This window comes from Rhopalosiphum maidis, chromosome 4 (assembly GCF_003676215.2).
Source record: "Rhopalosiphum maidis isolate BTI-1 chromosome 4, ASM367621v3, whole genome shotgun sequence".
Taxonomy (NCBI): domain Eukaryota; kingdom Metazoa; phylum Arthropoda; class Insecta; order Hemiptera; family Aphididae; genus Rhopalosiphum; species Rhopalosiphum maidis.
The window spans coordinates 16288403-16432581 of record NC_040880.1 but is presented as its reverse complement, the minus strand read 5'-3'; the positions used below and the strand labels follow the sequence as shown (position 1 = coordinate 16432581).

Sequence of the window (144179 nt, the reverse complement as noted above, 5' to 3'; positions counted from 1 at the left end):
AAAGACGATATTACACTATACGTAATATTATCACCAAGAATTGAGTTTTGTAAATTTCTTCACCAATTTTTAAAAGCTGCGAATCTACGGTTCAAGTGTTTTTCAGTTTCGGCTTTTATTATTGCAGTTATTTTGGTTAACCTTAGCAGTTCATGTTCTGTATTGGTAGATTGAACAGCGATTTTTTAATAAAATTGTTACGATTTCTTCGCGGTAGTTCACATTAATATGCATATACTATGAAACAATATAAGAATATTTTACTATTTATAGTATATTTGTTTGAATTTAAAGGTACAATTGAGTTCAAAAAAATTTTCAGTAGTTTTCAAAATAACTAGGAAAAATATTTAAAAAAATTCCACGGAAAACGAGTATTTTACGAAATCGATTTTTTTTTTGTGTGTAATTTAAAAACAATAGATAATTATAGATACTTACTTACAATTTTTTATATTAAAGCACTTCTTACATAATATTGTACAGTTTTCTAGATATATTCACTATTTAAAACATACAAGTTTAAAAATATTAGCAGTGAACACGGGCTTTGCGACTGCAAGTGCACTTTGCTATACTACATGGACGGTCTGCAGACCGCGGATCATCGTCGTCGACGAGAGTCCGTCCTGGGCCACACGTACCTATATATTATACGGATATATACACGTATCTCGTATAAGGTTGGTGGTAAATAGATTTATCGCTTTCAACGGGTGCCGGCCATAAATCGGGGAAACATCGCCCGCCGGCACCAGCAGCGTACACGGGACGACGAGGCGTTGAACTCTGCAGGGAAAGTCTCCCGACGCGTATAAATAACGGTGCCGGTACGGGTTGATGCCGTTCATTAATTTAAGGCCTATGGATATGGCGGCAGCAGTAGCAGCAGCGGCGCACTATATAGTTGAAGACCGCAGAATCTCTCATCCGCCATCACCGGCGGTGCCCCATATATCCAATCTGGTTCCCAGGACACCACTTTGTAATGCCACCCGGCCGTCGTCGTACAGTCGTCGGGTGGCTATCTTGTCAGCTACCCTCTACTTAGTCAGCCATCCCTTCACCAGCCACCTCTGAGCCGCGCTCGACCAATTATTATAACGGCGATTCACGTGGTTCATTACGCGTTCTCGACTCGCACCACCACACACTGCATCTCTATGACCGGACGCGTAGGTATACATAACAATAATATATTACGTATATAGTGTCGTGCAGGAAAATTTCTCCGTTCTTAGCTGCTCTTCCGACGTCCCTCGAAGTCGTCAACTACGCGCCTATTATGCCCTATTCGCATTTGTCGACTTGTCGATATATGACAACAAATAATGAATGAAACATACAAGTGTGTGAAATACGTGAGTATCTAACTTAGAAATTTTACGACATATCATTATCATGTCGTACTATTTTTCAAAGGCCTTGAAACAATCTCGTAAAATATGGTATCGTTTGACAACACAGTGAAAATTGTAGGAGGTGTACGAAGTTCCATACGAATTTCAGAAATGAAATTGCGATAAGTAATATACCTACAAATAAGTTGTGATCTGGTTTTTTCCATATAACTATACTAATTTAATTCCGATTATCAGCAGTTTAGATAATAAGAGTATTGTGATTATCATCTATGGGACAGTACTTATAAAATAACGCTTTGTAAATTGTAAGACATGTTATAGTTAGTAATAGTTATATTAAGTGTATTATATCGTTTTCGACTGTGCTATGTTAACTACGCCTGCTGCTCTCTTATTATAATTCTTTAAGTATGAGTTTAATAAATTATATAACTGACATTACGAGTAGTGATAAAATAAAACATAAATTTGTATAGGTAAATTATTATGAATTTCGTTTTTAAAAATTCTTAAAAACGATATACAGCGTTGTATAATAGGATAGTATATGACGTGTTGACTTTTTAAGTCTTATTGTTTAATTACTAAACAGACAAAAGATGAAACAATGAAAATCAATATTTTCAATCGACTTTTAGCGATGTATAATATTCAATATTTCTATTGAAAGTCCTAAGTTAATATGACAAAAATTGATCTGGGAAACAATTTGTTTGCTGTGGTACCTGATATTATTGTACTATGTGTAATCAATATTGGATATAAATATTTTCTGCCGCTAGGTGGCGCGTATTTTAAACCTAATCTATTTTTGAAAATAATTGTAATATCACAATATTTACAATAGCAAAATTTTTAACACTGGAGTGCACCTATACATTTTTCACCCTTTATGCAACCGCCTAATAATATGTTTCCTCATAAATCCACCCCTGCCTGTAGCCCGAAACCTTTGTTGTAATTTGTTATTTCTATCACTCTGTCTGTTTGTTTGGCGTTTACTTAAAAAGTACGTAATCAACGTGTCAATATCGCGTGAAATATTGCTATATATTGTGTCATAATGCTCCACGATTGTTTTCGATTCTCAATCTTTAATTAAATTGTTCGCAACAAAGTTGAAAACCGCAACTTCTCGCGAACGGTATATTGTCAGATTTCTTACCACACAATATTATACCTATACGCACATTAATCTACAGGTTATAATAGCGACCCTAACTGCTGAAAAAAATAAACGTATACTTATATTTATATATAAGTTATATAGTAACGAAAATTCGTTATGCCGCTTTCGGGTTTACCGATATTCTGCACACAACACACATCGCCGGTTTAGCCGGTATAATATTATGGCCGTCGTAGGACGCTATATACACCACCCGCCCTTTGGCTACGGAATGTCTTCGGGGGTGTTTAATAACCGATGTACACCGCCCGTTAACGTGCATTGCAAACGCAGTTTCAGCGCCGTACACTCCCCGCGCACGGATCCCGTCTAGTTTTATAGCTCACAAAAGTTTATTGGAGCTTAGCGTTTGCTATATATACAAAGCGCACCGCCGTATCGCTATTTACACGTCTGTTTGTCTTCATTAACGAGTCTTAAGTTTGCCTCGGCTCGGCGGCACCGTTGATCAGAGAACAGGCCCTTTGCAGCATTTTAAACTGATTTTTCCCTTTTCTGGACTTCTCGTACTCCGTAGTCCCGTCGTCTCCGTGTGCAGCCTTCAAAAGCAACGTGTTACGACTTTACGTCGTACACGTCACATAAATACGCGTGTAAGCCGTACGGTTTTCAATTTGATTAAAATATGTAGTTTGATCGGCTATAATGTAATATCGTTATACTTAAAATTATTCGGTTCGCTGTACCACCGAGTCTTTGGATTGTAAATATGCAATATTCTACAGGTTAAACGACGTTCTTTTGAAGTATATTATGTACGTTTTGATTTTGTTTTAGATTTTCCCTGCAAGACTTTGTTTATTATTGCATTTCAGTTACATAATATTATAGTTAATTCCCGTTTCGAGTTTAATCATATATTTTTGTCTTGTGACTTGTTATGTAAGATTTTTCAGTTATCGTCGCCAATACATTTATGAAAAAGACAAGTAATGAATTCTTATAATATCTCTAAAGCAGACACTAAAGAATATTGTACAATATACCTAAACTACAATTATACTTTAAGTCAAGCGTTTAGAATTGCACGTGTATGTCGAATATTCTATTTTTTTGTAAAAAAATTTTACAAATTAAATACATACCTAAGTACCTGTTTTAGACGTGGTTTATGTATTAAACATAGATAACTATAAAATAAAGTCGGTACAAAAGATTCAATTTTATTTTCGTGTCTTGAATGAATTTTATTAATCATTAATATTTCTGTTATTTTACTATAATATTAATAATACAATAATAATTTTAACTAAGCAGTTTGTAGAAAATAAATAATTTAGATATATAAAGATAAAATATATAAATAATATTTAGAAAAATACAGTATCCAAGCGATGATTATAATTTTTAGAGTTATATAGAAGTGGCTCATATTTATTATTAAATATCATATCATATAAATCTCTAATTAGTATCATAGTTATAGTAGTTACAGTAATGATAAAAAGATCTTTCGACTAACTGTATCCTAGTATTTAGCAATGACATTAACTAAAATTAAGTTAATTCTGTTTTTAACGTGATTTAATAAGGTGTATTATATATTTATAAAGTTTATAACACTCAACTTTTGATAAAATGAAGAAGACAAGCTGTGGAAACTTTGATAAAAATACTTTAGAAGTGTGGATAGTTAGGGCAGTACTTGGGGATTTAAAAGTTTTCAAAATTATTTAAGATGTTTAACCCTTTCTTGTAGTTACTTGTAATTTGAAATTAGTTAAAGAAATATGCGTAAATGAAGAGTTTGGCTTCATAAAAATTAAATTTTTGTTTTTATACGAATTTATAATTTATGATTTATAATAAATTTGAATGATTCATTTTAACTTATAAATTCTAATGTATATTATATAATATTAAACATGAATTATTATTAGAAATTTGATTTTAAATAATATAAATAAAAACACGGGTACAGAAAGAAATGAGACAAGAATTTAAAATTGAATGTACCCTAACCTAACCCAAGTCTAAATAGTATATGATTGAATTTATTAAATAAAAATTACAAATGTTTAATAATTATTATACAATATCATGTAATTGTTAATTTCAATGTTACATCGATCTCGAAGCCATACACCATAAACTGAATAATATATTATTATTATTTTAAATGGTATTATTTTTTTGATTATTTGAATTTCAAGCAATAATCATACTTATAAGTATACTCTGTAAATTAAACTATGTTCTTCGCGTTTTGCACTCTGCAGTGTTATAAAAAAACGCAATTAACAAGGAACTTTGCATTACATTTTAAAGTCTTAGATGCTTTCAACTAAAAATTGGAAGTTTTTTTAAATAACAAATTTTTGCAATTATTTTAGCTATTTATTTTATTTTATCAATATCATTTTATTACATTATTGTTATCATAATGAAATATTCGTAATAACACATAATGAACAACGACAATACAGTTTATTGCCTTTGTGCATGAAACAAAATAACAATAATAATATAGTTAATAACTTATTACCAATAAATAATAACAATGAAATTTTAATTATTATTAATATTAATATTTAATGTATGAAAACAATAGTTATTTCAGAACAGTAATAATTAAAATTATGTTTATATAATTTTGATTACTTTTCAATATTGTTCAATCGACGTAAATTTATTATTTTCGCTCTGTTTTTGACGTCCATTTTCCAAAATTTAGTTCGTCATTGGTCTACTAGACTATACTAAAATAAAAATGTCGTAATTATTTGGTCAGTGCACGTAATGCAATTAACTTTAAGCTTGCATAATGATATTTTTCCGCACAATGAAAAATCAATTAATTCCATATTAATATATTATATACCTACGTAATGAAAAGTGATAACTACATTCTACATTAATTTCGATTACATGATGTATTGAGGATATCAGCACACTATTTGTTTACTTTCTCTGTTCTATACTTAAAACTCATTCACGCAAAATCATTTTTTCGTTTGTATGATTTTTAAGTAAAAAACTTGAAAAAAAATAACTTTTCACAGACATTATAGAAAATAATATTTGTATAGATTCGCCAAATCGTTTTCATTTTCATGTATTATTTGACTTATGAATTATTAAAATATTTTTTATGACTTAGATAGATACATAACTCTTTAAGACAAAACGATATTTTGAACCTCGAAAATAGTATATTTTAACTTTTTCTCGGTTGGTGTTAGCTTTAAGCTTACTTGTAAAACAGTTTTGCATTGATAACGTTAGTTTAATGTGTTATTTGTGAGTTAAGAAAATATAAAACAAACAGTGCGCTGACATCGACTTAAAAATAAAAAATATAATATTATTGCTTACATAAACATAGAATATTATTTCGGCATTTATTATACCTAATTCTGGGCCGTAGATAATTCATTTTAAAAAGCATCAATAATAACAATATTATATTTATAAGTTTCATCGGACGTTTTTTACACTGAAAACCATCAAAATACCTATGTTGTTTTTTCTTTTACCATGGTGGATTTTACTGACTCTCGCTTGCTGCTTACAAAATAATATTTTTAACGAACGGGGTTTGCAAGCTGTTACGCGTTGAAAGTTTGCGGGACCCGAAGTCTGCGATTGGGACGCGAATTTAAACGGCTGCAGAGGTTGAATAATGTTATTTTTCGTCTTCCCGCCTCCGTTCGCTTCGACTTAAGCGGAATACAACACTATTATATATATATATATGTATATATATAATATAATATTGTTGTCGCGTGAACGCTTTACGTAATAGTTCGAGGGTCGCGCGTGAAAAAAAACGTCATTTGTTTTTTCACCGTTTACGTTATAAATTATATTACGTTTAACCACGCGTATACCGACAACCGGGCTCAGTATAATAATATTTAAAAATATATACATCTACAGGAAGAAAACCATTTAGAAGAAACACTACGCATCTTTAACACGGAAGGCTGCAGGGTATTTTTATGGCAGCAGTTCGCTCGCAAAGTAATCGCTTGTATACCTACAGCCGTATTATGTTCACGGGACAGTTCGCCACGTAAAAGCACGTGAAATTTATTTCAGTTTTTATTCGATTGTAGTACAGGTACGCGAAATAAGCATCATTTCAAAAAATTACGTATTCGGGGAATTCATGTTGAGTGATGAAGCGGGGATGGGAAGTATATATTTTTTGCGATCGTATGCGTTTTTATAGGTTCTTCACTTTAAAATTACCTAATAATAATAATACAAAAAGATACGAAAGGACACATCTGGAAAACGTACAAGCACACAGATAAGATTTATTGTCGCGATTAACTAATATTTAAACGTACGTGAGAAAGAAACCAACTTCCAAGCGAATATTAAATTGAAATTGTCATTCCATAAAGGCGTGGTTTCGTGAATGAATTGTCTCATAAGACAAATTAAATATAATATTTCTGCCTTACCATTACATTTACCTACATTGTGGTAATTTATAATTATTTTTGTGAAACAATAAATTATGACAAGCGTTTATAATGAAACAATATTTTTTGAAGTATATATAAGTGTCAAGTATTAAAAGTATTTAAAGTATTTAGGAACGACTATAATATTACTGATATTAATAATGGATGCTCACTCATATATTATGTTACGCATAGGCATAGTTAAGAAAATATACTTCACATTAGATAAATATTTAAATTTTTAATCAAAATTGTTTTTTATAGAAGAAGTAACCAGGACCAGGTTATATGTGTACGGTATACATGATATCCATAATATGACCTAAGGCAGCCTAAATGGACGTGAAGTAAAGCCCGTCACTGTAAGAGTAGAAAAAAATTTAAAAATTCCAAAATAATGCATCAAATAAGATAATAAGTGGCCCAGTGATTGCGATAGCGGATCAAATGACAGACTGCAGTGGATTGGTCACTGTGAAAAATTGAAATCGCGAACGTAGTGCAAGAACAAAAATCGAACTAAAATTTATAGATAAAATACGTTACATAGCCTATAGGGGAAGACCAAAAATGGGATGACGGAAAGATGATAAAATAAGAAATCAGAAACTCCGCGAAAGTGACAAATTAAGAGGACATAGAATCCTAGGACCGTGATGATGATTGAAGAACGGCGACGGCGATGGTTTAAATTCGTAAAAATATAATTATTATACAGCCGAATAATTATATTAACAAGAAGCGTAATAATCATATTACATACTTATCATTGTATCATATATTCCGATGTTCACCATGCTTGCCTATATGATTCTTTGAAATCCGGCAACCAGCCGCAGTTAATAATATTAATTCCGTTTTTATACGGCGAAGACGATATTTCACCGCAGCGGTGGCGTGCAATACGCGCCGGAGACTATTTCGGGGCCGCGATTTAGGAATGCGCGCGTACCGCATTTGTCAAACGCCGCGCTCGTACGTGTGCATAATACGCTCTCAACCCTCTGTCCGGAATTCCGGTCTACAGTCGTATTACACACGCGGTGTGTACGTATATTGTATTGTTATGTGTACACGCACACTCGCACAGGTCATTTGTTTTGGAAAACCGTTTTCGTACCACTCCGAAGACGATAATACACGCTGCGACGACGCAATATTTTCCGACAAGTCGGGGGCGGTTTACACGTGTTTGTCGATCTTTTTCCATAAATCATCTGAATTTCGTACTTTCCTGATTTCTTTGAAATAATGTATGAACCAGCAAGGAAATCGGCAATGGTATTTTTAAACATAACACAACGCGAGAGTATCGCTGACAGGCAGTAGGTTGTCTATAAGTGTTTGCAGTTGGACATGAGTATAATATTCGAATCATAAATAACAGACATCCACATATCCTGAGACGTGGTCTCATAAAATTCGTTTCATCCACCAAATCATTTTTTATTAAATTTTAATATTTTGAGTAAATTTTTTGTATATTTTATAATAATGGATAACAATTGATAAACATTTACCATAAACTATCACTGAAAGTAAAACATTAAAAAATAATTTTTTTTCACTTGTAATATTATTCGATATAATACAATATTATAAATTATAATATATAGGTAGATTTTTTTTATTTATGACTTAAACCATTTACGGTAACGCTACAACGCGTAGGTAAATTTAAATAATACGATGATTTTTGTTTAATCATTTTTATATAACATATTATGGTAAGAACAATCTTTAAGAGATTTTTTTTAAACTTTGTAATATTTTTAGTGCATTAATCTGTATTCTTTAAAAGCATTTATTTATTTATTCTGTTTTTAGAATATCGATTTCTATAACCATAAATCATAATAATGAATCAAATATTATACCTAGGTACATCATATTTGATAAAATTATACATTTTTTGTAAAATAATGCACCTTCATTGTATTGTAGTGTAAAATAGTTTTAAATTAAGTATAATATGTGTCACACCATTATTTTAATAAAAAATATATATTTTTTGTCTGATAAAATATAATATAATATAATTTTCGTCTGCATCGATATATTTCGATATAACATCATTTACTACAAAAGGAACACTCAATGCATCACTAAACCTGTTCTGATTCTAAAAGTAGCATATGTCTTAACTTAATATAACTCTTCTCGTAAAATAACTTTTTTTACAAGTCACCGACTTATTGTGTCAATTCTATATGCCGATTTTGAACGATTCATACGAATTTATCCATAAGCAGATGACTCTCAAAGGGTTATTTTTTGTATTTATAATATATAAAATTAAATTATTTAAAAATAGTAGCGTGATGTGTGTGGATGAGTTTTTGTTTCAAAATTTTGTCTATTAAAGTTTGTGAGAATTTGCATATTTGTATTTTCAAGTGCAAATTATGGCATATTTCGAAGATTTTACTCCACCCTTAATGTGTTATTAGTCTAGAAAGTTCAAATCAGTATCAAAATATTATAAGAATTCGTTTGTCAGTTTCTCGGATAGGATGAGCCTCGGACTTTCAACATTGTGATTTCTGGGTATGAGCACGTTTGATTACCGCAGAGAATATTTAGAGATCGGTTTGGTCTTTCCAAATAACCGTTTAATTTACAAATTTTAAAAATGGACACAAAAGTTTCAACAAACTATTGGCTAACTTTGAGCATAATTCACCAAATCTTTGGACAAAGTCGATGGGGTTTTAACTTTTGGTCAGGATCGTGGTTGCATCAATAATAATAATAACTATTATTATTAATAGGACCGAAAATACTACATACAACTATTATAATATATTATTATAGTATACGAACATACACTGATGTATGTCTATGTATATCGTGTATGTCGTAGACTATTTGAAATATTATACATATAGACGCGTATATAAAACGTGCCCATATATTATATCACCATATGATACACGGTGGCATCGAAAATTATTATTATTTTAAGGACCAATTGCGTGTAGAGGTGCAGTACAAAGATAATAATATGAGCGCTTCTCGTCCGTGTATATATATATATATGACATACATTTATTATATTATAGATATAAATTACTATATTTCACATACATAGACGCGTGTAAAACGTACCTATACCGTATTATATAGGTAATTTACGGTGCCATCGAGAATTATTATAATATTATTATATAGGTACATATAATATAATATAATACAAAATGTACGTACGTTCCCCGATAGCCGACACTCGCACCCCTTAATTCGTACAAATGACGCAGGCCGCGGGACCCAGAGATGGCAAATTAGATTCCTCGTGTATATGCCTATATATATACGTATTCATATGCTCGTGAGTCGTGAATTGTACGTTCCGAGCCGGTCTATTTACGGTGCGTCACCACCGTCTAATTCAATAACATAATAATAACATTATTATTGCTATTATTTGCACTTCCTGTCCCACACAAACGCGGGGTCTTCGCGCCGTCAGAGTTCCGGCTTACCGCGGTAAAACGACTGCGAAATAATATGATTCCGCAACGGATCGCGTCTTCTCGCTGCAGCAGCTAAACATCCTAATAATATTATCACAATAGATTATACGTTTTATACTCAGTGTTCTAAGTGGGATGCGGGGGGTTGATTCATATTTTTCTAATTTTTATTTTCAACCCTATCCCACTTATTTATATATGTATAAAAAATACAAACTTTTAAAAAGTTATACTTAAAAGTACTTGCATATTTTAGTGATTCTTGTTAAAATAGTCTTATAATTTTTGTCTTGAATTTTGGTAAATAATACATTTCATATTTTTTTTTAAGGTATGATATTACAATAAAATATAAGTTTGAATATTTATTTGTATTATTTTAATGGATATAGATATATCTATAAAGATAGATAATACAAATAATAATATAAACTACTTCTAAACATTATTTTAAATTGATTAAATCAGTTTTATTTGTTTCTGTTCATAAGAACATTTCTTTTTTTGATACATTTTAAGGATTGTTTTAACAACAGATATTATCGTTTCTATTTAAGAATTAATAATTACACGGGTTTATTTTTAAGGTAAATACATATTGTATACGCAATTCAAACATTTTAAAAAGTCTTTTTCATTCATGCGTGTACGTTGCTAAAACCTGCAGTAGCTCATTTAACTACATATTCAATAATTTGATTTTTAAACGACGACGTACAATAAGTATTAGTATAAATGCATAATATATATTTTTTTAATTTTAAATTTAGAAGTATCGCATATTAGATACACGGATAATATTTTTATTCATTTATTAATGTATATTTTAATTTTATATGAGAAGAGTGGAGTGGCAAAGGGCGTACTCCGCAGACGTTACGGTATATTATTTCTTTCACTCCAAACTTTTAAATGCTTAATAAAAAATATTCTGCTTTCGTTCACGAAATGAAAATAAAAAAAGGTGCCAATCAAAAGTTGATAATGGTTTTACTAACAGTCAACAGACATACGGTTTGAAAAAAATAAGGGCAATTATACTACATCTTAAATCGCAAAAAACTTTTTATACTTTTCGAATAAGTATTATCTACTATAAAATGACCAGTATTATTCACATAAAAGTATTCAAATATATAGTTACTACAATAATATTATTACGTACATTTATTAGGTCACGTGTAACGAATTTATATACATTTTTTATTCATATTATTTACTTTTGATCGCTTTTATTCCCATAACTTTTCCCAATCTGCAGAACGACGCTCGACAATGCAATCAAAATCCATTCAAAAAAGGGTTGTTGATGACGAATGTATGAACCAAGATTCCGACATTTGTATGACCCCTTCTCTTTACCACCGATCAACTTATCATTTCTGCGTGTACAAACTTTTTTCTATAACCATCGGTGTCAGTATCGCACGCTTAGAATTTAGTTTTAACATGTTTTTCCTTCAAACCAATAATATTTCAACAGTGTTTATAAAATATGTGAAATTTCCTAAATAACATTATTAATTATTGTATAAAGCAAAAATAATTATATTATATAAATTGTAATATAGTAAATATTTTCGATACTTATATCAATACTATAAGTATTTTATCATTAAATGTTAATACAAATATGTCATAATATATATATTACCTACAGATTAATATTATTCTGTTAAAAATATTTGTAAGTAATACAATTGTATCAGTTATAATTGAATTTAATTTGGGTACCTATCAATATAAGAATATTATTTTATTTAACTGTTATATAAAGATGTCAATGTTAAAATGTTTTTTTTTTTTAATAATCCTTAATATTATTATAATATTATGTAGATATATTGAATAAAGTAATAATACAATTTTGTTACAAATCTAACGTAACTATAGTAGAAAAATCCAATAAATGCAAAAACGGTTAATATTTATTTTTATAGACATTCTACGATGCCTATTGGTTTCAGTTTAATACAATTTTTATAAAGAAATATATACATGTATACAAAGTGTTTAAACACTAACAAAGTATAATAAAAAATTTACAATATTAATATTGAACATTTTTAGAAAAAAATTTGTTTAAAGAATTTTTATTTACTGACATTTTCTTTTACAAAATGTTTTATTAAAAATAATTATATATAAATAATTCCTTCACAAATTTTAACAAATAAAATATTAAGAGTTGTTTGACAGTACTAGATATAAAATATATACTATATTATATAACGTACATGTATAATAAGAGTCATAAAATTATACTTTAAATTTTTGAATGACAACGTCATAAATAGCACATTAAATATATGAAAAAGATTTCTTGTCTTGAATATTATTTAAAATTAAAATAATCTAAATGCATAAACTACAGTTTATATTATATTGAATTTATTAAGGCCAGACGTGTATAATATGCTGAAATAATATTATTAAAACGTAAGATTGTGTTATTTCGGAGTTTTCGGATAGAGATGTATAACAATTGTGATTTTGACAATTTTTCACTTGTGTAGTTGCATAAATACGATTTGGAATCGAATGGATTACATTAAAAATATAACATAGCACTGCAAGAATTAAACATAATATTATTTATCAACAATGAAATGCTCGCGTATTGTGAACGCGTTAGGTATTATGTATAATAGACACACTATTATATTATATACACAGGTAATATGATGCGTGATTTCGGGGTCGATAAAAGCGTGTGATGAAAACATTACGCCATGTGGTATGTTACCATAATGTTTGGTTTATATTATACATTTTTTTACGTACGTTTCGAAAACGAAGCCCTTTATAAAGACAGGTCACGTTCGAAATTTTCCATTGAAACGGTGATGATTGTAAACGAGAGAATTACCTAAGAAGTTCGGTAGATATATACTATACCTATATATAAGTACACACTCGTATACGTACATTTTGTAATAACCGCTGTGTACATAATAAAAATAATAATAATAATGTGATAGCCGGTAGTCGTATTATAATATCATAATACAGTGAATGCGGGAGCAGTCCGAACGGAGTAGAATGCGACGAATAAGTTATGATGGTGGTCGCGAGTAGAAAATCGTATGTATACTATATATTATACGATACAATGAAGGGATTAAATTGTATAACCCACGCGAGACGTGACCACTTTTTTTTCGTTTTAATTATTCGTGAATACGATTATCACGTTATGTACTTGACGTTCGCGTCTCTCCCAGATAATGTTTAATACAACCAAATCCGAACGAACGGTTCGAATGTGACGGGATAAAAAAAAATTTTAGGTAAATATAATATGAATATGAAAACGCGCGGAGAGCCGGTGCGAATATAATACGACACGAACATGCGAGACGAGAGTTTAAATACCTCGTCATTAATTTATTAAAGTACCTACATAAAAACGATACGTCGTGTCGGGTTTTAATTTCTTCGAGTTTGACTATGTCTGACTTTACATTTGACTTCTCCGTGGCTTTTGCATCTATGCGTTCGTATATAAATATATTATATAATTTATAGTTATACCTATACGTATATAATACATACATAATATAGTTATAGGTGTTCGGACGACGGCGCACGTAGAGCACGCAGAGCATAAATATTACGAAACGGAATGCTCGTTGGCCTTTGCGCCGAGACCTATATATGACGTATGTCGTATATATATAGTATGATATAGAATTTATAGTGGTACGTTTTGTCAACCTTTCGTTGTTTTTGTCCTACCTCGTTTTAACGCACCCGGAAGCGTTTTAACGGCAAGTGGCTGGCGCGGCGAGCTAAAGGATTCCGCGACTTCGAGTTTGCCAGCCGAAATTAGGGCTTCCGCGGATTAATGCGCGCCGGGTATATATTATATACGTCGCAGCAGCGGGGACACAAAAGTACGCGCTAAGTACACGACGACGAAATGTTTAAAGACACTCTTAAGCCCGACGAATGGCGTATAAATATTCATACATATACATATATATATACATACATACCTATGTATACACAGTGTGAGAGTGAGACGCGGTGAAGAAAGCCTGGTAGAAGGATTAGAACCCATCAGCATTTTCACTCTCTCTCGCTCTCACGCGCCCGCACACACACACACACACACACACACACACACACACACACACACACTTATATACGCATAGCTGTACTATACTCTCCTCCATTTACGTATATACAGTATACACATAATATGTGTATATATATGCGCAATACTTCGTTGCTATATCGTTCGTTCCTTTTCTCTGTCGTCGTCGTCGTCGCCGTCCCTCCGCATCTGTTGTCGTAGCCGGCTTGTGTTTTAATCGCTCAAAACCCTGCAATGGCTGATAAATTGCGTGCCACCTAAACCCTTTCTTCCCCCTACTCACCCCCTTACCAATCATTCCACTAACCCATTGCCACGCACCACCCCGTTCGGGTTTTCCTCGGAAATATCACCTATATACGTATATACATGTATATAAGTTAGGACCAAATAATAATTATCGTCTGGTTCGACCGTGACAAAAGGGTTTCGTTAAAGAAACAACGGGAAAGATTGTTAATACTTTTTACGCTCCCTCACGAATGCAAATCTAAAAAACGAAATAAAATTTAAAAAAAAAAAAGCTACACCGATAATTTATACAGGACTTTCGCACTTGGTTTAAAAAAAAAAAATAAATAAAGAACAAATCCGAACATTAATCAAGACGGTTGAGTTAGCAAACGAATAAAATACACGTTTTTGACATAAGCCGCCGGTGTACGAATGTTTAATGTAATTTACTCATTTAAGTTTATTATATTAAACCGATAAAATAGTTACGCGCAGATCGATATTTAAATGACCATTGTTATATTATTACGGTATATGGATACACATCTATATGATATTACATATTTACATATTTACATATTATTATTTTAATAATTTATTTTAGTCAAGGTAATATCATAAAAGTATTGACTTATTTTATATAATAGAAAAATATTGAGAGTTTGTGATAAAAAACTAATCAGAATTCAAATTTTTTTTTAAACTAATAATGTATATAAAATATAAAATGCAAAAAAATATTCATTAATTTTGTATAAATTTGAGGTTTATAGTAAATACTATAAATACTTTATTTTTCATAGACATTTACATATGTTTACACAAACACAATTTTATACTTAAAAAGTATCTAACATAAAACCTAAATCACTTATAATATTATTTAATTTATTGAACTTGTTAAAGTAACGCAAATAAACAGTTTTTTTTAATAACTTTTTAATAAATTTGTTGATTAATTGATTTTCTGTATTTATATTTGCTTTAAAATAGCAAGCACCAGATAAGTTTTAACTTTGTTTAATAAACAATGGAATTTTAAGTCATCGACTAGTTTTTCAATGTTTTAATGAGAATTATTATTGTCTTATTAAACCGAGTTTGTTAATTATTTTAAAAACTTTTAGTGTAAAAATATTTTGTATTCCATTTTAAATATTAAAAACTTATTTTCACGAATATTCAGCTATGCTGTGATGTACCAAGAAATTATGAGTAAAGTTAACTTAATAACTTGCATTTCATTTTTGTTTAAGTTATTTTTTTTAATCGTATATATAATATATACAGCTTTAACAGTAAAATAAAAGGCAACTATAAATTAGTTAAAGAATGTATTAGTCCACTTGTAAAAATAATTATTTATATAATCGTAATTAAAAAAAGCTACATTTATCTTTCAGTTAATTAAACAAAAATGCTGTGGTTTTTGACCCTTTAATATCTAAAGTGATGTCGGTTTCTTTAATAAATACGCATTTAATTTTCAAACAAATAGTGGTCCATTTTATTACTTATACATTGCACAAATTGATTCTATTAATATAAAAAACAAAATAATCGGTATATATACATTTAAGTTTTACTCAGTTGTATTTAAAACAATTACTAAATTATATTTATGAGTTTATTGATATAATATTGTTATTCTCCAATCAAGTATTTATAATATTATAATATATCATATTATATGTACTTATATTTCATTCGATTATTTTAAATATTATAACTGTAAAATATAAAATGTTAATTTATGTAAAAAAAAAAAATAATATTTACAAATAATATCTGTATAACTGACATTCAACAGGTGTCTTAGGGAGCATATTTTTTTTTTTGTATATTATACAACTTTTGTTTATTTTAATGCTTTATTTTAAACTGTATTAAAGACACTTCTTTAAAACGATGCACTTCTTTGCGTCACTACGCAATAAAGCTGATAATATTTATATTTATAAGTTATTACCTATAGGTATATGTCATTTTTAATCATAATATCCAATATTGTATTCAAGTATATAACAATGAATAAATATACTTTTACATCACGATTATTACGTTATTTAGCCATAAATAATAATTATTATAATCTAATGAAGTGGTTCCAACCTTTTTAGTTATGCGGACCATCAAGTTTGTAAAAAACTCTTTGAGGTCCACCAATGACTAATATAGAATACCTATATACGTGGCCCATGTGTTGGAAACTATTGATCTAAAAATCGATTAGAACTACAGTCATTTAACTATTGGTTCTGATACGATACAGCATACAGAATACAGATTATATAGTAGTGTCTAATTCATAATACATATTATTGTACATTTTATCTTGTAATTATATTTGAAATCTTACGAATCTTTACAGTTATTGCCCATTGAGTAAACCCACCGATAAATATCGGTCCACCTTCAGTATCGCGGCTGTGAACGGTTTAAGTTATTTCAATATGTTCTATTGAATTCGGCATTACAGTATTTCTCTATTATATATATATATATATAATATTATGTATAATAATTTATGATACTGAACTCGTTTAGTATAATCGAACAGGATGTCTGTTACACGACGCGGTAAAATATACATGTCAGTCGATAATATACATTTGACCCATCTACGTTTTCGGTAGTAGGTGTCCTATAGCAGTAGGTATTGTGTGTCGTGCAAAGTACAATAATTCAATTTCGTTGAATGACGCGCGGGAGTGGAAAAAAACCATTAAATCTTAGTTTGTCAGCAGTAGCGCGTTATAATAATAATATAATATATACATACAATAAAGAGCATCGTTTCACGACGAATACGACTTGGACATGCTCGCAAAAATATAGTGTACAAATAAAAAAATCGTGTTTTTGATTAATATTATTATTATTATTATTATAAATTTATAATGCACCCCAGTACGGTTATTTTCGGTCAGCGTCTGTTCGGACCTCAGAGGGGGGCCACAGTCGCTAGATCCAACTCTACACACTGTATATATATTATTAAATTGACGGTGGCTGCGATATTTGCGCGGGCGTATTGTCGGCAGACAATGTGCAGTAGGCGTATTCTTTGGAATCCGCGTGAAAGCCACGATAATATCAACAATAATAATATTGATTCGATAGAAAAATACACGCGTATGATATAAATACAAATAATTCCTATAGAAATTATATTATTGTCTCGCGCATAATTCAGCGGCGCATTGAAAACCAACAACAATCGTTGTCGACGACCGCTAAAAATGTAAACGTTTATATTACTGTTAGTGCGAAATACGCGCACTCGTAATCACACAGAAGCACTCACACAATGACATATACTATCATGTGTGTATAATATATAATAACATAACAACAACGCGTATAATGCATACCTACGAGTGCAGCCGTATCGTCAAGGGTTCGTGCGGTATGCGCGTGTGGACGCGGTGCGCAGGGGATGACAATTTCGAGGGTTTGCGGACAAAGAAACGCAATTTGTCAGCTACGCAGGTCCACCTGGAAAACTGACCGGACACGTTCGACAGAGGGACATTTCACCGCCGTCTCCGTCATTATATATTATATTATATTATATTTCTAGCGTATAAAATATTTTCTTCAACCCATAATAATACACCATCACTCGCCGTCGTTTTTGTCCGTCACACTGCACTCGGGTTTCTCGCCCCCAAGCACACACACATATTCGCACCCGTATCTATTATATGTATATAGGAGAGAGAGAGCGAATTCCTGTCGGGAAATCAATTTATACTCTTTCACCTGTCGGCAGGTATTTTCAGACCGACGTCAAAAGCCCTGGCGAGCTTGTATCCAAGGAGACAAGTCTGGCAAGGATACCTCGTCGTGCGTTTACGGCGAATTAGCCACAGACGCCGATTCACGGTTCGCCGATTGCGCCCGCTAGTCCACCCGCCGCACTCAGCCACTATACGTACAGTGTACACCCGCTAGCCTTCATTATATACACTATACACGCCACCGCCGCCGCCGACGAATACGAGACGGTGGCGAAGGCGTCACGTGGAAACGTAATAATATTTTACCCTTATAAGACCGACCCCCGCGACACCGTTTTCAAATAAATCGAAAACAATACGAGCTGCCAAAGCTCTATCCTTATTTCGGCGAGATTTTTTACCTCTACTTCCATTATTATTTTACGATTTTTTCATAAAATATTCATATTTATATTTACCCGTAATTTATTATTAGCAGATGTTTGATGAATTAAATAAATTATATTAATATAAAAAGAGTTAACTTGAACATTTAATTTCGTGAGTATGGTATGATTATTAATATAATATCAGGTTAAAGATTTCCGTTTTACAAAACATTAAATATTTTATATATAATGTATAGATGTCAGTACAAAACTTATTTTTGAATAGTAAAAATTTAATATTGTGCTAGATTGTAAACTAGTTATGATTGTAATAAAAATTATAGAAACATTTCACCAGATTTCGATATTCTGATACTTTTTTTTATTATTATTTGAAGAAATTCAAATGAACACTTTAACACATAATTAATTAATATGTATCAATCGTCTTTCATTCGCGCATAAAATACAAACAAGAAATATAATTAGTCCAAAACAAATTATTTCAAATCTGGATACTATTTATTTTTCTATCGAAATTACATTACACCCCGGTTAGCATTAATTCAGTTATAGGTGTATACTATGTTTAAATGTGTTCTGAAAAACTATGGCATAATAATTTGATAAATTTACATTTCTGTTTTAGTTCAGATTATTATACTTGGAACATGCATTATATTATATTTAGATGACATATATTTAAATATATTTGAAATTCAATTATGAGTCGCTATATAATAGTAAAATATAAAATTGAACACGTTAAAGCAATTTCTCAGTTTAAAAGCCACATTTATGATTAAAGCGGTGAGCTGATTTCTGTATAATATTGTTTATATCATAGTAGTAACACTACTTGGTTTTTATGTTTGTCAAGGTTATGATCAATAATTTTTCATTTAATATTCTTAGATTTGTTATGCTAATTTACGTTAAGCTAAAAAACAAAAACAAGTTTACTCCATAAAATACTGATTGAAATAATTGCTGAACATAGATATTCTGGGTTGATGACCCGACAATAAAAAAAAAGTTATAAGATCTTGCTCTATGTCATCGGTTTTAAGCTTAATATTTTATAATTATAAATACCAATATGAAATGCTATACAATAACATATATCCATAAACTGTATATGTATTGGTACCTATGTATGGAATTTGGTAAATTTCATAAATATATATAAGTCTTGTACCCATAATAATTTGTTTACGGAAAAAATAATTAAAATATAAACTATAATGAATTCTGTTTTTATTGTAATAAATTGTATGTACATAGTTATAAAAATAATACAATTATTCGATCGGGAATTATTTTTGAGTGTTTTTTTTTTTCGAGAAGAATTTTATATTTTAAACCATATTTCAATTTATTTTTATCGATTCTTATAAATCGTGAAATCGAATTTTCTTCATTTGTATCCAGTTTTACCAGTGAGCAAATGGTATATTATATAAAGTGTAGTATATATTATTATGTATTTATGTATAACAAACTACGTGTTCTGGTGTTCTATTAAAATGTCAAAATATTGCAGTGATAATATTATAATGCTATAAAATTAATTGATACGAAACATTAAGCAAATTGAAATAAATTCAAAATTCGAAGGGTAATAGACGCTGGGCTCGTTACATGACGACGGAATCGTTGTATAAGTACATTATTCTAAACGGCTATTGGAAAAAATCACCGTGAAAGGTTACTAATTATTACTATGGGTTTGTGTTCTGGACATTTCCTAGAACGCATAATATCGATCTGAATACAATGTATAAGTACTAGTTTTGTCGCGTCAAAGAGGTGGATGGCGCGGGTTAGATATATTTTATTAATATACTGGAAAATGAATCTATCGAAAGTTTTAGGAGAATAAAAAACATTTTACATTATTCTAATAAAATATAACGTGAGACGATGCCTACCTACGTCTCACAAAAAAAAAAAAAAAAAGTCGTATTTGTTTTGTGGCCGCCGAATAACAACAATAATAAAAATCGAAAAAAATAGCCGTGTCGCGCGGCAGAGAGAGCGCCGCCGCCGCTATATGCATATAAATATATATTATAACATTACCGGCCATGTCCTACAATCCACTGCATCATATTATTATATACATGTATGGATTGATGCTGGTACGTGTTGTAATAGACGTGGTGGTTATCGGCTGGCTATTACGTATATGGTAATGAGATTAGACGATTTACGTTATTCACAGAACGTGCGTCTCGTTTATTTGACCATCGAGGCCGTTATCACCCCGTCGTGAACGGATTTCCACGGTATAGGTACCTACGCCGCCGCCGCGAGAGAGGATAGTGAACGACACGTACCTATAATATTATGCCGTTTAAGCGCCTCCGCGGATCGTCGTCGTTGTCGACCGAGGACCACCCGCTTGCGCGAAAAAGCGGATAAATACAAATAAATGTACACACACACACACACACACACTGCAAGAGCTCGCCGACGATACGATAAGATATTAATATTATTATCCGCTGTGCGGTGTGCGAGAATAACGAAAAACCCAATTACGTATAATATTATTATTATTATTATTATTATTATTGTTGTTGTTGTTGTCGGTGTGCCGACGCGTATAATATTTTTCGATATGTTATGTGACACAAACTCGTACGATTATTATTATGGTACCTGTTGTACCGACGTCGGCGTGTATATATCTATAATATATGTTATAGGTAAATGTTTTAAAAAGTATATTTATTCGACGTGTGTGATGCGTGTGCGTGCGAACGGCGGCGTGCCGGCGCCGTCGGCATTATACCAAGACTCTATAACTGGTAAGCGTGATGGGGTGGGGGGGGGGTGGGGAGAAACGAAAATTAATGAAAAAAACCGCCTTTTAATTAAACGCGTTTTATTTTATTATCATCTTTATTATTATTATTATTATTATTATTATTGTCATTATCATCATTATTGTATAGTACGTCGTACCTGTTACCTGCGCTGCCGCAGCAGTGCGTTGTACGCGACAAACGCCGCCATACGATAACATTCGTCCTGGGAGAGGTGCGGAGAGGAGGACATTTATCCGCCCAGGGACGACTTCGGAGTTGCACGGGGTTGACATGTTTATTCGGCCATCAAGCAGCAGTTTTGTCGGTCTCTCGACGACGCGTACATATATATATATATATATATATATATAATAATGTGTGTAGTCGGGTCGGACTGATAATATGTGCGCGCCGCAGTCTCACGCTGAGCGTAATCCGACGCGTTATAATGTTATTACCTATTACCGGGGTTCTGGTACGCATACACGATATAATGTATTATGTATATATTATACGGAGTGTGTGCTATATATATGTGTGTGTGTGTGTGTGTGTGTGTGTGTATACGTGATATAATGTGATACGTACGGTGTATATACGATTTTTATTATGTTCACATTATTTTAGTCGCATTCAAACGGTTGACCGCCGAAAACACACCGCCGCTAATTGAATTCGTTTACGATTATCATCGTCGTCGTTTCCCAGAGATACGGTCGTGTTTTGTGGACGGATTATCGGCAATCGTAAATATCCGATTTTTGTCGCCCGACAATCGAGAATGGGTACCGATCGACAGACCCTACGCGTATATACGAGTAATGTAGGTAGTTAGGTACTCGCTAGCTGCGTTATTACTAAAACTACGGTTTGCGTATAATAATATGATATGTTATTAAGGTAGGCTACGTACGTAATAATATTACACGGTCCTTTTGTATCGTCGACGGCCACCGACGTCGAGTCAAAACCGCACGGACACTATGCCGACAACTTACTATCAACTAGTGCTTCTAAAGGATTAAAATCTCTTCGATTCCGTACGATATCGCGACTCGAAATCTCGTGGACAACGTATAATATAATAATAATAATATCGTCAATACTGCAAAACATTATTTGTATTATTAACGTCCTTTTTGTTTATCCGACATAACATGATATTTTTATTAAAATCGACAAGACCGCATCGCGTGCAAGACAAACGCAATCATGTTATTGTAATTTTTAAATATTAATTCAAATATTATAAACTATCGTTTTATCATTATTTATTTTATTATATTTTTTTATAGATATTTGACGTTTCTGAGAACGATATGAAATAAAATAGTTACCTACCGTAAAACAAAATTGAGTGTAAATTATTTCTCAGAAACGTTGTCTAGCACCTAAACTTGGATAATAATGTTTTATATTATGTATGTCATATTGTTTTATATATTTCATAACTTAATAAATTTGACAATTTACATAAATAATCGAAAACGTCCTGTCTCTATAAGACACTGTACGACAATAACGGTATCCTTTTAAATAATTTAACAATTTCAACAAAAAGCGTATGATATTATATATGATGTACCTACATGTATATTCTGTTCGTACGAGAATATATATCATTTTAAACGTCAGACATTTCCATTAAATGCTAAAAAATTAAAATATTAATATATTATATTTTTATATCTATATATGTTTGTGTATATACTATATAGTGGTTTATTGACTATATACGGTTTCATAAACTATTTGAATGTTGTTTAAAAATTAAACGTAGGTATATACATCATGTTTAAATTTTAATATCGTTTTTTTTACGTTGTATGAAAGTTAAAAAAAAAGTTATGTAAGTGTTTGGGTTTTGGGAAAAATGTTAAGGCAATAAATATTAACAAATATAAGTAATACTACATATATTGTGGTTAAAAAATACCTAATGTTATATCGCGCTTGTTTACCAAGATATTAGTTGTTCATCGTGTATTAATATTAATCGTTTTTCTTGCTTTAAATTTCGACTAATAATTTATTTAAATTCATTTAAAATTCATGTAGATACTCGCTGGTGTTGTGATAGAGACTATACAGATACATTTTTTACTGCCCTATAAAAATCCACGTGACAAAAATATAGGATTTTATGGAATTTCGCCAACAGTCTTCATCACCACACAAACACCTCTATAGTAGTTATCAAAGAAAAAAAAATTATCTAAAATGTGTTTAAATACAAAACGGTATTATTTAATTTTCACACAATAAAATATAAAGACTATTCATAATATTATGGATACTTTTAATTTACAAAATTATTTTGTAATACAGAATTATACATATGATTTGTTATTTAAAAAAAAAATTATATGTTACTAAATTGTTCATTTAATTATTTTCTTGAGCCTCAATCCTGAATCCACAGAATAATAGTATAATACACATAATATATATATTTTTTAATTAGTTATATTGTTCTATAATTAAATAAACATACTTTTTTATTTTGTTATACACATTTTGGCAATATTCACAAACATTCGAGAACTTTTTTGAGTAGTAAACAAAGAACCAATTATTGATGATAAAAAGTAATAACCATATATGGTAATATGATAAAAACGATAATTTCACGAATTTCTCGTGAAAAAAGAAAAAGCCACTATCTATTATATATGTGTGTTAACCTCGTGGTGTTGACCTTAAAGTATATCACATCTAAATTAAATACCACATAAATAATAATCCTTAACATTTCCAACTTTTAGGACATCGCCTGACTTAAATGACTTAGAAAAAAAAATAACAATTTTATTATTTGTATAAAACAAATTAATCTAATAGACTTAAAAAATATATAATATAAATAAATTTAAAAATGTCCTCATTTACAGAAGCTGAAGTTGTGTTTAATTTAATAAATACTAATTAATAGTAATAATAATATTAAACATAATATATATATTAACGATCATCTTCAATTATCACTTTTAATTTCTTAAAAAGCATATTATTATAATAGCTTAATATTCTATTTGTATATAATTAATGTGTATAATGTTATGGTGGTTATCGATATACGAAATACATTTGTTTTAAAGAAAATAAAAATGTAATAATAAATTATGTGTTGAAAATTTATGTAGAAAATATTATGTAAATTTAGTAATTCATTTTTTTTACATTTATAATTTGAAATTTGCGGCCTCAGTGACTAAGACCGTGAGCTGTGTCCAGAATCATCCCTCTTCCTATACTTAGTGTTTTATATAACGATATCGTTCATAATTTTATCAACGTCATAAAAAAAATATCTCCTCATAGACACTAAAACAGGTCATTGGTAACAATAAAATTATTTTTTTATGTGATAAAATTAAATCCAAGAAAACTCAATAATATTTAATTATTTGCGTTCAACGAACAACGATGGGTTAAAATATCATTATAGAAACTAGAAACTAAAAAGCCACTAAGTATTATGTATGTTCTAAATATGAAATGTAACAATGTGTGACTTCATAATTATTTCATTCGTGCTATGTTAACATTAATAGAAGGCAAATTATAATTAAACTATATTATAATTTACTTAATATTAGGTAGTTGTGTGTTGTTAGAAACATGACTACCTTTAAACAGTATTTTATTGTTTCATCATTCCCTTTTAGGCTTACCTGTGTCATACCATTTTTATTTTTATTGATTTTTAATGTATTTGGTTTATTTGGGTTTTATCGTTCAATGTATTTTCTAAACGTTTTTTTTTTTTTTTTTGAAATACTGAGTTATATTTTGAAATAAAAGTTAATTTGAACAAATAAAATACAATAATGTTTTATGATGATTTAATTATGATTACACTTAAAACAGACTATGTGTAAAAATGTATATTGCTAAAATATTACGAAAAGTAGCAAAAATACACAAAAGTGTTGAATATATATATATTCTGAACAAAATCAAAATTCCTAAAGGTAAAAATATCATATTTTAACGGGAAACCTTACACAGTCGTGTGATGTGCCATACATAATTTAAGAATAATGACAGATGACAGTACAGCAGACAGTTTCAATATTATTATGACAATATACTCAATAGTATATTATGTTTGAAATCATGTTTTTAATGATCTAAACTTTAGATTTTAAAAGTATCAACAATCATTACCGAACTACTAAGATTTAAATAACTTATTAGTTATTATATATTATGATAACGTACATGATCTAGAGACCCGGGAGATTGATTAAATATAAATGAAAAACACGACCGCTGCATTATTCGTTGTTGTATTGCATTTTGTAGATAATTCTATTGCAATCACTCATGATCTTTTCAACATACTCTACAGGGGTGTCGGAAGAACAAAACGTGCTATGACCCGCGGGGTCGAATTGAAACTGCTGTTATTGCACCATGTTTATATTTATACAATATACAGTCCATACTCACACATAAGGACGACAAAGGTCTTCTCGCCGTGTTCGAGACAACGGCTGTAAAGCTTTTGTTTCGCTGACCATTGGGGTGTACGCAGCCCTAATTGAAAGCTCATTAAAATTGCACATCTGTGTCTCGCTCCGTTTCATCGCGTCCGTATACCTACGTGTATATATATATATGTATCGCCGTAATACAAAAGCCGCCCGTGTCGTCCTTTGGAGCACCAAACTGTACATTATATATTAATACACTATTATACAGCACGTTTATTATATTATATTTATATATTTTTTTGCCCAGTAAATCTCGTTTTTTCGACAGCTAGTTGTGTCATTATATCGCGAATAGTTTCCTATATCGTCCACTCCGCCAGCGCTCTACAGTAGTTGTACTATACATACACAATTTATATCATTCATTTTTCACGACCGCCACGACCTCGCGTTTATTTAGGGCCTCGTACGGCTTTCATAAATCATCCGTCCCTCGTCGTTCGCCGATGGTCTTGCAGATGAAGAACTATCGAGGACGAGGAAACAAAAAAAAACTGAAAAATACTTTGCGACTTGTCTCATTCCGCAATATCGAATCGATAGTGGCTGAACCGACGTATAATATAATGTATCGAACCCCCTTTGCTTAATTTTCCAATATATGTGTGTGTGTGTGTGTGTGTGTGTGTGTGTGTGTGTGTGTGTATGTGTTTTATTTCATATACCCACACATTCGTTGGTGCAGCGGATAAGAACGATAAGGACGGGGGCACCCCGTTGAACGCAAAACACGACCATAAAATCAACCGACCATCAAACTGCGTAAGAGAACCCGAACGACAGGAACAAATGTCTCGGAAAATACAAGTGGCCCGTCATTAACATACATTATGCGCGCATTTCGGAGAACTTAATGTAGCGGAATTTTTTTTTTTCGGAAACCGTTCTATGACACTTTATACGCGATGTACGCGTTTATTTCATCGTCGTTTTGAGAAAAATATGTACACTGCACGGCGGAAAAACCACCCCGCGCAGGACAACGGGTAAAATAATAATATAAAAACAAATTAAATTGCGCTTATTACCCGTGACAAATTATGTTTTTTTCCCATCCGCGCCGTGTATGCTGCAGTATTATAATAACGGGGCATAATAAGAGCCATCGACGTGATCTCAAATGCACTTCATTTTTCCTCGTCGCGCATCTGTTTACCCTTTATTATACGCTGTCTACGTAAATAATGCCGTATATGCGTATGTATATTCTCCGGGGGACCACCGAGTCCGCGTTCGGGTGGTTAGGACTTATGTTAATCCGTCGTCGTTATCCGGTCGTTTTTATGATAGTTTATACATATATAATTTAATATCAAGCTATAATGGCACATTACATTAAGTGTTTGATAATAACGTTTACTCTATAACGCGTCCGATGCTCATCGTATTTTACATATATATATTATATACCTACCCGACGATAATAGTAATAATAACTAATAATTACCTATACATACATAATAGGTTGTCGTGCAGTAGTTCGACTCCAGTATCACGTAAAATAAGGGTGGTTATATTATTATTATTGTGTTTAATTTACCTTGTCCGCGTTTCTTGTCATTCTACTCGTGTATTTATTACGAAAAAGGAACGCTGCTGTCGTCGTTTACAATAGTTCCCGCGGGTTTATTTATATACGTTGGTTTTAAGAACTCAATAACCATAAAATAAAATATACCAAACGTATTTAAATAATATAATATGTAATATTTCGGTTGTCTCTGGGCGTAACTAGTTTTGAACGGTATACATAGTCGTCTTAACGTCGGCGGTTCGAATACAAAATGCCCCACGTTCGGCGATTGAATCTGGTTTTATTATTTATAATTTTTAATATTAAATCTTCTTGACGATTTTGTATATATGTGTGTGTGTGCGTATAAATTCGTCGAAATCTCTTCGATGACGTTACTGTTTAACTCATTTCTATGCGATAAATATGACGTTTTATTTTTCTTATTTCGTTGGTATGTAATAATATTATTCGATACGTGTCTCTCTCTATTCTTCTCAGAAATTCTTAAATTATTTACTCTTTCTTTATACCGATTAAAGTATAATATTCAAAACGTTTTGTAACCAAATACGCATAATGCTTATAATATATCACTATATAATATTCAAGTCATCTGTTAACTAAAATAATACATATCAATACTGTAGCTTATCGCACATATAATGTAACGTTTTTGACATGTATCTTTACGCTAAACTAGAAGTATGAGAAAAAAATTCTAATTTGAGAGATGTTCTCATGATATTTGTTACCGACATATTCTACACGGGTTTAATCAATAAAAATCCATTTCCATGCTTATAAAATAAAATAAAATCTTAAAAAAAAAACTGGAATATAGTGTTAAAAATTTAAACAATAGAAAATAACCAATAAGTTAAATACTATTTGAAATATATTTTAAATACGATGACCGGTCTTATATGATTTTAAATTAAACATAAATAAGTTTTTCTATTATTTGCTTGACATAATATAAGTTCTTAACTTTAAAATTCACGTTATTTTTATTGACTGCTCGACTCACTGAATCCAATAAACAGTATAATGTGTATAGAATATTGTAGATATACTAGAGACAACAATGTTCTTAAAATTACAATAATAATATGATTCTTTCCTCATCTGATAAGTACACATTCTAGTACATATTATACAACTTTTTTTTCTGTGCAAAGTAAAACATTCTTCTGGGTATATAGCTTCTGGGTATTTATTTAGCCTCGCAAAAAATACAATAGCCAACAAATACTTATTGTTATTATATCCTGTGCTTTTCGAAGAAGCTATATTGAAATTGATTAAAATAATAAATATAAGGAAGGGGAAATAACCTAACCTAAACCATATGACATTTTGTAAAACAAATTAAAAACATTTGAGGATCAAACGTTTTTGCTTCCCGACTTAAATTAAAAATATATAAGAATTATTAATCCCCTTTGCTCTTCTGATAGTATTATATATATATATATATGTGTGTGTGTGTGTGTGTGTGTGTATAAGTTATTTAAGTACAACGTAATAATAAACTATAAGTTGGAAAAATAATTATGTTCTCTTTATCCGCAAATTAACAGATTGATTTACCAAGACTCTTTGGTCTCGTTATGTTTACTCTTTGAAAATTATTGTGAAATATTCCCCCTCAATTTCAGGCAAGAAACGGTATTGAAATTCCAAAAACTTTCTAACTGCCTTAATTACTTATATAGCGAGACGCCCGTAGAGTAACTATATTCCATAATCTATTCGTATAATATGTCATATACCAATTTACTTTTAATTAACAAATTAGAAACGATCAGAACATGGATCCGAATCATTATGTGAGATTTTATGAAATTCGCCAAAATTATAGACAAAGTATACGATTTACGCGTTATATTCCTTTCAATATTTTTTTTTGTTATTTCATATATTTACATAAAAGTCTAGACGAACCGTGGCGCAGATCGAACGATGGGGGGTTTGCAATGTACCTACAGTGTTCAGTAACGATAGATCGGTTAAATTATTACCAAAATAAAATTATAATAAAATAAAATAATTATTTTACAAATTTCAACCATTGTTTCGATATAATAATAACGATATATTGTTACCTGCGTAGAATATTATTATTATCATAACATTTTCTCTCGGTGTCATGTTATTTATTGACAAGCCAATTTCCAAGCCACCGTATGCCTGCAGCTCGCAGTCAAGCCCTTGCTGCGACGAGGAGTGCACTGCTACCCCTTGACACTGCTGCCACCCCGGTGGGTTTCCCTGGCAATTCCTAATATTTGGTGTGAACATGACAGCACACCGTGAAATCACATTACCTCTACTCGTTTCTTTTCAATAGTCGAATTTTCGCCGTTCACTCCTCTCTTCTTTTTTACCGCCCCCTCACGCACACGCGCGCGCGCACACACACGCGTATAATATATATATAAGTATACGGATCGCCGAACCCGATGCACCGTGTGTCTTTTCACTCTTTATTAAATCAACAACCCACTCTGCAGCCGCCGCCGGCTACTCGGCCGTTCTCATACTATCCATCCCCTCGGCGTAGGCAATGTGACACGACTGCTGATTTTTCGTTATATTACTGTATTATATATATATATATATATTTACAGCTACTACTGCTTCTGTTACTGCCACCGATCCTGTTGTTTGTCGAGCTTTTTTTTTACAAACGATTTTTTTTTTATGTTTATAATATATATATATTTTGTCTCCCTTCGACGTCTTTTTTGATTCGATCGCCGCCAGTTTCTCCACACACACACACACACACACACACACACACACACACACACACACACACACACACACACACACACACACACACGCACGAACGCAATATGGCGATTAAGTGACGGTACAAATATAACAATAATAATAATAAAAAAAAACAATCCCAAACGTCATCTGGGAACGATCTAAACCATAAAAACGAGAACCCATCCCACACTCGTAATGGTAATACTATTCGGTTGACGCGTGTGGTGGCGGACGAGTTCGTCGGACAAAATTTACACACAAACACTAAGTTCGCAACTACTCACTACTTGGAAGAAGAATTTTCTATACTCTATACGATATTGATTATCGAGTACATGCACAATATATCGGACTTAAAGCGTCTACAGTCTACAAAATAAGCGTAACATTTTTCATACGCCGTTCCAACGCGTCGACTTGGCAGTCTAAACGACGTTTACAAAACGTACTGTAATGTCGAATACAACGACCAAATGTTTGCGGAGTTCTATATAAGCCACATATTGTGCATACGATTTATTCACTATAAAAAGTCTTTCAAAATAACTAATATTAAATTGTATTGTTCACGAACAGTACGCATAATAATAAAAGTAAAACGGAACTTATTTGGATCAATTTCGGTGATAGTTTAGAGTGTTTAGACCGAATAATATTATTTCCCCATAACGGAGTACGTAAGTCGGCCAAGCACACAAATCGTATTAGGTATACTCGTAATGTTGCGAACCGTAGTTAGTGGATACCATAATTTTATCTAATTGATTTGGCAGTTTGATATAATGTTATTTCTATTTCGAAAATTACGCGTTATAATCCTGATTCATACTTTATAGTTTTTATCACAGTTAATATACGTATCGAGTAGATCGTAACCAGTATTCAATAATCTAGTATGTATATTATATAGTTAGATTAAGTTTACACACTTAAATAATGATATAGACAAATATTTGTTAACCTAAAACATAATTTATGTATATTTACATAATGGGCTGAGGAGTTATTGGCGGAATCTACTCATGCCCTCGTGACGGACACATTAATCCATCCAAACGTAATTTATTTAACGAACCATCAGAATTCTAAGTGCTGACAACGTTCGGATTGGCTGTACTACTGTGAATCAAATGATATAGTTTAGTACTCGCGTCGAATACACTAGCGTGAGGCGACACTTTCGTCAAAATATACGTATAATATCGTGTCGCCGGCATAATAACCGACAACGACAATGGTCAACAATCCATGATTTATTATACAAAACAATATAATAATACTAAAAATAAGTAATCAAAGTTATGCAATATTGATATAAATCTATTTCATCGTGTCTATAATTTAAAATAGTGCTAGTCTAATTGTCTTCATAAATAAAATATTATCAGTATGGGTACTGATATTTAATTTTTATAATATTTTAATAAATAATGTAGAATAATTCTCTATTTTTCTCTTATTTTGATAAATTATTAAAATGCTAATGCGTATGCTATTGTGTTTTATTTAAACTTTAATAACAGAACACTACAGTACACCACTATCACACATTAGTTTATACTTTGATGGGGTATCCTAGCTAATATCATCGATATCAAGATATAAAGCGAGAATTTGTTTCTAGTATATTAATTGTATTAAAATAATTCGACGTCTATGTTTTATTGCGTTTAAAAATAAAATAAAGTTCTTATTATTAGTATATTACTTACCTGTGTAAAATAAATACAATATAGTGTATATTATAATTTATAATATGTATACACATATAATAAACCAAACGAGTTGCGATTTTTCCTGTTATTTACCCAACTGGTCAAACGTCCTTTTTGGCTAAAATGTTGTACCGGCATCTTTGTCTTTGACGATATTATTTATTGTGTCTTGAGAATAATTTTTACGACTTTAATAATAATATGCGTACGACGCGTACTCGATTTGTTGAGTATTGTAAGCAATGGAATTAAATAAATAAAAAGACGAGCAAAAATCTATTAAATATTTTTAACATCCAAATAATTGTTTTCTTTATTCGAATAATAATAATAATAATAATATTGTACACTTATAGAATCACTTGTAAAATTACAAAAAATAATAAAACAGTAGTAATAAGTGGGACATGAACATTTACAACATATATAATATATACCTTCCTACCGGTTAATAATGGACGTGCAGGTACAGGAGTGGGTTATTTATTGTATACAAACATACAATATTATTATAACATATTATTTTTGTACAATAGGTTTTATTTCATAACACATTTTGAGTCATAATAATGGATATTGGGGCAACATAATATTTTTGTTATTATCGGTATATCGAGTGGAAGTAGCTATAGTAATTGACGCGTCGTGGCTACGGTAGGAATAGGTACTTATACAACGCGTATAATAGCAGCGGTGGTGACTGTGGCGACGGTGGTGACGGGAATGAGGCGATACGCGATACTGCTATGGTAGTTATGTTAAATCGTGACGACAATTTTTTTTTTTTTTTTTTTATTTTAAGCAGGTCCAACGTTCGACTTGCGCGAGTTTAATATCACAATAAGCAGCTAACGAAAAAAATAACGGAAGTAATATAAAACACTGTTGCGACGTGTCCTGGCTGTCGTGGAACCAAGAAAATTTAAAAAAAACCGCGACTCGTCGCGAATCGAAAAATGTTGTACACCCGTGTTCGCGACCTGTACGTAGAACTTTGCGCCAGTAGCGCCAAAACTATATCCCTAGGAGGGCGACCGCCGCGGAACTCCCGTAAAGAAGCGTGGGTAGATGGGTGATGTATGATTAGTAACAGTATGCGGACAATACCATGTCATTAATGATAAATATGAGTAAGTATTACGTATAATATTTTCGAGAGTACGTGTACGTCGGGCTCGTGCGGTGCAATTGTACCAATTAAAATTTGAGAGGGGATGTCCCTCGTACGTATTATATGTGCTTCGGAGTCACCGCGTGGCGTTTTATTATATAACATCATCATCATCATCATCATCATCGTCGTCGTCGTCGTCATCGATATCGCTAACGCCACGGCGCACGCGGTATCAATACGGCCGCCAGACGTCCGTCTGTTTGGCTGTGGTCTTGGGCGAGATTGCCGATGGCGAAGCGTCTCCACCGTCGTGGTCGTCTGCGTCGTCACCGCCCGCAGCACCGTCACCCTCGTCGGCGGGCGACTTTTTGGGCGATTCGTTCTCGGCGGCCGACCCGTCGCCGTCGTCGCCGCCCGCGCCACCGACGTCACCGCCGCCCGCGCCACCGACGTCACCGCCGCCGACGGCCTTCTGTGCCGCGGCCGCGGCCACCGCCGCGGCCGTCGACTCGTTGTCGAATATCATCGTGTTGCGTATGTGGCTCAGGTACGGGTTGGGGTACAGCTGAGAGTACAGCCACTGCGTGTGCGGTTGCAACAGCGGCGCGTTCAGGAACAGGCTGAACAGCGACGGCGCCACGAGCGGTACGGGTTGGGTGACGGGCGGCGCGGGCGCGGCCGGATGATGCGATCGCGGCGACACGGCGGCGGCTGCGGCCGCGGCCACGATGTGCGGCGGCAGCTGAGCGACTGGCTGTGCAGGCGGAGGAGGTCGCAGCTGTGGCGGTGGCGGCAGTGGCGGCGGTGGCGACGGAGGCGTCCTGGCCACGCGCCGAACGCGGTGGTCGTCGTCGGCCGCACGTCGCTTATTCTTGTCGTGTTCGTCTACGTCGCCGCCGTTGTTGTTGTTGTTGTCGTTGCTGTTGACCGCAGATGCGGCCGCGGACGCTGCAACGGCCGTCGGCGACAAACGGTCTGCCGTCACCGCCGCTAATGCACTCTTCTCAGACCGGTGTCGCTTGTGGTGATGGTGGTGATGGTGGTGATGATGCCGCTTGTGCGCGCCGCTTCCGGATACAGTGGTCAACAGACCTCTGTGGCCCCTGATCCCGGTCCTGTGGCTTCTGGTCGTCGCGCTATCCACGCTTACGTTGACGCTGATCGGGCCCAACGGTTCCGTCGTGGTTCTGGCGCTGCTGCTGTTACCATCTGCGAAAACATAGTAAATTTCCTATCATATATTATTTTACAATGAGATTTGTTGATCGACGTGTTTGATCATTTTGAACCTTTGACGAGTAAGGGAAAAAATTCGTATTCTTATAGAAAATTATAATAGACCCTATAGAAAGACTATCTGGTTCCGATTTGAAATTCATAAAATTTAACTTAACGATTTCAGAAAATATTATATTATTACATATAGTAATCAACAGTTTATTGTCACATTAGTTTTCGTTTTCGTCCGTATAAATCTATAGATTTACAGGTTTGTTTTAATGTAATTCATTAGTGAAAATCTATTTGCAGTTTAGTTAAAAACTAATTATATTACCTAATAATATAATCTCTATGATTCCAATTTGTACGGACAAATAATACATCCTATAAATAGGATTAAGTAATTGTTACTTATTACCAATGTCCTATATATTGTGTGCTTGTTCCCAAACTGCATTAAATAAATCAATATTGCGCGATACTAAAACTGTCATATACTATAATATACGTATTGTGCAGCATGACTTCCGTTTCACTGGTGAAAATCTCGCATTCCGGTCCGCATTTCGATTTTTACAATTCGCCAGCTCAGAGGAGTCGATCTCTATTCCGGAAATAGCCTTAACGCGATTCCGGGATGGCACTTAGTATCATCTCGTAAGAAATAAAAATTAGATAGAAAATGTCTAATAACGTTATATCTAATAGTATTTCAAAACGAACCAGACGTCAAAGAGAATGATTTTCGTCTATAGACACTATACAATATACATAGACACTCCCCACAATATAATATAATATAATATTTTACAAAATGTAATGCACTACCTATAGTCAGAGGGAAAAATCTTCAGTCGATATTATTTAAACGTAGCTACTCAAAGTAAATTGTACCATTGCTGATTATTTGCAGACAATTCATAATACTCTATAATATATTACATAGGAAATTTATTATTGAGTACATTCTTGTATATTGTTTATGTTTAATATTTTAAAATTTAGAAGATTTAAGATTTCAATTTGAGATGGTGCTGGCGAAACGCGCAAATTCTTTGGGGTGATTTTGCACGGAAATGACGATCGTGCGAATTAGCAATTCATGCTAATTGCGTGCTAAATGATGGCGATACAAAAATATAAAAAATTCAATTTTTGTGGTTGGGTGGTGCTGGCGAAACGTTGCTCCAGCACCATCCGTTAATTTTTTCGATTCCGGAGACACTGATGTCATTCAAATTGCGAAATCGGTCATGCAAATTCATGCCAATTGCGTGCTAATTATTGATGATATAATATATGAAATTTTCCTAACAGGCGGTGCTGGTACTGGGCACCACCACAAGTGTTGGACGATTGACAAAAGTGTTCCTAGTGAATTCTTATATATTGCGATTACGTTACTTTAGATAGATTTGTTGTGGGTATTATATAATTGTTATAACATGATAAAGTTCGACCATTAATTGATAATAATTATAGCACAGTTGTAATTTAGGAAGTAAATATACATATTTTTAAACGTATGTTATTGATTTGAGCGTATAAAATAACAATGTGTTTTCATTACCTGTACCCGTGTTAATCGTCTGCTGTTGAATCGCTTCATTGTTTGTACCATTGTATGGAAAAATGTTGGTGAAGTTCGAGTGTTGAAATGTCGGTGGACCGCAATTATTAGCCAGATACGGGGGGTATGCGGTTGATGGCAAAGCTCTGGAAAACGATGTGCCCCATGAGTGGGCAAGACCTGTGAATGAAAACCTCTTATTATTATTCATACTACTTGAATCGCGTAAATAACTATACACTGTCACACTTGTTGAGTGTAACAACTATATTTATTTATATTATTATTGATAAATAATAAATTGTAATGATTTGTGTAACAAATAATATATTTAATGATGTAATATAACCTAAACGCGGTTTAAAGAATTTAATAATAATATATTTGGACAATAATATTATTTTATCTTTAATATTATGTTATATTTATAATTTACGACATAAAATAAATTGTGAACTTGTGGTACGATATTGATTTTGTTTTTTTAAATCCATGCAACAATAATAATAAGCGACCACGTACTAACTGAATTTCACGGATCTACTTTTCCAAATATCTCACGTTGTCACGTCTATGGGAAAATATGATATATTATAATAAATATAAGTTTCATAAAATTAGAACATCGCCACTAACGTTGTAATAATAATAAATAATAATAATTTAAAGTTGACCAGTGTTCACCCAAATCGAAGTGCACCAAAAATTAGCATTATTTATTACTTTATAAAACGGAAACTGGATCAGATTCAAGATAAATTTGTGATACCGTCTTCGATGTAATAATATAATATAGGTATTAGGCTGGGTACAAAGTACTCGTATGGTTAGCTTTATTATTATTATATATTAATTAAACTACGAAATTTAAGGTGCAACGTAGTCTACTACAATATATAATATAACCTACTTGAATAATTTGTCGAATATTAACGCCTAAAAACAGTTAAAGCTAATCTTAACAAAAATGTGTTTATAATACTTAACCTATAATACTTTGGGAGACTATACCTCCTACGGTAAATATATCTTCTTAATAATATTGTGACCCAATATTTTTTGTAGTACATACTAATAAAAATACAAAATATAAAAATAAATATTACACATATTATTATAAAAATTAATTTTCCATTTTATTTTAACACAAACGTAGTGTAGGTACTGCAAGGGGTAGGTTAAAAATGTTATTTTTCAGTTTTTATATTACATTTTTGTTATATTTTTTTAAAATTAATTTTTATGCCACTAACAAAAACTTGTTTGATACTTTTTTCTATAAACTCGATTTTTTTAATTTATGACTGTCATTATTAAACAGGTAACGATAATATTATAACTATAGACATTATAAACACATTTTAAAATGATAAACATTAAGCGAGTCACAACGCAAAAAAAAAAATCACACCGTAACTCGTATTCGACCACTTTGTATTTATTGTCTTAGCCTCACAGCTATATAGTATAACATAACCAAAATGTTACTTTTGATACTCATTTGGCATTTCATATACATTTTAATAATAGGTATACACGCCTGATAAATTTTAAAATAATTAATGAAACGTATAATAAAATAAAAATTCATCATTGTTATTAGGTATTTTGGATCTCAGGCACCGGCATTCTTTTTATAAGGAGTCTCATAATTTGGAACTCGAGACAATTTTCTCCCTAAGCCTTACCACCCCTTAAATACCAATGACGGTAACACACTTTTATAGGCGTTAATAAAATAACATACAAAGTATTATGGCGGTATTCACTCGTATAGTCGTATGTAAAATCGTAGTAATATAAAATATTGTATAGATATAATAGTGAATATTTTATGTACACTGACACGCAGTTCGTTAATATTTTATATTGTTTCAATTTTTATGACAATAATGATGATAATTATAAAACCTTTTGTGTGTTTCTCCGGTGGCGCTCCGCTCGCGCGAATTTCCGCCGCGTGACCTTTGAGGTGTTTCCAAAGGGTTAATTTAATTTCGCCGCCGCTGACTACGACGACGTTATCAGTTACGAAAAGGGTTGGCAGGCACTTATTATTAAAAGGTCGCGCGGAGGGTAGATCCGCGCCAAGAAACGACCGGAGGAACAGCGCGTGCTGCAAGAAGGTGATATTTACGCGAGCGGTAGCGACGGCGGGCGGTGGCAGTTTAACTTTTACAAGCGTCAACACATAAAAGGGCCCCGTCCGGACTATTGCTGCGTACCGTTTGTATTAATATATATATATATATATATATACGTACACTCTGCCGATAGGGTTAAGGGGAGGGAGAGGGTTGCAAAACCCTTTATTATGTTGACAGCGGTGCACCTTTTGTGTTAAGCCGTCAGCGCGCAGTATTTATATATATATACAGTCACCCCCACCATCAGCCGTTCAGCGTTACTATATAATATGTTATATAATAAGTATATATATATATATATATATATGTTACGCCGCCTCGCACCCGTTCGCACTAATTACATCCACTCAAACAGCTTTTAATTTTAAAACGCTATAACCAAGCCTCTGCTGCCGCCGACCACACGTCATCGCCGCCTCCCGCGTAATCTTCCTCCGCACCACGACTGTAGTAATATATTACACTAACTGTTAAGCCGTCGAGGTACACGCTTACTTACTTACTTAAAACATACGAATCGCGATCGAATCGGATGTTATTTCGACTACGGTACGCATAAAAATTTAGATTTTCTTTTGGAAAATTCACCGAAATCATTCCTATGACGACGGTTTTCGAAATAATAGCAATGAAACATCGTTACATCGTCTGATCTTAATGTGTATTTATGCAGAACGACGTGCGCGTATATATAATAATTGTATTACGTCAGAGTGCCGTCGCGATAAATATTAGTGACGGTAATAATATGATATATTATATTATTATGGTGGACTGTGCGAGAATATTACAGTGGCGCGCGGGGTCACGTCGGCCCTTCGGATGCGTAAGGCGAGTGGCGGCGCGTATAACATTGTAATACAGTGTGGCGGCGGCGTGTATACGAAGTCGAGATGCATACGCGCGAGCCGCAACGATATACGTGCGAGTCGGCGTGGGACCGGCGAATGAGTGCGAACGGAGGAGCGGACGATTGCGCCCGCATCGCGCGATATAGGGGTTATCGCGGGAGAAAGCGAGAAAGAGCGATGAGAAAAGCGGAACGCAGAGCGAGTGAGAGGCGGCGCGCGGCGCTCTCGTCTGTGTGTGTATGTACATATATATATATATATATATATATGTATACGTCACGGGCGGCGCGAAAGAGAGGCGAAAAGAAAACCGACGAGAAAGCTACCGCCGCGCTTCCGTTGCGGGTACGGTGCGAGCGGGCCGCGGGTGTACGGCGGCTGCGGTGTCGGCGGTGGCGGTGACGTCACCCGCGGTGGGTTGGTTCCACTGGCTTGCGGCACACCCCATTGGCTCTCCACAAAGCACACCGCACCGTCTGACCGACGACGACACCGACACCGACACCGCCAAACCGAGCATGGGCGCTGCGGACTGCGGGCGCGCGTTAACCTACATTCCCGTCTAAACGTCCCTCTGCCGCGGCGGCGTACCGCGCGCCCGTCTCCGGAGCGGCAGTCGCGTTCCCGCCGCCGCCGCCGCCGCCACCGCCGCGCGTCTCCGGCCGATCTCCGACGCATCCTATCCACCCCGCGCCATCCACACGCACGCCCCCCCCCCACACCTCGCCGTGCGTACGTGTGTACGTATAAAAGAGAGGTGTATGCATGTTGTACGGCGCGCGTATATACACAACGCGCCTCGACGACGACTTCTCCGCGAATAATGTAATAATAAGCCGAGCCGATATTTAAAAAAATGTCGTTTTAAACGCGTTAACGCACATCTGCGCGGCGCGGCCGACCGTTTTAAAGACGATTTATTGGTGTCACGAAAACGGTTGTTCCACCGTCGTGACTCGTCTCGCACGATATTTGATATTATAATCGTTATTAATATAATAAGACGGGGCGACGTGTATTGTTGTAACGTTTAATGTCATACATTGCGCACCATCGCGTCGATACCAATGTGTATCGGCAACAACTGACCGTATTGTTGCGACGTTTTGTTTACACTATCGTTGTACAACGGTATAATCGTCTCATTCAATACGACCGCATACCTAATATATATATATACAATGATAATACGGACCGTTTCATCGTTACGCGGATAACACGCCGTACAGTATCATGTTTTTTTCGACGTCGTTTCGCGACGAATAGGTACGAGTAGTTTGAAAATCGTTTTTTTACGCCGTCTACACGTATCTTAACGTTGTTGAGAATTTCAATTTTTCGTTTCGACGACGTTTTTGCAATAACTAATTTGAATCATATTTTATATCAAATGGAATACTTTTGTTAGTTTTTCCTGGAAAATATAAATATTAAAATACCATAAATATATACTCAAATAATAACTCTTTGATTTTGTATTCTCTCAATAGTTCATTAATAAAAATTTCTTAGAAATTTTCTCGCTTTTGCAACCATGAAAAAAAAAACAAATAAAGCTAAAATATGTTCAACAACAAGGAAAACGATAGGTATTTTGTAAAGGTAGACACTATGTTATAAATACGAGTGTTTTATACATTGTTAGATGTAGTTAGGTATATATACTTTTTGTGTAGAATATATATGTATACAACTTTTATAAATATATATAATAATTTTTTTTTCACTACATACACTTTGTGGTAAAAGTTAAAATTAGGAATAGTGAAAACTTCCGAATCTGGAACAAGTGTACAGTATTTGAGAAAAAAGAAATTCATGAGTCTCTTGAAAATGTTGTTAAATTTGTCAATAATTAAAATTAGTTAGCTTTTTACTTACGAGGACTTTTCCATTTTTATACTAAAATTGAACTTGAAAATAAAATTATAAATTCTATAGACTATTTTATATAGATAAAAAACTGCAACGCAATATCGATTATGTTTACTATTTTGGTACAAATGAACATTTTTAGAATCTTATTTATTACTTTAAATCATGATTTTCATATATTTTCTTCAAACACTACAATATTGCTGATATGGGTATACTGCAGTGTTATTTATCGTCATATTAATGATAAAAAGTATAGTTAAAATGTTGATAATATGGAAAAAGATTTTATAATATTATAATTTTCTGTAAAGAATATATATATATATATATAGTATACCTATCGAACATATATTTAAATTCTATATTTTTATAAATTTTATTCAGGTATTACAAGTGTCAAACATTCAAATTTAAATCTAATTTAACATTAATCAAAGCACCGAATTCACTATTATAAAAATACATAATCATATTCATCATAGCCTCATATAGTTATACATTTATAATTAAACAACATATTACCCATGCATTATTAAAATTAGTAAATTATATTAGATAAAATTATTCTTTGGCTTTTTACATTTATATGTAGGTACAACTACAAATCATTATGATACAACTGGAGATGAAAAGAAATGAATCAACAATGAAATTTCGTCTAAGAGACACCGCATAAGTAATTATTTTAAAATTATTATTATTACATTAATACCTCGGGTTCTACATTTTGCGTTTAATAATTTTTGGCTTTGATGAAATCAAATTTTATCTTTCCGTGTAATTCTGGATATCTTTTTAAATTTATTATGTTCAATAGAAATACATATTATATGCTTTTAATATTTTGATCATACTACGTTTTTATGATTGTTAAAACTGCTATTTATATATTTTTTTTTAAATTGTATTGTTTAATACACGGCAAATCGAAAATTACACCTACCTAATATTTATGTACTTACTATTATTTATGAAGGGGAAAAATGTTTTAAACATCAATGGGGGTGTGAGATCATTCGAATTAGTTTGCTTATATTTAAATAAGGAGTATTATTGTTAAAAAAAATATGAAGCCCTCCCCCTAAAATTCACCCAAATCTCCGTAGCCTATAAAACGCACGAATTAAATAACGTAGTGTTTGCGTGTTACAGCAATAAATTTATCTCGTCAAATAAAATACTACATCGACTACGTATTTAAAACCAATAATTCGTCTGCTTATTATAATATACAGTATTATTATACCGTTATTCACATTTTATTATATCGATATTATCTATATCTATATGTGTGTGTTTATTGCAACGTTATGAACGACTCTTCGAAAGAATAAGTATATATATATTGTATAATGTATAAAATCAGATATAAATCTACTGCGGTGATCTATAGAGAACGATATCATATATATGTATATATTTACACGTGTCACGCACCATATTATATAGGTAGGTAATAATGATTATAATAATATATGTGACACGTTGTTACTCAGCTCATATATATATATATATATATATATATACGCTTATAATACAACAGCCGTCGGGAGACTGACATCAGGAAACGTACTTATATATTATTTTGTGCAAAGACAATATAACTATATCGTGATATCGTCAACGGTTTTCGACCTAGAAGACGGGATACTCGTTTTAAGTCTGCAGATGATGTACGGGTGCGTGCAATTTACTGTACATAATACATTATATATTATGCGTGCAGTTCGGGTGCCATATAATGTGCTAGTGAGGCGGTAGAGCGAAGGACCTAAGATTAAAACAGTCCCTTAAGGGCAACAAAGAGATTACACACGCACAAGCTTTTGTGCGATGGAAGAGCGGGGGATGATCGACGGGCCGGTCGTGTGTAATACGAGCACTGCATCACCACGTGCTCGCCGGACAGCGACTAATGAGACCGACGTTTCGGCTCTTTAAAACCAACCCTTTCTCTTACCGGACATTCTATACATATATAGTTGCTCTGTCCGTCCGTCCGTTTCCTCTCATCTCAAACGCATTCATTTGCCGCACCCTACACAGCCCCAGCCACAGCCAGTGCGGGTTCGCTGCAACACACCACCGATCGTAATATATATATATACATATGCCTGTATACAGTAGTTGTGGCCGACTGTGACTTTTAATTAAACGAGCACAACAAACGACGGACAAGTTCAAACGAGTTCTGGGTCCGCGGAGACACGGACGAGCATATTTTTCGTGCGGTATATACGACGCTGCAGGTATACGCATTGACGCATAAGCCGGGTCGTCAGTATTACAATAATAATGGTTTCGGTGACTTTAATATAGTATAAAATATTTCAAATTTGTGTAAGACTTGATAGTGAGTATATTATATAATATTATACGATCATGATGTGTTTATATTTTTTTTTTATTATACGCAAAGCGGTTGCGGACGAAGCACAGATTATTTGTTTTTCTCAGAACAGTATTAGTTATACGATATATTAGATATTATTTAGATAGTATTTAGAGGATAATATCGCCCAGTATCGCACTTGCGAACTTAAAGATGACCGATTTTATACATACATGAAATCTGTACTATAGTGAAAAAGCGCGTTCATTCGGATGGCGCATGTAATGTTATTTTTAGTCGTACAGTCTGTAGCAGAAGGTACTTATAATACCGTCATAATAATAAAAGTATTTGGCGTCATATAGCGCTGTATAAACTATTATAATATATTATTATATTTCATCGCGTTTGCCCCCACAAAATAATCGAGTCGAAATTATGCATTGTTTTTCGCGCGTACATGTCAAGTGAAGTAAAACAAAATCTAGTTTTATGTCGTTAAAAGACATTAAATACGTGCAATTTGAAAACGCATACCTTTATATCGCACTTTAATTTATTATTCAAATTACAGTATACTATTTTCGTAATTCGTTTTTCTCCTGCAAACGGATTTTCTTCTCCCACCCGCGGCGCTAACAGAACCGTCGTCGTTATTATTATACTCGACAGCGCGTACGCGTTAGTGTGATTCCGAAACGGTTTTACACGCGTGCAATAAAACCCCCGTTTGAAGTATCGACTTACACGTTACACACACGGTGTACACACCTATATTTGTGTACACGTATATCGTCTTCAATATGAGGTGGAAATTAGATTTGTAGCTCGACTAAACGGTCGAGGGTCGTGCCGACGTCTTACCCCACACACCGCCTGTGAGTATATATACGCAGCATACACACAGTATCGCGTATACATATTATTATAGACATAGTACGAACATATACACCGACCGACGACGGTTAAAACTCGCCCGGCGCGCGCGTGACAATATTTACACTTATGTGCCTATATACTTATATACATATATTATGTATATGGTACGAGGGGTTACGTTAACTGCAGCGAGACTCGAGTATATAAGGGGCGAGCGAGCGAACAATATTCTCCTTTTTCTCCCCCGTCATCATCTTTACAATATGTTAAAAAATAAATAATAAAAAGTAAAAAAGCTTGCGAACTTGTGTACACTTACTGCACTGCAAAAGAGTGTGTGTATGTATATATATACAAACGTTATTATATATATGTCATAATATACCGCCGTATACGGAATGTCTTAAACCTACGTTGTTTGTCGTCGTACACTGCAGTACACACACGTCCTCCAACTCCTCCAGACTGTAATAGGTACGTACGTTATTATATATGTAATATAACATAATAGAATATACTTCTTTATTATTATAATACATCACCACCTATATATACTGTCTACAATTTATATCCCGTTTAACTAATACGAAAAGTACCCGACGAAAATTAGTAAAATTATATACTGAATGTTTAATATATCTAATAATGTTTTTTAATTTATTGTTATAATAACATTGATCAAACGTGAAAACGAAAAATCAATTTTTTCTTTTGTCTGCAGATTAAAAACAATATAAATAATACTATTTTCCAAAATAATAAATATCGACAGTGACTGCATATACATAGTGGAACATCTATAAGTATAGTTTATATATATATACACATATTATATAACCTAATACCGTCTGTTATCGTGTACGCGCTTAAGTCGAAATCGTATTTAGACGATTTCGTATTTTCTTTCCATTGTTGAAGGTATACCTAACAATATAATACACGTATGGCGTACCCATGTTGGACATAAATGTATAAACGCGTTTGCAAAGTTCGAAGCTGCATTATTATTATTATATTGTAACGGTGCGGCACACGTGTGCGCAGTTAATAATAATAATAATAATAATAAGACCCACGAGACGTAGAACGCAATAGGATTATTTTCTTTTTGTTTTACAATTTTTTTCCTTTTCCTCATTTGTTCTGTTTTTGTTTTTTTTTTTATTGTTTTCTCCACGCGCGACTTGTCGGAAGTCGACTACGATCACACTGCTCGACTCGGACCTGCCAGTATGTTATATTATACAGTATATCGTAATTTTGTCTTTTTCGATTGATCCATCATCAACTAATATACCGTATGTCTAAACTAAAGTGCAAAAAAACATCATCGCGATGGAGGACCGCCACAATAGACGTTATATTTATACCCACGACGAACGTCTGTGATCCGGACGATGAGGCGTGACTATTAATAATCGCTGAAATTGATGCGTGAGGAATTTTGGAACTGTACCAGAGAAACACAGTTACGTGATAATAATATTGAATTGTAAGACGTGTGAAAAAAATAAATTCGCCAAAATCGCGATTCAGCGCACAATTATTAGTAATAATTTATTACAATACATATTTTTTTTTTTTGGGAGGGGGTGGAGGACGGGCGTCGACGTCGGTGCAACCCACAACGATTTACGTACACGATAATAATATAATATTATGTGATATTATAATATATGTTACTCTCAGCGGTATCTGGCGGAGCCCTGCTATCGCCGCCACATGTGGTTACCGTCGTCTATTTTCCCGTTAGATTTCGCCTACTCTTTTCTCCATAGCAATCTTCCCTGTACTGACCAACAACGATAACCTTTGAAAAATGACTCGTTTAAATTTTCGATTGAATGACCGTGTTTTTTTGTTTTTTCACTGTTCGTTTGTCGTCGAAAAATGTGACGCCCGACCTTCGGGGAATACATTACGCTAGGACCTTGCGCCCCACACGCATCACACGCGCACTATTATAAATACAATATTAACGATGTCTGAACACTGACTCCTGTAATTGTAGCGTCGACAAAATGTTACAATTGGCCACAAACCAATCGTTGACCGATTATATTTTACAAGCATATAATATTTAAATTTAATACATTATATATTATAATAACAATTATAAATTAATATTATAGCTTTACATAACTTTCTATATTTATTGCGATCGTTATTATTATATACGTAGGTATTAAAAAGGTTAAGATTTTACGTGATACTATTATATTGTAACACTCGTTATATTATATTATTGCAATATAAAAACCTATTACGTATATAACATAATTTTTGTTGTTGTAAGTAAATAATACCTAATTATTGGTATTGGAAAATAAGTACAGTTTGAACGTTAGTGGCACCGATAAATAATGAGAAGCGAGAACATTGTTTTTTTTCATTTTAATAGAGACATTTTATATTTGAAAATTTATATATTTAAATACAATTTTCGATGATTATTGTTATACTATAACTATTTTGTTTTAATTTTTAAACTCGATTACTAAAGCAATTTTTAATATTTTTTTCTAATTTTTTATTTTGAATTAAGTCATTACTATTTTAATTGGTTTATTTTATGCTATTGTGAAAGATTTCGAAGAATTACGAAAACACATTTACACGCTTTTCTCTAAGAGTGGTTTATTTAAATGCTTCTGAAATAATTATAAAATCAACTGCTAAAAAAACAATATAACTATTGTATTATTTACAATGAATACAAATGAATACATAATATATTATATTACTTATAACTATTTGAATAGTGTTTTTGTGTATATAAATCGATATTATATTCAAATAACTATTTTAATATGTAAAAAAACAAAAATGTAAGAAACGCTGAAATCAACTTTACTATTTATATTAAACTTTAAAGTTTTTAGAAACAAATCTGTACCTATACATTTTTCTTTATTGCTACTCGTAATAGGTAGACTTTACTAATATTGCAGTCGTAGTTCAAAAAAGAAAAAAATTAACTTTTAAAAACAATTAAACCATTAACGAATTTATACACCTATTTTTAATTTTCAATATTACTATACTATACTTATATTAAATCTAAATTAAATTATATAATTAAAAGATTTTAAATAAACTTTGTACAATTTGACTTGATACTCAATTTTGAATAAAGGGTGAATGAAAATTATTATTTATTAATTACGATATCACTATTTTAGTTCAAGACTACTTAATAAATCACTTAGTATTAAATTATATTGTATAGTGCCATAAATAAGAATATTAAAACTTTACGAAATAATAATATAGCGTTTACACATATTAATTACTTACCATGTAATTATTTTATGAATATTTTTTAAGAAAATATTTACTTAACTACATATGTTAGAAGGTGTATCTTTATTTTACGCTATATATTTGTCTTACTTAAATTTGATCCTTACAAGGACATTTTGTCGTGAATTACCATTACATTCTTAATTTAATTTAATTATTTATTAAGTAAAATGTATGCTTTTTAGAAAAACTGAAACCATAATATATGACATTATGACTATAATTTCATATATCTTATAATGCGCTTAATAAATAATTGTTGTTTTTTCTGTAGGCTAATACTTACATATAATATTATATAATATCCTATACTTAATAGATTATCAATACTAATTACCGAGTCTTAATGATGAACTCATATTAATTATCATCATAATTATCAATTGTATTCGATACAATTAATTATTACTAAAAGATAAAATTGCATTAGGTATACTGTTTAATGTATCTGTTTAAATAATTATATAAATAATTCAAAATAAATAAATAAAAGGATTTGAGCAAAATAATAATCTTTCAACAGTGTTTTATTGTAATTTAAAATATAAAAATATTTACCTGACAATTTTAACGGTAATTCTGCTATTCTATTGGGATCGAGTGGTGTACCGAACGGAAAAGGTCTAGGTCCGAAGTGGAAAGGATGGAACCCTTGGTTTCCTGCAAACGAGTTAAATAATAGGCCTAATACCCAATTTAATTTGATAATTTATCAAGCATAAGTGTGCATCAATTTACTCACTGGTTTTTGACCTCGGCTCTCTGGGTCCGTCCACTGTAACTTTGATGGCTTTGGAATAAGTTGCTACTTGCGGTGGACACGAATTCAACATTATAGTCAGCGTAAAACTTTTTCCTAAAAATAACAAAACATTCATAGTAAAAAAATTAATATACTTCTTTATGTTATATACATTTTTAGTATTTTATAAAAATAATGTTTTTATAAGAAAGAAATATACATATAAATATATAATATATAGGATGACAATTTTATGAATTTTATAAATGAATTTGAACACTACAGTTTTTAGTTTATTTGTCCAACAATTTTTCATTAAAATTAATTTCCTTGGTTCCTTCTAAATAAAATATGTACCTTTAGGTAAGTAATATTTTGCTAATGTGTTAGTACAATTAAATTCCATGAATACCTGAATCGGTATATTATATTATATATAACGATATAAAACTTTTATGGCATTTTAATATAGTTTTACTAATTTGCAGAATAATTAATACTCAATTATTACTGAAAATAATATTATGTTTAAAAGACTTTCTACTAAACTAAGCTATTAAACGCCGAAAATAGTTGAATTTATTATTTATCTAATACCAATTCTTTCAACGTGTTTATAGGACGTGGTATTATAAGAAAAATAATGTATCGACAAAAATAATATATGAAAATATTTATAGTAAAAACGTCGACATGTAGGCAACTTGGTTTATTAGTGTATTTTGTTTTGTCATACCAGCTAGTGGGCTCTAAATGATCTGGAGTGCATCATGCTCTGACAATTGATTTATATCTTGAGACGCATGTTATATACAATTTTAATCGATTTTTGCACACTCGAATTCACATTGTAGTACGCAGTATACAAGTATATTTTAAAACAAGAACTCGATAAAATTAATTTCATTATCATGAAATTATAAAGAAATTTGGTTTTGGGGAATATAAAAGTATAAAACTTACGGAAAATTCGTCTTTACAGTTTATGAAAGATCTTATTTCTTATACAATTACTTGAAATCTGATAAATGTCTAACTTTAAAAGTATTAAAACACCGAGCTTCACTTAAAATTGTTTCTCAAATAGGTAATTTAAAATGTATATTCATAAGACGAGCAAACTGAGATATCAGTAACATGCAACAATAAATAGATTCATTATAATACTATGATATCCGTAAATGTTATTCTATAATGTTTTGTAAGATGAGTTTGGAAGAAGAAGAACATGTATATACATAAGAAAAATTAAAAATTAAATTTAACAACATTTAGTTATTCCATCGAAAAACACATGATAAATAACTAGAACACAGTTGTTGACAGATGCGTGTGATTATACAAAATACATACGCTTCAACAACCACATAATAGACATTTAATAAAGAAATGTATTGTTCCTCTTCATAACTATTTTGTATTCGTTTCATACTTTATATTTTAAAGTAATATATTTTATAAAATGTATTATAATAGTTATAACTGATGTATCTGTGTTTAAATTAATCAGTATTTTTTATGTAATTTGTAACATTTTTTGTGCACAATTCATCATCGTGAAAAATATTATATATTTTCATTTAAATTAAGAAATATTTTATTTTAAAACGAATTAATTAATAATAATAATAGAAAAAAAATGTTTATAATAAAATGAACTTAAATTAAAATAAATAAATAAAATGAAATCACTTAGTTTGTAACTCGGATAATTCTTCTATTACACTATCTTAATAATTTATGGTTAAGATTATATTTTTTCCGATTTTAATACGGCTAAGATATTAATGCTTTAATGGTTATTATACAACAATATATCATCATATAAAATAAAAATTAATTATACAATATATAAATATATTATTAATTACAAGAAATAAGAGAATGGAGTTATAAGGAAATTAAAACAATGAGCATTTAAAAAAAAATATTTACTCGGAGACCATTCTCTAAAGATTAGATTATCCTCCCCTAAGAATAGTCCTACTTGCTATTACCAGTATTACTATTGTATAGAATAAGTCAAGATCCTAGAGTAATGGGGTAAAAAATAAAATAGCGAAGGACAATAATTAAGTTGGCTTGTTTCATAGTAAGACATCATCTCATACAATTTACAATACCAATAAAATATATTTACGAGTTATAAAATATGGACTATAACAAAAAGTGATTTTATAATAATTATTTTTTCGTTTACATTATTACTAAATGAAAGCGTACAAACTTTTAGAACACCCGAATATCATTTAGCATTGTAAAACAATAAGAACATACAAAAAATTAATCTTTTAGAAAAATCACTAATAAATATATAGGCGATCCCTTTAATTCCTCACAGATAAAATAGATAAATACCAAACTGCAACCGCAGCTACTAGAGCCTTTTAATTGTATTACACATTTGCGCGTGTACACAATTTATTAATACATTATGCAGTACAATTTTATTATGATTAAAACGGAGAAACAATGAAGTCTGTATTTTTGCAGGTTTTTATAACTTTATAAGAAATAAGGTCTGACAATAAGTGTATCAATAAAAATAGTTGTTAAAAAAATAACAATAATATATAATAAATTATATGTTTCAGGTGTCTATATACTATCAAATACTGGGATACTACCATTCACATTGAACATTGAACATCTCGATCAAACTTTAAAAAATCTACAACGTTGTTATTTAAATCTCTAAAAATATATATTTTTTTCTAATATATTATAATATTATAAATTATAATTAAATAATATTCTGTTTAACTCTACCATATCCAAAGACGATTTTGAATACAACTTCCTTTCGTTAACAAATATTGATCAGTATCTGAACGACCACTAACCAATTATATGCGTATCTTCAGCCTCGTTCCCTTACAATTTATAAAAGGCGAACTTGTGCTTTTTACGGGGGTTGATGAATGAACGTATATTGATGCTCCTTCTCTGCTCTATACTAATTAAATTTTAAACTCCCTTCTTGTTTCACACGTCCCCTTGTTCTTTTTAATGTCCCTACCCGTTCATATCACTTATTACGGTTGAAACTATCTCACCCAAAGAGTGATTGTTAGCGTTGTTAATGAGCAAACCAACTCATTGTGTAAGTTTTTTTTTATACATTTATTTGTTTATTTATATTTTCACTAGTTTATTTAAAATGTGTTGCTGTAGTTTGTTGTGAATGACATTCCATGAGTTATGAGTTCATGTATTGTGTAATTATTTTGTTTAATAAAATTATATCTTATTGTACCTATAACTGTTTATAAATATTATATTTAACTATATATAATTTTTTTTTTACCAAATAAATTAATAATAATAATAACAATATCGTATAATAATGATAAATAAAAACAGTGTACATTATTAAAAAGCAAAATATTATGTATGGCGCCGCACGGTAATAGCCATTAATTGTTAGAAACGTTTCGGGCTGAAGTGTTATTATTGTCGTAGGGGGAAGACAAACGTGTTATTACTGTTACGTACAAATACGTATTATAAAGACAAACGACAACACGTCCGGAAGATAACCATTAAACATAATAGAATGTGTGCAACTTCACGGTTTTTGGCGGAAAACGTGTGATAATTGCGTGTAAACAACTATAAACCGACTTTAACTTTTCTCGGGAAATTAACCGACAAGGATCAATTATTGGGGTTAACGCGGTATGCCGCCGCGGAAGCAGCCACCGCCACCGCCATCGGCCTCATTATTGCAGCCGTCTACAACTTCTACTCCACGCCGAAATGATTAAAACGGCAACAAGGGTTAAGAAGTTTTTAACGAAAGGCGATTAATGCCGCGGGTTCGCCGACGTGCGTTAATATTGTTTATGATGTACACCGTTGTCGATTTAAGACGACGGTCGTTTCGTCGAACTGTATGTTATTAAAGGGTTATTAATCGTTCACCGACAATATTATTGTAATATCGCGATATACACGCGCATCGCTTGTATTCTTATTTAATAATAGTATAACATAATAACGATATTATCGCCGCCACGGTAAGCCCCAGTTTTCGGGGATGCGATAAATTTCGGCGGACGCCAGATTTAAAAAAAAAAAAAACCATGTTCTCGCCGCCCTCCGGTTCGTTTTAAATCGTGTATATATGAGCTGCCGACGGGGTTAAAGGAAAAAAGGGATAACGTCAAATGCCCCGAAAACTGGATGGAGGGTGGCAGCGGCGAGGCACCGTTGTTACGATTTACACGGCGTCGCGTAGGCCAATTTGTCATCATTGCTCGCAGGGGTAAAAAAAAAAAAATCCTCAGGGAATGAAGCATGACGAAACGCCGAACCCCGTCGGTCTTTTTATATGCGTATCTTTTTCTCTCCCCCGACACGCGTATAGTGCCATACCCTCTCCGTCCCGCGACGTTATATTAAAACGCCGAAACGTTTAAGTCGGCATCGCGTATATTTATTACCGTTTGATTTGCGACGCCCGTTCTACTATATGTATATGACGTATATAGACGTGTATATATAAATGCGTTACTACGGTGTTTCGTGTCGCGTTCAATTCTCTCGACGAGATGTCATTTGATATAGTTAATACGCACTGTCGGCCCCAAACGGACTGCAATAAACCGACTCGATTGAACGGGTGTCGGGTGCGAGCACTCGTTACCGAATTGCCTATACGAGACGCCGGCTCATGTCGGACAGTTATTGAAACGCGTCTTACGAATTTTTTCGTCAAAAATCTCGTCGTGAGTCGTCGTCACACCGCGACTACCGTCGTAATCGGATAACCAGCTTGTCATAGCGCGAACAACGTTTAAAACCTCAAACTACAACAACCTACCGTGGGCCGAGGTTATTATAGTGATATTGACCTAATACACTATGCATTGTTATGCGACTAACGTCGCGACGTGCTAAGATTTAAGAACGAGACGACTTACCTCGATTTCTCACAAGACTTAATAATTGTGACAATTACAGTAATATCTTTAAGCCGTCAAGTTAATATTTTATAGACGAATGAACCTAATGGTGATATCGCTATAACCGGTTTAACACACGAATCGGACTAGTAACACTGACGAAACTATACTTTCCGGTGTACGTGTTGTGCAGTATATTATAGTATTTGCTCACAAACATAAGTGCCCCGGAGTGGCGTATTACTCGTTATGCTGTCAATCGCATAGTAAAATTCGTATACACACTTTTTTTTTCTCCAAAAACCGAGATTCACTGCCCATGGGTGTACGAAATCGTCTTTCAAGCCCTAGTCGCGATAACACAGCAATCAAATAAGTATGTAATATTAACATAAACATCGCATCGCTCACCTCGCCCGGACCGGCCGACGAACCGCAAATCGTTGAACTTGGCCACCTGATTCTTCATGAGGGCGGTGCAGTTGCGCAACTCCGCGCAAAAGTTCTCGTCGTTGCCCGCGCGTATGGTGACCGGCGTGCCGTCCGGCACCTCGCCCAGCGCCACCACCTTGAACGCCACCGGAAGCGTCTTGTTGGACCGCCAGTGCGTGGGCAGCACGGTGCACACGACGTGCGGGCAACCGGTGCGGACCAGCTCGCCGGGGTGTTCGGCCAGCAGGCTGTCCAGCGTCCGTTCGGCCAGCACGTCGGCCTTGAGGAAACCGTCGCGGTTCCTCATGGGTTCCGACAGGTGCATGTCGTGCGGTCGTGTCGACTCGCGAGACGGCTGATGGCAACGATACGGCGACGATCGCGTGACGCGTCGACACTGGTGAGAGAAAGATAAAAAAAACAAAAAAACGAAAACTATTCGCGGGAGCGCAACGACGACAAAGACGACGACGACGACGACTACGACGACGACGGCGGCGGTGTGGCGGTCGCTGCGGTGTGCGTGTCGTCGGGGACGGGCGGACCGGCGCGACTGACTGTTAAAAAAGCGTTTTTTTTTCGCGGCCGGTTCGTCGGTCGGAGGTTGCGGCCGCCGCGGAGCTTTGGTTTACCGCCGTTGGCCGCGAAGGAGGACGGGGCCGGCGGCGGAAGGTGTTCGCGCCCCGCCGTGGGCGGAGTTTGTTGCGTGCGTGCGTGTCTGTGCTGCTCTGCGGAAGACCGCGCTGGCCCGGGTCGGCGGCGGCGGTGACGGCGGTGGCGGTGGCGAGGCAATAAGAAACGGAAGAAGGAAAACGATACGCGCGCGACAGCGGCGGCGGCGGCGGCGGCGGTGGCGGTGGCGTGTACATATAATACTACGCGATATATGCGCGCACGTAAGAAAGAGTGCGCGGCGGGGCGAGAAGAACGACGAGAGAAGAAGAACAGGCGGGAGAAAAGAAAACGGGGGCGCAAAGAATGTCGGAAGAAAAAGAAAACGGCAGTCGGGGCGGCCGCGGGGTGGCGGCGCAGGGTGGTTACGCCGTCGCCGCGGCGGCGTGTGGCGTCCCGCCGACGCATGCTTAGCGGCGGCGGCCGTAGCCTGTTGATGACGGTGTGCACCCCACCGCCGCCGGAGTGAGCTCGTAACGTTTCAATTACCTTCCACCCCGCCGCCGCCGCGCGTCACGGACTGTTCGACTTCTTCGTCGTCGTCGTCGTCGTCACGTGGACCGTGCAAAAGCCGATCCGACTAACAGCTATAATATATACGTAAGGTCTTTTTTTTCGGCATTTTTTTCCTCCTCCGCTCTTTTTTTTCGTTCCCGCGCCGACAACATAATTACAAGGTACAACGTCATATTATTATTATTATTATCGTTATCGTTATTATTTTACCCCTTTCCAGGTTTTGCAGGTCCGCACATATATCGGAATAATGTAATATTATGTTTGTTTTTTTTCTCCGCTGTTTCCTGTGAAAAATCAAAGAAACGTCGTTTTTACGGTTTATTTTTTAATAAGCATTATATATTATTAAGACGCTCGAATGTCGATGGCCTATTTTAGTGAGTAATCGCAGTAATCGTAGATACACGTTCCGATAACAATATATACAATCACGGTTTGGTAGTAAACTGGTTACGACTATAAGTGTGTTCCAACTTTCCTCCGGAACCTAACCCAACCTAACCGTGTATAATTTTTAAATCTTCCAATATATTACATAATTTGTTTATTAGTTTATTCGCGAATTCTCGGCCACTGTCGCTTTGTAGAATCGTTGGTGCGTCAAATGTTGTAAAAATATTAAGAAGTACGTAAGCTACTTCTACGGCACGTTTATGCGTTAACGGGCGAAGCAAAACAAAGTTTGTCAGATGGTCCTAATACACTAAAATAAATGTATAGTTTCCGTCAGGTTGTGCCTGCATATCTATAAGATCAATTTGACATCTAGAATTCAATTCATTTGAGATTATTGGTTTAACAACAAGACCTTTCTTTGCAGTACTGTCTTCATTTTGATAAGAAATGCATAAATGTAAATATACAATAATCGATTCTTCTATTTTTATATATCATAAAGCAATTTCATATTTTCTCGCGGAATGCGTGAGTCATCAATAAATTATAATGAATATAACACAAAATTTCTTTCAAATTCAAGTAAGAAATGTAAAAAATGTTCGATTAAATTGGTTACATTTATTTTTTATACAATAAATATACAATATATTGTACGATTTTAATTTAGAAAACTAAATTACTAGTCATTATTTGAACAGATACTTGATAAACGAACATAACAAAATAGCAACCTGCAGTTATCGCTAATTAAATACTAAACAATCTCATTTAAAAGTTTAAAACACATAGGTAATACAATAATTAATATCAGTTATCAAAACATAAAACTTTTACATGTAAATTAATTTAATGATTTCTAATTAAATATTTAACAGTAAAAACAAATAATATGTAAAGTCAATAAAGAAATAAAACAAAAAAAATTATAAGATTGTATTACAAAAAATAAAAAATTGCATAACTTAATGAAAAAACATTAGCAATATGCTTTGTTCACATTTAGGTTATTTTGAAAACTGTAGATAAAGTTAAATAAAGAGCAAAAATAATAATTATTATAATTTTATTAAGTAGGTACAAAGCATTATCATAACTTAAATTGCAAACTATTTTAAAGTTTCTAATTAAGGATTTTTCTTTTGTATATTTTTTTTTCTTTATAAAAGTGTTGATTACTCGTCTCAGTGTCAACGGCAAACTATTAAGATTTTCATTTTGTGTATCAGAAAAATTATAATAAAATATGTTTCCTAAATAATACTAGAATTATTAAAGTAAAAACTAAAAGTGACGTGATAATTCACTTGTATTCACAACTATATACTCTACCACAAAGTGAATGACTAACGCTTTAATCCATTACGTCATGTATGCCACCTTATGATAATATAACGCAAGGTAATCAACAATAATTGTAAATGTTAGTTTAACTATTGAATATATAAATATAGACTCTTGAAGTATGTTGTTTTACGGCATTTATTTAAGTCACCTGCGTGTTTATTATTTATATGTCTTTGGTCCGCTTAAATTCATTTTTTTATATTTTTTTTTTACCTTTGTCGACGTTAACATAATATTGATTGCTATATCTTATTACATTAAGAACAATCTACTGTAGGAATTGCTTATAAATTTTATATTTGTACAATGCCTAAATATTTTAGTCATTGTACCAACAAAATAATAATTTATTGTAGGCTTATTCTTTAGATGCGTAATACTTGATTATTATTCATATTTCTGTAGAGCATATTATATAATGGTATTCGGACTCTTGACACCCGACGGTTTTGCCGATATCGGATTTTTTGCACCCGATATTTTTAGAACACAGACAATTGACACCGAGCGATTACGATTACGATAATCGTGAGTAGGTAAGTACCTATAGGCATTAGGCAATAGTTATTAGTTACTAGTTAGCGTCTGTAGTAGTACAGTTTGTACTCAGTTTTATTTAAAAGTAACAGATTTATAATATTCATTCAATATGGACTCAAAATGTTCCGATATAATTGAAATAATTAAAACAAAAGTAATAATTAATGATTATATTTATGTGTTTCAAAAAAAAGTAGGCGATGGGCTTGGATATATTTGTGTTCAACGAAAGAAATTTTATTGTAAAGGTAGTGTAACGATAAATTTGTCCAAAACCAAAATTTTAAAATTTCAAAAACATTCTCATAATCCTGATTCTGCTGAAGCTGAAGCTATGTCGTGCCTTAAATGCGATAAAAGAAATATTATAAACAATTTTGATATTCCTTTTAAAGTTTACGCAAAAGAAGTTACCAAATTAACAGACGTAGCTGATTGTTTGATGCCAAATGAAAATAATGTCAAAAGAAATTTAAGGAGAATCCGTAACAATTCATATCCTTAGATCCATTCCAAAAAAATTGTATTAGAGGGTAAGTGGACGAAGACAGCAGAACCTAATCAACAAAAGTTTTTATTTTATGATAATCGATCAAATAATAGTCGTAAAATTATATTTGCTTCTCTAGACTGCCTAGAAATATTATCAAAAAGTGATCACTTGTTCATGGACTGAACTTATTCGTCATGCCCTAAAGGATTTTATCAACTTTATGTTCTACACGTAACTTATAATACGAAACCTTTACCTGTCGTTTATGCATTATTACCAAAAAAATCATACAGTTTATGTAGAACTTTTAATGGCTCTCAAAGATACGTGTTCATCAGTGAAGTCATTTTCTATTGATTTTGAACTTGCTATGATAAAAGCGATTGAAGAAGTTTTTAAAGACAGCGTTTCTATACATTTGTGCTATTATCATCTTAGTCAAAGTGTGTGGTGTTAAGTCCATAATCTTGGTTTGGCAACAAAATATACTAAAGGCTAAGAATTCCGTTGTTCAGTACGAATGATCAATGCATTGGCCTTTTTACCACTTAATATTATTAAAAAAGGTATCATACACGTACCTAATATACCTTATATACACATAAACATATATTTTTTTTTTAATTTAAATATCTTTTTTTATAGATATGAATTTATTATATGACATTTTTTCATATGATAATGATGTGGATGATATTTTAACACACTTCGATGTAACATATGTTAATGGGCCGTAAAAATTATTCAGTATTTATAAATTTTATATTCGGTGTCAATTGTCCTATCAGCGGATGTCAATTTTCCTATTATTGGGTGTCAAATGTCCTAGATTCTTATATAATATATATTATACACAAATAATTGAAACCGAATTCGTGTGATTGAATGTTAGAGAAAAGCGCGTTTCGCGCCACGAAGATAATATCTTAACATTTCGCTAAACATTGGATTATCATAAAACGCGTCAAAAAGAGTTAAGCGTTTTACCTAGTCTATAACGACAGTTTATCAATAATCATACCAAGGGATGATGGCTGCGTTTATTGTCGTATACTTGAAAACGATATCCAAGTGAAAGGAACACGAAAAACTAAGAGTTTAACTATAAATATTCAAGCAGCGACTACTACATTAAATATAATATACAACTACAACGCACGCCGTCTCCGTATGTATATCACACATATCATACGTATTACATATATATATATATATATACATAAAAATATGTATGTGTGTGTGTGTGTGTGATCCTTACGCACTATACGCTGTGAACTCGTGCCCCGTCATTTGGTCGGTTCGGCTTTGAGAAAATATTACGTCGTCGACCCTCGTTAATTCGCGCGCGCGTATGGGACACTCTCATCGGCTAAAAGTCCGTCATCGTAGTTCGCACGCACGCACCAGTAGGCGACGCTGTTCATTAAACATTCAAAAGACGTCAAGTGCCAGTTTCCGTTCAGACACACGATATACATAATATTAAACATGTACATATATATTTGTTCGTGTATGTCTGTGTGTATAGTATAATGCGAGCGTATTATATATAATAATATATATATATAGATGTGTGTGTGTGTGTGTGTGTGTGTGTGTACAATACGCTTCGTACCGCGCGTAACGGTTTCACGGGCTGAAAACATCTGTCTCCTCGAAAGTTACTTATATGGGTCTTATTCAAATCTCGGGCTCACGGAGGGCAAAACTAAAGGATAGCGCGCGACTTTATATTTGCACCCGGGATCGGTGACCAAATGAATATTACATAATATTGTAATATATAAGTATACCACACACCTACATGACTACCTGCGATAGCGCTATGCGTACGTGTGCGTTTGAGTGACTTCAATCTACGTGGTGCGATGCATCCTAACACGTGTTCAAAGTGGATGGCGTTTTTTCCCACCTATTGGTCGTTTCAAAGCTGTGTACCATATCATTGAATCGACAATAATAATATAAGACTACACATTAATCGAGGGATCGCACCTCATCGATTCGCATTTCCATAGTTTTAAACCGTAATATACTAGCTGTGTATAACAAAATAATGATTTCTAATAAATATTTCTAGGTAATAGTTTTTATAACTATGACAATATAGTTAATAATTAAAATGTATATCTTGTAATTTTAAAGTTGCATTAAAAAGAGCGTATAATGTCTTGTACCATAGATATACATTAGTATTCGCAATTGCAAAATACGATGTCTAAAAAGTCTGCCAATTGTTTAGAAAAAAAAAAAATCAATTAATTCATGGCCATACCTGTGTAAAAGAGACAAACATTTTAACGACCTACGCAACACAATATCATGATATATTACGTATTACATCGTTTACAAATATGTGCGTTATTCGCAAAGGCTTGATATACGGATATAATACATACATGAAATACGAATGTTTTTGCGTATGTTGTCGAAGTGTGGACCGTCGTATATATTATTATTATGACGTACAGATATTTTATTGATTTTCAAAAAAATCATAGCTGTAATGATTTTTTAAATAAAATTATAATATCAAAGTAGGTAATACATTAAGGAAATAAATCATTAATTCAAGTAAGATTAATGAAGGGAATGACGAACAGAGACCGCAAAATGTTCACTTTTGTCGATCGTAATAAAACTCCATCACCCGCGGGAAGACTCTTAATTTCACGGGATCGTTAGACGTGTCTGTCGTATAATAATATGTACTTCCCCATTGGCTTAATAATATTATTATACTCTTCGTTTACTCCAAACCGAATTAGCGGTGGTGAAAACCATTTAATTGAACACACACAAAATATAAACTATTCTTTGAAAACGTTCCGCGCGTCGACGCGTTTACTGCAAAGTTCCAATGTAACACACACACACACACACACACACTGCTTCCGCCTACATCTCGGGAAAAAAAGGCGTCGTTCATCCCCCCCCCAAAAAAAAAACAACCCTTCTCGCACCGCCGTAACGCGTACGAAGTTTTTATGCGTGCTGGTCCAAGATTGAATTCGATAAAACCGACGAGAGACGCCATAAAAATATGACGCTTTATATTATATAATATTATAAGCGTTTTTTTTTTCCCCGCGTGTTTTTTTTCATTTCGCCGGTGCGGTATGGACACAGCGCGAATATCGCACTCGCGAGGCCCTCGCGGGGACGTTTTACGAGCCCATACGCGTAAATTTATTATATTATTTACACCGTGTATGACTACGCCCGTCATCGCCGCGCCTCTTCTTGTTTTTATCGCGATTTTTTCCGTTTTTCTCTCTCTCGCCCGTCCGATTGCCTCTCCGCGCGCACTCACGCGCTCCAACTACGTATAATATCATCCGCTCCTAACCGCTCCCCCGACGACCGTTCGTCCGCCACCGATGAATTCCAATACTGCGCGGATTTCGCCGCGACGTCCAACGTCCTCACGGGCACGCTCCCCCCTCCCGCCATCCCCGGCCGTGTCCGCCACAATCGCCGGGTGCAGCAGAGATTATTTCGGTACCGGACCGGCGGACGGCGCACGCGCAGGTCGTCGAAACAGCCGATCGGACTGCAGTCGGCCGCGACAGACGGCGGCGCAATACGGCGCGCGCGGTCCACACTGCAGTGGTGTCCGACCACACCGCGACGCGTAGCGCAAACACTATAAACTGCGTATTTATATGTCGTCGTCCGACCGCACGGGGACAGCGGGAGACGCGGCCGCGCCGCCGCCGTACGAGGTGGCCGAGTCGCCGGAACTGGGCCGTCACTGGGTGGCCGTCCGGGACATCGCGGCCGGCGAGGTGGTGCTCGAGGAACGGCCGCTGGTCGTCGGCCCCAAGGCCGGATCGCCGCCCGTCTGCCTGACGTGTTACGCGCCCGACGCCGGTTACAGGTGTTCGGCGTGCGGGTGGCCGGTGTGCGGGCCGCGGTGCCAGGCCGCGCCCGTGCACCGGGACGCCGAGTGCCCGCTCATCGGCGGCCATTACGACGGCCGCCGGTCGGCCGCGTACTGCTTCGTGACGCCGCTCCGGTGTATGCTGCTTATGCACCAGCCGGACGGCCGCCGGGCAGCGGAATTCCGGTCGTTACAGTCGCACCTGGACGACAGGCTGGACACGCCGCTGTACCGGGCGTACGCGGTCAACGTGGCCGCTTTCGTGCTGGACCGGCTGGGCCTGCGGTCCGCGGGCTACGCTCACGACCACCGGTCCGCCCTCGAAGCGGCCGCCGTGCTGGACACAAACGCGTTCGAGGTGCGTCGACCGGGTGGCCGGAAGTTCCGGGCGGTGTACGCGCGCGCGTCCTTGATGGCCCACTGTTGTACGCCAAACACCAAACACGTGTTCGTCGGCGACGCGGCCGACGGTCAGCCGACCATCCGCGTGGTGGCCACGGTGCCCATAGCTCGCGGCCGCTCCGTCACGGCCACGTACACGCAGACGCTGTGGAGCACGCGCGACAGGCGCCGGCACCTGTCGGCCGCTAAGTGTTTCGAGTGCACGTGCGCGCGGTGCACCGACCCCGAGGAACTGGGCACGCACATGGGCTCGGCGGCGTGTGGCGGCCAGTGCCCGGGCGGTAGGGCCACGGCCGCTGGCCGGTGGCTATGTGCGACTTGTGGACGACCCGCCGCCGACCCCGAGGCGGTTCAGGCGGTCCACGCCGTCGGAGAGCTTTCCAAGACTCGCGATTGCGCCGGTTTCGAACAGTTCTTGGAACGGGTCCGCGGCGGAACGATGCCGCCGCTGCACGACAACCACCACGTCGCGGTGGGAGTCAAGTACGCGCTGGCCCAGTTGTACGGTGACCGAATTTCGGGTGAGCTGGCTAACAGCACCGCGTTTTTGAATAAATTTAAAAATGTACACGAGAGTGCTTAAATAACTAATTATTTGAAAAAAACACGACGCTCTGAAAATTAAAACCGTACACAATAAAAATTAAAAATGTACGTTGTACATAAAAAAAAAAAAAAAAAATTGTAGAAATTTACAAGCAACTGAGGGGGGAAAAGTGACCTACAAATTTTGAATTTACGCTTACATATTATAATTATCACGCACAATATTTTAGCTACCCGGTCAAAGCTCTACGAATGACAAAACAGCGAGGTTTCGATGAAATTAACCACGCTATTTGAGCTTTTGTGGATAAATAACCAATAAGTGCATACAAATACTTATATAAATGACTTACTGTTTATCGAGAAAACAAAGAAAACTCGGGCTAAAAATTTTGAATTTGAGTGGCTAACTTTATCTCGTCGCCCGCGTTGTATATTTTTATAGTTTATTGTCGTGCGTCGTTAATCGAGCGATAAGTGCCAAATTACTAAACAATCTGATTTTTATATTATCGTATTTTTTTTTTTCAGATTTGACAGCGAAACAACTGGGAAACAATACGGATATATGCGAACAACTGTTGCGACTGGCCGACGTCCTGGAACCGGGAATCACGCGATTCCGGGGACTTCTGCTCTACTATCTGGTTCGCGGTCTCAAACAGCTAAAGCGGATGAAACATAGACGGGTCAGCGATTTATCAAAAATTTTAAATATATAATTTTGATCAGCGTCCAATAAAATGGAAGTCCATATTTATAGTTCCACGGGAAACTTTTTTTCATACGAAATGCATGTTGGCATTATATTCAGAATTACATCGTTATAATATTATGTATTGCGTTCGATATAAATATATTTTTTTTCTTGCCCATTTTATAGAAATTTAAGACTGTGATTACAATTATAGTAATAATATATTTAAACGTTCTATTATAAGTTATAATGTCAAGTTAATATTAAGTCTATATTTTCTACAATTTGTACAGAGGTTGTAATTATATACGTCTTATATTTTTCGTGACTTATTATCGAATCTACATCGTCTTTTAAAGATAACAAACCTTTTTTAACAAAATTATTGTTTTAATCAAACCGTATCAAACAATTTTCCGAATTTCCATGTTATTTCTCGTATTTTCACTTTTAACTTAATTATTCAATTAGTTGTAATTGTAATTATCGTTTTAAAAAGAATTTCGCTTGTATTCAATTAAAGAGCCAAATATTTGAAATTTATCATACAATGATGGGTATAATACATCAGTGTATCTCTGACGCTTTTTAATCCAAAGTCAATGGGTACCAATATTTCGTGTTATTTTTAAAAAACAGACTGCTTATATACATACGTATTATGCCCATTTATTACAACTATAATACAATTTATTATTATTATTATTATACAGAACTACGACGAGATGATCAAGAATTATGCCAGAGAAGCGGTGCTCATTTTGAAAACCGAACCCGATTTGATACATTTGGTTGAACAGTTACAATGACGACGAATGCCTTAAAATGTTTATACTTTGGTCGCCGCCAAGTGTAAACGCCGTAGTACATTATTATAATAGCAGTGTTCCATTTACGTTATGCATATAATCGATAGCACTTTTTTTTTTTTTTTATCGCTATTGTCACAATAATACAAAATACACCACGGGCGTAACTCTGCAAGAACTCAAAACCGCTCATTCATATCAATCATATTCTCATTATATAATAATATAGGTAGTACCTAACTTATAATCTTACAAGTTTAAAACCCGTTTTAACATAAACGTTTTACGTTTATACGCATTATTGGAATTTATATTTTATATAATGTACTCGTAATAATATGTGGTTAAAATATTTATAGAAAAAAGCGAAATATTTGATAGGAAATATAGAACAAAAATTAAATTAATTTTAATCATTCTGAATCATATTTTTTACTTAACATGTGATAACTTATAAATATATATATATTATTATTGTCATAAGTTATGACTCATAACTAAGGCGCATAATAACATAGTAAAATATAAAATAAAAATGATTTGTATTGGTACCTCTCGTATAAAAAATGTTCGGTTTTAGCTATACCAGTAAATATAATACCTATTAAAGCATAATTATATAAACATTCGCTGATTTAATAAGGTTTGAAAATATCGGAGTGAACAATATTATGAATTATTTATGGACAATGAAAACTTTTGGTTTAAGAGGGGGGCGTTTATGATCACGTTTTTCGATATCATTGTTTAAAATTATGAGCAAAAGAATGTTATACCGTAAAATTAATTCTAAAACAGAAAATACATATAGTTTTTTATTAATTTTAAACGAGTTAATAACTGATAACTCCATTTCGAGTATCGTATAACAGTATCTCAAATACTTAACACATCTAAAACCAATATCTTGCATTAGTTTTTAATATTGCACAAAGTGCGTTGTTAGTATTTTGTTTGATCATTGGTTAAGTGCTTGTGACATTTAAGGAATTGATCATCGAATTAAAAAAAAAAAGCTCAAAGTATTAATCGACTGTCGTTGACGCTAAATCAGAATACTGTAAATTAGAGTCACTGACCCAACATAATGTCATTAAGTTGGTTTCTAATCGTGTATTAATTATACGCGTGTAATAAAACATTCGTTGTTGTGTTTATTTAAGGATTGAATTCGGTCGGTGAATAAAAAACAGCCAACGCCGGATTGCATAACGAACACTTGCCAATTTTATTACCGAAATACGCCTGTATCGATTTTGCAGCATTAAGAACGTTTTCAATAAAACCTTCTTAAAATATAACAGTATTACAGTGGGCATAACGCCTTTTGATACGTCTACATAAATAGATTCGTGTACATATATATTATAAAAAAAGGGTCGACGGTTTATAACGACCTTTAAACAACACAATATTGTAACTGATTTTTTTCCAGACGTACATAAAATGTGATTAATTTAAAATACACCAATATTAACATGTATACAATATACATACTTGGGCATTTGTTTTTTTTACCATGTCACAAACACGGTTTACGCACATAACTGTAATAGATATAATAATAAACTACGGGTAGGTGGTACGATGAACGTCTACGCATTATTATTAATTGCAAAATGACTTATACGGAGTCCTGGTTTCTACTGAACAACGATAAAAACATCATTATATATTTATTGAATATCTATACAAACATTAAAATATTATAATATAATAAAATACATTATGTACATTCTCTATATTTCTTAATAATATCGTATTACATATGAAATTATAATCAATTAAATCTAAATAATAAACTATTCTAAAACGTATACTATACTATATATTAGGTAAAACGATTATCTGCTGCACATAATAGTCTAATCATTAGTGATATGATGAACTTTTTTTGTGGGCGACCAAACCGAACTTGACTTTTATTGAAGTCTTTTTCTTACGTACGTCATTCAATTTTTTAAATCAAACATGAATTTTTAAATATTGTTTGATTTAGGTGATATATTTTTTTATGTACAACTCTATACATTTTATTAAGTCCATTATTAATATTGGTTTATCAAAATAAACTATAAATATTTAAATATAATTAAATTTGGCTATTCGAATCAAACTATTATTAAAAAATTAATATTTACTATTATTTATAAGCATTTGGTTTAGTTCAAATATTTGTATTTTCGGTTCGTTTTTCTGATCGAATTTAACATTCTAATTTCGATTCGTAACATAACCGCCCAAATGTCAAATAAAAAAGAAAAACTTATAATATTTTTTTTTTTTATCACAACGTACGAACAGATAATGATAAGATAATACAATGGATTATTTTTTACAATAGTTGTATTTATAACCTGTATAATATACTTTTACAATAATAACAATATTACTATATAACCAGTACAAATAATTATAGGTACTCGATAAAGAGAAAAACACTTAATATCGCGTGATAAAATAGTAAAATATAATACTAATGGTTATTGGAATATTATATTTTGTAGTATTGTGTATAGTAGTTATAGGTCGCAAGCGAATAAGACAGCGAAAGTCGTCGCAGTGTCGCCGTAACCCGCGGACAACGGTTAAATTGTATCAATATATCTGTTGACGCCTTTGAAAACACGTAGTACGTATTACGAAACTTTTTTTTATGACGTCTTTCAGAGGGTGGAAAACTAAAGTGAGAAATTTCGCTAGAGAGATGGAGGATTTCGATAGCGTTTCGACTAGAAAAACATCACTCAACGCACATGTTTACCAGTGAATTTTATGTAGTATCGATGTCGTTATGATATATACGCCGTTTATTATGCTCATATAATATTACGTAAAAACTATCACATTTATAAAAAAAAATGACGAGACAAACGATTTTGGCTTGGGTTAGAAAATTGAATATTGAAAATCCAAATATTCTTAGGTTTTGATGTCTATATATGACGGCTGATGTGCGCCTTTTAAAACCATACAATTATTGTTTTTGTTACGTTTAGAGGTTATTTTTTTATGCGCATATTACATAATATTAGTATATAATACTTAATACTATTGATATGGCGGCTAAATAAAAATTTAACAAAAAGCGTCATGTTCGAAGAACAGGGGACATGATATAGTCTGCATAGGGATAATACCATTTCAAAATTCAAATGAACGATGCATTAATGCATTGATACATCACAGTTTACAAGAGTATACACGCTATATACAGCTATGCAATGCCGTATAACTACCGTGTGATGTTGTAACCGTTAGATATACCCCCACCCCATACACAGTTAGGTCATCAAGTCGTACACGATTGATTTTAAATTAAAATATATTAACGAAATCCGAAATCTGATAAAATGTAAACACTGCGACGAACATTGTGTGTTTCGGTATACATTAAAAAATATTATATGGTATGAGAACTCTATATTGACTTAGTCTTGATACGTTCGTGGTAATAATATTATTATTATTATTATAGTACCAATAAGGAAGTTATAGAAGGCACACTTGGTGATATGAGATTTATACACATTACTGTTATTATTTATTATTGACTGTTAAAATATAACTTAACCTATCTAACCGGTTAGAAAAGAAATAGATAGATATTCGCAAATACTAAAAAATGACACTATAATTTGTTATCTAAACAAAAAATAAGTTATTGATGGCAGTTAAACGTGCACAGGATGATTTGTAAAACAGTATATTCGTTCATCCTCTCTAATAACGCATTCATATTTTAATTTATGATTTTCAGAACTTTAAAGTATGCAACTAAATATACTTGATCGTATTTTCAAATACTTAGATTTTATCTATCAATACGATTTTATTTCTCGAATGAAAACTTCATTGTTTTACTTTAACCTGTTAAGAAGAGATAATTATTATTTTTATTTTTTAAATGTTGATAATTGTTCACCATAAATCATTATTAAACTATAGATTCTCCGTAATATTGATGTACCTAAATCAAATTTCGAACGATTAGTTTTTGAGCAATTTAGCTTCATGTGCTAAAGATATTAGGTAATATATATTTGGAAAATAAATCTAAGCTATTATAATTTGAAAACTTAAACATAAAACTATAAATGTATAATTTATGATTTATACCTAGTGCATTTTTATTTATGTATAATGTATTTATAATTTATATATGATTTAAAGGCATATTATTGTCTATTATTCTTTGTGTGTACATTTTAATAACTAAAAAACTACTCATTAGAATTTCGATTTATGTTTTATACACTGTGTTCAGTTATTCTAATAATCTGATGAATAGTCGTTGAATTATTAAAATATACATGCAAAGGATAAAAAAAGGTTTGAATCCCATGATTTTACGATAAATATAAAATATATATTATTATAAAACTAAAATAAATTATTAATTATAAGATACCGTTTTCAAATTATAATAGCTTTTACTTATCTATAAAATCCTTATAGAAACAAAGTGAAATAATTTAAAAACTACTTGTATGAATTTGTAGATTCATCGATATTGTCAAACGAATATTCTCCAGATTACTTATTATTCATAGTATTTACAGCGAAAAAGTATGGTTTCCAATTTGTGTCATGACACTTCTTAAAAAGTATCTAAAATCTGGGTAACTTAAAATGTGGTCTTTATTGGGTCCATTTAAAAAATAAAAATTTATGTGAACGTATGATCTCAGGGGAAAATCTAATTAAACCCTATCCATCAACTTTCCTACACATGATATAACATAACCAACAATAACGTTATACAAGCGAGTCGCGGGCGTGTTTTCGGGCACCTAATAAAACTTGTATTTATTAAGCGGTCAGTGCGGTGTAAGACGAGTGGTAACGTCGATCGCTGTATACAATATTACAGTTGACTTATTATTAATAACAATATCATAATAAATTGTTGTTGAAATAAGACGCCACCGGGAAGTCGAGCGTGGACGTGGAAGCCACGGCGGGTTTGCCAAATTCCGTCCAGCGACTTACCGCGGCGGTCGGCGGCTGATGGTATCCCATGGACGTAGCGGAAGTTGCGGCGGCGGTGCCGGTCGGTGGCTGTGTCGTCGGTGGATGTGGTGGCAGGGTCGGTGGCAGACGCAGTTTGCTCGGGTTAGCCGCAAATTCGTTGTGCGCGCCGTAAGCCACAGCGGCGGCAGACGGATTGAATCTATAATAATAACATTGTAATACACGTTCGGAGCAAGAACACCAGTAAATACTAACACACCCGAACATATTTCAAAAACACCGCAATAAATAATTAATTGTACTATATACGATATCGACATAATTTTATTTACACGTCATTACATTATACAGAGTGATTTATTCTGAGTAAGCTCGCTCAATTTTTCTTCCGTAATAATTAATTTACTCAAATTTTGTATTTTGTATTTTTTTTTTTTTAGTATACAATACCTATGCGATTTTTTCTACACCGTTTAAGAGGAGTTGTCCAATGGCTATTCAAACTCATTTTTTTATCAAATAAGAAAAATATTTTTTAGATTTTTACTAGAAATGATTTTTTTTTTTTATTTGTAAACGTTATATCTAAATTAAAATTCGAAACTTTTCAAAATTGTTTTACAAAAATATAAAATACATGTTATATTAGATTTATTAAAATTGTTTATTTTTACCAATAATTTTAAGATGACGATAGAATAATATTATATAATTACTTAGTGTTTTAAATCACCCATATAGGTACCTCCTAAACCCATTATGACCACTGTTATCCCTTATTATCCTTAATACTGTAGAAAATTAAATAACCTAAACTATAAGTTAGAATTTCTATTTCCATATCTACATTAATATTTTCAAAAAACTCATTTGATAATTGATGATTATAATTTACAGTAAAAAAGGATAACTTTCATATAAAAAATGAAGTTGGCATTGCCATAAATCACTGCTTCTTAGGGCTTAGATGGTTTAATATATTAAATTTAAGTATTTAAAAACATGGCTCATAAGTATACTGAAAAGTTCCAAGAATCAAAAATAATTAATAAAAATATTTAATTTTTAATGGAAAAATAGGGGTAAGCGCACTCGGTAAATCACCCTGTATAATACAATATACCCATTTTTTCATCCCCCTCTTTACCATTCCTTCCCGTCTGCAAAGTTTGTGTAAACAAATAATTAGTCAGGTTTATGTGACGTATACGGCTTGTAAATTTAAATTAATAAAAATAAAAGGAACTAACTAATGCAGTCATTTAAATAAAAAAAAATGATGTTTATATAAATATTACACCCATAAAAATCGTAGGACTATATAGTTTGACGGATTTTGGATTCATATTAACGAATTTATCACTTATATTAACCAAAACAATTTTAATATTTAAAGTCGAATTTTTGAAACTTAAAATTCAAATGGTGGAGAGAGAGGATATAAATTCTTAAAAATTTCAAGATATTATCAAAAATTTTTAAAAAGTTTCTTAAGAATTTCTATATTTCTATATTCTTAGGAGTTCGAGTATTTCCAGATGTCTAGGTTTGATTTACCAAGTGTTGAAAGTATTTTTTCAAAGAAAATATTATCAATGGGCATATATAAAAATGGTATGTTTACATTTTAACCTACCTACATTATAAACCTGTGATAATAATAGTTTTTAGAATATTAAAAATCACTGTGATTAAAACATAGAGCAATAAACCCGTTATCCGTCGATAAAGCAAAAACCATCTAACCTAAGTCATGCGCGATTCACACTCATTTATAATAATTTATGTATATTTTCTTATTGGATGGAAAAATTTAATAATTAAATAATACAGTATAGTTGCGTTCCAAATAACCACACGTGACATCACTATTAGCTACTTGACGTAAGGCCAAAATACAATTTATACAAAACTGTAAATTGCTTTCAAGCCTAAAGTTTATTATTAATAAATCAATCTTTTTTAATCACTAAAATGTACTTAAAAAATATCTTCAGGTTATATTCGCAAAATCGTAAAGTTCCTCATTTTAATTTCTAAAGATGAATCCTAAGACACCTATCCTTCTCTAAAATATTAATAAAAATATAAAATTTACAAATCATTTTAAATGTCTTTAAATTATAAAAACTTTCGTATTATAAATTTGTCTTTATTTTAAATGTTTATATCATACAATGGTTGTAACATACATTTTGAATTGCCCTATACTTGACCTTAACGTTTTTTTTATTGTCCAAAAACAATATCAAAAATATACTTTTAGTACAACTTCATGCTTAAATGTTGACTTTAAATCATATATATTAGATAATTAATACTCCATGTTAACACTCCACATAGTCTCCAAAATTCTAAGCGTTGTTATAGTAATGAAAGCATTATTTTTATTTTTATAAACTACCTTAGAGTCTAAATATAAAATGTACCTACTGCTATTTTATTATACTTTTTTGATTGGTAAGTACTTTTACTAAGGTACAACCACGATAATAATAATTTATTTTGAGCATTACGAATATTATGTATAACGCGAAATAAATTTTAAACAAAAACAGTTTGCGATAATAATAAAATTACTATTAATACATAAAATACCTATGCTTTGAGTTATATATTATAACATGTTAAAATAATATTATACACCCTTTGCATTTAGTCTCGCATAGAATATTGTTAAAGAATTTATTATAAAATGTTATCCAAATTCCATGCATAATGATTTAGATTTTTGGTTGTTCAAAATGTTATTATAATAGTACTGTGATACCGTATGGTTTATTCAAATTTAATGAAAAATGTTTGTGTACAGAATATTTTTAATTCGTTAGTAAGGATTTTGATAAAAGTTATAAAAATGTTCTAACATGTCTCCATATTGGTGAGCCGCGTTGGTCCGAGCGGTTTGCTGGTATTCGTCCCACGCTGATCCGTCGTAATAACCATTGTACTGAGCGCCAGGTTGAAGCCTCCAATCGGCTGTACCTGGAAAAAAAATAATAACCGTCAAAATACATTAATGCATAACGTAAATCGACACAACTATGACGTGTATTTTCGAAACGTAGCAACAAGGCGCATCGCGAAATCGACTAAAATCGCATCACGTGGCGCTATCTGTGCGCTCAAAAATCTAAAACACAAACTATCGTCAAACATCACTAGGTTACGTTATAAATATACGGCGATGTCCGTAACTACGACCTACATCCCTTATAATATTATTATTTGGTCCACTAGAGGGTAGAAGAATCCTAACTTTAAGTATGGTCTTGCGAACAACATATGCGAACATTTTCCATATGATTTATTGGTTGTAAAGCTTATGACTTATGACGGTAATAACAATACATCAATAATTACTATCTACAGTTTAAAACAGCGATTCTCGACCTGATTTTGGGCCTTCAATCTGATGTTAAATGGGTCGGAGAAATTATATTAGCCCGTTGAATATTATTTATAAAATAAAAGTCTCATGAAAAATTGGGTAAATATCTTAGGTCCCCCTTACACAGAGAATGAGGAACGCCGGTTTAAAATATAGGAGAGAATTTTATTCCATACACGTTTTTTAGATTTGTCACTATACCTATGACCTACACTAATCAATAGTATAAAAATATGGTGATTTAAAATATAATAATATGTTATGAGTCCAATAAATAAAGAAAACCAAAATTGATTGCGGGTAATGCCGATTGGTATTTTAATCATGGAATAGGATTAATTTCAACTAGTTTTTTCATAGGTACCCACATTTAAATCTTAAATTGTTGTACAGTAAATTATTATGTCGAACTTAAATATCTCGAACTACATTGAAATCCCCTTGAAACTACCATTAAACTTAATACCGTTTTGCTCTCAATAATTCGAAATAAAATTAATCGTTTTTTCTTATCTCGAATACACAAATAATATTTTAATTACGGAACAAAAAAATAAACAGTACAATCAGTATAGTGATTGCAATCCATGCGTTTGTAGTCGTCAATATTTATAGTCATTCGTATACAATAGAGTGAAATGGAAAATAAGCATAAATTAAATGTTCTTAAAACAATTAATTTTTACATTTTTACAAAAATAAAAGTAATGTTAAACAAACTTTAATGACCGATTTAAAAAAAAAAATGTATTCATTACCTACTGTAGTTTAGTGATCTGCATGTATTTTATTATTTTAAATATTCAAATTATGCATTATAAGCTTTCAAATTTATTATTTACCAATTTTTTCAATTTTTTTAAGAATTTTAACAAAACTCGATATCTCGAACTTTTTCCTAGTATAATATTAAAATAGAACTGTTTTTATTTTATTTAAAACAAAAATGAGTATCAATCATTTTTCACAAAGTACTATAAGTATTAAGTAGTATAACTATAATTATGTATTAAGTAGTATTAAATATTTGTAAATAAAAACGAAAAATAAATGTAGAAACTATGTATATGAGTATGATTATTAATCAATATACTGCATCACAATTTTTACAACATCCAAATATTATATTATAATAATATAGGTTAGAGAATTAGAAAAAACAAACACACAGAGTATAAAACTATGAACTCAATATCTTAAAAAATTTAAACACTTTTTATAGTAAGTAAATATATTAAACTCGTCTTGTGGTGATGTTTTGAAAATTTTCTTAATGAACCATATTATATACATACACGATGAAAATTAAGACGTGTTTATCAAAAATATAAGTATATTAAGTATACATTTTTAAGCGAAAATGGTTCAAATATGCAAATATACAACTTCAAATTTAACTTTAATAATATACAAAGTTATGTAATATGAGAAATTTGTATATAATTTAATCTCTTATATAGTTATGCATTTAACTATAAATTAAATTTATAAATTCCATTTTCCAGAAGTTTCTAGTTTTAACAATAATTTTATAATAATATATAAGGCCATTATTTAAATTCCAAGAACGTTACTTTAAATAAAAAAGTTGACCAACAAACACACTATTAAATATATAATTATGGTTTTGATATATCTAAATTAATTGATAGAATTTACCGTTATCAAAAACAGCATAACTATTATTAATAAATCACTGTTTGAAAATAATAAACAGTAGTTCTCTATTATATTTCAGTGGCTAACTAATCAGACATCTCAAGTCTAGACAACATTATCATACCTACCGTAATGATCTAAAAGTTAATACATTCCGATACGATATCTATATTTTCCTGATTTATTAGACGTCGTCGATGTATAAAAACGTATGTAAAATTGTAGTGTATTATTATATCGAAATTACCAGTGTAGGAAGGTGTGTTAAGGTTCTCAGAAAAATTGCTGCTGATTATGTTGTGCTGCACGTTGGAACTATTCTGTTTTCTCCATCTCGCTCTCCGATTGCTGAACCACACCTTGAACAAATTTAAAGGCCTTTTTAATATTCTGAGAACAGAAGTCGTATATAATTTTCTAGTAAATTTTAAAATAAAACAGTAAAAATTTGATTATCCAACCAAAGCAATGACAATATATAAATGCACTGCAGTGTGCGTTAAAATATATATTTTCGATATTAACTACGTCAATCATTCATACATATTAATGATTACGTCATATGACGACATAACGTTGTATTATATTAATCATCAAACGTGTAAGTACATAATATATTATATGTAGTCGAAATAGGTTTATTTCTATTCTAATAATAATAATAATCCGAAAAAAAATTTATACGGTTAGATATGCGCTTCACTTTTCAATTGTAAGCGTCTTGTTGTGTTCAGATATACCCAGCAGTCAGTCGGCTGACGATTTGAGATCGGATTATATTTTAAAAAATAGGTACCGTCACAAATATTATATTTTTACGACGAAACCAACATGACATTTAGTACATAATAATCGCTTTAACGTTTGTTTATAACCTGTTCACATAGAGCAGATTATTATAGTATATACATATGAAGTGGTATTCAACCTTATTGGACTCGTGACCCATTTTATTTATTATTTATTATGTGTGACTAACGAAAAAAATTTGTTTGAGTATTTACCAATGATTATTATGTTCAATATCGATTTTTTAATTAATTTATAATTATTTTTATCGTGTTTATTGCTTATATCATGTTTACTTCACACAGTTGAATGAAATCTATTTTTTAAACTAACTGTATACTGCAGTAAAACCTGATCAGATGATCAGATCTGTGTATATTTTTTAAATCAAAATTTATCACAAGTGGTTACAACCCGCTTATATTTACAAATATACACTCAAATTATTTGTAGTGGTCAGTAGTGCGGTGTATACGTTTCATTATTGTTTCATATTATGGTGTACATATAAGGGTAGCTAATAAGGTAGCTTTATTACTTGAACTCGAGGTTCCGGAAGTCCAAATTTCACGGCGAGAGTCTCACGGGCCGCTATGTCCGGATACTGGCAAGCCAAAAACGACCTTTCCAAACCTTCCAGTTGTTGGGCCGTGAACGCTGTCCTTCCTCTTCTCTGCTTTCTAGATATGACGATGCCCGGTTCCGACGGCACGTCCACGTCACCGGTTCTTCCTGTAAGACGATCAACCAACGTGTTTTATTATAATACATATTAAAATCAACATCGTAAAATGGTTAAATGTTAATTATTATGGGTATATTAAACTCGTATAATGCGAACGCCGAAAAAAAGTAGGTGCTCGGTATATTTTTATTATGTATAGATTGTGCGTGGCCAATGGAAAAAAACACGAATATTAGTATCTGTTTTTCCTAAACATATTTTTAGATTTTATTGATTAATCAGAAAAGTGTAAGATTTTTACTTTTGACGTCCCAGAGTATTTCTATCGGAAACCACCCCTAAAGTTAAAAATCGAATCATTTTTTTGTGTCAACAGATACAAAAAATCCACATTATTGTAAAATCAATAAATTCATCGAATTGCTCACAATAACAGAATCTAAAAATAAAAATGTATATAATTCATTAAAATCGGCTTATCGTATAATATTATTCCGCACAAATTAATGGTTATTTTCTTTCACGTCAAAACGTATAATACACATTTTTTTTTTTCAAATATTTGTGACTCTTTCTGTTCACCAACTAAACATAATATATTGCAGTATTACACACATCAACACAACAATATTGTATTTTATTAAAATATAATACATATATGTGTATAGGTACATCATGGACATAGAACCGGCATTGAATATACCTACGTCTAAATATTATGATCCGGACACAGCTTGTGCAAATATTTATCTTCCTTACGCGACTTATTATATTATATTATTATGTATAGGTACATCACAAGCCCTTAAGTAAACATATCCGCAGAAAACCTATTTATCGTGGGTATATGCGGCTTATTATTATTATTTTTTTTTTTAACTCGTGGTTTTTTTACATTATAGTTGCGAGGAAGACGCCGAATAAATCGAAACAAATAACGCGCGTGTACCCATATGTACCTATATACATTTGTATAAATATATATATATAATATTATGTTACGCGCGATGTTTCATTATTTTCGACTACTGAAGACGATGTGCATATTATTGCGAGGGGGAGGACGGCGGCGAAACGGACCGTGTGAATTCGACCGCTCGCCAACAGGTTGCACCTTCGTATTATTATACTGCTCAGTACGTGTAATGGTATAACACATTATTATTATTATTATTATAGACATCCGTCGTGCCAGCCGGTGGTCCTTTTCGACTCCGTTGATGTTTCGTATAATGCACGATGTGAATGACATATATTCAACGCGAATATATTATATTAGTATTATATTATATATGCACTCAGATCTCTCATTGAAGAACGTATAGAACTATAATATGTGTCATATTATGCCCGCAATGAATGAATATTATTATATATTCGACATATGTTATTTACAGTGAGTATCATATAATATATATATATATATATATATATATACATATATGACAACGTAAACGCCTGTACTACTGTGGTTGGCGGCGGTGGAGTAATAAAATGTGATTTCAACCACCGGGAAATAATATAATATTGTTTATAATATTATACCGCAGACCGAAAGGGGAAAATATACATACAGGTATTTTTATATAAAAATCGCGTTTTATCGGAAAGCAATAAAAATAATAAAAACAGTCCTTTTTAGAAAAAATCTAAAAAAATCAGGAAACGTCCGATGTTCACCGGTAGTGTAAAGTGTTAGTATACCTATATACGAGCATAATACCAGACATAATATGATTGTTGTGCAAGTCTGATAAAACGATATTTATTCTTTGCTTTGTGTGTACAAAAAACGATAAAAAACGAAAAAACGACGACGGTATACGCGTTTCGCTATATTTTATGTTTACATGCCGCCCCAACAGTTAAAAAATAAAAAAAGATAATCTTTCTGCGGCATGGTTGGTTGTACATATTATATTCGTGATAAATTGTGTACACATATTATAGTTTTATTGTATTTTACATTTCTGCATGCAATTTTATTTACCAAAAACCTTCACGTGTCAATATACGGATTTCCTTTCGAGACTAATAAATTGCAGTGCAGGTATTGTTGCCCATATTATGTGTATAATATTTAACTCTGTGCATAGATGTTTACTGAGCCCGGTTTGTTTGTTTATGCGGTATTATACAATATGTATTATAGTCGAATAATAATTTAATACTGTGCAGTTTTGAACAAAACTAAACTATATGATTCACTAATGATTAAATATAGGTAATATACATATAAAGACTATATAAATTTAAAAATTATACATTATTTTATAATTTAAAATTGATGATGATGAATTTCAACAATAAATCATTAGTGTAACATTTATTGACTTTGATAGATAATTGAAATATATTTTTTTTATTCCTGATGTATTATTGTCTTTATTTTATTTAAAAATAAATTCGATTTGACAAAAATCAAAATAGGTCGACTCAATCAAATTATTTTTGTCTTATATTTACTAATTATTATAAAATAAGTTTATCAAATTATAACCATAAGAATATGACATTGAAAGTATATTATATTATTATACATTTACAAATACAATTAATATATATTTTTAATGAGACACAAAGATTTTAAATTATAGGTATAATACTTATTAAAATATTAACTTTAACCAACGGCTAATCAAAGATTATTGTTTCATCCAATACTGATGGCTATATAGTCTAGACGAATTACGTGTAATGAGTTCGCAATGAATGACAGGCAACCATATACTTTTTAATTCGTTTGTTATTTAAATTTCAAATTCCGGATATCTTATCGATAAAAAACGGAGATTTAAAAAAGTTAACACGATGACATGTGAGGAGCTTATGATGTATTTAATAGTGGGCATGTATTTTGTGGTTTAATAATTTATAATTGTTTTTAAAAACATAGTTATATTTTGTATTTAGGAATAATTCATCCCGCGATTAGTGCGTACATTATTGGTACACAATATGGTCAAATAAATCCTATATATTTTTATTAAAATTAATCAAAACTATGGCATCTCCCCGAACTGCAGAATACTGATAGATTCTACAGTTTTAGAATATTGTATATGAACAATTTAAATCACAATCATATTTTAGACTGTTCCGATAGTCGATAAAAATGCTTTTGCCCCGCTACATCTATATACTGTGTGATATATTTCATATAATAAATCGATATGTTAACATTTTCGATTAGCTGGTGTATAGCTCTGGGTAGACGAGTTCTGAGTACCTGAACATAATTGGCGAGTGTGGAATACCCATTAAAGTTCAAACCCTTCTTGTGATATTTAAAATATAAAGCCTAAGATCAGGTTATCCACAGCTGCGGGTAATCGATGAAGGCTATTAAATAAATAGCTTGTACTCAATTAATGTAAGACCATCAAACTTATAAATGTTAAGTAAACTTTGATGTATAGTATTAAAAAAAATATTATCTAAAATGGCTATTATTTTATTTTCATATGCATAAAATATCAATAAACAATCATACTAATTTAAGATTTTAAGATGAAAATGTAAGTATATATGGATGTATGAACAGATCAATCAGTCTTGTTTTTTTTTTTTTTAATTTAATTTAATTATATTTTACATTCCTACAATCCTGTTCTATATTTTTCAAAATATAATCATTATTCATTACCTATAATATAATTCCCATCATTCTATAATAGGTATAATTTGAAAATAAAAATATTTTAATATTATTATACAAATATGACGTATTTAAATTAGTAACAAATTAAAACGTGAAATGTATATGCTTTTACATTAAAAATAGATATTATTTAAACAACGACATAGTAGCTTAAAAATACATTTTCATACAATAATATCTAATTATTATTTCTTAGTTTTGGTCAATACTTGGAGGTATTGATTGTAATATTATTATAATACTATCTCCTATATTCGATAATTTGTGAAAAATTGTGCTACAAAGCAAATAGTCTTAAGCTCGGCCAAATCCACAATTCTAATTCAGGCTGTTAATACATATGTTAGTAAATTGTTTTCAACATAAAAGGCGATAAATCACATAAACATTGTTTTAACGTATTGAACAATTCCATATAGACTCTAGAACAAGTACATTACCCAATAAATATTTTTAAAATTTTAAAATGTTTGCAATACTTATATTATATTATGTAATAAGCAGATTACTGTTTTCGTCATATAAAATTATTGCAGCATCTATCAAATTATTCTATACTAGTGTAAATGGCAAATCAATTAATACAGTAGATTCTCATTATATCGAATCTCAAGGGAGACAGGAAAAAGTTCGAGATATCGAGTTTTATTAAAGTTCTTGAAAAAAATGGTAAATAATTCGAATGCTTAAAATGCATAATTTGAATACACAAAGAGTAATACCTAATATATACAAATAAACTACAATAATGAATAAATTATTTTTTTTTTGAATTCTGTCATTAGAGTTTGTTTAATATTAGGTACTTTTGCTTTTGTAAGAAGGTAAAAATTAATTGTAAGGACATTTAATTTATGCTTATTTTCCATTTTACTATATAGTATACGAATGACTGCAAATATTGTCTACAAACACATGAAATCACAATCACTATGTGCTGATTAATTGTTTGTTCTTACCGTAATAAAAATATTGTTTGTGTACTCAAGATAACGAAAAACGATTAATTTTATTTCAATGTATCGAAAGCAAAACGGTATAAATGTAATGGTAGTTTCAAGGGGCTTTCAATGTAGTTCGAGATAGCGACCATTCGACATAATAAGAATTTCCTGTATATTTTAAATTTTTTATAACATCAATACATTATATTTATTATTTATAATATTGTATTTGATAATTATTATGTGAAGCAATATTACGACCTGTAATATTGTACATACTACAATTCCCCCAATTGATATCGCAGGTCATATTATAATGGAAAACAATTAAATAACAGTAAAAAGAAAACACCACCAAGGCCACGTTTTATTCTTAATGATTGCAAAATTATAGTGGTATACGTGTTTTATGATTAAAAGAGTTGGCCATTGTCGGTAGGTATACACGTGTGGCGACGGTCGACTTGTTTTGAACTTGCACGACTGTCCCAAATTTTGGCAAAAATCCCTGAGCATAACGTTATAGTAGTGTCCGTCAACATTTTAACACATACTTTTACCTGCCTGACAGTTATATTATGTAAAGCGAAAGCTGGTTAACAAAAAAAAAAAATAATAATAATAATAACACTAAAAATTGGTTTTACAAATTATTTGACGTCATACTATCTACGAGTTTCATGAATCATGACGCATATAAATATGTTATTTTTTTTATGGAGATAATATACCGGCTAATTTTATTAATAATAATACGCGCGTGCTATAGTGAGATTTGAATGTTTCATTACATTATACATTATACCGCACGTTATATAAATTCACTTTAATAATAATCAATGTTATTAGTTTTAATGATATATCGTTTCATTCGTTCTCGACGAGACGGCGCTTATTAATTCCTATACAATATTAGTATATTATCATTATTTTTTATATTATCATATTATTAAATCGTACCTATAAATAATGATCGTCCATTAGTCGCAACAGCAGCATAATAATAATAATAGATCATAAGCGGTCGGTGCGCACGTACCTATGTCGTATTACATAATAATGTAATGCTCAAATCCTTCTGCAAGACTACGGTATACGCGGTAAATATTATATATTTATATACATAGACCAACGGGTAGGACTTTTGAAGACATAGCTTCGATGATGATAATAATATTATAGAGAACGAAGTGATAACGTTAAGTATGTTATTCAAGACTGCATGGACAGTTGACATCTTAATTTTGTTATAACTCATTTAGTCACAATTTAGTTAATGCGTAAAAAGTAATTGAAGCTTTTTTAATTTTAAAATGAATAAATACCTATATATAGAAAATTCAATAGTATTTTACTTATTTTAACTGTTCGTAATAATAGTTGACCAACGACCTATCTTATAGATGCATTTTTATTTTTTTTCAAGTTCAGATGAGCAGTGTGGTTTGCACATATAAGGCATATGAATGAGTGATTTGGAGAGGGGAGAACTATTTCCAGAAAATTATTTCCTTCGATCAAATAGGGAGGTGATGGGAGCTAGAGTTAATCCGACCAGCAATTTTAACTTGTATCACTTCAATGCTTTTATATGTTTATATATAGTTCACAACCATTGAACAATTGTTCTTAGTGAATGATATTATATTTATTTCATTATTATTTTAATACTTTTCATATATAAGAGACAAGAGTTTATGATAAACGACAAATGATAAAAAATACTGATTGTACAAAATTTTAGAATTGTTCTGTATAAAATAAATAAGGTTTTCACGATGGTCGACGATGTATAATATTTCTCACGCAAACAAGAGTAGATTAGTAAAATATATTCATTTTAATCATTTAATTTTATCAAAATCTAACTCAATTGTAAAACGGTTATCTAAAAATCAACTAACAACATTAAAAAATAAGTAGTTTATGTTGTTTTTAAAATTAAACAGTTGGCGAGTTAATCAAATTAGTTTCAATTTATATATTAATTTACGTTTAAGCTTATAGTTTTCATTTGTATAACTATTCAACGACGGCAACTACGGGTTCCGTATATATTATGTAAGTACGACGGACCGCTCTTCGATCCAGCCGGTTGATACGTATTATAATACGATACACATCATAATAAACATATTATAACAATAATAATAATAGGTAATATTAAACGGCACCACAAACCCGTTTTCGACCGTATACCACGCGATCGCCGCTCATCGGCGGTGTGCACGGGACATTAGATCTCGATAATAACCAGGCGGAATAAGGAACGATACGATAGGTACATTGTAATTTATATTATTGTGCTGCAGATGCGCCCCGTCCGCGGTAAATTGAATTCATTTCGCAATACAAGCCGACGACGTAATCATTATAAACATGTTATAATACACATCACACACACACACACACACACACACACACACACAATATGATTTGGGTGTACACGCACTATACATACGTATATAGTATACAGCTATATGGTCAGCGCTAAACGATAATGATACGTGTATTATAATAGCCGGACGTTTTGGGTGGTATCGTCGCGTAGAGAACGCGCGTATCTATCGGTTTTTTTTTTGGGGGGGGGGAGGGATTGATGGGCGGACCCCGTCGACTCTTTCCGTTTCGACATTTTTTGCGCATAATATCGTACTGATAAAGTATTACCCGAGTTAAAATAATAATGATTTATTATTGCCGATAATAACATACGCGCAGTGATGTACAATATCCGTTTAGTTTTTCATAGTATTGTGTATATGTATATATATTAAATTATGCATTTACCACGCGCCGCACTCGAAAACGTCTTCGAGACCGATGCGCCGTTCAATTCGCCGAAAGAAATGCACACAAATGTACAATAATAATAATAACGATGATGTTGATGTACACTAATGGCTTTTCGTTTATAGTTAATGATGATAGTAGTATATACTACGACGACGGCGACGTCGAAAGTACCTATAAAGGGCTATGGACTAATAGAGGTACGCGAAAACCGTTACGAATCAACAGGTTAATCAACATGTAACTCGCGCTCTACGTTTATATTATAATAATATTATATTATAGGTACGCCGCAGCAGCAGTGACGACAGTTATTATATTATATTATTCAGCTTTTATATAATATATCTATAATCATATTTTATATTATTATTATCATAACAGCCACAACAGCTTAAATGACCGTAGTCCGTACTTATATATATATATTATACACGTGTAATAAACGTATACATTTGCAATGTTGGTATATATTCCTACATTTTTTTTTTTTTAATATGGGTTGTTATACGTATGATATTAGTGTTAATGTACAATTTTATTATACATAGGTATGTCTCATCCGGCCAGACACCCGCAGTGTGCAGATGAGACGCGGACGGTTTGGTGAAGTTAATTTTAAAGACGACGGCTTCGTAGTGATGGACCTACACGATGATGGCCACGAAAATATTGTATAGGATATTAGGATATAATATTATGTCTAAAAGGTGCCGCGAATTTGAACGAGAGCTCCGATATCTGATTAAAACGACTATATACGACTGTAATATGAACCTCGATCATTTCCTTGGTATTTTTCGAAACTTAAATAAACGACTTGATCGGGAAAAAAATGAATTCTACTTAGAATGTTAGGGGTTCAGGTCCAAAATTGTTCGCTGAATATTTTATTACCAAGAGTTTTTCTTTATAATAGTCGTGTTGCACTAGATTCTGCGATTTTAGAGTTAAAACTTTAAATAACGATGGAAAATTAAATTTAAAAGTATAGGTACTCAATAATTTGTGATTATTTAGAATTCATTTTATGACTTCGGCAAATAGAGTTTGATCGTAGTCCAATTATTATGTGTAGTACAAAAAAAAATCAATTTATAATTAAAGGTTTTTGAATTTAAATCACATCAGCTTCCACACTCTGAACTTTATTTATGATAATACAATATTATATCGTCTATAAAAATAAAAATGTAATCATTAAAATACCTATATATTATCCTAGAAAAAATATAAATATCCTAATGTGTAAAAATAGTATAATGTTGTTCACGAAAGCTTAGCGCTTTTCTTCTCGGCGTTCTCGCCGCTAATGACTGTACAGTCTTTATATACTTAATAAAATGACTTATTACATAAGATTGAATGATAATGATAGTGAAACAATGCAATTATACACAAAGAAAAAACTAACTGGTGTATGTTTGGTTTAAACAAAAATACATATTTTTTTAAAGATAATATGTGTGGTAGATACACTGTAAATCTGAACAGTTATCAGAAACTAAAGAAAAAAGTCCCTGGATAATTTTTTATTTTTAATCGGATATTGGGTATATAATAGGTAACTAATTAATTAAAATGTGATATTAATATATTATAATATATACGAAATACCTACACATTTGCATATAATTATATACTTTTATATAATATAACTTATCCTTAATACATGTTTAATTCTGGCCTCTAAATCTTATACTATAATATATATGGACCAGCATCCAACTATTTATCATCTGCAGTTAATGTAGATTTCTGTATTATTTCAAAATGAGATTTTATTCAAGAATTCAAGATTATAATATAATGTTATCGTAATAATATACATTATTGTACACCGGATTCTACATGATTTAAAAAAAAATAATTAAGAATGTGGTTGGAGAAAGCCATGAAAATTACAGCGCCGTTACATCTATGAACGTTATCATTGATTATAAATATTAGTATTCATAATCAATGGTCATATTATATAGTATGATTAGTACAATGTACATCCAGAATGGCATACGAACTGATACTTTAACTGGCAGGATGTGTTTAGTGGGGGTGATAATGATTATCAAACGACCGGAAAATTTTTCAAAATTTACCATTCGTATCGCTTTTGGTACAAATTGCACAGTGAGTTTATGACATTTTAAAACCAAATGTGACCTTAATAAAAAGGTCACCAGATGTATTTTGTTGTCCGCGCTATTAAGTGCGTCAATATTTTTATTTTATAAGCCGCTTTAAGCATAGTTTACTCGATCACTCTTTAAGAGCCTGTAGTCCCCCGCTGTGTGTGCCAGCCGCCAGAGGATTTGACAGATAGAATAACTGCAGTTTAAGAGAATGTTGCACCCACATATGTTATCACTGTCTTACACGCACATTTATAGCATTGCAAATCTACGTACAAGAATCTTATAACTACAGTCCGTATAATTAATATTAGAGGACGCGTTTACTTATTATCGTTTTTTTCGATGAACTTATGAGTATTGTGATCAGGTGTAAAGTTTATTTTTCACATAATTTTATTTTAAAATAAGTTTATTATAATTTAACTCATATAAGTAATTATTCCAATAATTAATTTTCAAATTCAAATTATAATTAATTTTAAACAAAAAAAAAAATCCACAATTTATATTACACTATAAACAAATTCGAAAATAATTGAATGATTTATAATATAAGCTATAAATCAATCATAGTAATAACTCGGTGTTATGCATACAATTGGGTAAGGTCAAAACGCACTTATTTTTGTCAATGAATGTACTCAACACAGAAGAAAGTATTTTTTTAAATCAATACACTCATCGTTACGGCGATTCCATACAATTTTTTAGTAACATATATCAGCCAATAGTTGAAATAATTTGTGCTTAAATAATTTATATATATATATATATATAGTTGAAAATAAACTTTTTCGTTTAAATTACGAATCTAATGATTTTTATTAAGCGTCGACTGATAATTCAAAATTTGAACGAGTATATACTATATAGTTTCAATAAATTATTAAACAATATATTAGATTATACACTAAGTATAATTATTATTATCCTTAAAGATGGATTTACAAAACTTTAAAATAAGTGTATAGTATTTTATCTAATAACAATTTTGACTCACATATTATACATCAGCATTTTTAAAACAGTCATCGTTTAACAACTTACATGAAAAAAGGTAATTCTCATTTGAAAAAAAAAAAGTTAGTATGTATTAACATAGGAAGAAACTCCCTTAATAGCGATATAAAAATATGGCTATTCGCTAATATAGAATATGATCCTTAAATAGGTAGGTATACTAAAATATTCCAAAAATCAAAATTTGAATAAATTAATTATTAAATGGAAAAAAAATGGGGGTGAGCATAATGCTTGCTGAATCGCCATATAAATTACATATTTACTATATATTATTATTATGGTACAACCCAAAATATGTGTTTCTTTTTATCGTTCGTCGGTCGTGCGCGTTATTATTATTATGATTGTAATAATAATAATAATAATAATAATAATAATAATAATATTACGCGTTTATATATTTTATTATATTATATGATATTACCGCGGCAACACATGAAAAGGCGTACCGCGTTCACACACGCGCGACCGCGATAATATTATCATATTATACGACGAGTACCCACCCGTCCCATACATGCGTTTGGTGCTCATCGGTGTGTGTGTGTGTGTGTGTTTTACACGTGTATTATTATTATTATTATTATTGTACACGTCGTGTATTTATACATGTAATATAATATAATATAATAATATACGTTGTAACATCGGTCGGCAAATCGCGCGCCGAAAAAGAACGACGGACGATAGGTTTTTAGCCCGAGTGAGACAGGGCGGCGTGTTTTGCATGGCACGCCATTGTCCGCGATCAATGGGTCGGAGAGCATTCGGTCCATTGTGAGCGGGTCCGCAGCTCTCGGGCCACCCGCACTTTGCCCATTAATAACGTTGCGCCGCCGCAGCCGCCGTCGCGGGACACATCACACTGATACGCGTCAGGAAGCGGTAATTTTTGTCGTCTTTTTATTTGATATATTATACGGATTTTTTTTCTCCTTTTAACTCATCGTCCTTTTGCCGTATCCCGTTTGTTTTGAGCTACCGCGCGTTAAACGGCGTATTAACGGGGTCGTTTTTTTTTTTTTTTTTTTTTGTATCCTTCCACGTCTACGTCTCGTCATCGTCACAGAACATGTATTGTTATTATTTTGAATATTAATATTCCTGCGCACGGACGACGCGACGGTGACATTATGAAACAAGTACTTACGACGTATTATATAATATAATAATGTAATGCGAGGTGACGACGTAGAAATATAAAAGGGACCGAAAACGGATCCAGAGCGATGATCTGTGTTGATGGGGGGGGGAGAGGGAGGGCCCATTTATTTGAATGTACGCCACACAGATATTTTTATATTTTGTACGTTTTTCAAATCCATCACTCGCGCTTATTGTTAAATTTTCGTCTAGAGATGGTATAGGTATAATATTATATGTATAGTGAATAAAATAAATAAAAGTATCACCGCGGTTTTAGATTTATCTTAGTTTTAAATAGTATACTTTGTTTATTAGAAATGTCCAAGACCCAAGTGAAAACTATGTAGAGACAAGATGTTTTTTGTACCTACATATAATTAAACTATTAGATTAAATATCTCATTAGACAAAAATGCGGAATTATGTAAATGTGCAGTGTGAGATCTGAAAGGAAGGCCATACGAATAAAATATTATCGTATTATGTGTAGTATACAGCGTACACTATATAATGATTTATTATGGTTTGTATAATATTATTGTATATCATATATTATCATGTATAATATATAGCTATATATATGCGCGCGAATGAGATAGTCGATGACGATTACTATGATTGTGCAGTGTAATATTTTTTGGGCTACAACTCGTTTGCGCAGATATATTTTAGCTACCTGTGACAAAAGTCCTTAGTACTAGAACTCGTTTGCGCACAAATTTTCCTTCTCACTTTAATAGATTTAGGACGGTCTTTCACTTTGAACTTGCATGAGTATATCAATGATTTGATGTACGAGTAGATTTGGTGTATAAAGTTGGCTATTATCGTATAATGTTTAGGGAAACTTTCTTTGCTATTCGTCGTCTTGGGACAACCATTTGGTTCAGCTAAGACGGAAAATCAAAAATAATATAATTTACACAACCGATTATGAGATTATATTGTTATCAAATATTTGATAATTTGTACTGCAGTCAGTGACACGATTTATATATGCTTGTAAATGTCTCGTTGTGCGCAAGCGAGTCGTCGATTTTCAGGTAAAACATTTTGAATATGCACAAACGAGTTGCAGCAATTTTTTGAGAGTCGTCGGTGTATGTGAATATAATAGCCAATAGATATCAGATGTTGATAGGAAGCTACTTAGGACCGTGATGATAATATTAAAAATACGTGGATTTAGATATTATACTATATACACATATAATAATAATATATACCTATAATAGGTGTGTGATGAATGAGATAACTTTTAAATAGTCAATATAGTTACTTGAAGCATACATATATTATAATTCATAATATTGTAAATTTCTCAGCAATATAGGTATACCTATCATAGATTATTTATTTATGCGATCAACACATTACGAACCATTCGATGGTATAAGTGGGGTTAAAAGCAAAGATACTAACTCTGCCTTTACCGAAAGCTATTGGAAAATCACTAAAATAAAAATGCTTGTAGTATTGACATCTTTATTTTGTTATGATCATTTTGCCGATAATTTCAGCGCATCCACACTTATTATAGGTACACTTGACTTATCTTCTGTTTAAAATTTATAATAATATTGGTCAGTACCATAATTTTTTTTTTCTATTATTATTATTGACTGGAGATTCTTACGGTTTATGCCTTTATAGTAAAGTTTATTATAGGTCAAATTCAATATATTAATAATAGTTACATTTTGGGCATTCGTCGAATAAATATAGAGTATTTGCAAATTTCTAATTATTGTTGTATATTATATAACTGTATGTTGTATTTTAATACGTTTAATAATGAAACGTGGTTTTTTCTGATTCGATTATGACGAGATACTTATGACGTTTACGATGCGGCGAGCAACTCGCGAACAACCGTCGGTAAAAATGAAATAAAATTAAAAACAAAATTTGAAAATAAAAATATAAGAAAAAACTTCAAGAACATAATATCATAAAATATAATATATAGTCGTGCTGTTGGTTAGATGCTGTTGGTCGTGGCTGCTGTTAATTCCGGTGTATAATACCGCAATAGGTAGATATAGGGACGCGCGCGTTTAATTGAAATAATTCGAAGATTTTGAAAAAAATTATACGTGTAACTGCCAGAACCACTTGTCTCATTCAGCACGTCCAATAGTAATTTATTATATTTAATATTACTAGAAGAACGGGTATTATCGAATTATACAATTTTTTTTGAATCTCCAGGAAAAATAATCATCGTCATAGTAATAATAATAATAAAAATACGTTTTATCGGTTCGATCGCCCCATCAGCTTGTGCATACCTATTTGTAGTTAACATTGTCATTATTATTGTTATTATTATTATGACTATTATATTATTTTGCATAGCGTAAAAACGGGTAGAATTCGAAACGTCACATACCAATAATGCTTCGAGCTCGTGATCGTCCTCTATGTGAATGTATATATTCAAATTAACGAGTAATATTTTATCGTAACATTAAAGCAACGTTAATTGTTGTGGACAAACAAGTTATTTTTCCCAACAATTATTCGTAATATATTATCATTATTACGCGATTCGAAATAACGTTCTTTCAATTAAGTAGCGGTCGGCCCGACGCACGCCCGTCCGGGGAATAGAAAAATAACTGTATAATTTATTGCGCGGAGACGATAACGGGCGAAAAGGAGAGGCTGAGATATACATAGTACGTATATGCATATATATATATATATATATATACACATACACTCGCAATTTAATATTTCTACAGCCGTTTATTTAATATGCACATCGGCCCCACTAGACTGCGAATGTGTCATTGCTGTAACGGTGACGCGATGCGGCCGTTGCGATACTGCGAGCTCGTACTTGCATCGCACCAACGTCGAATTAAAAACCACAAACATATCATACAAATGCAGCCGTCAATGTTAATAGCGTGTGTTTTGTGCAGTAGGCTCTCGTCACGAGACCTGTCGCAGCACAAACGAAACGACCGACGACGTGAACAGTTCGGTATCAAAATATTATACACCACTCGATCAAACGATTTTTCTAAAAACTTTTGAGAAATTGGAAAAATTATCTATATACTTTAGTCGTTATATTATGCTAAAATTCAAAAGAGAATTATTCAGCATACAATTCGATTAATTTTTTGACACAGAAAAGTATATTATTTTTTATAAACATCGAATTCTTTGTATATTTAAGACATATAGTCAAACACAATATTTGTTTTGTACTGCATGGTACATACTAGTAATATATAAAAGCAGGATATATCAGCATAAGGATTTCTAAGGATTTTACTACGTGAAGTGTTAACAAATAAGTCTTATGAAAAACTAAAATCTAAGACTTTAAAGTTAGTCCCGAATGAAAAACCTGAAGAGATTTTGACTTTGGGGATCAGATCTTTGCGTCGCGATAAATGTTTCTTTCATGTAAGTACTGTATTGCGATGTCGTCATTCCACATACGTTTATTGTGTTTATTATTATGATAATATGCACCCTCGTCGTTTACGCGTATATGCCGCTGTATGGCGGTCAGCGACAATCGCGGTGTATACCGCGGAATAATAGAAATCGACTCGTAAATTCGGCTTTTAACCCCGTTCGGCGGAGGAGTCGACGGCGGTTCCTTTGACCCGCTGCACGGGGGCGCACACAAACACAAAATATCGCCTCCACCGCCGCCGAGGGTCTTCGTTTTTGTTGCAACACTACATATTATAATAATAACATGCTCGCACGCACGCACGCATTATACATATTATAATATGTGTATTCTCGTCGTCTTGGATCGCGTCACTATATTACAATATATACATGTAATATATAATATCGTCGCCCGTTCAGTCTGCTTCAGTGCCGCACACAGCACACACACTAGCCCGGTGGCCCTCGCGGCTTCCTTTTTTCGTCAGGTCACCCCGGTGTAGTATATACGTCGCGATCCATTGTGCGTGCTCACATATTATATAGGTGTGTGGGTGTGTGTGTCAATGAGACCGAAAAAACATGCCCGAAATTGACTCCCCCCGCACTATACTGCAGTACTGTACGTTATAAATACAGTACAAATGAGCAATTTGTTGCAGCAGTTTTTATTACATCGACACCTTTTGCTAAACAACATTTTTTTTTTCTCCGTCCATTCTTTCGTTCTTTGATACGAAGCCGACCACACAAGCCGCCGCCGCCGCCACCGCTTTATTATACACGTGAATGTATATATACGCGATAGACGAACCGACGACGTCCGCAAATTCGATTGTCGGTCACCGCGCTGCGGAAAACATATTATAATATACACCCAATATAATAATAATAATAATAATAATATATTGTATTATACATATTATTATTATTACACGACGTCGAAGACGCGGTCCGTTTTCTCGTCGTCGTGTTATTAAAAATTTGTCAATGGGTCGCCGCCGATGTGTTTTACAAAAACATTGCGTATATTGCGTATTATTATAGCGCCCCCGAACTCCAACGTTGTGAAATGACGACGACGCCGCTGCAGGTTTATACTATACATAATACGATTTTATAATATAATATTATGTATAGTGTATAATTTATACCTACAGGTGTATATGCGACGAAATTTGGACAATCAAACGAATAAAAATTATAATCTTTGTTGTATCGTTATATTATTATGTATTATAGGTATCATAAATGCATATTATAGATAGCGTAATGTAGTATCCGGTAGCTGATAAATTATTATAATCGTAAAAAATAGATAAAATAAATAAATAAATAAAGTATTGTATAAAAGCAACAAAAGCTCAAATATTTGGATGTAATACCTATTATACCTAGGTATGTACCTAGTACCTACAAATTGATTTTTTAAATATGGCATTATAAAGTGAGGCTCACTGCAAAGGGATTCGCCAACTTACGAAAAACTATTATTTTTTTTTTTATTTGTATATGGTTATCATTATGGTTGCATAAAATAAAATAGCTATAATAATTGTGTATGATTTTAGATCTCCATTTTAAATCTGGTAAAAACTGTATTAAAATTTAAAAACTTGTAAAATTTACGTTTAACGAATAAAATATATTATATTGAGGAAAAGTTGTTATTTCATTTCTTTTGCAAAAAATGGAAAGTAAATTATCCGATGGATTTTTATGTACCTAAATGTTATTAACCGTGTAATGGCTGTGGTAATTTTCTCGATTTGTACCACTTCCGACGTCACTAGCATAACGCACAACACCCACTATACCATCGGAGTAAAATTATAAGTATAAAAAATGAAATTAGAAAACCACTGCAAATGAAAATATTGCAACCCATTGCCCACTCTTCTCCACAACAATAATATAACAATAGCGTAGGTAATATATTATATATTAAATTATTATCCGTCGTGTACAATTCAGTTGACTGTGCTCGTTAAAAAAAATAATAATGTGATATTAATATCTTTATTGTTTTCAACGATACGTTGTTGTTATATTTACGGCCGGTTTACAAAGAAACGTACCGTTATGAAATCTAGGTCCCTATACCTTCTACCTAGGTAACTATAGGTTCTAGGGGTCTCGTGTGAAATAGTAAGTCTCCATATATTAGGTATATTTTAATTTTCGTATAAAAAATATATTATAATACAATATAATGTTTAGATGCGATCGGCCCAATGGCACAAATTACCAATATAGTTTATGAACTCGACGAACTAAACTAAAAATACTCCAGGCAACTGAAAATTCGTAACTACGTACGGTTTAAACCTTAATTCTATATTAATCACATTAGTTAAAACTACACCATATCCATAGATATCAAGAATAGATACAAATATTGTTCTTATAATACTATACTACTAAAAAAAGTACAAGGAACTGTGAGGTTGCTCTTCTTATACACCCCTAGGCTCTCACGCAGGAACTATGGTATATACTCGAGTAAAGAACACAATAATTGTGTAACCTATTTCTACCTAATCGGTAGAGCCGAAATTGTAGTTGATGGGTATATATAACGTTATGTAAATTATAAGTAAAAAAAACCTTACAATCAAAAACGTCAGCATGACATATACTGTCATAGACTATAGTGCATGATCAATTAATCGCTAAAGCACGTGAAGTCTTCAACAATCTATCTCCATTTCAATGAACACTCAATGGATGAAATAGGTACCGTATTTGAAATTTTCAACATTTTTCACCAAATAGACTTAACTAAAAATTACAAGAAACTATAAAAATTGTCATCATATATTTTAACAATAACATATTTTAAAAGTTGGCCATCACTACCAATGATGAATACATAGTAAATTTTTAAAAACAGAAAATATAGTTATTGGTTATATTGGTTTTTATGTTTGATGATAAATTTATTTTAGAATTGTAACCGATAAAATGTCATTATTACATCATAAATATCTCCTTAAATATTAAAATTATTCTATACGTAAATGTATTTATCCTTATTATATAGTACAAGTACACTTATACCAGTAATTAAATCCGATACACTCATAGCTTTTCCGTTAAATTGTAGACAAACAAATGATAAATTGCAATATTATTCCCGCATATATAATGTACGCAAATTAACTATTTTTTTTTTTTCATAAAACGTATAAATAAATCTTTACAAATTTAGTATGATAATTATTACTTCTTATAACATCACTTATGAACATGTTTGAATAATCTAATAATAATCATAATATAATTTCGTTGGCACTGGTAAATTATTGTAATTTTGTTGTCTGGAGCAATTTCAATGAAAAATTAAAAATATAATACTAAATTGATTTATTCGAGTAAAAATATTTCTCTATTCCTATCCGCTCTTCAATATGTATTATACTCGTGCTTAGTGCATCTTTGTATTATAACACGTCATCGTTATTCAGTAGGTAGGTCGCGGTGGTAATCGATGTCAATTTAATAGATTTACTACTTGAAACGTTAGTTTATGTCTTGACGTTCAGTTAATTTGTAGCTAAAGGCTTGCTAATGTTATACCTTATATACATATAGAATATTGTGTTTCCAACACGATCAATAAGAATTCACGTCATTTGCCCGCACCAATTGCATGCATTATTTTCCTACGATTTGTTGCAATATTCAAAACGCTCCTAAACTTTCTCCTATTGACTGATTTCTTATCACGTGTCTAATTAAACGCATTGTTAGCGCTGAGAGAATTGCGAAATAAATTAGCAAGTCTGTATTTTCAACCACGCGACGGACTCGCCCATTTTTACCGAAGTTGTAATATTATAATGTCATTGAATTATTATTATTATTATTATTATTATATACTATAATGTATAATAATATACTGCATGTCAGCGTAAATTTACGAAACATCATTATCATTGTATAAATTTATATTATTATATATATAGGCACAACTGCAACCGACACATATATTTAATTAATACAACAATTATAATATACCCACACCAGTAATTGGTAGAAAAAACCAAATAAGTACCTACGGAGAGGAAATACTTTCGATATTTCTGAAAGAACGAAAATGTTTTTAAAGTTACATAGATATGACTTTAAAGAACTTAAACTTATTTATAATCTAAACTTCAAAATACATAATTTGAGCTCAGAAGTTTTAGAAAATGCATATTATATAATTATGATTTATGATATCAATTAATACCAAACCGAAAGCTAAAAATCAATTCTATAAAATTATGAGTTTCAAAACGACAATATTCTAAATGCATATTTTTTCAAATTACTTAATTCTAATGTTATACTTGTCTTCATATATTTAATACTTTTTAATATAAACATTGACGTTTGTATCCCATAGTATGTACCATAGTCAATTATTTGACGTAAATATTTTATTTTTCCAAAAGATTTATAAAAATGTCTATCACCGAAATGCAAAATGTTTTAAAAAGTACACATATTGAAATACTTCACATAGTACGTAGTACTTACAAAATTAACTAAAAGGAAAACACGCATTGATGATTTGCTACGACAAATAAATAAAGTTATGTTTGAAAAATACATGGAAATATAATATGGGGGAAATACGTATTGAAGGAAGATATGGCCGATATTGCTACTTCGTTGAACGTTTTCCTCTAAGGCTATAAGATTTTAGCATTATTACTCTATCGTTATATATTTTTATCCTCGTTCACCGTGAGATTTGAACATTACACGACATCATGACGGCCGCTTTAACATATAAATCGTTTATATTTTATAATCGTCGGCATTATTCATTACAAAATTATTCAAAATTGCCAAATATCGAAATAAAATCATAGACAATTTAAAATGAAACGAATAATATTCGAACATGAAAGAAATATTTATAATTTTCTTTTTTCCTCCTTATTTTTGAGGTGAGTCTGTGTGCCTAGATTATTGCCTCGCCCGGTGAGCCGCCACTGACCCACACGCGTCGTATATGTAAGGAACGCTACGTAAAAATAATATGTGCCCATGTGTTATTATATTATTATAATAATATTGTTTCTAATACCTAATAATATCATTATTTCGGCGTCGAGTTGGTACAAAAACAGCGCGATATGACGTGGCGTTTGAAAATTATAGTCCCCGCGTGTAACGATTTTCACTATATTTTGTAAACACGATCGTGTTGTATATTTTTTTTTCCATTTTACGGGAACTCCAAGGTTAATTCATATATTTTAGTTTAATTATTGTCGCTGTCGTCAGATATGTTCTCTCGCACACAGGTGTGTTATTATCGTGTCCCATATTTCACGTTATGTGCCTATATTATATACACGCATGTAGCGACGATCTCGCACCGACCACTATTGGTGTGGAGTATTAACTTACCGAACGCCCTTCTCCGTGCCGTGCTATTATCCATATATACCTGTACTAGAGCCAGGGCCTAATGTGTGGTTCACGACAGTCCGTCGACACTTCATTGTAATTTCGTTTTTCAGGTCACTTCATGATTTTCCGACCACCATTTGTGAAAATCACGTAGATACTGGATACATCATATTACAATAATACGATATATTTTAATCCGACAATAGTCGACGTGAAAATGCGGTTATTTAATATATTATATACATTAAGGTAGATACTACAAATATTAATGTTTTGCATAGAAATATTCGTTTTTTTATCCATTTATATACGTGATAACGTTATAATATTATAATAATCGTTAATATTCCCACAAACGTCTAAAATGTTTATAATTATTATAAAACATATATCGATGTCCGATATATGCACTACGATATCGATTATTGAGACTAGAGAGTGGGCACCGGAATTAAAATTACCCGAATTTCGGGATATCGATATGTCGCGGAACTTATCACACTAAATAAGATATGTTATCACACCCAATCCTTTTATTAAAATACCCGTGAAATAAAAATCATTAAGATACACGTAATGTTTATTTTTTACCACGTACCAATCATAAACGCATAGTAATAATTATTTAATTTCTAAGTAAAAACATGCTTTATGAATTATGAATATGAAATTGTGAACCTTAATCAAAACTATTCAAGTTACTATACGGTATTAAAGTATCGTATTATATAATATGACGGTATTATATTGTTTTATTTGTATAAATTATATAGTAACAAATATTTAATAATATAATAGCATTAATAATATAAAAGACGTTGTTATATCTGTTATAAATATAGTTTAGATGAGTATTATTGGACTAAAATTTGAGCATACCCCATTACCGTTCCATATCATTCATTTAAACTCGAAATATTATAAGAACTAATTAAAAACTTGTTCCAAATTTAAATATTTATACGCTGAAGTTTTCAAAAAAATATTCTTTGAGTCCTTAGATAACTAGATGACTAAAATTGTATGCTTTCGTAAACAAAGTAAAACATATATATATATATATTTAAAATTTTAAACACAAATCAATATAAATAAAGTACAAACGTATTTGATATTATTAAAAATTATTAAAAAAAAAGAAATATTTCCAAAAAGAAATAGTACCTAGAAACTTTTTTGATTAAATGAGTGTTTACCTTTAAAAGAATCACCTTGCAACAGTATAATGTAAATATAGAACCTATATAAATATTCTATGTTATATTTTTCATTTGTATTTCATTTGACCAATAACTTATGTCTTATTTGGTGTGAAATGAATTCCACAAAAACGACGTACATATTATAATGGCGAAAATCTGGCTGCACCAGCGACGTCAAAAGAAACAATTTATATTACGTAAGAATACCCCCTGCCCTAGAAAAAAAAAAAAGTCCCGAGTAAAATATTCGAACACGGTTTTTGACAGCGCAAAACAATGCAAGTAGTCCATTTCCGAATGATATATGTTTATGGTACAATTTTGAAACAGCGGGACGTATTTGAGAAAACACGATATACCTACGTGTACTAGACGCGCCGCCGATCGAGGACTCGATAAATGCCACCGATGTTATTTTTATAATAATGTACATCGTTGCGCGGGGGCTTAATGATGTATTCCGGAAGCCAATCACTATATAATGCCGTGAAATCCATCATTAAGATTTTTTTTCGGCGATCTGCAGTAGCTGCTGCTGAGATACCCGATGACAATAGTGGCACGCAACGCTTTGTGCCCCCACAACATTATATTATTATGTAATAATGGTTGTGCGCTCGTGATTAATGGAAGTTTTTCAATCGTTCTTAATAATAATATATATTATTTTGTATTATTATTATCATCGTCATCATCGTCTTCGTCGTCACACCTATATATATATATAATGTATTGGTAGTCCAAAGCGGTCAATTATGCTACTGCACCCTGCAGTTGTACGATTATCGATGCGCGATACAACACAATATAATATATAGGCATGTATATCGTACACCAATATTGTATTTACCCCGATTTCCAGGCTGGCGGCCAAAACAAGTTAAACGGTGTTGATCATGTATCGGTAGCGCGACCGAAAAAATAACCATCATTATATATTGGCATTGTCAACGGATAATATATAGAAGTATATTCATCTTATATAGGTACGTACTTACATATATTCCTACCGTTTCTTTGTACTTTGTAGTGTACCAATGTATATATAGGTATATAGCATATAGGTACCCGGAGTGTTACGCAAACGTTTAAAATTTTAAATCGATATCAATAACGATATCGATATAGGTATACAGTCACGGGAGCTAAATATTACGCAAATGTTAGTCGAATGCGAGCGAGTTTTTATTTTACAATAATATAATAATTCGTCGAGTAACTTATCCTCAGACAACGAGCATATGCCTAAATTTTCTATACGCCGAGAAAACGTTTTCCTCCACGCGCACTGTGTGCATAAAGTATAATTTCTAACGAGTTTATGGGCAAGTTTTATGATTTATGATGAAACCCACATAATATTTTACTATAACCTCAACTATATACATATATGTACAAATGTATCTAATATTACTATTAGTTCCTCTATTTTAACATGAATAAATTCACTAAAATTTTCCTATATTGTATATAATATGTACTATGAAAAATTTGAATTTGAATAAATGAGCAATTTTATATTTATTGTAATTTATATTATTCGATGATAACATTTCATAAGTATACTAATGGTGTGCTTCTTGTATGTGAATATGTGTGTTTGTGTGGGTCTATCTGTATGATTATTATTAATGTGGTTACGCAAATTTATAATCCAGCTATATACATTCGTGAGTTATTTCATATAATTTGAATAGGTAAATATAATAAATTATATTTTTAATACTCCTAAACCTTATGAAATATCGATATACGTGTGTTAACTGTATTCATAATAATAATTTTCAGTATTAAACCGTGTATCTAAGTGAAAAATTGAAAAATATTAAATCTTTTCTTCATCGCCTATATTTATAACATATTTTGATATATATATATATATAATAATAAATTAATAACACTCATATAATATTCGAAATATGAATATTATAGATAAATTAGTCATAATCACTCATCTCTGTCATTTTAAAGTTTTTTTATTATAATTATTTATTTTTTTATAACAATTGTGTGGTTGGTTGGTAAATTTTTTTAAGATGTATATAGAACTAAAACTAATAATTAACTGTACATTGATATATTGTGCAGTTAATTGAGATTCAGAGATTAACTACCAACGCCCACTGATTATAACCTATTTATATTTCAAGAAATATATAACTATAAATTATAATATTATATGTACATGTATTTGTGCCATTTAAAAATAAATATTATTTCGATGTTAATTGATGTTTTATATTAATATTATAATAGATTAAATATATTATAGTGTATTATAGTGTCTTTTAATTTACGATATTGCATAATGAATCGTTCAAGTATTATTTGTATATTTTTTTTATTATTTTTTTTTTTTTTACTGTATTATAATACAGTAAGTATCATAACTACGTATCTATAGAAAAAAAATGTAATAATAAAAAAAAATAAACCAAATTACCTGACAGTATTCCGTCAATTGAGTAATTACTGTGACGATCTGATCTAATTGTCGTATCTCTGCATACTTCCTCCGGACAATATGAAATTCGTTTCGGACAGTTTTTCTAGAAACCATAAAATCATTATTAATTAGTAATGCGTTATGTTATAAAAATAGCTCATAGGTATCAAAGATGTACAATATGATTTCAATCTTGGAAGAAAAAATTAAGATTATAATACATAATACAGCAAAAATTCAAATACGAATAACGTTGTATACATAAATTATATTATATACATCAGACGAAAACATATAAAACAACATAATACAATATAATATGGTGACTAAAAGAGTTTGAACTGTTGAAGGATCAATGTGGACAACCGTCGAGATATCGATACGATACGTGTGAGTCGTATCCAATATTATATAATATGAGTCTCCAGAAAACATATTTAGAAAAATATTTTTTGTTTTTTTTTGTTTTGATAATTTCAGCCATAACTTGAGGCTTAAAATTCTGAGTGGGAAACAACGACGACGTGTTGCCGAAATTATCTTGGGATATGTTTTACGACCGACTATAAAAAACAATGGGCCATAATACACACGCATGCAGTGTATACGGCGTGTTGGAGCCGGGTTGTCTGGTGTCGAACAGGTAAGACGTCGAACACCAGTGCAGATGCCGCCGAGGATGGAGAAAACCGAGCGAGAATGTGAGAGAGAGAGATTGAGAAGAATGTGTCGTACACGCACACAAACATGTACCAAAACACTTGGGGTCCATTAATTAATAGCGCGCAGGCGGTTCGTAGTATGTTGTGGGGGGTCTATTAAAGAATAAGAAAAAAAAAACAGAAATGCCAACAGCTAAAATGATTGATCAGGAATTTCGTGTATATTATAAAAAATGAAAAAAGGTGTAGTTACTAAATATTCATGAGCTATATATATTATATACATTACACGTATACGATATATGTAGGTACGAGTTTCATAATGTGTCCCAAAATCCCTTAGAGCAATAATCGGAAGACACGATGACGACGTCTTCATCATAATGTAATATCAACGCTGGTCGTCCCGATTTATTGGCCTTTATTGTTTTGTTTCGCCAATAATTTAAATCCAAACACTGTATAATTATGTAAATGGGCGCGTGCTAACAGAATAATTTATTTTTAATTTATCTTCACGCATTATATCTTTATTGTTTTTATTATAGCATATTAGCGTCTCCGCTAAAGAACACCAGTCACTGTAGCTGTATAATATATATATATATATATATGTATTATAATAATTCACGATCGAAAACGAAAGATTATTGATGTTCTAGGCGTCTGTTTAAGTCTCCGGTTAACATTTTGAAAATCAAAATCAGCGGTGACTTTTTTAACACATCGATTTGTTCACTATTTTTATTAAATGTATTTTTTTTATCTATACTTATTATATTATGTATTTATTACAGTTAACTACAGTTTCTTAATGGATGTTATATTTTATAATCATGATATATTGATCAATTTTATAATTAAAAAATTATCAATGTTAATAGAATAATATTTTCCATAGTGGGAAGCTAAGAGCATATATTTGTCTAAACAGATTTAGATTATAAAGTAAGCAAAAATGAGATGATAAATTATCTAATATTATATTTTTTCAGTAATACATACACATGTTATAGTAATATAATATATTATACTTATTACTTAATAACACATTTTAAAAATTTAAAACAGTGAGAAATCAGATGTGTAGATTTTAAAACTAAAAATAATTATTCTTATATAATATGGCTAAAAATCCTATGAAAACCTATTCACTAAAATACGATATAATAATAAGGACCACGATAAACGCGTTTTAAAAATATATAATACGTGTGCCGGGCGTACCAATATCGTTTTGTTTCAGACAGTCAATAACTAAAAAATAATATATACATTAATATCTATCAAACTTTTGAAATATCGCATCTTGTTTTTTAATATTCATTGCTCGAGCAAGAAAAACAACAGCGTGAATGAATAATCGTCCAAAACAATTTTCGTTGTGTAGCGGTAATTTAACTCACGTATATTCTTATAGAAATTAATATCAATAAATAAATATAGTATAAGGATTTAAAATGCGATTTTTAAACTTTTATAAATACAATTTATAATTTTTATATTTTAAAATTGATTTAAATTAATTTACGATTCACTTTATAATAATATTTTGAAGCTTTTTTGCCAAGAAAATAAAATATCAACATTATGGATCAATAACATTTCAAACTTCTATAATAATTACTTAAATTAATCAAAGTTGTATAAATATATGTATATACTGGATATATTAGTAAGCATGTTTTGATAGACAATTCAACAATAATTATAAGTTTAAACGGACAGATGAATGTTTATTAATACGACACGACTAGATGACTAAAAATACTTTTTAATTTAAAAAACATACATTATTATCATGGGGTTAAGACAACTCTCCCATTATTAAGTGTGTGGATGTAATAATAATATTAGTAGTCTATTTTTGATGTTCTACTTACTTGGACATGATCGCTGTTGACTATACCCGGTCGGATGCTGCCCGTTTCTTGGTATCTATTGAGTATCTTGGACACGCATCCATGTGATACTTTGAGTTGTCTAGATATGTTGCTTGGCCGCACGCCGGCCGCGGCCATTTCAACGATTTTTAACCGGACCACATTAGGTAGCGGTCGGCCGTTGATGAACGTACCACCGAGTTGATTCACACGCCCTTGGCCTATATGACAGTTATGATACGTATTTAGTTATATTGTTGCGGGTATCTAGATCGTTATATATATACCTATGGTTATACCTATTGTATTACCTTTATTATTTGAAAATCGTTAACCTAGTTTTGTACATGCATGGTTTGTATTACTGACAAATACATTGTATATATATACATAAAAAAATACTATCGTTCATTGATATAATGTTGTGAGGATCTGTATAGAAATTACAAGTTAGTAAAATGGAAAATAAAAAAGAAAAAAATTATTGATGGGTGGGACAGTTACGTGAAATTTCACGTAGTCCACCCATATTTTTCTAGAATATCAACATAACATAATATATACGAAACAATAAGTATATAGTTACTATATAGAATTTACGATACTTTTTCAACATTTGCGATAGATAACTCACCAAACCAATTCATCCTAATTTTTCTAAACATTTATTAATTTGTATCAAACATACGAGTATAGAATACAAATTATACCGATTATATGCATTTTAAATATTGGCTTAAAATAGGTACTATTTAAACCTTTATTTTGCACTTATTGTTAATTAATCTAAAAAATAATTGATTTGATATTGTTTTATTCAACCTTAGATTTTCTAAATATCTAAGTATATAAATAGGTACCTACTTTCATTATCATTCCAATACATTTTGAAAATATGGCTTTATCTTTAAGAAAATAACATGTTTATAAACAGCCACATTTTACGTTAATTTTTCCGTATCAAAATAAATTATATTTTCAGTTTTTAATAAAAAAAAATATGTAAAAATCTCCAAACTACAATATAATACAATATAACGTTACGTATAAGGAAAAGTATAATATAATTATGTATGTCAAATTTTTAACTATATAAAGTTAACATAATATTGTTATATATATTATTATATACATAATTATTAAATTCGTTACAAAGAATGTATCATAGTAAAATTATTATTAATTTATGTTTATCGGTAAAAGTTATATCAAACAGTTTTAAGTGATGATTTACTAATATTTATAATAATTTTACTAAATGTGCAAAGATAATGTGCGCGGTCGTATCAAAATAAAATATTCTGTTTGTGAAATATAATGGACGTATAGCTACACTATAAAATATCCAATGATCATCAATCAGAGAAATTTAAATTCGAATCGCATCATTTAGTCCAAGTGGTTCTTATAACCAGTATTATCTATAAGTGTTAATAATAGTACACGGAAACCTCATAAGTAGTACACGAATAAAATAGTTAAAAATACATATTATATATATATATATATTGTTAATTCTAAATATTAAATTTGAAAACATTCGAATTGTAATCACTAATTGGTCATTTAAAAAATAACAGTAATTTAATGTCTGTATGTAATGAAAGCTTATATTATAATAGATACATATATGTATATTCGTATAGTTATCACGTCTTGTTGATAATCATTTAATTCCTATGGTAAAATTGCTTATAGTTTTCTCATTAATGAGTTTTAAAGCGATTCTCTATTTGAAATGGGACATACAAATGTCTATAAGCTTATAGCAAGTGGTAGTGATATATATATATATAAAAGGTACACTATGATATATATACATACCATCGTGGGATACAAAAAGGTTGATAAATGCTGCTATGATGCATTCATTGTATAAAACCACAGGGTACCTACAATATATATATGTATACGCGTATACGCATATTATTCAATTTTACATTTAAACCAACCGTTAACGTTGCGTAATATCGTGACATAAATGGGTAGGTAAAACGGACTAACGATAGTGCAATATATTATATTATAAAGTGACATATACACGCTGTCTTACCTTGAAACGTGAATCCGTTGTAGTGCGTCGAGTACATCGCAAAGGTTGCGGGGACGAAGTTTTTCCACCGAAGTTCGGACCCGCGAATAAAATCACGCGTATTGATTGTAAATTAATATAGTATTACGTTCTCAGAGATCGCGCGTAGTCGATACCTGTCGTCGTCGTCGTCGTCGTCTGCGAAAAGCGTGTACAACGATGACGGAGATATCCATATAAGTCGGGCGTAGTACGCGTCGGCGGTATGGTATTACCGCAAAATAATGTTTCGATAATATTCTGTGTATGTAATATCAAAGTGGTCGTCACGAACAGCGACGAACGCGCGCGCGTCTGCGGTGACGGTCGGCGGCGGCGGTCCGCGGCTACTGTACCGTTTTCCGACAAACGTACCGAAAATCTTCAAACGTCGGTCGGCGTTCACGCGACGACGCGACGCGTACGCGCATAAAATTTGTGGCGTGTGTGTACGCGGCGGGGCCGCGACGGCGACACTTTACGCGCGGATATTATCGTTTTATCGTAACGCAATTTAATATATATATATTTTTTTTAATTGTTCAGACGTCGAAGTGTGTGAACCGCTTTTTGTTGCCACTGCTCACATCGTGTAACGGCTATACGATATGAATTTTTTTTTAATAATATTATTAAATTTTATATATTTTAATATTGTCGCCGACCGCCGTCGAGTCACGCACACGACGACGGGTGCAGATAATAACGGCGACTGCTGCGACAACGACAACGACGACGACGACGACGACGACGACGGTGATGATGTCGGTGATGATGGTGATAATACTATAATGGTAATAACACTAAACGCGTACGGCCGGCGGTCGGCATAATAATAATAACAATAACAATACATATTACAATACATGTACTGCTGTACGCGCGATAATTATTCGCGGCAAACGGCCATATTCTTTTTCGTCCTTTTCGTATTCGGTGTTTTTGTTTTTTCGCAGGGGCACCTCTCGCAGAACCCCTCGCGCCAAAAGGCCGCGGCGAGCCATTGGCTGTCGGCGGCGGAATGGGTGTCAACCCGCGTGGGGTCCCCTCGTCGTCGCGTGCGCGTGTACTCGACGCCGCCGCGTATATGTACGCGCGCACGCGCACGACCGTCCCGTTCTAAAAACATAATATTATAATATTGTATACGCGCACGATATATATATATATATACGCGATATACATACAATAATAGTAATAGTAATAATAATACCTATGTAATATTAACGCGCGCGCGTTCGTGTGGTGTCACCGATATTCAATTACGTGCCTCTTGTGACTGTTTTTTTTTTCTCCTTCGAAACAATTTCGTTTCCATCTCCTTATTTTTTTCTTCCGTCGTATACTACACACACACACACACACACACACACACACAGTCGACGTTCTTCTGTCGGCTTATGGTCGGCGCAACACACTGTGTTATCGTTCTTTTTATTTTTTTCAAATAAAATATTCAATAATTACCTCCACACCAACTCGGCTCGTCCACCGTGCACACATAATATACACACGTCGTATCGGTGTATACAGGTATACACACAACAGCGCACGACCTGTACGGTATACGCATAAATGCAGTGCCGGGTTTAGCATTTCTAATGGGTTTGAGTTCAAAGAGAACCCGCGCGCACATTGTCTAACACACACACGCGCGCGCGCGCGCGCGCACACACACTCACACGAGATCGCGCGCGCCCGTGTTCGTTATGGAAATTCGTCTCGACGCATTGGCAACACGGCCCCATAACATTACAATATTATTATATACGCGAGTGTGACGTCACGTCACCGCCGCACGTCGTAAAACAACGGAAGAAATCAAACGAAATCGAATGCGACACCGCGAGACGGGCCGCGCGCGCGTGATACATCACGTACCTGCCTATATGGTATACACGTATATACGCGGAGAGAAAAAGAGTCGGACCGAGTCGGGACGACGAGGAGACGGACACGGAGAGAGAGAGAGAGATTTAATAAACGGGCACGTACTATATGGCCGGCCACAATAGACGGACCAATATAATAATAATATATTATTATAATGTATAATATACGATGCGTGTACATATTATATTATATTATATCACGTTGCAATAATATAATATAGTCGGCCGCCGATCGTTTCGATCCGAAGGCCGTTCTGATCGCAAAAAAGCGTCGTAAATAAGACGTTCGATATCGCTAAGACCCTAATGTATATGCATGCTAAGCGACGGTTATTATATTATTTCAATATAATATATATATATATATTATACCGGTATTATTATATTGCATGTGCGGTTTACGTTATATGGCTGTGGTCACATATATCGGTGGTGACATATCGGATCCTGATATATATGTTATGGTACGCCCGAACGTCATAATCGAAGTTAAGTCTAAAAAAACCGCCACCTGTGTGAAACGAATACATTAAAAAAAAAAAAAAAAATTAATCCACTTTTTTGTATTTCCTATTCTATAAATTACAATATATCGTGTAGTATTATAAAAACACCAAAGCGCTGCTGTTCAAAATGATAATACACCATGAATATATAGTCCAGATTTCATCGAGCGCTGCCGAGAATTGATACAATTATTGTGCGATCACGAAGTCCAATGTACAATAGATATTTTTACGTCAAATTTATTTATTTATTGGCAGTTACATTCGAAATAAATTAAAACATGTTTTATTGTTATAAAATATATTGAATATAATATTTATAATACTCTTATAGGAGCACTGTGCAGCATTATTTTACGCTCTGTATAGGTCTAGGAAAATGCGAGACTTTTGATCATCGTCCTCGCGGTATGTATTTTTATTTTACAACAGATATGTACATTTATAATATTTGTCTATTTCGACTAACTATAATATAATAAAAAAGATATATAATATAATATATGGTCACGTCGAATAATAAAATCCAGCCAATCGTTTAAAGAACCATACATGTATCTATAAGTGCGCATAAACATTAAACATGGTCAATTTCATAAATATATTACGGTTTAATTCACATCGTTTTATGTATTGTGCAGGAAAACCATCTGCTTGTTCAGTGTGTTGTACAACTGCACCTCGTACAAGGACTTGGGCGTAATCTCCGCGGTGGGCCGTTCTTCGCTTTCATCGATCGATGAGTGAACAACATTATAATATGCTGGGTTGGAGAGACGAACTGACAATGCAGACACACGGTTGTTGTTGACAGCTATATAATATATATATGTGTATTTGTAACAATCAATAATAATGGATGATAATAAATTGGAGAAAATACAGTTCGTGTGTGGCGAAAATAAAATAAAGTCTCTAGCGATTAATAGTTTAATCAACCGTAATCATACAAAAAAATCAAATATAATATTCTATGAATATTCATAACAATACCGAATGATCTATATGTACAATACTTATATTGTCTGTCCTAAGCGTGAAGAAAAAAGATCTATAGGAAAATCAAACAAATTAAAGACATAAGTATTTACAAGTTTATTATACTCTTGAAATTTTTGTTTTTGTTTTTCACATAATGACATGATGTACTATTTTTTTTTTTTACATATTAAATTTAAATTTTTTCACCATACAATTTATTGAGTTAGTTTATTTATTAAATTTACTATATTATGATTTTTATAATTTGTTAATTTTGACATTGTTTAGGGCTTGTTCTGGTTTTTTTTAGCCGTATATTATGTTTATAATGTAAAAATATTGTATATTATTTATTACATAGCATACAACATCAAGTTCGCTTTTACATCAGAAAATCATACGTAGAAACACCAGAAATCGTTATAATAATTAATAGGTACTACGGTACAATTATTGTGCATTTTTAAATATCAGATTTCTATATTTTAAACATTTTTTTTTTTAATAAAAAGGTTCTTTCATTTAATTAAATAAGTTTATTTACTAATTTTAATAGTTAGCAAATAGCTGTGTAAAAATCAAAATAACTTTTATTTAGTTTAATTATTGTAACATAATTAAGTAGGTAATACAATTCTACGAGTAAGAACAAGCTTGATATTTTTAAATTTGTTAGTTAACATTATTATGTATTTAAAAATCAATAAATATGTAGTATTTTTGTCATTTTAATTCCAATTATTAAAAAAAATATTTGTAGGGAAGGATATTTCAGTCTTGGTCCTATATGTTTGAACGTATATTTTATATTTTCCCCGGGCGTTAAAAATCTAAGTTTCGCCTCTTTAGGTACCTACAGAAGTATACCGGAAGTATAACAGAATAATAGTATTAATAAAATAATATTTATAGTATTTATACATGACCGGAATTCAAACAAGAAACGACGTTCTCGTATGAAGAAATAGACAACATATATATACGCGTCAATATTGGACTCACGTACATATAGGCGTGATAGCTAGATATATAGGGATTAGGGGTGTAACTCGGAGTGCTATGCTTCCTCGAAACTATATATTATACATCAGAGACACTTGAAATTGTATAAGAATAACAGAATATGCATGCAGTGGCGACAAAAGAAACAATCGTTACACGATAAAATATATAAATATATGATGAAAATTGGTATGTATAAAATATAAATGTCGTAAAAGCATCACGATGACGTGGTTCCGGGACGATAATTTCTCGATGTTAAAATGGTTATGGACCAACAGTTACACGCTAAAATAAAATATGCTTCATAAGATGAGTATTATACCAATATATCATTTCTCTTATTTTTAAGTTTTACCAACATGCTACAGGTATGAATAATTTGTTTAATAACTTATTTCAGTGATATCTTATATACAGAAGAATTCAAGTTTTAAGTAAAGTAACTAAAGTTGTACCTACTAAATATAATAGATACTTTTTTATTAACCCTGAAAATCATCACACACAATCTGTGAACTATCGATAAAAATATATAAAATGAACCCGCGAATATCTGGACGCGGTGACAGATCTCACACATCTCATATATATGATATACGACTACAAAGGTTGGAAGCGCAACACTGAACATGGACGTACAATACATACGCACATATATAATAATATATAATGTATTTAAACGTACCAATGATCCGTTTGAATGTAAAATACATGTGTGTGTGTGTGTGTGATATGTATTATAATATTATGCTAAACGCGGAACGGTGAGAGGAAATCGCAGGCTAAAGAAAGCCGCGGCGGCTGACGAGAACTACAGCAGCGCGGCGCAGGACGAATTATAGAAACGAAATGTAAGAAATAATATTATACCTACCGAGACCTATACATAATGTTGTATTTTATATAAAAAGAATGGAAAAATGAGACTCGAGGCGTGTATGAATAATATATAATATATCGTCGTCACGGTATCCGCGGCGGCGGATTTTGCGCGCGCGGTGTCGGGGGGTCGCGTGTCTCGGGCCCGCCGTCGCAGCTGTACCCTCGGTCACGGACGTTAAGGGTTTAACTTGGCGCACACTCGCACACCGTTGTAGGAGGTCCGAATTCGATATGGACACATTGCACGCGATCCGCACATATATTTATTATTTATATATAGAATCATTTATGTGCATCGCCGCCGAAAACGCTTTTAGTGCGCCGCGTCTTGGTGCATCGTGCGACGGGGGTAGCACATATATATATATATATATGTACACATTATTATAATACGACGGCAATACACGTATATATAGATATATATATATATATATAATTCAACAAATAGATATAGGTAGGGATGGTTTTTTTTTTTTTTTTTGTTACTTTTCAGCCCGGAACGCATTACGCTCGCGCGCTGACGTGTTTATTATTTATATACGCGCGCCGGAATGCCAAAATACTGCACTGGGACACGTGCACTACTACAGCAGCAGCAGGCAGACGAACGATGCCGCTGAATCTTCGGAGCGAGTGAGCGACCAATGTGTCATTACCCTTGTCGTTTGCAATTATTATTTAGTTTCATTTTCCGTGTTTTCGGTATTATGGGTATATCGTATATACGCATCGCAGCGGCAGAATACGAATATATTATCATTAAAATAATTATTAAAAATTGTATTACATAAAACAAAATTGTGATCAACAACTCGCAATGGATTAAAAAGCGCGCACGGCCAATTAATACATATGTGAAAAATAAAATATGAAATACCACGTATATATTATATGAATATTATAATAATGTACCTATGCGCAATGCGCTCAAAAACGATCAAGACAATTATTGGAAAATTATGTTTGAGGTTTAAATTAACAGATACAAAAAATGGTGAAGCGAGAAAACTTATTACTAATAAATTACTGGTACTGAAGAATTATTATCTAAGACAATATTTAAATTAATAAGCCTTTGGGTTAATGCGTCTGGGTCCGAAATTGGCGCAGGGTGTTGTTGTTTTTCCAATCGCTCCCTGGCCTTTTTTTTATCCTTCAGCTTTTGCCATTTCTTGTGATTTCGCGCCTGCTGCGCCTCCGTCTTAATTTTTTTAACTTTTACTGGTGTGCAGGGTTCCCCCGACGCCATGATCACCTCTACCGGCGCACCAGGCGTTTGATTCAGGAGAAATTCGCCGTCTGGTTGTCTCGATAAATTCTGGATGTCCATTGTACGTTCTTCCCAGCCCCGATGGTACACCGAAGCCCATACTGGGTTTTGGAGAAGTTCGTCAATGGGCATCCTATTTATCTCGGCTTCCGACAACGCTTTCTCCTGATCGCACACCTGATCCGCCGGCTTCGATATGGGGTCTGCCTTTGCCACACCAGTTTCTCCTACATCGTCCCCGCCGCTCTTCTCGTCTGGAAAGGAAGATTAGAACAATGTTATTTTATTCATTAAAATAGAATGCTGTGACGGAAAAAATTGTCGTAGCTGCTGTTCGTTGTATTGAACTACCAAACTACGCGCGCGTTCATTGCGTAATTTTTTCCGTGTGTACTAGCGATCGACATCCGTTCACATACAGTTAATAGTTTATAAAAATTATAAAATATACGTTACGTTTACGTCCATTCAGATATCTCATCACGTATGGTTTTAACAAAAAACATATTGTTAACAGCATTTTAATTGTTTTAATTTAGTTTTGATCTAATACAGTTATGTGCTTTATTTTTCAAACACCTTTCAATAATTGTTTACAATATAACACTGTTATGTTACCATGGAACTTAAAAGTAGGTATATATTACTGGAATATTTGTATCAATTCTTTGCACGGTGGGTATTTATTTTATTTAAGTTAACTCATTATTACAATAATAAGTGAATATTATCATTAACTATGTCTCAACACTAAATAAATAAATTATTCTGATTTTTCACTTATAATATAACAGAGAATCACTAGATAACTTAACATTATATTATTTAATCGTAAAGTAGGTAAATTAAAATTGCAATGTTATTATCTTTGACAAAACGAATTTTGTGGTTCGAGTTATTTAAAAAAAAATGTAATTTACATTTAAATATACTCCCTAGTAATAATGATAGATATGTGTATTGAAACACTAGCACGCAAGTGTACAGATGAAAATCGCAGTGACGGCGCTTCGTGAAAAATCGTACCAGCCCGCGGGTACGTTCGAGTACGTTCGTACTCGCATACAATATACATAAATTATACATGTTTTATGGACGTACGCAAAGAAAATAAAACATATAATATAACAGCTAAAAATGCAATTTAAAATATATATATTATATTATAATAATTTGATTGCGATTGGGATTTATCGGCCAGTCGTAAGACTCGCGCCTCCCGGGCTTCTATCAACACCCAGAATATCAATTTAGCGACGAAGACGCCGAGTTGTGTGTCTCTCGCAGCGTGTGCATGTGATAATAATAATAATAATAATAATAATATATTATATTAGTATGATAAACGCGCGATGGATAGACGCGGAGTGCAAACACACTACGGCAGTTGATTGATACTTGTCGTTAAATAACGCTGAAAGGAAAAAAAACAACGGGCGCGTGTTCGCCGTATTATAAATGATACCCCGTGCATGTACCTATATATTATTATATGATGTACCTAGTGGGATTTTTTTTTTTATATTTTTCTTCAAAAAGTAATTCATCAACCGCAATTTAATGGTTCCAACCGGTTACGTCATCGTGGTCGAAAAACCTGGAGAGGAGTTATCGCGCGCGCGCGCGTTCAATTTTACGGTACATTATCCATTCGGTCCATATTAGTGGTTGCGCGAGGCTAGAAACTGGCTTCCGGTCATACGGGCCGGTTAAACAAACATTTTCCAATAATATTATCTGTAACGTCGTAAATACGCGTAGGTATATAGCCGTATGTGTATATACATTATTATTATATTATTATATGGTAAATAATGCGTGCTCATATATAATGTACATACTATTATATGTTGTATTATGCTGCTGCACTGTGTTTTGTATTGCAGGTATACCTGGTAGAATAATATATACTCCGCGCATGTTGAATAGACACAACGATTTATAACTGAAAATGATATCGTCCAATTAGTCGTCACGGTAATATTTCCAGTGATCATTAAACGAGTACAAACATGTATGAATAATAATATAAAAAACTAGATTTATTTTGTTTTCCAAACGTCTTCGTACTATACGAAATACATCTCGCCAACGTACTATTATAGCTATATGATGTAGTGTACTTGTATATTATATGCATAATGCTTCGGGGTCTGAACGGTAGGTATATGTACGCTATGAATAATTTAAAACCACTCACCAATCGTGTATAGTAATATATAATATTTTTATGGACTATATTATATATTGTAATATCGCGTATCTACAAACAAAATAATGCAATTTTGTTTTCAAACGATTTTGCAATACATTTAATATTGACCTTTATATATTATGTATCACCGTACTATGAAAATAATATATTTTCTTTAAGTTCCTGTACATGACAGAAACATAAAATATATTATACGAGTTATGGACATATTAAGCATTAAAAATAAGCAACTGCAGAATTGGAATCGGAAAAAAAAATGATCTTGGAATATTCTTGAAAATCTAGTGAAGTTTCATTATATTTAGAATTTAATAAGTATAGGTTTTAAGATAATATAAAAAAATATATAAATGCAATTAAAATAAATAAGTTGCACATGATTCCGTGATTCCCAATATAATAACGTTCATTATATCGTTTAAAAATAGTGAACATTTCAAAATCGTTAATTATTAACCTATAACTTTTTAAAAATTTTAATTTTTTTAAAAAAAACTCATCATATTGCCATCCAAAATAGTGTCATTTTTTAATTTTATTATAGGCATATTTACTCTAGAACCAAAATCGAGCGATTTTTATTCAGACTGTAGCGTAAACGCATTTTGTCTGTGTCGTACCTGTGTAAAACTGAGACCATATATGCCGGTATAACGTCTTCTTAGCACTATATAGCAGGGGTAGCCCCAACGATGGCTCGCGAGTCGGTCTTGTGCAACTCTTGACATCAAGCTTATAGAAAAAAATTATTAACTATATTTTATAAATATCTCTTAATAATATGGTCTCCTTGAATTAGCTTCATGAATTTGCAGTTCTCAAAATTAAGATCAGTACTGCTATAAAGTTATTACTATACTTTACTTGCACATGACGGTAGTACAAGTATTAATATTGAATTATATATACGAAATACAGATGCTTAACGTGATATTATGTACCGGTGGATGTGACGGGCAGACACCTTACCGGGTATACCTATAGATATAATAAGCTGCATTTGCGTACACGAATGATTATTCTGACGACTTTTAATATTTTTCAGGTCATCCACACGTAAAAAATCACGGCTCGAAATGCAAGTAGTACAGGTAAAGGGGGATCGGTGTGACTATATTCGCTCGATAAAATCTTATATATCGATTTCGCTCAAGCAATATTGTACACTAATATATGGGTAGGCATATACTAAATGCACTGCAGAACACATTACTTTGTTCTGAAAAGATAAATAGGAACCTGATAATATATACAATATTATATACCTACGCTATTATACAAACATGTATAATAGATAATCAGGGGACTAAAACCGTCGCTAATAATTTTCCTTATTCACGCCACTGCATTTTATATAGCCGTTTTATTTAGCTATTCAATATAAAATGTATAATAATAAAGCATAGATACACAACCGCAACATACATCGATCAGCAGCTGACTAGAATCGTAAAAAAGTCACTTGGTGGCAGCGGCGACGATATATTATACACATTATATATATATATATATATATATATATACGTCGGGACGTCGCGGGTTGTTGCGACGAGTACGATAAATGGCGAATCTAACAAAAACGCTTTTTCCGGCACTTTATGCTATTATATATATTTGTATTCCTTGTCCTCGTTCTCGTCCTCGTCACCGCCGCCGCACCACAGCAGCCCTCCGCGATCCTGCCCCCACGGACTCCACGGCCGTTACGGGAAAATCGTATTTCTGCAGCAGCACAACACACACCAGCGCAGCACAATGGCCCCAAAAGCCCGAATTCGTCTCGGTGCCAGTCGCATCGACGTCGTTGCCGCCACAGTGTTCGCCGGGACAGATGTACGCTCGTTCGCCGGGGAACGGTCGACGTCGCGCGGCGGCGTCGTTGACGAGGGGGAGACCTGCTGCTGCAGCTCGCGGGATATAACACCCGGCAGCCATTATTACGACTATTATTGGTAATCTCTGCAGTACATACATGTGTATATATATATATATATGCGCTGTATTGTGTTATTGTGTTTGCAGTATATCTATGTATATTATATTATGTATCAGATACTATTATAATAATGTATTTCCCGGTGTATATGTATAATATATTATAATATAAAAGCCCATAAAAGTGTGTGAAAAGTACTCAGAAAAATTTTGTGTTTGAACGAGTCGATAGAGTATTATATAATATCATTTATTAGGTCTTACCTATCCTATACCACTTAAATTTAAAATAAATGATGTCAAAGTGCTCAAAAGGTTTTCATTGAAAATTCCTGCGTACATTAATTTATTGTATTGAAAATACGTTTAAACCACTTGTTTGCAAAGTCATTTACACCGCACGTAAGTATTTTTCGTTTCGTTTATTTACAACGGACTATCGTTATGAATATAACAATATATACTTTTACATGTGAAAACAGTAGTATCTAATTAAGTGTATTATTATACACTTACTACATGTATTATAATATTGTTTTCAATATGTACCATATATGGTAAAATGTTACGATTTGTATAGATTATCGATAAAAATAAAATATATTGCAAGCGTGACGTTTGTATAATATACTATTATTATGTATTTTTTCATAATCGTTTTCCCACTCACTACAGTGTGTCATATTGTTTATTATTATCATCGGATTTGTCTCTTGATATTAAAATACGTATATTACAATACTGGTTATAATGAGTAGGGGTACGGCATGCATTACATAATATAATTCTGAAAACATTACTTAAATTGTATTTTTATTTTCTAGTTCACGCGCCGGATGGAGGCGTTTCGCGGAATTAAATTATTTTTATTGCATTCGAGTATAAAAAATATAGTCGTACTATTAAAAAAGAGAGTGTATTGTATATGCATATACAAATTGGTGCATTTGAAAACGAAGAGGATTTGTAGACTTTACAGTATCATATTTATAAGTAAACAAACCTATACACATATTCAATGTATGTGTATAACTAATTCGTTGTTTGTAAGTTATACTACATTAAAATAAACTAACGGTTTTGACATATTTTATACGATAAATATGCACGTACGGTTATAAAAATATATACATGGGTTCTTTTTACCTTCATATTATGCATTACACTGTCCTTTAAATCAAAGATTATTAAAAAAAAACCGGGATAACTACATTTTGTCGTAAACAAAACGAAAAAGTATTTGCGGAATGAAAAAAAAATACATTGGTACTTATTTTACCTAATAATAATGTGTCGATGATCGAATGGCATTACAATAAAATATACAGTGTGGCGACATGGCGAAATTATTTTTATAACATGATAATATAAATATATAGACAAAGACGTTTATAAAACAAACTAACAGGAAATTTAATGATATTATGTTTATAATACATTATATATGTATTGAGTACCTACCTATATAATATTATATGAGTACTTAACGTCTGGCGCCATACGATAAACTGTATAATATATTATATATTACGATAAATAATAAACAAATAATATTCGTGATGTGGGTTCCACGTGTATGTCGTGCTATATATCTTATATGTATATCTCTGTCCCACTTGAAATCAAAAAATAGAAATATCCGCCACAGTAGACATTGAAACAAGATAGGAAGTAATTTTATTATTACCGCTCAAGTGAGAATATAGGACAGATTCATCGTTCTATCAAATAATATATTATACTAGTCGACATCGTATCACATTGTGATGTTACAATCAGTGAAAATCGATTATAACAATTCGCTGTACAACAAGGATATGTGCGACGAGGAAATATGTACATATTATAGGTATACCGTAGCAATCTATATTGTGTATGTGCATGTACATTAAGCGTTCATAAAACACACTAGAGCCAAGTGTATTTTGTAAAAACGGAAAACGTTATCATTAGAAATTTTAGTGCTGTACATACCTATAAATTATGACGTGAAATGTATTTGTATAGTATTATTACTTCACAACGTATACCTATTTATTATATTGTATTATAACAACCGTCGTCGCAGTCTAATATACATCATCGTCAATTATTATTGAGTGTTTTTATAAAACGCGTGCAAATATGTAATGCTGTTGGGTACGGTGCGCGGGTCCGTGTACGTCGGATTTCACACGAATTCGGTATAGGCAAGTACCGCCGTATACTCGGTATACATGGTCGATTTGCGCTACCCAACCGTTACATAGCGGATATCAGTCCGGCGTGTCATTTTATCTAACCGCTTTTTAGACACGCGGTATATAAACGCGCCGGATCGAAATACGATTTAAACACGCACACGTAACACGCGCGCGCTTGAAATCTCAATTATTGTAATAACTGCGACTATATAGAGTCGTGTATATCGAAATACTCGGAGAATATACTGCGCGTATATAATATAACTAAATGCGTACTAACTATGGCAAATAATAAATACTTAATAATAAGTGTTCCACACAGATATTATAAAATACATATATTATTTTTAATAATAAAAATGTTGAAGAGGTAATACAATATATAGGTATTATTATTAATTGCTAATCGAATAATTCAAATTTAGATTTCCACGGAATATATATTTGAACAACATTTTTGTTGAATACAATAATGTTATAATATTATGAAAACGAGAAGATATAAGCTTATTTATTTTATTTACAATTTTTTTTTTTATTATTATTCAACATAAAACTATAACTTACTATAACTCTAACTATATATACTATTAAATTGGGCACCAAATTCAGTAAATCCTAAATAATATATGAATAACAGAAAATTGTAGTTAATTTAGACTTAACTATATTATTTATTATTCTGATTTTTTGTTTTTTTTTTTTTATATATTTATGAACAAAATATTTTTAAACACATATATATGGATTGTTATAATATTAAGTATATTTATCAGTTATTTATGTTACACGTTACACGACACAGTAGTTACAGTATAATTTATTCAAATTAGAATAATATAATATTATGAAGTATAACTAAATTGCCTTTACACTTATGACGCATATTTATTTTCAAATAACGAATACTTAAACATATGCATGCAAATGTTAAATTACCTGCAATCAATAATAAATCGTATCTATTGCACAATATAATTAAGTTGGTCAAGCTATACAAGTATAACAATACTCTATTTATAAACATTTGAGTATAACATCCTAATATAAGTTACGAGTTAATAGTTTACGCAGAATGTGCATATAGTATATAGATATATTATAATATATTTTGTATAACAAACCCCCTATAGATACGCTATATGTACGCATATAGTACGTGTTTTGCGGATGTATCACACACACCTACCTATATGGCTGTATATAATGTAAGTCATCGAATCGTGGATATACAATATATATATATATATATATATATATACATATTGATCACGGATTGTCAAACCCGCCATGCCAGTTTAAATTATTATTATTGAGATATTTTCTCCGTGATTTATTCATGCTGCGACGCGTCGAGCGTATATTCGATTTTACTTTACCCTTTTCCTTGTATGCATGCGAATATAGCCTATACTAGACGTTCGCATTGTCCGCGATATGAATGGGAAAAAAACACACCCCATTTACCCCTATAAACGATACACACACACACACACACATACACACATATATTCATAGGATGGCGATCCGTATATTATATACACACATCATATTCTATTCTATATAATATCTTATATACACGTTCGCTTTATGTATAGTGTTATATGTTTAGCGAGAAAACGGGGTCAACGGGGGAGCCATTTTGTCGGGCGCGGAGACCATTTATTGTGGGGCCTGTGCACATATACGATCCGTAACCAATCCTATGATTAATATTTGTTCGACTAAACAAAGACGCGTACGCACACACACACACACACACACACACACACATACGTGCGCGCGCACACACACGTATAAACGCATTAAATATTATATATTTATAAATTGGTTCGCGGCGCTGATAAATATATATATATATATGTATACACGCACAGCGTTCGTAGACCGAGTCAAGTATATCCACGAATTCGGTGTTGTGGAAAAACAATAATTAAGGAGGGGATTCGCGTTTTCGAAACGCCTTTTTTGTGAATGATTGATGACGTAAATATACACACTATTATTTTTATTATATGCGTCCTAAATAGTAATGAACCGTGCCCGCACGTATTATACATATTATTATATATTACGTTGATGATGGGACCCCCCTTCCCCACATTCATATGAGTACGCTGCAACAGCGAATCCGTTGTTTGATTTGTAACGATTTTATTGATTTTTATCATTACGAAAATTCACACATCTAGTTATAATACGACTGTTCCGCACCGCTAACGAGAACATATTATTATTATAAATAGGGTGGCGAATACGACGACATTTCATTGGCTAACCGGTCGCGTCGGTGCAACGATGATGTATCGTATTAGACGAGTAGGTACATAATTTATATTCTTTAAATAGGTACACGACACTTTACCGATATCGTATCCCTATATACGTGTTTAAACGTAATGCATAATTTTTTAGTTGCGCGTACGAGAGTATTTACATAGCATTCGAAAATATTTATCAATCTCCCAATAAACGTCTATACATGGATTTGATATTATTCTACGAACAATTTTTTTTTCATTTTGATGCTACATTATACGTGAAAACAATTATTGTATCTTTAAACGTTTTTTGTTTTATTAAATACCTAACATACTGACTAAATCGACTAGGAATTCGAGTTATTTACGTAGTCTTTTCGAATTATCAAAAAAGAAATTTTTAATTTTTATCAGATTTTTCTATAAATGTCAATGGAAAATTATTTGCTGGGTCAAAATTCTTAAAAATTTATATCTCTTTAAAAATATATAAAATATAAAAGAATTCACAAACACCTTTTCTTTTTGAATCTATATTTTGAAAGTTGTATATGGGTAAAATAGGTTCTTCATAAGCCATAAAATCTATAAGAATTATAAAAAAAATGATTTACTGTAGAAATTTAAGTTCTAATAATTTGGACTAAATTTTTGTTTTAAACGATAAATAACAATATTATGTTAATTATTTGTGGAAACTTGTATTTTATATTATCATGAATTTACACAATAATATTTTCTATTTATTTTATAATTGTATTTACGGTATTTAGTATTTACAGAAGATTTTATTAAATGTTTTAGTATATAATTTGATATGATATGATATAAATATAATATATTATTAATTATTATAATAATTAAATACTAATATAATAAATGCAATATTTTTGGTAAAACTGATATTAACTTACCTACTGTATAATTCTAAAAGTAAAATAAATGACCTAAATTGCAATATCAAAAAAAACATATCACTATAATATGTGGAATAGACCGTTTCCGCTCTGAATTATTTTTCATTTATAACCTAACCTAACCATGATATATCAGTGAATTCAAATTTAACACACATATAATATAATAGCTACCACCCATTCGATACTTAATCTACAACAGAACGGTACTTATAGCTACCTTTTTTTTATATTTATCGTTAATCTTACAATCAATTTTGATGGTCTTCCTATACTATTAATATTACTGTAAATATTACTTATACCTATATATATATATATACTATCTATATAATAATTATATACATACTTATATTATATATTTTATATTAAATAAACAAATGTATATGTTAAAGTTAAAAATAGAATTCAAAATTCAACTCATCCCCGCCAATATATTCATATTTATAGGTATGTAGATACTTATTCAGTACCTTATTATTTAATATCCTAGCAACCAAAAATCTTTAGTGATAAATATGTCAAATATGCACTTAAATATGTCTATGTTTTTTTTTTTTTTAGTATCTTAGCAACCGTTAAATATTTTAAAAAAAACTTGAAATTTTGTACAGAGGTTTCTTAAGCAATGTATGGGCGCATTAATAATTAACTTTATCGGACTGATTTGTGAATCTAAACCGTCCAGGGCGTCACCCAAACGCATGCAAAAAAATGCATTCAAATTGTTCTAGCCGTTTAGGAGAAGTTCAGTGACATACACGCGTACAGTAGAATTATATATATAAATATATAATATAGCTAGTTATCGTAATATACAAGGCATTAAAAAATGATTCCGTATATATCAGGTCATCATTTATAAATCTTGAACCTAATGTTAGTGAAGAACGGACTACTGCAACCATTAATAATTATTGAAGACAGGATTTTAAATTGCAAGTCAATGGAGAAGATTTAATCTTCTAAGAGGATGTGGGCGCTACCGAATTATTGGCTAATGCATATTTATTTTATTTTAAAATATCAGATTTATCAGTGATAATGAGCTATCGTGGCGATGAATAGATTTTTGCAGTGCTCATGTCTAGGCACTTTGCTCGGTTCTTCGGACATTAAGGTCAGTACATTTTTCTTTGGGGGTACATAAAAACACTTTTTATGTAGGTATACCTCCCATTCCAAGAGATATTGAAGAACATAAAATGTCACACCAAATGACTTCAAACATCATATATTTTATAACGGTCGACATATTTTAACTATAGTTTATGAACAATGTTTATAATGTTCATAATTTGTTATTTGAAGTTTATTATTCTAAAGGATTTATTATTATTGAATTCTATAAATATAATATATACGTATTAATATTAATATTTATATGTTTATTATTATGTATAATACTTATATACTGTTTATACATACGAATTAATAGATATTCTAACAAATTAAATCATTACAATTTTGTTTCGTGTCGGATAAAAACTATTATTATGTTTTATAATTATTCAACATTATCTAAACTGTATAATTATATTGTTTATCGGATATATTATAAGCAGGTAACTGACAAAAACCTAGTTATGTATATTTCTAAACCGATATTTCTGAGTGATTACACTATAACTTAACAATATTCATGTTATAATATATTACTACTATCTCTATAGAAGATGGTTTAAATATTTAATTATAATAATTATTATGACACACGTGAATGTTATATCCTCTTTCTCAACCGATATGAAAACACAACATTATAAATTTACAATCGTAAGTCGTTACGAAAGGTGGGTCAGCACTCGGAGGATGATCAAATCGCATTAGCATCCTACACATTCGCATACTAAAGATTATAATTTTCCCCTTGGGATAAGCGCGTAGTGTACATATTTCTAGAATATTTTATTATTATATGTTTTCCAGTGATTGTAGAGTATGTTAATGTGTAATAAAATTACTAAAACACGTGTTTTCGTGATCGGTTTTTGGCGGTCGTTTATTAGCGTAAAGTCGCGCGCATATAATTATTAATTAGACAGACAAGAACTCACTATTACATCAATTGTTATTACCTATATACATACTATATAATAGCGTCACATAATCCTAAACGGAATATTTATTCTTAAAAATATGTTGTTGCTTGAGAGCGCTTATTATTATAATTATTTAAATAACATTCAGTTGTCGAGGATATTTAATTTAAAAATACATAATTCTAAAATCGTCTAGAAACACACCAACACACCAGCACCCCAACTTCAGAACTTGATTTTAATTCGAAATTTGCAAGTCTGAAGTGTTACGGACCTCCAAAATTGGACGTTTTTTGTAAAATGTATATTTTTTTTAACGAGTCTTTTTCGTGAATCTCTCGTTGTGGACCATGGACTCGGTGGAGGCGGAGTTGCGGTTATGATTCTGTCACACTGGGGACACGAGAGGGTCAGCGTTGTAATCGTCACCGTTGGCGGGTATAAACGCGAGCCCGATGGCATTGCTCGCCATTTCCGCACTGGCCCTGTACACGAGCAGCACCCAAATAACCACGACTAACTTGGGAAAATCGGCCAGCGCGTCCATCTACTTCGTCCCAATAAGTTTCGTATTATATCGTTCAACGCGCGTCGTCGATGATGTCCCTAACCGATTTCATTTTCGTGTAACACTAGCCATTAATACCGTACATTACGTTATATTATCTCGATCACAAAGTATAATAGAACTTTGTAAACATTATATTATTTATTATTTTTCGACGAGTGTTTATTTCAAGTTAGCAACACTTGAAGACAATAACATTCCGACAGCGTACGCGTCGCATATAATCTTTATAAACGTCAGATAATAATATTGTTTGCTGCAGGTCATATAACGAAAATCAAGCGATGCAGATATTGCAGTGTTTTACGATTAACACTCTTTTTATTAGTCTTCTCAACTCGACAAACTCTATAAATGAGAATATTTTTTAGTTATAACATTGTCTTCTAGTGTATTTTTGGGACAAACATTCTTATGTCCTATGCTTATTGTTGGATACACTTTTTAATATTTTAATTTGGTGCGGCGAAAAGTCCTGCGTCGTAACGTTTGCCGCCCTGGCGATCTACAGCAGACACCGCTCCACGTAAGCTTTACTTTGTACCGTCCGTCTAGCGGAGCAGTGTATAATATGTCCCTTTGTCTTCGTTCCTGGTCATCGCAAAACCGTTGCGCAATCGCCGTATTCCGTCCTCGTGGTTTACGCGCATCCGAGGCGCTCGCCGTCGTGCCGCGCACGTCCCGTGTTCGCGATCTATTATTTGTATTTTGCTCTGGCTTTGCGCCAAGCGAATAGCCTTTTTCGCTTCGTGCCGTCGCCCGTCCGAATTTTCGAAGTGCGACCGAAACCGTTCGCGACAAGTGCTTTCCGCTTGTTCAACGAACCGCGAACACGGTTGATTGTTGTTTTCGTCGTACTACAGGTACTATTTAACGCCGGAATCCAGTCAATGGCGTTCAACTATATGAGGTAATCTCGTGTCCGCGATACAAGGTTTTTGCTATGTAAGACCCCCGCGCGCTCGTACGCAATCGTTGACCCGTGTTGTCCAACCGATGTTCGGTGATGGAGTGTCGCCGTCTGGTCGGCGGTCCCTGCTTGCTGTTCCATCGGTGTGCCGGGACAGCGGCAACAACATCCGCCGTCATCACCAACGCCTGCCGTCAGCTGTTATCAGGTCGTACATAAAAAAATGTTTTTTTTGTTTATTATTATTAATATTCTGTTTCGTCACCAATGTGGTACGGCATATATTTATATTACATTATCTCTGTAATCGAGCCGATCGGGTCGTGATTGTGCTGTACTACTGACCAACATTAGTTATAAGATATTTTATTAATTATGGAACATCAATAAATTTGTTCTAATCTTTTACTATACCACTAAACATTGTTATCGACATCGTCCCTAGGGACCTCGCACTCAACAACGATCTTGTAGTTAAGTAAATTTATTTGATTCAACCTAATATACAGTCCACTCTTCCCATCCTACAGGGTTACCGACAATCGACGTAAGTATTCACGTACGACGGGTTACGTGTTGGCCGTTGTCGGTGTGCGCACACACACATACACGCGTACACTCGTCCGCCGGCTTTTTATGCTGCCTCTCGGACACTTATACGATGTCCAATCGTATCGTATACATGATTACAACTTTACAAGGTTTTAAATATAATTACGACTGTGATTACTTATATATATATATATCATAAATGTATAGCTTATACTCAAATATTAAACGTAATCTAAGTATCGTGTATTGTTGTATGGATCTCAATGATTATGTTGTACGTATAGTTTGTAAACAGTTAAATAAAAATAGATTTATTTTGTAATTTTATCAAAACAATACTAAATAAAGTACCGCTCTTATGAATTAGGTATGCTATAAATATTTGAACATTCAGTCGAAGTCCACTCCCTCCCTTTAAGTCAAGCACCGTATATTATATTACCGGCAGTACCTATATATGTCATATTGATCACACTGCTGTTGTGACAATTGTCGTATAATATGTATATACATATATATTATTACCTAACCTACCTGTCTTATATGACGTTTTTCGGGAAAACCAATTATTATATCATTTCGATGGTGTCCGAATATCAAAAAACCGTAACGCCCTACAGGGGTTTTGACAGTATACGGTGTACCTATAGTTGTGGACGAGGCGTGTGCGTAAGAAACGCGCAAAACATCATGATGACCCGGTCGAAGCGTTTCCATTTAATCGTCGCTGGGATGCATAACAAAAAGGCACGTGTGACACAAGTGACGATGCGATGCGTCCGTCATCGCCGTTGTCCGTCGAGGCGACGACTTCGACAGTTTCCTGACACTGACGATCGAATCCAATTTCAGTGCTCCGGTTATAGGTATACACGAAACACACTCATACACATAATACAATAATACGATATAGGTTACCTACCGTACGAACAGTGCACACTGTATAATGTAATAATAATTGTCTCAATTGAGTCGGCGGTCGACGCAGCGGGTATCTGACCACCAATAGGGTGTCAAAACAAATTTATAATATTTCGCAGCACATTCGTCGTACACATAAATAGGTTTATTATATAATAGGTAGGTACGTCGTCGCGGAATACCACGCTGCGGCAACGGGGTGGTTATAATATTATAACACTGCGTGCACATATTACGTATTGCTCGCATTTACACGATAGCATCTATATACGTATATATACTATCCGACACGACTTCACTTTATAACCGCACTCGTTTTTGTGATAATATATAATATATTATGAGCTGATATAATATAATATTTTAATGCGCGTACCGTTACCGTACAATGGGGACGAGTAGGGCACTTTCTAACGAGAATAACATAATAATATGTATATAAAATATAATGACGCGTATTATTATAATGCACATGCGGCGGGCATTATAACAATAATAATAACAATATAATGACTGCGAGAGACATTTTCAGAGAAATTTTGAAAGGTCTAATATCAACAGTTTAATTTGAAGAAGAACACACGCTGTGCACACGACTGCAGCACCGCGTGCGTACAGAACGATTTTTGCATTATATACGTATGCAATAATTTATACGCGTCGCATATACATATTATATGGGCCGCTACCGTGTACGAAAATTTGCAAAGCACTTTCTCCGTCCACATGTATACTCTAAATTTGTACATGTGTATATTACGTGTATATATGCGTAAACACGTGTGGGGTAGTGGTTGATTTCACCCGCATTTTCGACGTCCGCCTGCTGCAACAGTGCGGGGGTGTGTACTCGAACCCGCGGTGAAAGTGTTCCGGGCGCGCCGCAAATATATAATGCCACAACGATTTCGTGTAAAACCGAACGCGTCTTATCGGCGTCTATAAACATCGATCTGCGACGGGGAGGGAGAGCAGAGTGATTTATGTACCTACTATTACCATTGGCGGACATTTGGTTAAATTTTTAGGAGAGCTATAATAATCCAATGTAAAATTACCACACACCCCCTTTCAATACGCAAGTAGAACATATGAATTTCGATGTTTTGGGATATATTGAGATTCTTGGGCGGCTAAGCCCCCCTAAGTCCTCCCCCGATGTCCACCTATGCCTATTCCCTCCGTATGAACATAATGATATTATATAAGCGTATACTATTATGCCACGATATATATGTTATAATATATTATGTATATTATGTAGGTACATCGCGTACAATATATATACGCGTTTGACTATATAGTCGAAAAAAAAGATTCGAAATCCGTGTACACGCCGGTCGAACGACGCGCCATGTACGAATTCGCAGACAGAGTACGCATTTTTGTGTGACGTGAAAAAAACGAAATTCACGACGCGACATTATAATACAATAATGTATATTATGCTCATGCTTCCGGTTTATGTATTTTTTTTTTTTTATTCGGCCGCACGGCCACACGCGCCGCTTTTGTCGACTTATATTATTGTGTGCCACGACACCCCGTAAATTGTTTTTTACGATAATGCGCAACAATATAATAGGTAGTACAAGAAGCTCCCGAAGACGTAACACCCAAATATTAGTATATTATTAATATAATAATACACGAATACGCAACGAGGACGAACAAAAAAACTAAGCCATTCCCCGAGTGGCTATAAACACACGCACCGATAGCGTGTTATTCCTATTTTTTTTTTTTTTTTTTTATTGAGTCCTCTCGGAGTCGCCATACAACACATAATGGGCAAAATAATATAGTACGTTGAATTGCGTAAATAAATTCCGGTGTCCCTTTGTTCTCCTCGCGTCCGTAAATAGACAACCAGAACCCTTAAAACGACCATAATGCGGTTAAAAACTGTGGACCGTCCCGCTGTGATTCGAGAAAAAAACAAACTATGCGCATATTTTTTTAAGGTCTTAAAAAAATTGCTACCTGCAGCAGTAGTCTCAATTTATCGCATTGTTTAGTAATAGCCATTTCGGAACCCAAACGCTACCCAATTGTATAATACAAATATGTGTAACACTCTCGTTGCATAATGCATTCACAATAATAGTAGGTAGATGTGCACTATGTTGAATTCAATACGGTTAAAAGATGATACAGCAATATTGTATAATAGTGTCCGGTTTACGACTATAAATTATATTTGACCGGATACGTGAAAATCCCATGTACGAGTATATTTCTTTTTTTCTTTTCTTCTTATTTTTTTTTTTAAGGATATTTTAAGCTTCAAACAATTCAAACACAACATACTTCTTTAGAGTCCACAATGGCTTATACGTAATACAGTAATAATAAATGTTGGTAATATGATACATTTGACACGTATATAGTTTTATACAAAACGCAGTTGGCCCGCAGGCTTTCTCGAGGAATTTTATTACATTATGTTTTATTTCTGCCTAGAGCGAATGCTTCTTCGGGTGAGCTTGATTATGATGTTCGATGCCATTCGAGCGTGTATTAACTTTATTAGGTGGGGCTCCGAGGGAGATATATTTTTCGTATAATATATAAAAAAACGTTCTTTAAACATTACACACAATAGGGCGCGAGTGTTTTTGTGTGTCCAATGCGTATATTCTGGTGATTATTATTGTTTCCCCGTGTTTGTATAGATGAATTGAGGGTAATGTACTAATGTGGCCATCTATATCTTCTATAAAATCGATAAATTACAATTTTATATTAATACTCGGTTTTAACAATGACACAGAGAAAATACGACTAATAAAATCAAATTTATTAATAGAATTTAAATCCGGTTATTTTAAATGGGCGTGATTGTGTGGTGATTTCTAAATCATAAATTATAAATGCGTTTATCTATAGTATTTAGGTACCTAACCTAACCTTCTGGAACAAAAATGAATGAAAACAAAAATGTAATTTGTTATTAACACCGCGCGCCTGCGCAGACAAATCATTATGCTATGGGTCAGGATAATTTTTCTTTTTGGAAACTACCTGCTGCCGCCACATCACATAACAATATTTCGTTCCCACCGCGACCGTGGTTCAACACGTTTGGTTTCATTTTGGTAACTCGAATCAAATTCGCAGGCGTTAAACACCAGTGTCATCTCGGGGAATGATTTATTGCGCGAAGGGCTTGTTTAGTTGTCTTTTGTATGGGCCGTTGTAGTATAGCGTAGTGGCGTGGGGTTGATCGACTACGGTTGTCCAATTAGCCGGTACGCGTGGGCGTCTCGGCTGTTCTTTTTCCGCCGAGTGAAGGATTTACGACCGTTTTGACGCGCAACAAATGACGCTTAATTTATATTATTAAAAAATAAATAAAAAGAAATCCGTACGCGTTTATAAACACTACTGCACCACCATTCGGGTATTAGGATAACAATATGTACGGTCAATATCAATTAAACGTGGCGTGGTGGAATTTTCAACGGTGATTTATGAAGTCCGAGAGCCATGCTGTATTATAATAATATATAATACATATAATATGTAATAATAATCTCATAATATTATTATACCGTCGTGGCGGTCTGGATTGCGTGATTCTCTTATTCGTTATTCGTTATTGTTTTTTTTTTTTTTTTTTACTTTATCCATTCTTTATTCCCAGTGGTGGGTTTATCATATAATAATACGAGAACCGTGTCTTAAATAAGTCTACCACGTGTAAGCACTTAAGCAGCTTCGATCGTTAATGCATGCACGATATAAGTAGCTATTTTATTTTATTTTATTTTATAACAATATAAAGACGAAAACTCAAAAACATAAATTTATAGTTACATATTTTGATATAATATAATAATATCATAAGTAGAATAATTAATAATATTAGTGAGAGACCTAGTAGAGTAAGTCGTTAAAGAAAAGTGTATAGATATTATTGAATAATGTGTCTTCGTTAGCAAGACGATGGCAGAAAAATAGTTTTAGCAGATAAATCGGACGAAGAGAATGGAATAACAATAGGTGAAGCGTGGTGTCGAGATAAAATATTCAAATGTATTTGTTGACGGCCGGTAGGACAATCAAATGAGTTAGATAAAAATGTTTATACAAAAAAAGATGTATTTGTATTTTGCAGTGTCTTTAGTTAAAATTATGGTTGATAAATTTAGCTTTGCGGATAAGGTTACAGCTTTATAACCGCATATGTATTCCAACCATTGAAAAAACAACACATCATAAGAAAATAAATAATAATAATTTTGTGAAAACTTGTTTTTCTTTAACATTAGTGTGTAGAGTTTTCTAAATCAAATTTAAATATTATATTTACTTTTTCCATCAACGATATCATGTCTAAAATAATACTAATGCAATAAATTGATTTGAGTTCATTTAAATGTTGCGGCCAACTTCCAGTTTAATAAAATATTATATTATACGTATTTACGTTTTTTAACTTGTTCATTTTTTATACGTTTTTATTAACATCTTATAAATAATTTTTTGTCTTTTATATCTCACGTTGGGAAAAAACTGTAATTAATTACAAAATCTTGAATCTAAGGTTAACTTAAAACCATTGACACCATTAATTTAATATTTCTTAGGAATATTTACCCAAAAAAAAAAAAAAATAAAAATTATACGGTAGACACATTTATTGTTATTTATATTTTATTTGTATAACCTTTTTATATAATTTTTATATTAACTAAGCGTTATGGCTCGATTCAAAAATATGAATAGTTATACATACAACTATATACAACTTACAACGTTGATACATTCATAGATAACCGCATAGGTATAGTATATTATGTAGTTACGTTAAACAACTTTTGTAATTTAATATATGGACACAAATATTAAATAATAAAAATCATAGTAATGCAACCTTGTTACTGCGTTTTTACGACGATATAAAATTAATATTAATACAAGCAAACAAACACGATATATTATATTTAGTAGTATTTAAAAATGTGAAAATTAAATGACGTCGTGGATCTGTACAAACGTGTATAATGCATATAGGTATACATATAATATATAAGTGCGCATAGCTATAAATTATTTATATGCGAAAATACGATGTATACATGTGAATAATCAATGTACCTATAAATGATACTATTTTTTTTTTAATCAACATTTAACAGTATGATAATTGGAAAATAGTGAAACATAAATCAAATAGTGAATAGACTACCAAAATATCTTAACCAAGTGAAATCAAAAATATATGCAACACACAATTGGCTGAAACATAAGTAAAAGATAAATTTAAAAAAAAAACAATATTAAATAGACCATATTATAGGTCAACACACTAGAATAAGTGAATAACACGTGGTTTTCTTATGAAAAAATAAGATTCACTGCAAAATCAGATGCAAAATCATCTGTGGAATTAAAAGGAACGCGTACTGACAGAATGTCGTGAGTAATGAGCGGTGTTATGAATGTGAAAGTGAAATGTCATGAAATATTAAAATATACAAAAGAAATAAAAGATATGAAAGAATTGTTCTGTATTTTTGGTATACTTAAATATTCTATTATAAACGTCTTATTAAAACAGTTAAAGTTACAATTTATTAATTTGCATTACAATAAAGTATTTAATAATAAAATATTGCATTAAAATAAAGTATTAAATAATAATAAAATATTGCAGAACCATCATTTTATAGTACGTTGCTCGGTTTGCATTATAATGGGCTGCGTGTTGAAAAAATTCAGACCGACGTTTACTTTGAATATAAACAGACGATCAAATGAATCGTTTGCCTTAAAAATTAATGTATATAAGTATAATAACTATATATTTATAAATATTTTATAAATTACCTTTGTTTCAAAAATAACTTCAGTCTCGTTATGTATGCGCCAAATGTGTTTATACATATTATTGGCTATACTGTTTGCAACATTTCTCCATTCTACCGTTGCATGCAATGTTTAGTTAATTGCGTTAATGCGTATTAACAATTCATTATATTCAATATGGCGGTCTGCAGGTACACACGTGATTTGGGGACGGGGAGGGGGCAATGCTGGTAGCGTAGATGATAGGGGTACCAAAAGTATCGGTTCGGACTGCGGTTAGCTGGCGGCTTCCGGGTCCGAAATTGGTGCAAGGTGCATTGCTTCCTGGCTTTTTTCTTGTCCTTTAGCTTCTGCAAGTTTTTACGACTTCGCGCCTGCTGCGCCTCCGTCTTCACTTTTTTAACCTGCACTAGTGTGCAGGGTTCCCCCGACATGGCGGCAAAATACGAATATATTATCGTTAAAATAATTATTAAAAATTGTATTACATAAAACAAAATTATGATCAACAACTCGCAATGGATTAAAAGGCGCGCACGGCCAATTAATACATATGTGAAAAATATGTAAATAATAAAATATGAAATATCACGTATATATATTATGATATGAATATTATAATAATGTACCTATGCGCAATGCGCTCAAAAACGATTAAGACAATTATTGGAAAATTATGTTTGAGGTTTAAATTAACAGATACAAAAAATGGTGAAGCGAGAAAACTTATTATTAATAAATTACTGGTACTGAAGAATTATTATCTAAGACAATATTTAAATTAATAAGCCTTTGGGTTAATGCGTCTGGGTCCGAAATTGGCGCAGGGTGTTGTTGTTTTTCCAATCGCTCCCTGACCTTTTTTTTATCCTTCAGCTTTTGCCATTTCTTGCGATTTCGCGCCTGCTGCGCCTCCGTCTTAATTTTTTTAACTTTTACTGGTGTGCAGGGTTCCCCCGACGCCATGATCACCTCTACCGGCGCATCAGGCGTTTGATGCAGGAGAAATTCGCATCAGCAGGCTGCTTCGATAAATTCTGGATGTCCATTGTACGTTCTTCCCAGCCCCGATGGTACACCGAAGCCCATACTGGGTTACTGAGAAGTTCGTCAATGGGCATCCTATTTATCTCGGCTTCCGACTGCGTTTTCTCCTGATCGCACACCTGTTCTGCCGGCTTCGATATAAGGTCCGCCTCTGCCACACCAGTTTCGCTTACATCGTTTCCGCCGCACTTCTCGTCTGGAAAGGAAAATTAGTACAATGTTATTTTATTCATTAAAATATTCAGCTATGATGGAAAAAATTGTCGTAGCTGCTGTTTATTGTGTTGAACTATCAAACTACGCGCGCGCGTCCATTGCGTAATTTTTTCCGTGTGTACTACCGATCGACATCCGTTCACAGTTAATAGTTTATAAAAATTATAAAATATACGTTACGTTTACGTCCATTCAGGTATCTCACCACATATGGTTTTAACAAAAAACATATTGTTTACAGCATTTTAATTGTTTTAATTTAGTTTTGATCTAATACAGTTATGTACTTTATTTTACAAACACCTTTCAATAATTGTTTATTAGGGAAGATTAATACAATGTTATTTTATTCATTAAAATAGAATGCTGTGACGGAAAAAATTGTCGTAGCTGCTGTTCGTTGTATTGAACTACCAAACTACGCGCGCGTTCATTGCGTAATTTTTTCCGTGTGTACTACCGATCGACATCCGTTCACATACAGTTAATAGTTTATAAAAATTATAAAATATACGTTATGTTTACGTCCATTCAGGTATCTCACCACATACGGTTTTAACAAAAAGCATATTGTGAGTAGCATTTTAATTTCAATCTATAATAATTTCAAATTAATTTTGATCTGCTCAAAGTCTGAAGGATTATGTCCAAATGTTCAAATAAGTATGTTTTACAAAAAACTTTCAATAATTATTTATAATAAAAAATCGTTGTGTTACCATTGAATTAAAATTACCTATATATTAGTATATTACTGGAATATTTTAAACAGTTCTTTGCACGGTGGATTATATTATATTGATTATATCTATTAAAACACAGTTGAACTATGATTAATATATTCTATATAATTGTTATAATTTATATTTATTAAGTATAATTAATTTAAGTAAGTACAGGAAAAATACAGGAAATAATAAAATAAAATATAATGAAATACTAAGCAACTAATGAGTATACGAAAGAATTGGCAACAAACATAAAATTATACTGAGTATTAATATTAAATATTTTAATGTTATTAAAAATAAAAACGAAATTTTATGTCACGCTATAGCAAAAAATAATTAATAATTGGAAAACAGACAAACACGAGACTGTCTGGTAACGAATATTATAATAATAATATGTCGTTTACACATAATTTCGTAATTTCACTGCGGTAATAGTTGCTGGCAACGGAAACGGCAATAATCAACATCGTTTCCACAATCCCCTCGACGTCATTTCTAACGGCCGAACTTATCACTTAGCCATGATAAATATACATGGTACGTTATTATATTATTTACCATGCATAATATACAGAGCGATTCATCTAGCGTGTTCAACCCCTATTTTTCCATTTGGTTATCCATTTATCCGAATTCCGAATTGTAGGGTATTTTAAGTGTATGTAGGTACTTATTAATTATTCTACTTGTTTTAAGACCATATTTTTAAATAAACGGGTCGGCTTGCATTTTCCGCTGCGGATGAAAACACGGCGTATTACGTTCGTCGTGTGTAACTACTCCGATATAAGACAATGAATTTTGACATCGACGGAAAATGCGGCGTAATACAACGTGTATAGTTTCGGCCTTAGATTCGTATGCCAACAAAAAGATCCCATTTTTTTTTGTTCATTTTTAATCATAACGATATTTTTTAAAACTGTTACGAATTAATATATAAATTTGAGTTTAAAGACCATTAGACTAATATTTACATCTATTTTATGGAAACTCACTATTAAGGACTAAGAAATATAATATTATAATGTATACTACTGTATACATTTTTGCTCAATAACTCGGAATTTTGATTTATATACTCGTACGTTTTCAAAAAGGACTTATTTATAATCGAACTGAACTGCAGGGTAAGTTTACATGTTTAAAAAGAATTGCGCCACCTCGGTCCACAGGACACTCGCCTCCACAGTTGGTTTAATCAACGCATTTTCAAATGTTGCTTAAAAGTAGGGTGATCATAAAAATATATACATATTGGCGAATCATTCTGTATGTGCACACGATAATCGTTTATATATATATATATGTATTATTATACTTATGTTTGAACGTCACAGCGGCAACAGGTGCGGCGCGCGTCAAGTCTTATATGATATTGTCGTCGTTGCGCGTCGCAATTTATGACAGCCACAAATCGCGAACGTTACGAGCGGTTCGACCGTGTTTGACTTGTGGTATGGAAAATAAATATATATATGTATATATATATATATCTTCGGCGCGCATATACGTGTAAATGTAATAATATAATGTGGGTACGTACTATATATTATGTGTGTACGCGAGCGACTCGCGCGTCGCGTTTGTCCGATTAATTTGTACGACCGGACCTATCGCTCGAACGTTGGTCGTAAAAACCGAAAAGTAAAAAAATCTTCTCTCTCGCGTCAGAGGTGTGTTAGCGCTGCTTCATTTCAAGAATATATAATAATAATAATATGATATAAGTCACCGCCGCCGCCGCCGCCGTTGTTCTGACTTAGTTTATGTCGAAAAGCGAAAAAAAAAACGACTACGAATTTTACGATCGCAATTGCGTTTCGGAACGGTTTATTTTAACAAGACGACAAAATATAATATTACGGATATCGTAAAATTACGTGTTTATTGCGGTCGGGTGTCTCCGCGCGGTCGCATATATCGCACTCGCCGTCGAAGGGTCCGTCGTAGGTACCTATTTAATATATAATATATTGTACACGATTCTATAATAGTGTATGTGCAACGTACATATTATTAAAATGTGCCGCAGAGCCTCGAAAAACGGTTCATCGTCGGTACAATAATAATAAACATGTTATGACGTGCACGCGATTTCGGTGAAACCAGCTGATGACTTTTCCTCGAGACAAATATATAATAATATATTATTATTATTTCGTAAAACGAGTTTTGGCGCGCGTGTGCAGATTTACGATGGTTTCGTTGATTTTTCGGCCACACACCAATATAATAATATCATTGGTAACCATTTGTTTATTTATTTGATTTTAGTCGCTTTCGGAGAAATATTATACATATATGTATATTATATGCGCGCAGTCCTCGCCGAGAAAACTCGTGTAGTTTTACGGCACTATACCTATAACTATAAGTATATACATATGACATGGGAACTTATTTATTTTTTTTTTTGTAAAAATCGCTTTTGCATGTCTTTGTACGGTACGACAGTACGGAGGTTGAATACTAGCTGATACACGAATACCAATACGAGTATATGGCAGTACCTATGTATGTGTACAAGTGCGGTGGATTTCCGATCCGAATAACGCGCGGAAATAAAATAAAAAACGACTACACTAAATCCTACAATTATTTTGGTCTTCTGCATATAGTGCCATTGCAGAAGCCAAAGCCATATGGTATAGTTATAGTACAATATGGCAATAATATAATAATATATTTTTCACGCGATGGCATGGCATTTATACGCGTGAAACTTGTACAACGACGGGTGTCCTCATGGCCATATATCGCCTATATTATTTTATATATTATTCTCTTCCGTCCTTTTATTTCTATCGTGTCGTGAGTATTTATAGCACATCACGTAATATAATATATATTTAACCACTGCACCGTATTTATTTGGAGTGAGTCTCTTTTTAGCTACCGAACAATATAATTATTTTTACTCTATAAAAAGTGTAAATTTATCATTTAAAATTCGTATAATATATTATAGTACTTATGTATAAAATGTTTAATTGTAAATTTGAGCACATTTAAAAAAAAACATGTATAAAATAACAGTAAATAATTGCTTATAATCACTGTGGAGCTTTGTAATAATATTCTCAGTATAGTCACATGTATACCAGGGATTGAACCTTAATAATTTTTTCGGTTCCAGTTCCTTTTCGGTTTTTAAATTTGAGTTTCGGTTCCTAAAAAATGAAAAATACGTTTCTTATTTTGGTTTTATACTATAATTTGGTTGTGTCGATTTTTTAAAAGATATTAATACACGTAAATTATATATTTACATATTTATCCTACAAGTACACGCGTACAACATGTACTTCATAAAACATTTTGAGTTTAGCCGAACAATTTTCGACGGAAAGAGTGATTAACTTATCATCGTACTTTAATGTGTATACGATCTAAAAACCCTATATTTGTGTCAACACGTCGGTTTCTTAAGATCTTTTAACTTTTGGGCGAATTATTCAAGCCTTTTTTAATTTCTATATTTTCCCTATTATCTCTATTATCGTGACACTCAAATAAGCAGATATCTAGGGCGAAGATTGGAGAGTTCATTTATAACATTATGATATAATATTATTTGTGTATCAATATTACGTTTTAGGGAAGATCAATTTAGGCGGTATAAGTTTAAAAGTATTGAAAACTGCTTAATTTTGAGTATGCACCGCATCTCCTCCCTTCGCATACACGTTTGATCAAATATCCGCAAATGGACAAAACAAATGTCCTTTTATTATCATCTCTTGCGAATTCGTATTTATTTAAGTTCGTGACACTACACAAGAAATACCCTATGATACACATGATACAATGATAATATTATGTGATATTATTTATGTTGTGTATAAACCTGTATGCGGTCAACCTGTCCGTAACTATAGTACTGCTACTACTACTACTACTACTACTACTACTAATAATAATAATAATAGTATAATATTATTATGTACAGTATACCTATTATATCTGAATACTATACCGGAGCCCCTGGCAGCGGGACGGCACGCCATCCGCGATTATTATTATTATTATTATTATTATTATTATTATCTGTTTCCATAACTCGTATTTGCGCGCGCATATTATAACACATAACGTATAATGCTATTATTATTATTATTATTACATTTTGCGATTTTATGATTTTATATTATAATAACGAATACACGACCGGTATTATATTATCGGGCGGTGGTATTACATTGTACGCGCAAACGTATATACGTTATATTATTATGATCGTGTCGAGCGTAGGTGTATAATGTAACAAAATAAAATATAATAATAACAATGTGTACGATGTTATTGAAAACGGGCGAAACGTCAAGATGCCCGCGGCGACGCGAGACACGTCACACCGTTCGACAGCGCCGCGGACACGTCGACAACAACCAACCGCCGTCCGGCCGCCGACGCCCGCAAACGGTTTGCCGCGGACGTATTATATTATATTATGCTGTATAGGTATGGACATTGTATAATAGAGTTAATTATATATAATGTACGCACGCGAAGAGGAAAAGAAAACGAAAACCTTCTGCGCAAAGACGCGCATATTATCATATTGTGCGGCCGTACACCCGCGTCACGGCGCGAGACAATAATGTTCGGTGCGTTGTTATTACAATATTACTTGACACGTCGCAGCAACGGTAGGCCTATAACAGCTCTCCGCGTCTCCCCGGCCCACCCGCGCGTATGTCCCACACGCAATATCGACGCGATTCCATTATTGCGACAATAATCGTGTTGTATGTCGTTGCCATCATACCATATCCCCGAGTCCGCCGACTCCCGGACGACACACAATATATGATGTGACGTGGATACCTCCTATACCATATTGTAATAAAGTGAACGCGCGAGCGCACATCAAAATCGCGACATCCAATCAACCGACGACAATATATCATATTATTCATTGTTACATACGTTCATACTGCAATAATATACCGAAAACGATGTATATAAATACATATTACAGTGTAATAATGTTATAATATATATATATATATTAGGTACCTACTCACTTGTCACACCGTATATTTTGATGACGAGTCAGCTATATATATAAACGCATACATAGTGATGGTATTGGACGAAGAAAAACTGATGGTAAACTGACTTTACGGGGGTTAGAAAAATACTATAACCAAACAAAATCAATCGCGAACAATACAGCTAAATTTGTAACAATATTGTATAATATTATGTTTAGTATGCATAGATATCATTTTAGGTCTACGACTTAATGGACTTTTACGTAATATGAAAAAAGTAAAATGTGCGTTTCATTTTTTTTTAGACTTTACTTAGTATTATATTATACAACCGTTGCCAAATGAAATATAATAACACATTCAATCGATTTACCAATAATTCCAATCGTGGAGTGATAGAAAAGAAATTTACAGTACCTAATTAAAATAAATTTGATGAAGTGCATTACGTAGCTAAATAGTTAAAGCTAAATAATTTTTTTGTTAGGTTTACTTTTAAATAATCCCACGTAGATTTTTTGTTTATTTTTAGTCATGACAATATAGTTACTGATTTTATATAAAAGTTAGGAACTATTACGACGTGAAATCTAGTCCTTTACACTATACAATTTCATTAAAATATGGCGAACATGCATTTTTCGTGTTTACAATTAAAACATGCAATAATAATATGTATTAAATTTAAAGCAGATTCCCTCGAAAAATAAGAAATATGTATCATTATTGATATTAACAGATTTAATGAATATACCAAGGTAGTAGGTATTCGTGATCGCTGAGGCAAAGAAGGTATATGATAAAGATATTATAATATAGGATTAGCCCATTTTTTAAAATTTTTTTTTTAAAACTGATTTATAGTAGTTATAATAAAAAAAAACCACGCGACACGGTTTTTTTCATAATTTTTCCTTTTTTTTTTACATATTTATAATATAAGTAATTATCATACCTATATTATCTTTGCCAATAGTGCAATAAAATACAACTGGATTAAAGTATAGGTCATCAGTCTAATGAATTTTTCAATTACGTTTATTTTTGTTTTTATTAAACATGGTTAAAATATATAGATAATACTTGGTAATATTGACGTTTATGGTTACGGAATCGTGGGTCTTTATCATTACAGTTCTTCAATCCGATAACTCATTTGTTCCGTTCGTTATTGTTCGTAATATTATTTTGTAATTTTATTATAGCCTTTATATTACTTAAGTTTATTAAATAGTTATATTTTTCATATTATGTGAACAGATTTTTTGTATATTTTGTATATTTATGTTAGCTCTTCCCATTTCACTGTATTGATTATTGTTTTTTCATAGTAAAATGATTGTATTTGTTTTAAAATGTTCAATAGACAATAATATATATAATGAGCATTATCTTAATAATTTGGTGTAAACAAAATAAATTAACGTACCTACCTATATATTTTTATATTATCGATTTTAAATTATATGTAATATTTTTTCTTACCTATGTATAATATGTATACTAAATACTAATATAAATCATAATATAATATTTACAATAAGTACCTATATATTAGTATATCGTGTAATTTTAGTAGGTGATATGATTTGACATACCTATAGGTACTATACTTATAAGTATTAAAAATCAGCCAACCAATAGCGTATATATAATTATATATATAATCGGAATAGTCTATATTTTTCCCTCAAAAATTACGCGTTAGTCAAGAATAGAACCTCAGCAGTCTAAACACTCTAAACAGTCGCGGATTTGAATTCTTTGATAATCGAAGAAAAAACGTTTGTACAGACACACGTATGAACATCTCCCAACAAGCGCTCGCCACAAATGTTTTTCATTTTGCACATTTCTCATGTGATTTCTCAATGACACATGAAATATAAAATGTGAGAGAAATCGCCTGTCTGTTTATTTCTCTCTCTCTCTCTCTCACACACACACACACACAAGTCTAAAAAGTTTAGTGCGCGTGCGGCGATGACGCGCTGGGTATACTTAAACGGAAAAATCGAGCCCGACGACGTTGCGGCCGCGTGCAGCACGCACGCGCGCGCACTCGTCATAATATAAACACAATGGTTTATTATACACGGTTTTGGTCTTTTGACAGCCGACCGGAGAACGCGCGCGGTCGGCCGTATTATATATATTATAGCCGTGTCGGACGTCTGAGCACGAGTCCTCCCGCGAAAGACACGACCAAACGACGCGTACGCGCGTACATTACACGACGTACCTATGGGCCGCCGCCGATTCATTCCGTCGGTTATTTATTTTCGTATAATATAAATAATATTATTATTATTATTATTTTCTCCGACCTCCTACAGCACAGCACGCAAGCGCAATATTACGAGCCGCGTGGGGCGGACGGGCGTGTGATGCGAGCACGTCGCGCACCTGTACAGGTGTATATGTATATTATGTAGGTACTCCGCGCCGCCGCCGCCGCCGTTATATACGCGTGTGTAATATACGACAATATTAACTCGACGGTTTTTATCGTCCCGTCGACTTTTGTTTAGCGCTCGCGCCTCAATAACGATCGAGTCGTGTCGTGTCGGCGGAGAGAGTGAGAGAGAGACAGAGAGAGATGTAATAATATATAAAATCGCGCACCTATACCGTCTATTCTCGTGCGTAACATCATCGCAGACCGCGAAGACACCACAGACTCCATATCGTATGCACAACGATCGCGGTGCTATACAATTATTATTATCGTAGTAATGACGGAATTATAGAAAGTATAATATTATTACAATCTCGTCTAGTCGTATGATATCATACCATATATCATCGTGTATTAATTGTGCTGATTATACGACTACTATTTGGCGAGCATGTTATGTCGTTTGAAGTTTAAATTGATTAATATTATAAATAATGAATATCAATATGAATGTTATGATAATGTACAAACTACATTATACTTGTGTTTTATTTTAATTGATTTAAAAAAAATAAATCTCGCAATACCTATTATAAACATTATGTTTGATTCGCACGTAACGGTTATATTACAATTTAAAACTTATATTTTATATACAACTTGTAATCAATTCTATCGGCATAATTGTCGGATTGGTAATTATAATAGGTATAGTAAAATATTTACTAATGCTGTGTACCTATATATTTCAAATTAATACTCTTTAGCTAGGTACGTTAAATGTCTTGAATTTATACTACCTATGAAAACTTAGTAAATTTTACTTTATATAGTGGCGGTAGTGTATATAATTCTACAATCCAAAAAGATTCTATTATGGCCTATACGCATAACGGCATAACAAGACCTATTACTATATGTTTGATACACAATTGTAAAGCGAATAAAGATTAATTTGTGACGGTGTTTACTTTGTTAAATATTAATATATAATATATTATAAATTGTGATTTTTTTTTTACCTGATATAAAATATAATATTTGATGAGCTTTGTTGTATTTTTCAAGTACCCTAACAATAGTTTATCAATTATAAACTTGGTGGTTAAAGAACTATAGTTTCTGATCATTTTTAACTAACATGTTTCTACAACGGGAGAAACTATCAAAATCCTATACAAACGATTTATCTCTATTTACTTCACTCCACTAATATTTAATCTTAATTCCGACACTACTCCTAGTAATCTCCTCGCAGGCCGAATACAAACGATCTAGAGACTTGCATTTTTTTCAAATATAAATTATTCTAAATTATAATTAATCCTAGTTAAATCTTCTTATAAAATGTCACTATCAGGATACTTTTTTCACCTGTTTCCAACTCATAATGTACCTACCCGTTCTTTCACACAAATTGTTTGATTAAAGTGTATACTGTTTATAATATTTATTATTCATTAAATTTTATATTTTTATTACATTACAACTAAAACATTATTCAAAAAATATAATATATTAAACATAGAGTAAAGAGACTTTAAATTATTCACCATTACAAGAATATATTATGAATTATGGTTATTTAAAATAGTGTAAATAAATATTCAGTTTAAATGTCACTTATGTTCATTACGTATACTTAAAATGTGATACTTTTGAATTATAATATATTATTTTATATAGTATTTACAATAACTGATATTTTGAAAAAAATTAATTTAGTTATTTTCAGCGATGACACTATAATAATATTGAAAGAAGTGAAAACGATAAGCGTTTGCTTACTGAGTTTAAATGACCACCACATACTTGTACAAGAAAGAAAAATACAGAATAGACGGTTCACAGTATGTACCTGCATTGACACAACAGCAGTTATTGTAGCCTACATAGTTGTCTGACGCCAATACGCCATACATTATGGCTTTATGATATCGGTAGGAAATGGTCAGTTGAGTTCTTCAAAATTGTAACAAAAAAAAAAAAAAGGTCGTATTTTACGTAATACTATTATACAATATAATAATATGGTTTGAATCGATTTGAAAAAAAATAATAATAATAACAATACGGAATGGCAATATCATCCAAATATGTGTTTTCACGGTACCCACAGATTGAACAAAATAATATTGTTGACATAATAATAAATCAACTATAATAGTATAACAGTTGTTTGTTGAAATGGATTTTTCGAATAGAATTTAATCTTCTATGCGCTTATACGAAATGTTTTTTATATAAATTTAAAAAAAAAATGTAAAATACTATATTATCAGGTATAGGTTGCCGTAAAATATATTAAATTAACATTACGAATATTTTATTAAGTCGTGTATAGAAACACAGATGTAAAATAAAAGTGATGAAATAATAAATAAATATTTAAAATATCATAAATAGGTGATTATTATTATTAATTTTCTTTAGTTAGATATATTATATTATTTTATTAATACTGACATATCTGCTGACGGAATCCATGTATGTATAGTACAATTCCTAAATATAGTGTAGCACTATATACGCGGATAGTAGATAGTAAAATGTAGAAGCAAATTGGTATATAATATACATTTATGACATTATGTTATATTATATATATCGAATTAAAACTGTTTATTTTAATTATTTAAAAATCCGATGAAAGTTGATGTAGCTTTCTACAATCTTCTGATTTTCAAATGACGTTGAATTATTTGCAACTGCAAATCATTTCCTTCAATGAAAAAAAAAAATAGTCTTGGAGAATTTCGAAAATTATTGTCATAAGAACAATATTCTTCTAAAACAATAAAACGTCTTTCATTAATATTTATATTATTATTTGAAAACACTTTTATTTGTGAATCAAGAAAATCGACATTTTCTTCTATGAATATGGATTAAAAACCTCATAGGTATTATTATATCGATAAATTAACATGAAATTCAACTAATTAATAAATTATTTATTATTGAAATTGTATCGCACATTATTCATACATAAAGATTTCAATCACAGAAGTATACCTTACACGCTATATATATATATATACTGTATACAAGTTTGGTATAATTAATACCAGTTTTAAAACATTGTACTAAATGGTTGAATGTTTATCCGTGAGACATAAACTAAAAAAGGTTAAACCACACTGCAGATATCACAATACACGTAATAATAATACATTTAATATAATAATGTAGGTACTGATATATTGCCTGAAATTGAGTGTTCATACAATAATACGCGTATATTTTATTATGGACAATGAAAATGTGCATCAGTGGCGTGGCGTGTACCTAATATTGTCATTATTAAAAGAGACGTCGTTGTTGTGCGTAAGTCGTGTTATTATTATGCACTTGTATAGGAATATAAACGTTTCGCGGAGTAAATCGAAACGATATTATTATTATAATCGATCGGAATGGACGTGAATGCTGCGGAGCACGCGTAGAAAATTGGTAAGGTCAGCATATCACAACGAGAAAATGTGGAAAGGAAATGACGACTGCACATTATAATATAAACCGTATATTATAATATCATAATATATAATAATATAATAGTGCGCTCTCCAAGAATAAAAACTAAACGGAACGACTGTTACACACATATTATTATATATATTATATATACCTACATACTATACAGGTACTATACATATTCTGACGGTTTAGACATTATACCGTATAATATATATATATAATATAATATAATACACTGCTGCAGTTGTGAATGGGCGTTCTGCGCGCAGGACAT

General features: G+C 32.3%; 4 protein-coding genes and 1 pseudogene across 4 annotated transcripts; 3 read left to right on the top strand and 2 right to left on the bottom strand.

Moving 5' to 3' along the window:
• Positions 1-13191: 13191 nt before the first annotated feature.
• On the top strand, positions 13192-18831 carry LOC113548342 (annotated as a pseudogene).
• A 13659-nt stretch (positions 18832-32490) lies between these two features.
• LOC113560702 (runt-related transcription factor 3-like) lies at positions 32491-54126 on the bottom strand. The gene is made up of 5 exons (XM_026966737.2): positions 53562-54126; positions 48244-48357; positions 48060-48185; positions 36112-36291; positions 32491-34529 (listed from the first exon to the last, which is right to left on the bottom strand). Exons 1-5 carry the CDS (start codon positions 53905-53907, stop codon positions 33553-33555), a joined length of 1743 nt encoding a protein of 580 aa, XP_026822538.1. The 5' UTR covers positions 53908-54126; the 3' UTR covers positions 32491-33552.
• A 6992-nt stretch (positions 54127-61118) lies between these two features.
• LOC113547896 (SET domain-containing protein SmydA-8-like) lies at positions 61119-64023 on the top strand. The gene is made up of 3 exons (XM_026948472.1): positions 61119-62355; positions 62912-63069; positions 63791-64023. Exons 1-3 carry the CDS (start codon positions 61215-61217, stop codon positions 63884-63886), a joined length of 1395 nt encoding a protein of 464 aa, XP_026804273.1. The 5' UTR covers positions 61119-61214; the 3' UTR covers positions 63887-64023.
• Positions 64024-68362: 4339 nt separating this feature from the next.
• Positions 68363-104978, bottom strand: LOC113560972 (protein gooseberry-neuro-like). The gene is made up of 7 exons (XM_026967121.1): positions 104162-104978; positions 102109-102329; positions 99561-99666; positions 75238-75431; positions 74158-74269; positions 71728-71845; positions 68363-69059 (listed from the first exon to the last, which is right to left on the bottom strand). Exons 1-7 carry the CDS (start codon positions 104196-104198, stop codon positions 68783-68785), a joined length of 1065 nt encoding a protein of 354 aa, XP_026822922.1. The 5' UTR covers positions 104199-104978; the 3' UTR covers positions 68363-68782.
• Positions 104788-107638, top strand: LOC113560973 (trigger factor-like). The gene is made up of 2 exons (XM_026967122.1): positions 104788-104973; positions 107219-107638. Exons 1-2 carry the CDS (start codon positions 104788-104790, stop codon positions 107318-107320), a joined length of 288 nt encoding a protein of 95 aa, XP_026822923.1. The 3' UTR covers positions 107321-107638.
• Positions 107639-144179: the final 36541 nt, after the last annotated feature.

Coding starts and splice junctions, on each gene's coding strand:
- LOC113560702 (XM_026966737.2), bottom strand. CDS start 53,907: ATGCACCTGTCGGAACCCATGAGGAACCGCGACGGTTTCCTCAAGGCC. Junction 48,358..53,561: donor CGTCGGCCGGTCCGGGCGAG/GTGAGCGATGCG, acceptor TGTTATTTTTAG/GAAAAAGTTTTACGCTGACT. Junction 34,530..36,111: donor GACGATTAACACGGGTACAG/GTAATGAAAACA, acceptor ATGTTTTCGCAG/ATGGTAACAGCAGCAGCGCC.
- LOC113547896 (XM_026948472.1), top strand. CDS start 61,215: ATGTCGTCGTCCGACCGCACGGGGACAGCGGGAGACGCGGCCGCGCCG. Junction 62,356..62,911: donor GTACGGTGACCGAATTTCGG/GTGAGCTGGCTA, acceptor TTTTTTTTTCAG/ATTTGACAGCGAAACAACTG. Junction 63,070..63,790: donor AGCGGATGAAACATAGACGG/GTCAGCGATTTA, acceptor ATTATTATACAG/AACTACGACGAGATGATCAA.
- LOC113560972 (XM_026967121.1), bottom strand. CDS start 104,198: ATGTACTCGACGCACTACAACGGATTCACGTTTCAAG. Junction 74,270..75,237: donor TTCCGGAACCTCGAGTTCAA/GTAATAAAGCTA, acceptor AATTTGTTCAAG/GTGTGGTTCAGCAATCGGAG. Junction 69,060..71,727: donor GCTCACCAATATGGAGACAT/GTTAGAACATTT, acceptor TTATTATTATAG/ATTCAATCCGTCTGCCGCCG.
- LOC113560973 (XM_026967122.1), top strand. CDS start 104,788: ATGAATTTTTTTTTAATAATATTATTAAATTTTATATATTTTAATATT. Junction 104,974..107,218: donor ATGGTGATAATACTATAATG/GTAATAACACTA, acceptor TGTATTGTGCAG/GAAAACCATCTGCTTGTTCA.